The following is a 144179-nucleotide window of genomic DNA, read 5'->3' as shown; positions in this document are numbered from 1 at the left end:
AATAAGAAATGGCCGCAGGTAATCAGCCGTCCGTCGCAACATCTCTGTGACATCTCACTCCTGACAGTCAGCCGACGGAAGGGCCGCGGAATCCTCTTCTCATGACAGGGCCATGTGTAAACAGCCGAAGATTATATTTGGCAAGATTATATTGGAGTTCTGCAGAGATTTGTGTCACTCCCTCCCTGAAGTAGGCTACAGTAACCTTATAGTCTAATGCTCCTTGGAGGAGAAGGAAGAATAGATATTAAAGAATATTGTAACAGGCTGTCGCCGCGTCGGAACTGATCCCTTATAAAGTCTCATCAAAACTATTTCCGTGCGAGAGAGAGCGCGAGCGAGAGGGAGTGCGGCAGAGTGACTGAGAGGAGAAAGTGGTTGCTATGGCAAACAAAACTTTCGTAATGAGAGGTAGAGCTGGAATGAAAGAGTGATAAATGAGAGAGAGAGAGAATATGTATAATTCTGATTGCTAAAAGAAAAGGCAGGGCCAGCAAAGCATACACGTTTTGAGAAGATCTGGTCAATACTGCGGTTTTAACTGAAAATGGTCATAATCAGAGATTGAATGAAGAATGTTCATATCTAGGCTTACGGAGTAGATTTGGCGTCAATCTGTGACCTAAATTGCATTGAATAGCAAGCGGTTTCAGCCGAAGTTCTCGGTTGAGGGTGCACTATTCCGCTGTATTCAGCCAAAAGCAGATCCGTCTCTGTCTCTCTGATTAAGCCCGCAGCTGCTGAAGCCCCATTCATGTGGACTTAACTACAGAACCACAAAAGAGAGCGTGATTTTGGTTCACTTATTTATAGAACCCAAATTTGAGCCGGGCGTCCTTCTGTGCTCGCAAGCATGTGCGTAGAAAGGGATATTTGATCATGTCTGAATGGTATGGTGTAGGTGGATGCCTGAGGCACTCTGTCGCTCTGTTTGTGTATGTGTGACTCAGGAGCTCCTTTCTAAATTCCTTCATTGCTCCTTGCATCCTAGAGCGCTTCTTAAGCCTGTATTACCCAGTCTTATGTTATCGTTACCAGCCCCGTGTTTTCTGGCACCGCTGTCACCACGGGGCAACCCTCCAGAGTCAATGGCGAAACCAAAGAGTCAACAGAAGATTACCGCCATTCAGCGGGCCCAAATCGACGAGCGCTTCCACGCTCTATTTTCAGGAAAGAGTGCAGAGAGCTCGGAACAAGTCTTTTAAGCAGTTTGAGCCCCTTGTGTTTGTTATATATATAGATACTGGAGCCTACGCTGCAGCGTCCATTAGGGACCGGGATATGAAACACGGCCTGTGAACCCTAACCCGATTTATTAAGAAAGTTTAGCCGCAGACTTTTTGCTTCCTCTGCCGAATTGACATTAATGTATCTACCTGCTGCTTTTGCGGGTGAGGCGGGTTCATAAGCGACGGCAGGTTTGCTTTGGGTCTCTCCGAGGAGGCTCCGCACTCTCATATTAATAAAGTCAGTGGGCAGGCGCAGAGGAAAGAGAGACGCTCTCCTGCCATTTACAACTAATATGATTTCCCCCGCAGAGCAGCCGGCGCAGGCACTGAGGTTAAAGAGTGCGTCTCTCCAGCACACACACACACACAAACACACACAGACGTACACACTCAACATTCCCATTCAGCTACGTTCACCTCGCCTAAGAAAACAATCTTTATTTCAAAAAGTATCTCCATTCCCGCACTCTCTGCGATGCTTTTCAGGGCTGGGTCACCCAGAGCAACCCGAGAACATGGCGAGGTGGGTGATGTGAAAAGAAGATTAAAAATAAAAGATATAAGAGAGAGAGAGAGAGAGAGGGAGAGAGAGAGAGAGAATGTATACGCTGTACATCCGTGCACACAGTCAAACATGAGTGGAAAAGTTTCACCGATGAATAAATTGGTGTCATGATGGAGCTAAAACAGGGAATATAGAGTCAGCATGGTTCATAACCCTCTTCTTACATTTTGTGTAATTATTTCATGCTCTGGCCGCGAGTACAAGGGTTCATAATTGGCCTCTCTCTGGGATCGCCCTCCCTCTCCCAGCCATAATGTCAGCCTCAGATGCTCTGTTTCTGTGTGGGAATCTTTTACACACAAAGCAAATCATCAAGATTTTGTCAGTTGGATTCTGATTGGCTATCTGCACATTTGTATACACACACATCCGTGCAACCATGTATCATTCAGACGGGAAACAAAGTTTTGGATTTCCAGCTAAATTCACACAGAGCCAAAACAGAGGGCTGTGAATGGTCATGTGGCATGTCTGACCCGGAGGGTCAATCGTGGTCATGCAGTGAAAAGTACCAAACTATCTGCTGATACACTGTTAGACATAAAGGTCCTGTTCAGTACCTTTTTCGTTTATAAGGTACAAACAGTATAAATGTACCCTTAAAGGTGCACAAGTGGTTTTAAGGTCCAATTGTGAACCTTAAATAAATTTTTCCAGGTAAAAAGTACGTATTTGTACCTTTTCATGACCGAATGTTTTAAAACAGAACAATAAAATAAAAAGCCTGGAGATGAGATGGGGTGTGCGGAGTCAGTACCTTTTCGTACCTTTTTTCTGAGAGTGTAGGCAGAAGTCTGGCTCAGTGTGATTCTAACCAACACATGCATCTCTTTGCTGACCTAACCTGAATTTGCTTAATGTTCTCCTCCAAGCATGTTGAGCTGTTCAGTGAAGTTGCAGTAGTTCTCAAAAGATGTGGTGAGAAGACCAAGCTGGTATAAATGGCCATGACTAACCTCAGGGAACATTATATAAACCCATCCCTTTCCCCACAACCCACCCATAAACAAAATACAAAAAACAATACACAAAAAAGAAAACAGAAACCACATAAGCAAGTCTATTCAAAATTACTTGACAGAGTTTGAGGGAACTGTGTGATTTAGGTTCACAATATTAGTTGATGTTGTGTAAGAAAATATCTATCATTTTCTTACATTTTCTTTACTGAAGGCAAAAAAATTAAATGAAAAAAATTCATGCTCATAGCAACCAAAAGTGTGAATTATAAACTTTCAATTTGTACCACGTTATGTTTATAAGCAGAAGCTTATAATCAGGCTTGTTTTGCAGAAAGAAAAAGTGTTCTTTACATTTTTGCCACATTTTGGTTTGAAATGGAACCAAACAAACAAAAAAAGATGTAAAGGCCCACTCAGACCTGTCCATGTAATTTAATACATGTAATTCAACATATAGTTACTATGGAATTAACTCTGCAATTACGGTACCAAAAAGTTTGCGATCCCTAAAGCTCTAAAAGATAGGAATTATTATTTTTAACAATATAAAGCCAATTTAGTTTCAGATAAATACAGGGTAGGAAAGTACAGAGAAGCTATATATAAATGAAAATATGGGTACTGTGTCAAAATTTTAATTAAATGTGGAAGTATTAGGTCAAAAATAGAAAGTCTCAAAATGTAAATATTCTCAAGTATACAAAAGTAAAATCTAAATTATCACATATTTTTAAACAAAGTAATGTTGGGCATGAGTTGATCACACTAGTGAATCCATCTCTCTTTTCAGCAAATTCTGTATGTGGTGTGTCTACTGATAGGCAGTACCAGTCATTTCAAAAGAATAGATCATGAATATTTATAAGCAGTTTCATTTTACACTGGGGACTGAACTGGCAAGAGAAAAATATAAAAAGAGAAAAATGTCCTGTTTTTTTTGTACTTTGAAGGCCTGAAATATATTTTTTTATATATTCATTGTAAATATAACTGAATAAAAGTGCAAGTATTCACTCAAATACAATTTGCAGAGTAATGCTTAAGTAGTGTAACAAAGTACAATTACTCAAGTATTTTCCACTCCTGCTTTATGAATCTTAAATGCATCTTTTGTGCAACTTCAAAGGGTTCATGTAATTTGAAGGAAGCCATAAAATGAAGCTATGTTAAATACATCCAGAATGATGAACAGAGCTGTAGATGATGAGACTGAGAAAGATATCGAACACTGAGAGTGAAGTTACAGCATTAATATCTAGAATGCCTCATATTTCAAAGTCGGTGATCAAATCGTGAGGCAGAACTTAAAATTTAGCCCCTTTCTGCAGGCCCCCTAGTGGCCATTTTACTACTGGAATAGAAATTACTCAAATAATTTTAATTGATATACTCACATAGTATATTTTTCCCTGTAACTCTGTAAACAGATTAACACAGGCAATGTTGGCTCTCTGTGTGAAATGTTATGACTCTGTGTTGAGCTGCTAGTGAGCAATGATGACTGAAATGGGAGGGGTAAGAACTGCCTGCTGTGAAAACAATTCACACCTCTCCACACAGACAGCCGAGCAGAGCACAACTTCAGCTTTCTCCCACTATAAAATATATGGCCATAATAAAATAAACAATAAAAACATGTTGTTTGCTTGCTTACCTATGAAGACAAAAATCAAGTTTGCTTCTAGTTTTGTACAATATACACATTTCCAACAAAATATATTCCATAAACATTATTGAGGAAAAGATGCATAATGCAAAAACAGTTATATTTCATTTTATAGTTACCGTGAAAGGAGTTAATGACTTCTTATTGTGCTCTAACTTATTGTAGTCACTGCTAAGTTATTCCAGGTGGTTGCTAAGGTGTTGCTAGGCCATTACTATGGTATCCCAGGTGGTTGCTAAGGTGATGCTAGGCCATTACTATGGTATCCCAGGTGGTTGCTTAGTTGTGTGTATGTGCATGCATTGAATCATGTAATGTCTATGAAGGGCAGTGTGAGAGATGTCCTTCGTGGCTTCATTTGTGGCAGTTAAATGTGAACTTTCTCAGCATTTCCTACAGGAAAAAAAATCATTTTTGAATGAATGCTCCCATATAAGTTCTATGATCTTGCCTAGTTTTGTGTTCTACTTGAAAAAATGCTAAACCTTAAAAAATGGTGCAAAAAAAGCATAGAAGACTAATAAGAAGAAGGTAACAAACAGTGAGCTGGCCTTGTCAAGTGATTCCAAACTTCTGATCAATAGTGCATGTTATTCATTTACAAAGTACAGACCACAGTACAGCCCCAGTAAAAGACTTGTAAGGGTTAAGTAGGTGGAGCGCGTGTCCCCTGCTGATGACAGGCTGGGAGTTGGGAAACCTCCGTCATGCAGCAGAACCCTGCCACCCCCTCAGCCCAGCTCCACAGCCGCTGTAATGGGAGAGCCTGCAGCCTCCCACACACACACACACACACACACACACTAAACCTGGCATCGGTCCCCGCAAAGTGAATGATATTTGGCTGACGCTTTGAAGATCAATACTTTCTATTCCTCTTTTCATTCACTTCACACGTTCCTTCTGCTATTCTATTCTTTTTCATAATGCTAATGCAGATATATTGCGTTATGTATACGTCTAGCAGCCGTCGGCACCTTACAGCACATATTGCTGGGATTCAAAAGATGTATGGTGAAAGGTTAATAATGTTGCATTAAAATTGCACAGCACAGCTTTTCAATTAATCCTTCCAGCCTTCTTACTCTGTAATGAGGCAGTTCAGGGCTGTACATAAACTTTTTTGAACAGGTAGCGCTGGTGTGAAAAGTTGCAAGTGTTGTTGCAGAAATCAAAAGATTGTGCCAGTGAAATTAAAACATGATATTTCATATTCTTATTCTCAGTTAGTGGCACAATTTGTCATATAACAACAGAAGCAGCATATACAAGATTTAATTTTAATGTTAATGTTGTGAAATGTACAGAATCCATTTTCTCCATCGTCATTCAGACGCCCCACGAGGGGGCGTTATTAGCACCCACACCAGTAGGATTTTGCATATGGTTGCTGTCACAGATTTCAAAACGGTAAGTAAAATAGTTTAATATCTAAAGGAAAGGCTCAGTGTTTAATTTGTGAGTTTAAACAAAAAAAACTAAAAAGGGATCTGATAAAGACAAAAAAGCCAGTAAAAAATCTGTGAAGAATTCTGCCTGACTGCAAATGTAGTTGATCAGCCCAAACATGTTTGCTTCTTCAGTTTTGCACTGGAGCTCTAGCTAACAAATAATAAAAGCTTATAGCTCATTGATTAGCATTGCCAAACTACATGCTTAAATCATCAATCACTTGCCTCAAATCACATTTTTTGAGAGCATTCTGGCCTGAAACTAGAATTTAATATGTTATTTTTCATCTCATATATATTCTATAGCTCAGCATTGCACCCCTCTGCCTAACTGCATTCATAGAATTCTCAATTTTGAGAATTAAAAGTTATTTCACTACAATTCCCAGCATGCATTATACAAATATATCATATAACCATTGGAAACTGTTAGTGTAACTGTTAATGTAATAAATACAGAAGTGTAATAAATACAGATGTGGTATGTGACATCCTTCTGCCAGCTAGCATGAAAAACATTTCAAATAGTCCGTCTAAGTATCGACCCCAAAGTGTAGTTTTTCAGAAGTTCTTTCCACCTTTGAGATACATCATGAGAAGGGGTTTTTCTAGGCTTTAAACTGGAATGATGCTGTATGATGCGAGTAGACATGCTTGGCTAATCACGAATACAGTTGCTGAGACTGTATGATGTATTTTTATCCAAAAATGGATAACTACTGTTTTAGCTATGTGGCATATGTCTGTCTATTTATACAAACAACAGTATGTCAGACAGTGTAGAAACCACATAAGAGAGTCTATTTGGCTTTGCTAAACAACCTCAGACAGTTTGAGGGAACTCTGTGATGATTTAGCCATGTAGTTTGCACTATGCTAATGCTATGAAGTATAAGTTTCTATGACTTGTTAGCTACATTAGCTTTACTTCAGACACCAAACATGTCTTGGCAGAGCAGCTACAGTTGAGATATGGGGAAAAAACTGCACTGTGGTGAACTTTTGCTTTAAGCCAGACGCAAAATTATACATTACGGGAAAGGCTTTCTTAGTGCATGCTGCTTCCATCTCAGGCCAAAGTTTATGATCTGCGAGTCGTCTCCAACCCGAATCAATTCCACGCTCTACAAACGGACCCACAGTCGTCATCCAGATCTGACACGCCACGCTCGGACAACAGCAAGCGCTGAAACTGCCACAGTGAAAATGTAACACGTCTCGGCGGAGACGGCATCTCTGTAGCTTCTGAAGCCTCCAGAGCTCCACGAGGCAGCGGTGAGGTGATTCATGTGGTAATCTCTCCCTGCGTATCAGGGTTATTGACTGTGAGAGCAAAGCTTTCAGACGTAATGGAGATTCATTTTTCCAATGGCATCAAGAGGAGCCGTCTGCTCATATTCATGCCGACCTCTCCGCCCAGAGCGATGGGATTTCAGAGAGAGAGGGAACAACGGGGATAGAGGGAGATGGAAAAGTAAAACAGGCATTGATCTAAGAGGGACAGAGAGAACGAGAGAGAGAGAGAGAGAGAAAGAGAGAGAGAGAGAACAGCCTTAACCTTAGTATTCCTCGATAAGTATAGACTATGAATACGTTTATACCTTAACATGCATAACACTGTATAAATAACCCTGTACAAGCAAACGCTGTTACATCATAGCATGCTTAATGTGGATCTTTTTACATAACAAACATGGCAGAGCAAAGCGCTGAAAAGTAACCAGAATAATCCTCAGAGCCTTCTACACCTACATAGAAGGCCTAATGATTTTCAGGAATTAAGAAATACCTATATGTATTTAATAGGATCATCATGCTTGTTGTATTAAACTCTGCACGTGTTGCAGTAACACTCAAATTTCACTGGCAAGTTTTAGTTGAAAACAAAAAGGTTAAAATCTTATAATATCCAGTGGAAAACTGTCCAGTCAGGATTTTCAGTAAGCTCTCCCATTGGTTAGGACTTTAGGAGCTGGACAGAAGGCCTTACACATTAGATTAGCTACCATTTTACCAATTTTGTAAGACAAAAAAAAGCAATCTAGACATTCTGGAGGTCCGAAATATGATGCCAACTGCAAATATTAGCGATAGAAATGGAAAATATTACTTAATGCCAGAGCTCTTTACTGAAAGACTCAAGGTAAAAAATGTCTTTTACAAGCTTCAAATGTCCATATTCATATTCATATTCATAACATTATCATAAAAGTGTTGTTTTTGACTGTTATGGCCTGAACTGAAGGCCTAACTCTAATAGCCACTGACAAAATGCATACGACAACAGATTTAAAATGTATTTTAACTTTCAAGTAAAGTTATTCAAACTAATATAGTAACGTCAATCTATTAAAAAAAAACAAAAAAGCCCAAAAGCCCTTAAGGTTAAAACTGTTTTTTTAGACAAAATATATTCAACAACTAAAAAACAAAGCAAGCAGGATGCTATCCATAGCCTGTTCACAAACAAACCTTTCATTATACATGAGTGCTGTGCGTAGTGTGATTGCACTTGAACTTCACCCCAAGATGAATTTGATAATAATTGTTTGTGTAAGCCGCAATCATGTCTGACAGGTCAGTTCTATCTATATCTGGCTTTTAATCAAGCTGGAATGAGCACTGGATTTATTAGAGCTGTTCTGCAGGTCTGACCGTTTAAAATTTCACAATTCAAGAATCCATGTTTCTCCAGCAAAAACAAGGTATCCAGCCAGCGTGGAACAGGAGCTGGAGTGAGCTGATGGAGAACAGGGTGTGCAATCCAATGACATATATATGTGTGTGTGTATATATAAATATATATATATATATATATATATATATATATATATATATAATATATATATATATATATAAGGTTTTTTTTACTTTAGCCAATATGCATGGAATGCAAAACTTAATTATTGCAAATATTTATGCTTGATTTAGCCAATCGACATTTTGTCAATTGGATTCAGAACAGATTGTGTTCAGAACAGGCACTGGACTGGCACGAACAAACGAACGTCTTCTGAAAACCAAACTTTTGGAGCCATATTTTAAACTTTCAATCAGTACTACTTTCATGTTTGTAAATGCAAGAGGAGATAATGATTATGATTTGAATTTGATGAGTTATTTTTGTACATACAGTTTTTTGCGGGATTGTTTACATTTTCACCACATTTATTCTTCACATTGAACCAAACAGAAAAAAGCATGATATACAGACTCCAATGTGTACATAAGTTGATATAATTATAAGTTAATGTAATTATTTATGTAGTTATATCATGTCATTTAAACAGTATCACAAAATGAAAATCCAAGCTTTCATTGTATTGTCCAAAGTGATTCTGTAGGGCCATTGCTCACTTTTAAATGATCTCTATCAAACAATCTGGTGTATTCAATATAAGATATGCATATTTTTAATGTTTACACTTTAAACTCTTTGTCAAACAACATTTGACATCTTAGTGTACTGTAGTGTAGTGTATTGTAATTAAGCTATGATTAAATATACGTTAAATGCATTTAGTTGTGCTTTTGAGTGCTTTTTTGAGTTTTAGGTATAGTTTTTAGTATTTTGCAGACATAACTGTTATTACTACTGAAGGTACTGATTGAGTTATGCTGCAAGTAAAATCCACTTAAACGTGTTGTATATTGTATTTCAATATTACCAAATACACTTATATTCATCTAATAAAGCATGTGTTTAAGTGTACTTTTTCAAAGTATGATTAAATATACACTCATATATTTTATTAGAACTAACTGAGCACAATTTATATATACTTAAAATATATTTAAGTAGTGTTGAAATACGTATTCTAGTGCTTTTTGAACAAAATTGAAACATATGTTGCAATGAATTGAACTTGAGCATTTGTTAAGACACAAATACAACTACACATGAAATATAGATTGCAACTAAAATGCAAATAAAATGTGCTAAAGCATATTTTAAAAGTCATGGCTTTAAAATATACCTCTAAATAATACACTTAAGTTGATGATGTATTTTTCAGTGTGTTAAAAATCCATTTATTCCGGTGTATTTCTTTACAGCACTGAGGTATGATTATTATTCTTTGTACACTTAAGGTATACTTAATGATGTACTTAAGTATGTTTCGCTTTTGCAAGGATCGTTTTGCTCTCATTTGGACTTGGCCCTGTTTAAACCCAGGCTTGATTAGTCATAGTCATGGCCTTGTCTCAACAAAGGTGGTCTCGCCTACAGCACTTGTCCCTGACCAAGCAAACTTACTGTAACTTCTTTAATGTCATCTGTTGCTTTCTTTCTGCTTTGGCTTGGATGGAAAGCACAGCAGACTGAGTGGTCTGAGCTCATGCACAGACCCTATGCTACAGAATCATTAAAAGGCCTTTCATTCTATCGGTAAGACAAAAAGAAGAGAAAAAAAAAAGAAGAATTGTTCGGTGTATAATAGTTCCGAGGGAGCTGTTGCTCCGTTGTCCATGACAACAGTGAGTGGGACGAGGTAGCAGCTTCAGGCTCTCCCCAGCAACCAGCACCACAATTAAAAACAAGACAAACAAACACAAACGAAACCCCCAAACACACACATGCACATATGCACACACACACACATACATCACCCCTGCTCGTCAGCCAGGCGAGCCATTCTTTCACAAACACAATCCACACACCAGAGGGGGGACATCTATTATTTATGTAGACCAACAAAAAACACCAAAATAGCCTTTATTTTTCGCTATGGATATGTGCGGAACGAACGCCTTTATGCACACAATATGCTGCCCAGGGTGATATTTCCAGTCAAGGACACTGCAGCAGCTCTATTCAGCTGTTTCATAAGCAGTCACAAGCGAAGTGTTTAAGCCCTGTCAGCTCTGAGGAGAAGTCCGATATACTCACGATAAGCAGCAAATGACACTAAATCCAGAAAGCTGGCATTAAAAGGTAGCGCGTGTACACGTGTGCTTCATCACTGAAAATGTCAGCCTCATGTCTGTGTGCCTTATTAAAGTAAAAAGTGTTTAGGCGCTGTGGTGAGAGCAGCCAGAGGAGTTTAGGAGAGTGTAACGGGGGGAAAAACATTAACGTCAGATTATTGATGTAATATTTATGAAGTAATATCAGGAGACTCTTGTTCCATTATTTAGAGCGAAAGAGCGGGAGAGGGAGGGAGGGAGAGAGAGGGGGACGAGGAGGAAAAATACTAGTGGTGTTAACAGACTACAACAGCTGCAGGTGGGTGGAAAAAGGGCTTCCCCCAAACATTCCCAATGACTCTCTACGGCAGGGCTTACATAAACAAACACGCATTGTGTTTTTATATACAGTGTCAGGACATGAGATCATGTGATAATGTGATTGTGTAATATTGATATGTCCCATGTGTATATTCTAGAAAATAAAAAAAAAACAAGAAAATGGCCACATGTATTATACATATGTTAGTACCTATATGTAATGAAAGTATATATATAGTTGTCAGAGCATAACCTCGTATCTCCATTTTTGTTGTTTTTCAGTTTTTGACATAGTTTGAAAATGCCTGTCGCCCTTTTACATTGGATATGAATTTCATGATGAATGGACCAAAAGAAACGGCCAAAAATGACTTGGAAAAAATTCTGGTTCCATTGACTCATTTTACAAGTATGTTTTTTGCTTGTCCTGTAAAGTTATCCTTTTGGAGATATTAGGTTTTGCTCAAACAGCAGCCATATATGTGTGTGTGTGTTTGTGTGTGTGTGTATTTTGTTGGTCCTGATATTGTAAGTTTCTGTCCTAAAAGCGTACAAAAACAAATACATACACACACAGACATGACCTCACTTTCTACAATCCATGCCATGAAAAGCAAGCGCAGTTGCCCACACTCCCTGTTTGAGGACAGTTCATATAGAACCTAAAGCATTTCCCACAAAATCTAACAACATCCTTTTAACCGACACAACACACACAGTCGCCCCTGTTCAGGAAGAACACAGAGACGGTGCAGTTTGTTTCTCTTCCTCCTGGCTTTGCTGTTGTCCATAATTCATGAACTCCACTTTCAAACTCCCTCAATCCAGGAAGTCTCAATGAGTGTGTGTGTGTGTGTGTGCGTGTGTGTGTGTGAGGACCAAATTAATCACCATTCTGCTTCACCTTTTACACTCTTCACTCTTCACTGAAAGGCCACTAAGGGAGTAAACCCTCTATACTGTTCCTTGCTTTGTGAGTTAACCCTTAGAATTCCAGAGTTATTAATGCAATTTTGCTATTTCATTTGCATTACATAATTATTTATATAATTACATATTTATGCAATTAACTGCATTTACAATACATTCTGTACTGACAGGTTTGCTTGATTTCTTTCTGTTTGTTTGATGTCTGAAAATTAAAAAAAACATGGCAAAACTATAAAGAATGGTTTTCTTTCTGCTAAAGGGGAACTAGACTGATACATTGTTTGGATATTTGTGAGACCCCTGGTTCATATCACTACCACTGTAAAGAAGTCTGTAACATCACTCTAAATTATCATGTTTACATCTAAATGATTAAACTATTCAGCAATTTATAAAACACATGATTTAACACGCCTACACACACAATGCCTTTTCATAAAATTCAACGTTTAATAAATATATCGCTGCTGTCGGAAAAAGACATCATATCTCTATTTTTGTCATTTTTCAGTTTTTGACATAATTTGAAAATGCATGTTGCCCTTTACATTGTATGTAAGTTTCATTACAAAAGGACCAAAAAAACGACCCAAAATGACTTGGAAAAAAGTCTGGTTCCATTGACTTACATTAAAAGTGAAGTAGGTTTTTTCCTTCTCCTGTAAAGTTATGATTTTGGAGATACAAGGTTTTCTTCCGACAGCTGTGAGATCCTCTTCTACTTATGAAGACAAATGTAATATGAATTGACAACTTAGAATCTGTACTTTCAAACAATTTTCTCAAATTATTTCAGTGAGCTCTGAATGAGGAATACTCATGGACACTTCCAGGAGTCAAGGAAGTGCTACACTTCCAATAACTTAATAATAACTCAACTTTGCACTGTTTCCTTGTAATTACTAAACAATAAGCTGTAAGATGTGAATGTCCATTAAGCTTAAGATGTTATGGAAGATGTAGGAAGAGGGTATCATGGCTCGTAAGCTGAGGGGGAGATAAGGAGGGTTAATAAAGGTTTGATTGTAAGCGGCATCTGCTGGATGGTGCTGTAGCCACAGGGGTTCACAGTGTTATTACTAAACACTGGTTACGCTGTTTCAGACACATTCTCCTGACACCACTACACACCTTACAACAGGCACTCTCTCACTCTCCACTTCATTCTCTCACTCTCTCTCTCTCTCACCCCTTTTTTCTCCTTCATCTGTACCTCATTTTTCTTCTGTTGTCCATATTTTCTTCCTTTCTCATTTCTTTTTCATTCCTTCTCTCTCTCTCTTTCTCCCCACTCCCTCTCACTTTCTCTGTCTCTCTCTCTCTCACACACTGTGTAATACGATAATACAGCTTCCATCCCAAAACTACCCAGTCAGCAGGGACTGGTTCTCAGTTGACCTCAGAACAGCTGTGGTCACAGACTGAACTGCTCAGAGCTTCTCTGTGACTCTGACTTCTTAAAATGTTCAGGTATGAAACACACAATACAGACCAACATACAATGTAGAGTGATAAAATGTGATTTGTACAGCAACTAAATAGTTTTCTACATGCATTTTAGGTAAAAATAAATAGGTAAATAAATAAATAATTAAATGGACTGAAATCATTTTCTGGAACAGTAAAGGCAGCTGATGAAAGAATGGAGGGATGGGAAATAAACAAATGGAAAGGAAAGGTAAATAAACATGATGGATGGGTAAAAAAGGGCAGAAATAAATTGTTGTAAACATAAAGGAGATTAAAAAACAGCTTTGATTTTACTTTTATAATTGGAATATTGTACTAGGTACTGTGGCACAATTGTGTACTAGATGCTTTTTAGACTGTGTGATCTTTAAAGGTCTCTCTCTCCCCCATTCTGTCTCTCTTTTCTTTCTCTGCTTTTTCTGTCTCTCTCACACTGTCTCTATTTTTTTCTCTCTTTCTTTCTCTGTCCTTCCCTCTCTCGCCCTCATCCTCTGTCCTCTCTCTTTCGGTAACTTACTGTCTCCCTCTCTCTTAGTCTCTCTCTCTCACTTTCTCTCTCTTCTTTCTCTGCCCTTCCCTCTCTCACCCCCATGCTCTGTCCTCCCTCTCTTTTAGTCTCTCTCCCACTTTCTTTCTACCCTTCTCTCTCTTCTTTCTCTGCTCTTCCCTCTCTTGCCCTCATCCTGTCCTCCCTCTCTTTTAGTCTCTCTCTCTTTCTTTTTCCATTCCCTCTCTTGCCCTCATCCTCTGTTCTCCCTCTCTCTTAGTCTCTCTCTCACTTTCTCTCTCTCTCCCCTTCTCTCTTCTTTCTCCGCCCTTCCCTTTCTCTTAGTCTCTTTCTCTCTTTCTCCCCTTCTCTCTCTTTTTACTCTGTCCTTCCCTCTCTCGCCCTCATCCTCTGTCCTCTCTCTTTTTCTGTCACTTATGGTCTTCCTCTCGCTTAGCTTCTCTCTCACTTTCTCTCTCTCTCTCTCCTTCTCTCTCTTCTTTCTGTCCCACTCTCTCTTGCCCTCACTTACTCTCTTTCCCTCTCTCACTCTCTCTCTCTGCCCACAGACCTGCTCCTGTCAGTTTGGTAAAGCTTGGTCTGCCTCACTGAACTGTGGTGACTCGCTCCACTGTGTGTGTATGTGTGTGTGTGTGTGTGTGTGTGTGTATGTGTGTGTGTGTGTGTGTGTGCACACTCATCAATCTGGAATGGAGAAACAAATTGGTGTGTTTTCACTGTTCTGCTTCCTGCTCTGTAAGATCTTCCAGGCAACTGTCAGAACACTCCTGTATCACTCATGCACCCATACACACATACACACACACACACACACACACACACACACACACAGAAACACCCATACAAACATACACACAATAATGCCACTTTAGTTCACACACATACAGCACTGCACAAAATTCAGACACCACCCGCCATTTATTACCTTCCAGTCAAAACGGCCATTAAGTACAAGTTGTTCATTTTTCAGTGTCAGAAAAAAGCAGGAAACACACACACACACACACACACACACACACACACAAACACACACACACACACACACACACTTCCTTTTCTCAGTAAGGGCTTCATGGCAGCTACACGTCCTTTCAGACACATAGGGCTGAGTTGTCTTCTCACAGTGGAAGGATGGACAGAAAACCCTGTGGATGTTTTCAGATCTGAAGCAGCTTGATTTTCTCCTCTCTCTCAAAGACGAAAGCTTTAGATGCTGTTTATCTGATGGGGGCAGTTTTGGGGTCTACCAGGTCTTCCAGGTGGTTGTTAGGAGTCACATTTTCTCTGTATCTTTTAATCATTTTTTAAACCCTAGTTTTGGAAAATTAATATAATATAATATAATGTAATATATCCTCATAAACTTGTACTTTTGTGACTGAAAATGAAGAAAGGAAATTAATTAAATGGGTGGTAAATACACACTTGTATACTGCTGTTGGTGGAAGAGAACCTCATATTTCCAAAATGAGAACTTTGCAGAAGAAGGAAAAGACCTACTTTACTTCTAATGTAAGTCAATGGAACCAGACTTTTTTCCAAGTCATTGTAGGCCATTTATTTTGGTCCATTCATCATGCAATTTACAAACAATGTAAAGGACAACAGGCATTTTCAAATTACATCAAAAATGGATGTACAAGGTTTTCTTCCGACAGCAGCAATATGTTTCTGGAAAATGCCTTTATTCTAGTGTTGGAATATAAAGAGGCATGTACATATGTGTGTGTGTATATCTGTGAGTGTGTGTGTGTGTGTGTGTGGCATCTGAGGCACTTTGAATTAGAGCAGTAATGAGCTGCAATATGAGGTGGATGTGGCTGGAACACAGCGGGTCGCGGCCAATTTGCTCCAAGCTGCAGCGCGGCGGCGTGCACATCACACGTCCTCGCGCGTCTTTAAACCTGGCCGACGCGGCAGGAGAGAGCAAACTCCAACCACACGCTCCGTTTTATCATTTACTTCACAGCCAAAGATCAAGCACTCTGCCTCACTCTACAGGAGCCAGCACTGTCAAAGCTACAGCATCATTTTAACACAATTCCACCATGCAGTACACTTCTAAAGCATCTGCCTAATGCTCATTCGCTGATCTTTAGCTGTTTTTTCATTTGTAAACACATACATAAACACGGCTGCTTAAAGATACACTAGTCTGCTGTTCTGCTGGGTCCGTTCTTCGAAAGACCAGTGTATCCGAATGTTTCTCCATGCTGTTCACTGCTATTGTGTAACCGTGCAGGTACACCCAGTTTGTTTTTTTTGGCATGAAAATGAGTCATTTACAGTGGGAAACTCCCTTTTATCCTCATGCCACCTACGCTTGGACAGTATAATAAGTGCAACGTGTGTAGTTGTCAGTTATGTAAAAGACTGAAATGAAGTGAGGAAGGAATGGAGGGAGGTGTCCCGCGAGACTGACATCATTGTCATCATACATTAAATAGCACTCCGGGTCTGTCTAAACAAGCCACTCATTAATAAGGAATGAAGCCCGTTTTAATTTTAGCTCTCCCCTCTGCTCCTCTCTCTGCCTTTCTCTCCGCTTTCAGTGCCATCGCGTATGGAAATACAAGGAGAGAGTTTTCAGCACCATGGAGAGCACCTGAGTCTGAACACACACACAAGCGAAAAAAGGTGAAAAGAGATAAGTGCACTCAAAGATGTCGAACAATAGGCTTCTTTAGGCTCTGTGCCATTGCTGTTTGGTGCGTGTGTGTGTGTGTGTGTGTGTGTGTGTTTGCTTGCTTGTTTTCCTACATTTTCAGGTAAAAAATGTCCTGAAAATGTTCTGACGTCGTATGAAAACCTGGAAAATCTACACGACCAACAAGTAACGGTTTACTACATAATAAATACAGCAACTGCAAAATTACATAGAAGCTTCAACAACTGAATGTGTATATATATATATATATATATATATATATATATATATATATATATATATATATATATACACACACATATATATTGTACTTAGTGTCTCCACTCTTTTTTCAAAGAAACCTCCAGGAATATTTTTCCACATCTCTAAAGTTCAGTCTTAGAAGTTGGTGCATTTTCTGCTTCTCACCATCCAAGTAATCCCAAACACATGAGGTCTGGACTGTCAGTATGGCAGTGAACCTCCAACAGTTCAGAGCCTTCATTGTTGGTACCAACAGTTCCAAGAAAAAGGTCACCAGCGTCACCAGATCTCACGCTGTGTGACTTTTTTTGTGGAGGTACATTAAGGGTTCTGTTTATGTGCCACTCCCAACAACACTGGACGATCTCAGAAATCACAGTGAGAGAGCCGTGAGTGCAGCGACACCCGACATGCACAATGGAGTATGGGATGAATCTGACTATGGTGTTGATGTTGTCCGTAAAGCTGGAGGAGGTTCATATTGAGCACTTATAAAATTACATAATAAACTTCATGCTCACTTAAACCATTTACAGTTTACTGCATTGTTCTGTAATGATTTACAAGTGAAATGAATCATTTTGAGATCGGATGAATCATTTTGAATCACCCTGTATATTCACAGTATTGTATATTATATATTGTTACATATACAAACCACTGTGTCTATATGTGTTTTAGAGGTGACTCTGCTGTGTAAAAGTGTTGGCAGACCTCATTTTTGTAGCACACACTGTTTGTGAGTGTGTGTGTGTGTGTGTGTGTGTGTGTGTGTGTGTGTCAGATGATGACAGCACACCAGGTGTCCCCTCTACAGGAGCTCCACAGTAAACACCAGTAAACGCAGTGATGCTGCTGACAAGCACTGACCTTATCCACTTTAAACTCCATCCCTCCATCCCCTCATCCCTCCATCCCCTCATCCATTCGCACGTACACTCTCCATCCATCTCCTCTCTGCAGGGCAGTCCCTACTACTCATCCGCTCTCATTTATCAAAGCTAAGATAAATCCTTTATGAGATAGAGAGAGAGAGAGAGAGAGAGAGAGAGAGAGAGAGAGAGAGCGAGGTGGGGGGAATAGAGGAAGGAGGGAGGAAAAAGTCAGCATAAGTGACATTATTTTAAAGACAAGCTCAGGCTGTACTGAGAAAAAGCACAGAGAGGTGGTCATACAATAATAAAACTATGCAAAAAGAATAACAGACAGAAGGCAAGAGGTGGGCAGAAATGAGGAGGTAGAAAGAAAGAAAAAGAAAGAAAGAAAGAAAAAGAAAGAAAGAACGAAAGAAAGATAAGGGAGAGAAAGATAAGAGAATAAGACTGACAGAAAGACAGTGAGTGAGTAAGTGAGAGAGAGAAAGAGGGAGTAATAGAGAGAGAGAGAGATTAAAGGGGGAGCACTCCTGAGCTCCTGGCAGGAGAGAGGCCAGCCAACCTTGACCAAATTAGATGAAGCGGCCCTCGGCTCGGTGGAAATTCATTTCCGCATCTGATCAGACGCTGAGAAAACCTGGAGAGCCTGAAGGTCAAACTCTCAACCCCCGGCAAGCAGGCCAGCTGCCTGAGAGAGAGAGCAAGAGAGAGAGCGAGAGAAGAAGAGAAGAGAAGAGAAGAGAAGAGACGAGAAGAGAAGAGAAGAGAAGAGAAGAGAAGAGAAGAGAAGAGAAGAGAAGGAGAGGGGGGTGAAAAGAGAGAAGGGGAGAGAGGAAATGAGTGAGAGAAAAAGAGAGAGAAACAGAAAGAGAAGGGAAAGAAAACAAGAGAGAGAGAGAGAGAGAGGCACAAAGAGAGAGAAAAAGTGAGAGAGAGGGGAGGGAGAGAGAAAGGAGAAAAACAAACCGGAGGAGAAACCCGAAAGACAGGCGGGGAGTGGGGGGTAGTGAGAGAGACAGAAAGAGAAGAGAAAAATATGAGAGAGACAGACAAACGGAAGAGAAAGAGAATGGGAGAGAGAGAGAGAGAGAGAGAGAGAGAGAGAGAGAGAGAGAGAGAGAGAGAAACAGACAACAGACAGACAGACGGAGAAGAGAAAGAAAATGGGAGAGAGAGGGAGGGGGGAAGAGAGAAAGAAAAGAGAAAGACAGACAGGAGGAGAAACAGAAAGAGGGACAAAAAGAGAAAGAGAGAGAGAGAGAGAGAGAGAGAGAGAGAGAGAGAGAGAGAGAGAGAGAGATAGACAGACAGAAGTAGAAAAAGAGAGAAAGAAAAAGAAAATAAGCGAGAGAGACAGAGAGAGGAGAGAAAGAAACAGAAAGAGAGCAAGAAAGTGAGAAAGAGAGGAGGGAGAGAAAGTAAAGACAGGAGGAAAGAGAGACAGAAAAAGAGAGAAAGTGACAGAGAGGTGAAAAAGGGACAGAAAGAGAAAGACAAAGTGAGAGAGGAGAGAGAAAGAAAGAGAGGGAGTGAAAAAGAGAGGGGGAGAGAGAGAAAATGAGTATGAGAGAGAGAAACAGATGAGAGAGAGACAAAGACAGAAAGAATAAAAGAGAGAAAGAGAGAGTGAGAGAGAGAGAGAGAGAGAGGGAGAGAGAGCAGTTGAGAGGAAAACGGAGACACAGTAGTCCAAGAGCCAAGAGTCAGGGTGAGAGAAAGAGAGACGGAGAGGGAGAAGAGAGAGATGAAGAGAGAGATGAGGGGAAGCGTAGAGGAAGAAAAGGGGCGCCGAAGGTAAAGGAGGGCTGGAGGGATCAGCGGGTCCACTTGACCCCCCCATTAGCCCGGCTCACTCTAATTAGCGCTAAGCTAAGTGCCAGTAATTAGCCCGCATTGTGTCACCTGCAAGAGGCCCCACACAATCTCGGCACACGTTGCTATGGCTACCGAGGGAGAAGAATGGAGAGGTGGAGGAGAGACGGGGAGAGGGATGAGAAGAGACACAAACAAAGCGTCAAGCAGTATTGGACAAGACGCAAACAAACCAGCGTGTGTCTTGGACACAGCACACGCGGAGCGGAGAGAGAGCGCTGGAGCTCAGGAAGAAACTTCAGTCACAGAAATATACAGGAAAACGAGCGACGCACTAATATTCAGACACAGAAGTTACACAAATCAACTTTTAACAAACAGATTTTAACCCCTTAAACTCAGAGCCTGTATGTGAACCCAGACTTCAACTCCTTATAACTACATAACTATATCGCTGTTGTCAGAAGAAAACCTCGTATCTCCAAAATGACAACTTACAGGAGAAGCAAACAGGAGAAGGACAGATATCTTCAAACTTTTAGACATAAAGGCTGATTTCCTTAGGGATTAAGCTTAGTCTTCTGAATGGAGATTCTCCACGGAAAGGAATTGGTTGTCAATGATTCTGTTTAGGAAACTGACCCATAGTATATCGCTGTGAGAACAAAACCTCATATCTCCAAAATGGTAACTTTACAGGAGAAGGAAAAAAACATACTTTACTTTTAATGTAAGTCAATGGAATCAGACTTTTTTCCCCAACTGATTTTGGGTCATTTCTTTTAGTCCATTCATCATGAAATTTACACACAATGTAAAGGACAACAGGCATTTTCAAATTATGTCAAAAACTGAAAAACAAGGTTTTGTTCCAACAGCAGCTAAATGTAATCCATATAGCTATATATAAGACATTATATAACTATATAATTATATGACTAGTATATCGCTGTTGTTGGAAGAAAACCTTGTATCTCCATCTTTGTTGTTTTTCAGTTTTTGACATAATGTGAAAATACCTGTTGTCCTTTACATTGTGTGTAAATTTCATGATGAATGGACTAAAAGAAATGACCCAAACTGACTTGGAAAAAATTCAGGTTCCATTGACTTTAAAAGTAAAGTATGTTTTTTCCTTCTCCTGTAAAGTTACCATTTTGGAGATACGAGGTTTTGTTCCGACAACAGCGATATACTATGGGTCAGTTTCCTAAACAGAATCATTGACAACCAATTCCTTTCCGTGGAGAATCTCCATTCAGAAGACTAAGCTTAATCCTAATGAAATCAGCCTTTATGTCTAAAAGTTTGAAGATATCTGTTCCTCCAGCGTTTCTTCTGAAGTGAAGGGTATTAATAAGGAGTTGGTCCCCTTTGCTGCAATAACAGCTACTCTTCTGGGAAGGCTTCACACTAGATGTTGGAACATTGCTGTGAGGATATGATTGCATTCAGCCACAACAGCATTAGTGAGGTCAGGTACTGATGTTGGATGATTAGTTCTCTAACTCATCCCAAATGTACAGGATGGAGCACTTGGCTTTGGGCATGGTGACCCTAGGCACTTGTAGTGCTGCTCCAGAGTATCCTACTCTACTGGCTCTGCTTCACAATGGAGATGTACGAAGCTGTTTGTGCACACTTGAATGATTGTCAGCAACAGGTGCACCTTAAAGTAAATAGATTCAATAATTACAAGGGGTGTCTGGATACTTTTAGACATACAGTCCATTAGTTTCATAGTAGTTATCAAATAAAACATAGTAGTTCATAGTAGTAATCTATAGGAACAGTTGTGCTAATGTGGCGAACACTAAATGGAAGCGAGGGCCCGTCGATGGGCTCAAAGTTTTATTGCGCACTTCAATAACTTAAGAATAACTCAGTCAGTTTGCACTGAAGTCTCTAGTTACTGAATAAGTTTCAGGCATCATGCTGAATGATGACTGCTAGCTATCTAAAGGGTTGTGATAAATAACTGAATAAACCAGCCTGTATATGGATCATTCTACTAAACTGGTTGTCAGAGTTGAAAACACATTTCAGGCTTTTAATGGACTTCAGACTGAACTCCTTTCGCTTTGACACTTTAGCTTAATTATGTTTATATGTTGAGAATAACTTAATAACAGCCAGTACATGACTAGCAAACACAGCTTTGAACAGCTGTAAACGCATAAAAAGTTAACTAAACTGCAAAAAATATGTGTTTCTGTAGTGATTCATAATGTTAAACACTGATTTTCAGATTTCAGGACACATTTACTGTAAAACAATGGCATCTAACTGCTCACCATGTGGCCACGAGGTTCAGGGATGTAGTCTCTATCTGCACTCTAAAATGCAGGGGCGTGACTAAAATAAGGCTCAGTCTATGGACTAAAACACGAAAACATGGGACAGCAAGTTTTTTTTATTTGAAAAATGAAACAAACTAGCAGCGTTTAAGAGGTTAAACAGGAATTAAAACAATTTTTTCAAAATTTTGGCATAATTCTGTCATTAAAATGTAAACAGCCTCATTCCGAGTGGTTTATGGTAAAATGGTTAATTGTAGATAAACATACCAACTGATATGCTATTATAGCCCTTCTTATTTAATATTCAAAACAGCCAGTGAACATAGATATGTCTTCTGAGTTCTTATGTGTAAAGCTGATAATATCGATTTTGTGGCTTAAAAGCTTAATTTCAAAACTATTATAAAACAACATCTCGGGCATTGTATGAAATAGCTTTCTGTGACTGAGCTTTAGAGGCATTAAAGGCTTCAGACTTTTGGTTCCTTACACCACCATTGTGAATAATTCTGACTTCTAGAATAAGAATTTCACATAAAACCACTCTGACTGACTTTGTCTACATCTTAATGCCTGAATTATGTTTTGAAAAATTGGTGAAATTCCCCTTTACATTTGTTCAACACTGCAGCACATGTGAAGGCCTTCCTACCTTGTTGTGCTATACTACTGCATCCCAAGCTGAAAACTACAATTCCACAGCCACAGGGAAGGATTTTTAACCTAGATGCTCCGTGACACTTTATCCAACATAGCCAAAGGCCCCTCTGCACACATACATACACAGAGAACTACAGGTGGCATCAGCAGTGGGTGAATATTCCTCAGAGGAGAGTGTTCCTGGCTGTCTGCGGGGCTGTTTTACCTGGCCTTTCTTGTAGCCCCACAGGAAAACTGTGCTAGGGGTGTCATTGTAGACTGTGTGTGCGTGCACTGGGAAGCTCCATTGCACAGTGACTCACTTGCTCACATCTGCACTGCCGAGGTACCCTGTAACCTGCTTATTTGGCTGTGTGTGTTTGTGTCTGACAGAGAGAGAGAAAAAATGAATAACCCCAAGGAAGAGTAGAAGTTACACGCTAATAATAGAAGTCAATGGACAGCCGCTATACTTAAAGGAATATTCCTGCATTTCATTAACCTTATCTCTAGCTGCTGCATCTGTATAATACAGTCAGTCACAATATGTTCGGCACACTTCCCTTTACCTAGAAAAGAAGAGAAGATCTGTTGAATAAATACATGCTAATAATGGAAGTCAATGGGCAGTTGCTACACTTCAAAAGAAAAAAAAAAAAAATTCCAATCTAATCTTTGTCTGCCACATTCGGTCAGTTACCATAGGCAATAATTTTAACATATTTCCCTGAATTTAGAAAATCACAGAAACCCAGTTAAATCAATACGTTAAAAAAAGAAGTCAACGGGCAGTTGCTACATCTTAGGCCAATAATCCAGCATTTCATTAACCTAACTTCTATATGCTGCGCCTATATAGTACAGTCAGTTACCACAGGCAATACGTTCAGCACATTTCCCTCTACCTAGAAAAGAAGAAAAATCTCTTGAATGAATATGTGCTAATAATGGAGGTCAATGGGCAGTTGCAACATTATAAAAGAAAAAATAAACAAACATCATTTTCCAATCTAATCTTTGTCTGACACATACAGTCGGTTACCCTGGACAGTCATTTTGACACATTTGCCTGATTTTATAAACCGTGTTAAACCAATATATGCTAAAAAAGGAAGCCAATGGGCAGTTGCTATATTTTAAAGAAATATATTTTAACCTAATGCCTGTCTGGTGCATCTGTATCACATGGTCCATTACTATAGGCAATCATTTCAGCATGTTTCACTGTATTCAAGAAAAAAGTACCTAAAACCTGTTGAATCAATACACATGTATAATAGAAGTCAATCGGCAGTTGCTATATATTAAAGGGAAACTCCATCATTTTTTAAACTTTTTCTGCTGCATCTGTATTGTACTGCCAGAAATCACAGCTTAATATTTTCCTGAACTTAAAAAGGAACAGAAGACCTGTCAAATCAATACATGCTAATGACAGAAGGTGACGTTTGGCTGGAGAATTGCTTTATGTAAGGGTCACCATCTTCTCTGTTTATCTCTCCAACTTCACTCTAACTTGATAGACTGAGTAAAAATGAGTAATAACTCCTAATTGGCTATGAATTCTTCCACTTCCAGTCTTCTCTGTACTTTTCCACTGTGAGCTCTTGCTGTACACTGATTCAAACTTGGTACATTTCCAAGATGCTGTTCCAAAATTAGCCAAATGGTTCATTGTATTACAGCACAAGTACAAAAGAAAAGGAGAATGGATGAGAAAGCATTGGAGAATGCTAACATGACAGTCTTCAGAATCAGCAGAGTTGCAGTTAAGGAAAATAATGATATTTGCAGATTAGTTGGCAAATTGAGTTTCTTTAAGAAAGCATGTTTTCTCTTTTTTGTACTTTTAATCAGCAAAAACAAGTGAGAAAACAGAAACAATCAGAGGCTTTCAGGATTGGTAATGGAAAAGTGGTAATGATCGAAAGGAACTTTCTGTGTCCCTGATTGTAATGACATAACAGACAAGTATAATCAATGGCATGAAGTCAGGTGTTTGCATGTATTGAGTGCTGTGGTGCTGGCAGGTCAGTCTTTTCTAATCTAACGAGGCCCTCTGCTGGACACCTGCAGCATGACACAAATAAAGAGCACCGCATGCAGGTTTGGGATGACGGATGAGGCCACTTTACTGAAGAACCACAAAAAATATATATACCTCTCTCATTACAGTGTCATGGCATTGCCATACATTCTTAAAAATGGTTCTTTAGTAAACACAACGGTTCGGTATAGAACCATGAATGCTCAAAGAACCCTTTGCTTGATTAAGTGATTCTTCAGATTGATGGAGGATTGTAAATGGTTCTATATAGAACCTTTTTAAAAAGAGTTCTATATAGCACCAAGTTCTGCTAGTGTTACAATGTCAAGCCCATAACAATAGAAGAACCATTTTCAAAAAGGTTCTATATAGAACCAAATAGAACATATCCTGTGTCAGTCTGAAGAGCCGTTTGACCATGCAGAGAACAATTTAATCATGCAAATCGTTCTTTGCACTGTTCACGTTTGTATATAGAGCCATTGTCTTTACTAAGGAACCCTTAAAGAACCTTTTTTTTAAAGAGTGTGTGGCTTCATAAAATCTTACAAGCATGAATATAATAAAGTATATAAATATGAGACTTTATTTAAGGGCCAGAGAAAATATGCATAACTCTGTTATTACAGCAACAGTATCAAAACCTTGAAGATTTTCATTGCAAAGTGGTAAAGCATTTTTTGGAGTGCTCTTTGATTTTGCAGCCAGCATCACTTGTCAAGTTGTTTAACATAATCACCATCAGGTGTTTGACATGCCAAAAATACACTGAGCTACAAAATTTGCTGCTACATCATTTCACTCTAAAAATGGTTATGACACAACCTAATATCAGCAAAGCCTGTCACTTAGTGTAGGTAAAGTTGACTAAAGCAGCCTTCATGACAACTGCCGCTTATTGGAATAAGCCTTTATGAACTTTTATGTAGGTTCATGTCAGCCGTCATGAAACGTTAATGTAATTGTCATGTAGCCTGAAGAGCTTGACCTACAGTGAAGTGTTACCAACTTTTAAGTGAATAATAATACTTTTACTTAAGTACAGGTTTGGAATACTCCACCCACCTCTGGTGAAGATTCAGGCATGCAGTTTGAAATATGCTAAATAGTGAGCTTAGCCAATTAATGTCCATAATGTGTATAATGTGTAATGCAGTGGTCACCAGCCTTGGTCCTGGAGACCTACCAACCTGAGTCTAACTCCCACCACAAGCAGTTAATTAACTTCTTCAGAAGTCTTTGATTGGCTGGATCAAATGCATTAGTGTTGAGTAAGAGGGGGGCATGTTTGATGCAGGTTGTAACCAGGGCTGGAGACCACTGCTTTAGTGCATATGGTCTCTGAGCTGGTCTGAGCACAAATCGCTGATCAAACCATATGGGTGTGACTGTATGAAAAGTATGAAAAAATATGTAATGAAAGTAATTCAAATGGATAAGATGTTCATCCATGTTATAATTCTACACAACTGTATCACGTTAGACTAATTAGAATTAGTGCTGTGTCATTTTTCCTAATCCCACTAAATTTAGTTGCACATGAATGGGTTAATAATTAATAAGTATTAATAAGTATTAACTGCTAGCTTGTAGCTCCAGTAGATAGAAAAGTAAGGAAGCAAACTTCAGACACCAAATCTGCCTTGGCCAATTGACTACATTTGCAGTTGCATGCATGAGAATGAGCGAGTGCAGAATATCCAAGATAATGAAAACCTTTGCTATATGAATGCAACCATTATAACTGGTATTAATGAGCGTCATAATGAGAATGAATTGTCTGGGTTGCATTGACAGATTGTGATAACATACTGCTATTAGAGAGGCATCTCCTTTCAAAGAAGCAGGGGAGAGCAGTGAGGACGCCCCACCACACACACACCCCCTCACCATCACCACACACACACACACCAGGTTGTGTAACAGGGTCTGTCCCCCTGACGTCAGCCTTAGGCTCGCATAACAAGCCGGCCAGCTCCGCAGTCTCTGGGGAAAGAGAGAGAAAGAGAGAAGGAAGATGATGATGATGCAAGTACTAGGCAAACCCAGGGATTCCCTCATACCTGTTAAGTTTGTGGAGTTAAAGATAAGCCCCCTCACTGCAGACCAGGACTGCAGCGGTAATGAGATTCAGCCACTGCAGAGCCTTATGCAACCAGCCTAGACCACACACTCTGATATGTACTTGAGATACACTCACACACATAAAAAGTAGGCAGTAATAAGTAATTAAGAAATCAGTTTGAAAAAAATAAGTGCAGCTTTACAGATCTCCAAAAAGGGACTTGCACAGATTTCTCCAAATTTTCACAAAACTAAACCATAAAGATGTAAACAGAGTCATTCAGAGTGGTTTGGTGAGAAATGCTCTGTTGTAGAGAAACTTACTGAGCCAGAGTTGTTCTCAGTGGTGGTGATAGGAACGTGTAGGTTCACTGGAGGTTTAGGATAGTAAATAAAATATATTTTATATTCTATATTTGTGTTGTAGTCAGGGTGACCCCTGGTTCCTATCATCACCACTGTAAAGAGTCAGCAAGGAGTCAGTAAAGTTTTCTATAATGAACCATTTCACACCAAACCACTCTGAATGACTGCCTATATCACAATGATTGAATTATAGAGAAGTTTTGAAGCATCTGTGGAATTCCCCTTTTAACATCACTGACTAGTAGGGTTAACTTCAGCACTATTGTTTTTAATATTATTTAACTTTAACGTTCTAAAAAATAGGACAGTTTAACGTCCTGCTTTTCTGACCTTTTAAATTACATGTGCTGTATTTCCCAATTTGTGCATACATAAAGTACAGTTAAAGCAATACAAACAGCAGCAGACATTAGGCCACATGTTGCTCTAGCTGTAATGAACGTTCCACATTTTAACATGTAGAAAGGAGAATTTAGAAAGTCTTTCTGAAACAGAGGTCAGCAATGTAATACAGACCAAAACAGTGGTTAGTAACTAACAAAAAGTGTACAATGATGCAAAAAGTGAATGCTTTGAGAAAGTCAGCCAATTTTTCAAAATTTCTGTATAATTTCATCATCAAGAGTGAACAAAACAAAGTCATTCAGAGTGGTTTGATGTGAAATTGTTGACTGTAGAGATGTTTACTGACTCTTTACAGTGATTTCTTTACAGTGGTGGTGATAGGGACCAGGAGTCATTACGTCTACAACACAAATATATTGTAAACATATATATACTTTATTTACTATCCGAAAACGATCCAGTGAATCCACACATCCCTTCTGAGATTTATATGTAATGTTGGTGATGGTAAAATAGTGGCTATAACAGCTTCCACTCTTCTAGGAAGCTTTCCACAATATTTTGGAGTGTGTCTGTGGGAATTTTAGTCCATTCATTTAGAAGAGCAATTGTGAGGTCAGACACTGACGATGGACGAGAGGGCCTGGCTCGTAGTCTTCATTCTAGTTCATCCCAAAAGTATTTGATGGGGTTGAAGTCAGGGCTTTATATGGGACAGTCAAGTTCTTCCACACCAGACTCACCCAGGCATCTTTATGGACCTTGCTTTGTGCACTGGGGCTCAGTCATGCTGGAACAGGAAAGGTTCTTCCCCAAACTGTTCCCACAAAGTTGGAAGCATAGAATTGTTCAAAATGTCTTGTTATGCTGAGGCATTAAGATTTCCCTTCACTGGAACTAAGGGTTCTAGACCAACCCCTGAAAAACAACCCCATAGCATCATCCCTCCTCCACCAAACTTTACAGCTGGCACAGCGCAGTCAGGCAGGTAACGTTCTTCTGGCATTTGCCAAACCCAGACTTGGGCATCAGACAGCCAGATAGTGAAGTGATGATTCATCACTCCATAGAATACGTTTTCACTGCTCCAGAGTCCAGTAGCAGCGCTTTACACCTCTCCGTCCGACGCTTGCCATCGTGCTTGGTGATGTAAGGCTTGCATGCAGCTGCTCGGCCATGGAAAACCATTCCACGAAGCTCCCAGCGCACAGTTTTGTACCGATGTTGATGCCAGAGGAGGTTTGGACTCTGCAGTTACTGATTCAGCAGAGCATTGGTTTGTTTTATGCACTATGCTCCTCAGCACTCGGTGACCCGCTCTGTAACTTTACATGGTCTGACACTTTGTGCCCGAGTTGCTTCCATTTTTCAATAAATACCACTCAACGGTTAAATGAACAGGAAAAAAATTCACAAACTGACTTGTTGCAGTGGTGGCATCCTATTACAGTACCACACTCAAATTCAGTGAGCTCTTTAGAACGACCCATTCTTTCACAAATGTTTGTAAAGGCAGACTGCATGGCTAGGTGCTTGATTTTATACTCCTGTGGCAATGGACTGAATGAAACACCTGAATTCAATGATTGAGAGGTGTGTCCCAGTACTTTTGTCCATATAGTGTAGCTTTGAGAGCCATATGGTTTCTATGAACCACTGCTGTGAATTCTGACTCTGTAAGCTTCTCTCGAATAAGCGATTTTACATGAAACCAATCTGAATGACTCTGTTTACATCTTTACCACATAATTATGCAGAAATTTTGAAAAAAGCAGAATTTGCCTTTAAGGCAGATCATTAAAAATGTAGAAAGTATCAGTAATTCAAATCTAGCTGAATAACACATACACAATCACATGTAATTAATGTAATTTGTAACCATAAACAATCCTTCAGCTGTGTGCTTGCCTCCTCAGAGACACTGTCCTGTAATATTCACTGTATTACTGTTTCATTGTACATTTAATTGTTTTAATTGGTCAATATGATCAGGGAATTCATTACAAGAGTATAACATACACTATACTGCGTGCAACAATCTGGTCTTGCAAATTCCAACAGCGTATGTTGGTGAACAGTGACACTCAGAGGCACATGAGAGTACTGCACTCGAGCTGAAGACCACCTATATTAATTTGCAATTGTACAGAAAGCCCTGTGGTTATTTACCTGGTTTTAATAAGCCAGTGTACTGCAACATTTATTACAAACTGTGCAACACGCGATTATGCATTAATTATACATAACTTATATAGTAATTACTGTCACACCACATTCCTGTACACTGTATGTCCAAAAGTATCCTCCTAATTAGAGAATTCTTCTACTTTACATTGCACTTACTGCTGACACAGACATTCAATTGCACACACAGCTTGTATAATCTCTGTAGACAAGCACTGCCAGTAGAATGGGACACTCTGGAGCAGTCACATATGAACCTAAGGTCACCATGCACAATGCCAAGTATCAAATAGAGAGGTATAAAACCCCCGGCATTAAGCATTGATTGGAGCTCCAACCAATAAGTTTGGGATAAGCTGGAGTTGTATTTATGATCCAAACTAGTCACCCAACATCAGTACCGGACCTCACTAATGCTTTTGTAGCTGAATGCAGTCAAAACCTCACAGCAATGTTCCAACATCTAGTATAAAGCCTTCCCAGAAGAGTACAGGCTGTTACAACAGCAAAGGAGGACAAACTTCCTATTAATAGCCTTAATTTCAGGTAACACTGGATGAGCAGGTGTCTACAAACTTTTGGACATATAGCGTAGCCATTCAACACATAAATAAAATATTTTAATAAATAAATCAATAATAAGAGACGGTCACTACAGAAGTGCTGTAATTGTCTTTATTTTGCAGCGGTTGTAGGTCAGTCAGTATGGATTCTTCTGACATTACCATTTCTTCCTCATTCTCTATAACAGTGGCGTATTCACAATTGGCACAAACAATATATTAGTGCTGAATATTCTCTCACAATTTAAAGTCCTATGCACGATATACTGATCTCAAATACAGCAGAAAATATTTTCAAAAGAAAAAGATCTAAATAAGAAAGAGGTCTGAGTAGGCATTACGATACTAATGCTGTGATGCTGAATATATGTACCATTTCGACTTCAGTGCAATCCCTTGGCAAACTCAAAAACTTCAAAATTCAAATCACGCTTTACAAACAAGAAACAAAAAAGAAGAGGGAGGAGAAAAAAAAAAAAACAGAAAGGGGACTTTTTTTAATGACTTTACTTGAACGCTACTTCAAAACACTGACATAATAAGACCATAAACATCATAGCTGATGTCATGCGGTCACGTCGTGACAGATTTTGTTCAATAACTGCAATGACGGATGCCATAATGTTTGATGTCACAATAGCTTATGTCGCATACTAATTTTCACTAAGCGCACTCGTCATGACTGTGAACAGTGAAGGTAACATGACACTGTTATATTACTGGACATAATTTTTCATGACAGCATATGACATTTTTGTGTCAGTGTTACGTCGCAGGGTTTAGGTTAAGTGTTACCATGACTTCCTTCTTTACCATGTAGCTTCTATAAACTACATAACTGTGAGATTAAAAAAAAATCCCTTTATCCTGTAAGATTCCTTAAAAATGTCAGAAAGTGAGATTCTCAGCACCAAGTACTGACTCTATTCTTGGTTTCTGGGACTTGCGATGTTTCTGTATTCTAATAAAACACAAGAAAAAAAGGAAATCATAGAGACCATATGAAAAATTAAAAACAATGTCCATCAACACACACAAAGAGCACTTTTTACAAGACTTCCTTTACAACCTTTCCTACTATAAAAGTGACAAATTATAAGTTAAGATTGAAAAAAAAGATTCTGCAAAGAACACTATCAAAGAGAGTAAGCAAGCAAGCTCATTCTGTACAGTCAGAAGCAGTAGAGTATATACATTTATATTATTCCAGTAGATTCCGAGACCAGCCGAGTTCCTACATACGATGTACATCTCAAACATCTCAACGTATGAGGATCAGCTCATCTGTTCACATTAATATACATAATACCTTGAAAGAAAAACTGATCCAAGCTCAGGATTAGCTAGAGACAAGCGTGGTACATTGCAATGGTGTCAGTTCTGATACTTTTGTAGGAGTTTGGCGCCCCCTGTCGATTCTCAGTAGTAATTACACTTGATAATGCAGCTTGAATACTCTGATCTATACTAATCACAGCTGGAGGCTGATGTTAGATCAGTTAGGCCTCACCGTGCTCTGCTAGGAGACACAGCTGACCCTGCATGTACGTTTAGAGACCATTTCTCAAGTAACACTGACAGAATCCCACTAGTTAATGTAGCATCAATGATCAACTCCCAGGGGCCGTAGTGCACAAATGTCACAAAGACCTGCCTGTAGGTCCAAGAATGTTGCGAAGCCCTGTAAAAGCAATGCTATTCAAAAGAATTAAGAATACAATTTACCCTCCGGTTGACTGTGATGACCCGTAGCATGAACAAAGTCAGTCATTTTAAAACAGAACCATAAAGGAGCAGGTTAGAGTAAACTAATCTTTTGATTGGCCCAAACTCAGTTGGTTTTGTACTATTTTTGTACTCCTAGACAGCAAATAGCAATGCTATTACCATGAGCAATGCTGTTGTAACCTCTCCAAGTGCAACAAACAAAAGACAGCATTGCAACTACAAGAGGAGTCTGCACGGAAACCTCACTGTAACACAACATGCTGCAAACTGATAAGACCTATACTGTGCAGTCAATTAAACATCTCCAAAAAGAACATAAAGGAAATAAAACTAGTCAGAATTTAGTCTTTCCAAGATAACGTCTGGTTGATACTGGCTAAAAGAAATAAAAACACATGGCAATGAGGCCATATTTGGAGAGAAGGCATGGTAAACTGAAAACTTTGTTTGGCCAGCAAGCAATAGCAAATAAAAGACCAAAAAACAGCCATAGCACACACTGAACCACTTTACATCCCTTGCAGGCCTGTGTAAGCCTTTATAATTCTAATAATGGAGTAATAAACCCTATGGGAGCAACTGTTAACTGTATAAATAGTCGCCAAAATGCCTGGCAACAGATTAGCCATCATGTTTAGAACTTCAGAGCACAGAGCAGACACTGAGTGAAAGTTGAGTGTTTCCAGCAACAGCTCCGGCAAAGTCCTCATCAACGCCAAGAGCTTTTGGAGTGTCTGTGACTTCTAGGAGAGATATGACCTCTCCTTAAGCATAAATCTTTCAGGGCCAATGATGAATGATGTCATGTGGTGTGCAGCGTGGACAGAGAGAGCTGTGCTTGTAGCTCTGAAACCCACCACGGCTCTTCAGCAGACCTATTATGTCTGAGTACAAGAGGCTCCTGAAGCTAAGCTGCGAGCACGCAATTCTTCTCTTTTAGCCTCGATTCCTGTTCCCTCGGTGGGCGTCCTACATGCTTTAAAAAAAGAATTGGCCTCTGATTGGAAGACAAGGCGCCCTAAAACAGAGGGGAGAGGTGGACAGAGTATACGAATACTTACGAGTGCAGACAAAGCCTACTGCTGAAATCTCCACTAACAGTAAGGCCTAAAGAGAGTATAGAGGGTCGTGAGACAGCACACACTGTACAAACACACACAGACAACCTCACTCGAAGAGCATGAAGAGCTTGGTGAAGAGTAAGAGAGACCTTGAAAATTCATGAATAAGTCGGCGCAGAAGATATGCTTGGACATAGAGTAGCTGTGCGAGCGAGAGTGTACGTGTGGACTTGTATGTGTGCGTGTTGGAGAGAACCTACCAACAGAGTCGTGTTTATATTCAAGTCTATGAGGAGTACTCAGTGAACGATGCGTGTTGTATATGTGTATGTGTGCGTCACCCCAGCTGAATCTCAGCCTGGTGACTCAAGGTGTCTCGGCGGCATTGCTGCTGGTAGCAGTGGTGCTCTTCTTCTTTGGCTGTTTCTTCACCGTCTTGGTCGTCTGATGTGCATGAATAGAGGAGAGGAAATGAGACAATGAAGGAAAGACAAAGAGAAAGGAACAGTTAGAGAGAAGTGTGAATGGTAAGCCCTGTTCTAGAACCAAACCACCAAGCCTACTGACCACATTCCAGGCCTTTTACACACAAAACACCCAGCTGTACGTAATGATTCAAAGCACATCTAGGATACAGTCAACTTGCACATTTGCATGTTTCATTCCAAAGAGCACAATTAGTCCTATTTAACAAAGTCTTGTTTAGTGCATTGCAGTGTGAGAAACATTAAATAAAATCATTGAACTGTACTGCCCAGTTTTTGATAGCATTTTTGAATGCAGCACTACTGCTTTGTTGTTTGTGTCAACATATCAAACCTCTTCATGCATCGCAACGGTACGTTTTTGTCATATCACCCATCCCTAGTAAATATACACATACAGTCCCAAAGGTTTAAACACCCCTGGTCAAATTACAAAGTTTGGTGATTTAAGTAAAAATAAGTTAACATCCTCTACAAAGAACAAAATTGTCATTTTTCTGCAAATTTTAGTGCACAATTTCTATTTTCTAGTTTAACATACTGATAAAACATAAAAAGCAAACTAACATTTTTCCCAATATGTTAAATTCTAGCAAATAAACAGTAATTATGCATTAAAATGAACAGAAGTGTGTTCTCTGTAGAGGATGTTTTAACCTATTTTTACTTTTACTTTGTTAGAAAACCAACAAAACATGTAATTTGGCCAGGTGGGCACAAATGTCTGCTGACTGTATATTCGACTGTATATAGTTAATATATACATACACATTCACAATTAATCAAGTTCATCTTATTTGCTCAAATTTGATCCTAAAGAAAGCTTTTGTTCCCCCCACTTTTTTAGCACACATCCACAGATCCATGGAACGACTATGTTTGTATTTGTGCAATCTCACAAACACTAACACACAAACTAAGACAACTGCATGACAACTGATGTCATCACTCGTGACAAAAACTGCTTATCCAATAACTTGAGAATTAAAACAGCACAAACATTACTTTTAGCAGCATAAACAGCAGAAACAAATGAGACCATTCTGGCGCCATCTGGACGTTGATGGAGGGCTGAGTGATGTCACTTATTAAAAAAAATGATTCTTTAGCATATAACTTAAGCATATAACAACACAAACATTTCCTTTAACAGCACAAATGCAGCACAAATGAATGAGGCTGTTTTGGTGCAATTTAGCCTTCAATGAGAGAACTTGAGAATCAAAATAGCACAAATGTTTATTTTAACAGCACAAACCAATACAAACACGGCACAAACGAATGAGACAGCGTTGGTGCGATTGGACGTTGATAGGGTGTTGACTGACAGTCATTGAAATTTTATGGCTTTATATATTTAATTTTTAAAAAATAATGCCAGCACAAACGTAGCACAAAATGAATGTTGGTATTTTTATTCCATTTCTGATCACATGGGGAGCCAGCTTCACAAAGGTAACTTTTAGTTTAGCTGTTTAATGATTTAAATACACAGGTCTCCAGCCAGCACTGCCCAGCGTAAGGTATTGCTTTATAGGCCAAATCTTGGAACACGAGTGCTGCTGTTGCAGATCCTGACATAGCAGCAAACAAGCAGCAAGCTGCTGGGCTTCAGCCTGCACTACTAAAGATGGTTCAGAGGTTCAACTTAGGAAAATGCATTAGCAGTGTTTTAAAAAAAAAAAAAAAATAATAATAATTGGTGTTAATAATTTATCACTATTGACACATTAACTATGACAGCTCTAATATAGATGCTTGTATACATTCATGTTGAGCAGTGTAATATCACAATAAGGATCAAGCTGAAGCTCAATCTGTGCATGAATTTGTAAACATTTTTGTATTCCTTAATGTGTGTTTCAAAGAATAAACTCTCACAGTGCATCTAAACTTGGGAAAAAAAAAAAATCGTATATTATGACCAAGAGCAGAGTGCTTGTTGGCAGCTCTCCCCGCAGCCTGCAGCAATGGCTCCGAAGACGGACGACTGCAAGGGCAAAAACTGGCACCAGTTTTCCATCACAGTCAGCTCACAGTTCATACGAACGTTTGGATACACGTCCTATTAGCTCATGACTAATACCTTCATGTCTCCTTACACTGAATATTTCATGGCACCTTTGTGAGTGAGTGTGTGAGACTGTGTGTATGTACCTCTGTCTTAGCAGCGACCGGCTTCTTGGCTGCTTTAACACTGGCCGTTCGCTTGGGTACTTTGTCAGCAGCGTCCTCATCCGAGTGCTCAGTCTTGCTGTCCGACTGGTCGCCGTCAGAGCGGGAACTAGGCAGAGATTCGCCGTCTGGCTGGATGTGTGTAGCACGAACTGAAGACAGTAAAAAGACACTTGTTAGCCCTACACTAGCATTTATTCAAACAATGCTTTAGCCAAATGAAAGTCTGATACATCAACAGGTGTGTAAATCTCTAAGCTCATAGCAAATTATGGTTTTACAAGAAACTCAAATTTCACTATAATTTGATTGAATTATTTTGGCACGATTATGTATTTTTAAAAATATACCGAATATGCAAATATGACTGAAGAATTCACAGAAGCAGTGGATTTGCATTTACATTTTTACATTTGAAAATAGTTCATATTTTAGTGAATATTATAGTTTCTCACAATTTCTTCTTATATTCCAGCAACGATACATCTATAACAATTCCTTTCTATGCATTATGAACCTATTTCCAACTTTATGTTGCACCACTGCCAGTTAAGCCCCCTAGGAAAAAAACTCTGAAACTGGGCAGAGAGGTCACAGAGCTCTGGGCTCAATTTAAAGGGCTAGTAATAATGAAAAACTGAATTTTCCTCACTTTTATGGATTAAAAGATTAGTCTAATGTTGTATGTAAACACAAATACATTCCATATAAAGCTGCAAAACAGCCCATTTTAAATTCACTGTTTCCGTGATATCATGAAAACATTTACATTCTTCTAAATGCCTGCATAATTGAACTTTTAAGATAGTTGGTTTGATGTGAAATGGTGCATTGTTGAAAAACTGCCTTAATATGGTATTGACAGAAGCAACCAACAATGTCTACAATGCAATTATAGCCATTTTACTTACTATCAAAAAACCACCAGTGAACCTACACATCTGCGATACATTTGAATACATAAAGACTATTTAGCCTTACGACACCCTGCAGAACGCAAAGGGCGGAACTTGGAAGTGGGTAAGTGCAGCGCCCGGACAGTCTGTGGCGGCACATAACAAAGACACAGCTGGATGAGTGAGAAATCCGACCGGCTCCCTCTGCATTAAAAGCCAGGTTAGATCAGGAGTCACAACCCAAATGATAAGAAGAGACATTTTGTCCTTTCAGCAAAAATCAAACCACCTTGGAAGCCACAACATTTATGTCCAGTGTGTGATAATGTGCTAGTTTAGGCTAAAAAATATAAACGAAAACGCGGACTTACTCTGCTCTGCTTTAAGCTTCAGCTATAGCCGCTTTTCTTCTAACTAAAACTTTTCCTCAAAAGTTGAGTAGTTTCTTGTAAAATGTCTCTCAGCTTTCCGCTGTTTTACGAGGCTGAAGTCGCTTCTCATACGCCAGCTTCTTGCTGAACTTTCCCGTTCCACCTTAAATTCTGACTGAGGCACAGAATGTAAAAGCGGCACCATTTAAGATGGAACGGGAAAATTAGAGAAGCGACTTCATCTTCGCAGCTTCGCATCTTTTAGTTAGTGTTTGACAGTCTCTCGTTGCAGATTTAACATACCAGGAAACCAACTGCGCTGCTTATAAGTTAAATGCGAATAAGTCTATTCGTTTCCAAATGTTCGTCTGTCTTTCTCTTTTCCTTTTTTTTCGTTCGCTACTAGCCAGGCGAAACCTCGTTGCTAGGTGACCTGCAGTCTTTTTAAAGTGCATTCCACTTTAAAGGGAAACATAAAATGCAAAAATGGGAGAAAAAGTAGGATTTGAGGGTATGGGCCGTTTAAGGTAGCACTGAGTGGAGCTTTTTTTGGAGAGGATTGTGAGGGGGGCCCAGAGTCCAACACAAAATACTAAACAAAGCTACATCTGGAAAAGCCCATGCTGGGCATGTTAGGGAGGCATATTGGTTTACAAACGCGCTCTCCTTCCTTTCTGTGATGGGCAGACATTCAAAGCTCGCCAGACCAACAAAACACGACTCTAAGCCCAAATCACAAAACTTCCATTGAACTCCTTCACATTACCATTCATAAATACGGCCGTGCTGCTGTGTGCTGCAGTCTGACTGCAGGATAACAGAATCTCCATTGATCCTGTTTACTGTAACTGATCTCAGAGGAATTCTAAGTGCATGCTTTCGATGAAAGGCAAATGTCACGGTGTTTAAACTGGGCCACAAATATTCAGCTGGACCTCAACAATATGTCCCTCTCTTTTCTCTCCCACTCTCATTCTTTTGCGCACCCATAGCACATGACTAGGCCACCCTCCCGCTCCCAGCTTTTTCACTGTCTCTCGCTCTTTGAAATCACATGCTGGTCACATCACCATCAGCATAAAAACGAGCTGAGACAATGGCTGCCTGCAGGGCTCCACTGAGTGAATCAGCAAGGCTTACTCATGCTATACAGCAGTTGTGCGCTGCACTCTCTGCTCAGAGCAGGTGGATGTGTGCTGTTGTGATCTCAGTATAGCTATTAATGGAAAAAAGTTATTATCGATTCATATTATCGATTCCAGGGGACGCAAACCTAAATGTCCATAGCCATAATGTATCTGATAAATAAGACATGAAATACACTGCATTAATAAGAAAGAGATGTTAAAATGTGTGTCAGAAGTCATTCAGGTCTGTACCAGTGCAGGCCTACAATTCACTGTAGTAATGTTCAACTGTAAATATTCACTCTGAACCGAGCGAAAATGTTATTATGGAAAATTGTCTTGTGCGTTAAATTGTCCATCCTGTTATGATGTTTTTCAAGTTTTTTTTTTTTTTCCTTCTTTTATTATTATTATTTCCAATTAATATATTGTCACTGTTGGGACAAAACATTGTATTAAAATTTAATTTAAAAAAGGCCAGTTGGCTTTTACAAAATGCCAAAATGGAGCTACAGAAATGTTGTGTTTCCCCATTTATAGGCTATACTTCGTCACCCCTCTAACGCATGTTGAGGGTCACTCAAATATATCACTCTTTTTCCTGGTGGTCATTTCCATGATCTAAACCTTTACTTTGGTCAAGACCATAATGTGCTTCACATCTGAAAACAAAAACATGGGAGCTTCAACATTCCCTTATTTAACGGCTATTTGAACTAATTTTGAAATAAGTAAACAAAAGCTGTGCGTTTAACCGTGGTGGTCCCCCCAGGTTTGTTTCGGACCTGTCAGACTAACATGGCATCAAATCCCTTAACGTCCACTTAAAGTTAAGAACTGTAGAATTTTTTGTGTTTCAGTAAAAGTAACCATTCTGGAGATTTTGTATGTTGAAATTACACTACCTGTATGTGATAAACACTTAAAAGTAACCTCATTTTTTCATAACAGTGGGGGCTTTCCAAAGCTGATTCAATATATCGCTGTTGTTGGAAGCAAACCTTTCCAAAATGGTAACTTTACAGGAAAAAGAAAAAACCTACTTTACTTCTAATGTAAGTCAATGGAACCAGACTTGTTTACAAGCCATTTTGGGCCGTTTCTTTTGGTCCATTCTTTATGAAATTTGCACACAATGTAAAGAGCAACAGGTACTTTCAAAATATGTCAAAAACTGAAAAACAAAAATGGAGATACAATGTTTTCTACCGACAGCAGCGATGTTAGTGTTAGTACTTTAGTGGCACTTTGTTAGGCTAGCTTGTTTTACCTTAAAATTAAATTATTAATTAATAAACAAAGTATAATTCTACTGTCAACATATAAACATACAATAAGCCTGTGCTTTCATGCGTATTTGAGCTGCTGTATATTATACCACATGACAGCGCACCAGCATGTTTGGTACATCTCACTGTGGTGTGTATACTGAGTACTGAGCCTGTGTGTGTGTGTGTGTGTGTGTGTGTGTAACAGTTCAGACAGTGAGGGACTGTCATGCCCGAGTGTGAGCGTGTGCGTACCCGAGCGCGTGGCTGTTTTAGCACGGGGCAGCGTGGCAGCAGTGTGTGTCTCATCAGTGGGATCCAGCTGCAGCTCCTCCTCGTTCTGAATGAGCGTCAGATCCTGCATGCTGAAACTGCGCAGCTTCTCCGACAACACACCCTGGCCCTGAGCAAACATCACACATATTACACACTTACATAATTCACATCAACACAAATACTAATGTACATATATATACCTGGAGCCGTCACTACCAACTGTAATAGAAATAGAGTAATCTAACAATCATTCTGACAACTAATAATAAAAGAGGGCCAATAAAATGGACTTAAATGAAGAGCAACAACCCAGATACCAGGTAACCTTTAAAATATTCCAAAATATATTAAAGAAAGAAAAACAAGGAAGGCTTAAAAATATTTATTTGGGCTGTCAAAAGAGTAACAAGAGTTCATTGCGATTAATCACATTGTGTTGTTGATCGCAGTTAATCGCATTTGATTTATTTGTGCAAATTTGACCAACAAGTGATGTTATATTTTGAAAGCAGTGTATTTTGCAACAGCTTTATGAGTTGACAAAATAACCTTCATCAGAATGTATGTATTAATTTAAACAATTCAATAACATTATTTTCATACTGTGAACACATTCTCATCACCAACGTCGGTAAATGTATTGAGACTAGGGCTGGGCGATATGGCCCATAAATAATTATCAAATAATAATAAATGTCAAATTGTTATTTTTTTCAGGTTTAAAGGCTGTTTTTTTGCTCCTGAGTGGTTAATTGTCGTTTTAAACTATGCTTTATGGTCAGAACATGACAAACACTTGCCAAACAGTGGAACATTTCACAAACCTGTCAGGGGAGAGTGGGAGAAAGTTTTTACCAGCTGGCACAGCATGGCTGCGATTTTTATATTCATATAATAATATTCATAATTTAAAAAGAAAATATGTTTTTAGCTGTCTGGTGACGAGTGCTAGGCCACCTGGTAACAGGTGCTAAACTGTTTAGTTTCTCAAAATCAGCTTAGTACGGACAGCAAACATTAGCTTGCACGGTACGTCAGCGATGGATCACAGTATGCAGACACCAGCAAGCAGAAATCCAGTACGTTTAAACTGAAATCCGTGCTTTTTGTCTTGTTTGATTTAGAGTAACATCAATTCGCCGTGCTGTGCGAGTGACAGAGCGCTGCTTCAAGTTAGCCAGCTGCTATAACAGCTAGCCTGGAAAGATAGTGTTCTCCCGCTCTCCAATGCCTCACAAAAAACAGAATCCTCAGTTTACTTTCGTTTAAATCAGGGCTGTAACTGGCATTAACCCACTCCTGTGTTTCACTTTCATTGCTTGTGAATGCACTAATACTAAAATATGACAGAGCTGTAACACTGCTGTAGTTGTGAGAAGCAGACGTAATTTAACGCTGCTAAAGCTTGTTAGGATGTACAGAAAGAGGTGAGTTCACTGTAGGCCAGTACAGTTACGCCACTGCTCTCGTCACTCACACTTGGTCACAGGAGAACAGATCGCCTGTCGCTCCACTCAAACAGGGAACGTCTAACCCCATGTTTCAAACATCGCCAAAGTGTTTTTGGAGACTTATTTTACTTGTCGTCCCCTCCCTCTTTAATCATGTCAAAAAACTCGGAAGTGCGCCCTCTCATGGCGACAGCAGAGTAGTGTCCCTTTCCTTGCAGTACAAAACACCACCAGGGCTGTCGCTAGAACGTGGAAGTGTGAGAATTACCTATTATATTGAACCTTTATCAAATATTTCTTATTATTTCTATCGAGGAAAGTTATATTGCAATAATTATTGTCATTGTTTTATCGTCCAGCCCTAATTAAGACATTTGTCCACGACATACATTTCCTAATTTGTTAGAACATGACTCTTAGTAATATTTCAAAATAGCAGCACACAAGAACAGTCCTCATATTTAGACTGATATTAATTTGTAGATGAATAAACACAGACTATAAGGCCTCACCTTAGTGGCAGCTGTGACCGCTGCTGTAGCTGCAATGTTCAGTCCCCTCTTTCCAAATCGCATCATGGTCTCATAGCTGCGGTCCTTGGCCTGAGTAATGTATTCATCAATCTCCTACAACACAAACACATGTGCACATATGCCCATGAACAACATGGTCATCTTTGGTTAGTATGCCAAACAAATGCTTCATAAACAGGCAGTACCTTCTCTTTGTTGGACAGCGTGGGGTGCACAAACTTTCGGTAAAGCACACTAGAGCCCTTTGTGTACGGGGACAGCAGCCAGATCACAAAGGCAATCTTCAGTTCAAAATAAAACGGAAACCTGTGGAAACATTGGTTTAGAACATGTGACACAGACAACTTACACTGTATGTCCAAAAGTTTGTCACCTACTCATATAATATTTCTGCCAAAATCAGACAATTAACTGGGAGTTTGTCCACTCCTTGCTACAGCTTGCACTCTTGTCTTAACCATGTCGGTTATTTGGACTTGTTTTAAATTCTGTTAATCCTTTCCCCACTCTGTGTACTCTGTTCATGAACTGTCCCCTTAAAAACTTACTACTGCGAGTGTAGTCACATGACTCCACCACATCCACTCTGCGACATGGAAGCTAAGGCTACGTTCACACAGCAGGTAAAAGTGGCCCAAATCTGATTTTTTTGTTTGGCTGTTCACATTATCTTTTAAATGTGATCTGTATGCAACATCAGTCTGAACAGATCAGCTCCTAAACTGACCTGCATGCATAAAAGAACAGAGCTTCACGCGGCTCATCCAGAGGTAAACAATCACGACTATGAACGAACGCTAGTCGCTCCTGGAGGTTTCAGTTTCATCTTCGCCAGCATCACAGGAGCCATCATGAAGCCTCACTTCTTTGGTTCGTGTCCTCGAATTCTTTAAACTGTGACGCTGCAGCCTTGTTCGGCCATTTCTTTTAAAATCTCTTCAAACACGCAGAGTTTTGGTAAGTCTCTCTAATTTTTGCACAGAAATATCACCCAAATGTTTATGAGGTCTCAGCAGCACGAAATTATGAGTTGGACTGACGTAAAAGCCGCGTGAATTCCGATCTGGCTGTTGAGGCGATTTACATTAAGATATGCAGAGCAAATTTACAGTACAAACCTTATCAGTGAACTATGAGGGCCAAAACCCACAAAAAAACAATCGTTCATTATTCATAATCGAGGTAAAATATTTAATTAATCGTGATATTGATTTGAGGTCCTATCACCCAGCACTACTACTAAACTGGCAGTTTATTATGTTAAAAGCTACATAACCAACTGGCAGGTTAGTCCGCTAAAAGCTACATAACCAACTGGCAGGTTAGTCTGCTAAAGGCTACATAACCAACTGGCAGGTTAGTATGCTAAAAGCTAAATAACCAACTGGCAGGTTAGTCCGCTAAAGGCTACATAACCAACTGGCAGGTTAGTCCGCTAAAAGCTACATAACCAACTGGCAGGTTAGTCCGCTAAAGGCTACATAACCAACTGGCAGGTTAGTCCGCTAAAGACTACATAACCAACTGGCAGGTTAGTCCGCTAAAGACTACATAACCAACTGGCAGGTTAGTCCGCTAAAGGCTACATAACCAACTGGCAGGTTAGTCCGCTAAAGGCTACATAACCAACTGGCAGGTTAGTCCGCTAAAGGCTACATAACCAACTGGCAGGTTAGTCCGCTAAAGGCTACATAACCAACTGGCAGGTTAGTCCGCTAAAGGCTACATAACCAACTGGCAGGTTAGTCCGCTAAAGGCTACATAACCAACTGGCAGGTTAGTCCGCTAAAGGCTACATAACCAACTGGCAGGTTAGTCCGCTAAAGGCTACATAACCAACTGGCAGGTTAGTCTGCTAAAGGCTACATAACCAACTGGCAGGTTAGTCTGCTAAAGGCTACATAACCAACTGGCAGGTTAGTCCGCTAAAGGCTACATAACCAACTGGCAGGTTAGTCCGCTAAAGGCTACATAACCAACTGGCAGGTTAGTATGCTAAAAGCTAAATAACCAACTGATGGTTTAGTATGCTAAACGCTACATAGCCAACACCAACAATAAAACATTTTGCAGACTAATGAGGGCTGGTTATTGTTTTAAAACCTAATACATAAAATGGTACCCAGTCTATGTTTCTGGTGGGAGTCATTTAAATTAGACATTAAGGCCTGAAAAACCCAAAGCCCCGCTGATGAAGTATGATCACTCTCCTACTCAGGGACAAGAGCTGATCAAGAAAGTTCCTTCCTCTGCTCATATGTTTACAGCTTAGAATCATATTCAGGCATAACATCCCACAGAAGAGCTTCTGATATTGTTTATATTCTATTGCTACTGTTTTACTAAATCGTTAACATGAAATACATCAAGCTTTTCTCAAGCATTAAAACATTTGAAAAAATATTTGAAAATCCTATTTGTTGCAGCCATGTAATTATTAAACATGCTCATCAGGAACTCAAATAAACTGGTAAAATAAATTCATTTAATTCATTTCAAATGAATAAATTCATTTTCTGTGACATTTTTAAGCAATATATCAGCCTGAACTGTGCACGTGTTCCATCCATTACACAGGAAACAGATGAGACCTAAAACATTTTTAGCCTCACTGATGTGATAATCACAAGTGCTGCCTGTCAGTGGGATGTGAGTGTGAGGAGGGAGGTCGACGCACCAGGAAAGAACCATATCTGTGATCGTCTCTGCTGTCGTAAAGAACGCAAACACTATCCAGTACATCATCCATTTGACCTGAGGGAGACACACAGACATAAACAGCATTAGTCAAGACACAAAGTCATAACAAACACGTGCCGATGCACGTTTCGTCACGTGCTGCACGTATACCTCACAGTACCTTTCTAGCACTGACTAACATGCATGGCTGATTTAATGCAGACACAGGGGACTGCAGAGGGGACACGCTTTTAAAATGGTTTCAAAATGCACAATTACAGCTGTCGACATTTGAAGGCCACTTTTTAGCTGGTCATTTAGGGGGTGGGAGGTTTACTGGTATAACGGTGAACACTGATGAGCTGTTCTCCTGTGATATAGATTACATCATATTGTATTTATAGAGAAAAGCCTGAAAATGCTAAACCACATCAGCCCCACCCCCTAGAGAAACTTAAACACATTTAAATTGAGCTGCAACCACAAATTGATTAAACTGATAATGACAAACGACAAACATTAGTTAGCTTGACAGTGCTTATGCTTCACATCTACCACTACATTACTCCACTGAGATATATAGATAGCGGAGATTGTAGCACAGGGTTGTACACGACCCAAATAGTCAACAATATGACCTAAAATCTGGTAACACTTTACTGTAAATTGCTGTTCAAAAGACCACGACACCTACATAAGCTTGCAATGGCAACTGACATAACTCTACATAACTGTTTATAAATGCTTATTCCAACAGGCGTCATCCGTCATACAGGCTACTTTAGCTAACTTTGATGAAAAATGGCAAACGTAACCTTATAGCGAATGACGCCTATTGGAGTAAGTATTTATAAAGATTTATGTAGGATTATGTCAGTTGTCAAGACAAGCTTATGAACAAGTGTTACCAAGACTTGTGTAAAACCAAGTATGTCATAATTAATGTATTTAATCAATGAATCTAATAAATGATTATATCAATTAATTTAACATAAGTGACGCAGTAAATGCTATACATCATATTCCTAAATGAGCGCTAGATCAGCGCTACACGCCTATAAACTGACACTAGGGCATAACCAAAGCAGAGAGAGACAGAAGCTAAAAATGGCGTCTGTGCCCAGGACACAGCCGGAGCCAGCCAACAGAGGGCCGTCTGAGCGAGGGGTTTCCATGGCAACCTGTGAGAGGAGACTCCAGGAAACGAGAGCTAAGCATCACTCTGTTTTTCCATATCAAAAGCACGTGCTCATATCAAATCAGCCCTTTAGGTGTTGTAGCTGCCTCTTATCTGCTGATTCTTCATCGCACAGCTGATCTGACGAGGCACAAACTAGTGAATAACACAATTATCAAAATTTATTACATTTCAATAAACTGCACAGCTGACAAAACTGTGTAATTAACAGAGGCAGAAACTGAATCTGCTGTTTTAATTGTGTTTCAATTACATCCATGCACTGATTAATTTGTACTTGTGCACCTGAATTTCAGTCAGTGAGGACACAAAAATACTCCTTAAAGGATTACTACCTTGCTGCTTTATTAATGAGTTATTTATCATATCATATTATATCGGCCTCCATAAAGTGACACTGGGCATGACTAGACAAAAACAAACAGAATAGCGCTGCTCGTTGTAATACTCACATATTCCTTCACGTTTTTCGTCTTCACAGCCTTATAGGAAGAGTACGCTGGGTAGAGGGTCCCAAAGGCCAGGCTGTTGAGGAGGAGAGGCACATTAGTCTATGGCCCAAGACAGACGCACTCTGTTCCAGTAAGCTCAGTCCAGCTCATCTTACAGTGACAGAGCTGTTTCACACATCTTAAATTAGAGTTTAAAGATTTTTGCTCAAGTCGCCTAATCTAGGCTAAGCTGAATCACACCATCTGCTGCAAAAAGAACCAAGTCACAAAAACGTGGTTGGCCACGCTGACGCAATGTTTTACAACCACTGTACCTTTGGCTCGCACCCTTGATCTACTGTATGACCAAGTTCTTAAGCAATCAACTGGTTTCTCAGAAACGGGACAATTAGGCCAGGCACCCAGAATGCAACACTAAACGTCTCACAGCAAAGCTATCTGTACAAACAGCTTTTACAATACATGAGTGGTGGGTAAATTAAACAGCACAGAACTGGCAGAATTTCTAAAACGGAATTGTAACCTTGGCTAATGGAGCACCACCATAAAACTGTAGTTCTCTATTATAGCGCTGTGTAAACAAATACTCCACTAGAGATGCCAGAATCCATAACCTGATTAGACCATCAAGGTCTTAGTTACATGATGTCAAGCACAAAATATGGGGTCTAATGTTAAGTGGTTCCCTACTTTATAGAAAGAGAAAAAAAAAAACGGAAGAAAGAAAATATGAATCTGCTCGAAAAGCAGACACAAAGAGACAGATGCACAGCCTCCGAGCCACACATTCAGACACGTGCTCTCACACATACGCACACACGCACATGGGAGCTCATCCGCACCCACACACACACCCACACCCTGGGTGCTGTTTTGTGCTGATGTGACAGTATCCCAAAACCTCTGCAAAGAGAGATCTAACAGAGGCCGCTGAAATACAGCCCTGGTCTCGCCTACTGACTGAAAACACTGCAGACATCGGCTGACTCTAAGTGTGTTTGGTTGTGTGTGTGTGTTTTAAGTGTGTTTAAAGCACTTCATTTAAAACAGCACTATGTAACATTTCTTATTAAAATTGATAGAAATAGCATTACTAAGTCAGGAGGAAAAAATATGCTAAAATATGGTGCTGTGTGTTGTAAAGCCTGAAATAATCACTTAAAAGTCAGAGGCTTCAGGTCAGATTTCACAGCAGTTTACATATTAACATCAGACCCATAAGCTCAAAAAAGAAGGTTTGGCTCGACGTTTAGGTCTCAAATGCAAAATCAACACTACACTGATGAAGATATGACGACAATAGTAGATAAATCACTTACATCCTTCACCGAATTTTAACTGAGTTCTCTTTAAATAGTCTTTCAATGCACTTACATTCATCAGATTTATCCACTGGGGATGGGGGTCTGAAGCACAACTCGTTACAAAATGTTATTCCATATGCTACTTGCAATTACACGTTTCCACCACAGAGGTCTCCAAATCCCCAAATCTTACATAGCGCAGCCTTTAGATGAGCATTTAAAAGTAGGCTATCATGCTCAAACACTCTACGGCCCCACAGGAAGCTTACAACACGACATCTTTTACAGCCTGTCCCAAAGTCTGGTTGAGATCACAAGTGTGTACATATGTATTGTATCTCTGTAGGACAGGCAGTTGGGGAACATTCTTCTCCAATATTTCCCCAATTGTGTTAGAACATCAAAACGATGAACTGTGGGATATGCATCGATGAGCCAAAAACATTATCGCCACTTACAGATGAAGCGAATATCATTAATTAACTCGTTACAGTGGTGCATGTCAAGGTCTGGGATATCGGTAAGCGAGCAGTGGGTTCTCAGTGTCAATGTGTTGGATGCGGGAGAAATAAGCAGACGTGAAGACCTGAGTGACTTTGACAAGGGCTAAAAATTTACAGCCAGGCAACTGGGTCAGATCATCACCAAAACAGCAAGGCTTGTGGTGAATACCTACCAACAGCAGTCCCAAGAAAGACAAACCATAAAAGGGTGAGAGGATGCTGTGCAGCCAAGGGTTCATCAATGCGAGACTGCAACGAAGGCTATCCTGTCTGGTATGAACAGACAGAAGAGCTACTGTGGCACAAGTCAAATAAAATGAAATTATATTTGTTTCCAATTCCACCCACTAGCTAGGACCCCCCCCCCATCACACGATACCATGGAGGGCAAAGGCTAACACAGGCTTCCTTCAAGACCTGTGAACCGCAACCGCATCTTTAACGCGGGGATGGGGGTGTGGGGGATTGGGGGTTGTCATCCTACCCACTCAGAGGGAGCAAGGCTAATAGTGCTCTCTTGGACTCCCAGCCACGGATGGCCGTAGCATCACCAGGGATCAAACTCGCGATCTCCTGATGATAGGACCAACGCTTAGATGGAAGTCACAGAAAATCTGAATGGTTACGGGAGGAATGTTTCTCAACACACTGCGTATCGCACCCAGCTGCGTACAGTGGTGCGTAGCTATAGACCGGTCAGGAGTGCCCATGCTAACCCCTGTCCACAGTTGAAAACACCTACAAAAATTGGACCTTGACCGCAAGAATGTCACTTGGTCCCGCTTTCCTCTATTTCATGTGGAAAGCTGGGTACATGTGTGCTACTTACCTGGGGAAGTAACGGCCCCAGGATGCACTGTGGGAACCAGATAAGCGTGTGGAGGGAGTGTGATGATCTAGGCAATGTTCTCCTGGGAAATCCCTGGTCCAGGCATTCTTGTGTACATCAATTTGACACATGCCACCCACCTAAACATGGCAGCATTCCATAATAGGAGAGGCCTCTTTTAGCAAGCATTGTGCCCTTTCACACAGCACACTTTGGGAACTGTTTGAGGAACATGATGAAGAGTTTAAAGTGTTGCCCTGGCCTTCACATTCCCCAGATCTTGATCTGACCAAGCATCTACAGGATGTGATGAAACTAAAAGTCAGATCCATGGTGACTCCACCAAGTTACGGTAAAGGATCTTCTGCTAAGGTCTTGGTACCTGATACCACAGGGCACCTTCAGAGGTCTTGTAGGGCTCATGTCTCAGCTCTCTTGGAGCTGTTTTGGCAGCACAAAGAGGACCCACAGCATATTAGGCATATTAGACATAATGTTTTGGCTCATCAATGTATATTTAGCCCAATCCTGCTTTAATGTGGTATTTGGGAAAATCAGTGTGGGCATTTAGTGTGCATCATTCTTTCTAACACTTGAGAAACACTCAGACATTTACTGGAAAAAAATCCAATCCATTTTCTACTGAAATTGGCCCGATACCTATATAAACCAACATGCCATCTCTAGAGCATGTGCTGATCAGCATAAGTGGCTGTACATTCTGTTACTGTGCATCATTGTGCACACAGGTGGACTCACTGATCAGTGTACGGTAGCTGTATACTCTGCCTTTGTGTGTGCACATACGGTCTGTGATCTGCCATGTGCTGATCCGCATACACAAGCTGTGTATTCCGTCTTTATGTGTGCTTTATTATAAGCACCCATGTGAGTGCGCATGTGGCCTGTGTGTAAGTGTGTGTAGGCTTCTGTGTGTGGTGCCCAGTGAAGCGAGCAGTAGCGTGGCGGTACTGTGCGCCTGGTGCGTGGCAGAACACATGCACTGTGTCCCACTTAGACTCGTCCAACTCCCACAATGCCTCTCTGCTCCTCTCCTCTCCAGGACCACGTCTCTCCCGAGCTCACGCTATGCGTCGAGGCATGGATGCAGATCCATCAGATAAATGATGACCACTCTAACCGAATGTCATAGGCAGTAAAAGCCTTACCTCAGTCCATATGGCCATATTAGAGCAAGCAACTCGGCCTTGCTCAGCTCTTCCTCCTCGCCAGTGATAAACAAGCATCAGAAGGAGAGACAGGCCAAGGCCTTCAGGTCTACATAAACTAATGACGGCCTAACCAAAGCAGCCTATATGGAACAGGGCCATCAGTCTGAGAGGGGAAAGTGAGGGCTTGAGGTTTGTCATTACTGCAAACACCTGACTCTTATTTAATCAAACGTTACTCAAAAGGCAAAACTACAGAACTGAACTGACTACAAATGTGCTAGTCATCACAAACGGATTAAAGCCCCTCATTACGTAACACTGAGAGAGGGGCTGAGCTCGGGTGGGCCTTTTTTATGGGGAAAAATACCCCTTAAGATAATGTTCAGGCCACATCTCTGTCCTCAGGTTAACAGGAATATCAGCAGCCTTGCTGAACATCAGGGTCAGTGCCTCATTACGAATAACGTCAGCTAAATACACGTTAAACAAAAAATTAGTTGACAATTAATGGAATTAGGGTGGACATTGTTTTCATTGGGAAAGATGGCTAACGGTAAAGCTAAAACTGTCAGTTTAACGACGACTAGCGGTGCATATGGCAGCGCCTCTTCTGAATAAACGAAGCTTAAGTCAGCTTCTCGTTCGAATTTTCCCGTTCCACCTTAAATGGTGCAGCACTTACAATCTGGCGCCTCATGTAACTGCTGCACCATTTAAGGTGGAACGAGAAAATTCGAATAGGAAGCGTCAGCCTCGTAATGAATGAAGTCATTGGTCGCCGTTACATTAGCATTCCTGTTGCTAAGTTAATTGTTTTGTGGGTTTGAAAAAAAAATATTACATGATAAACAGAGAAAGTGTCGATAAATGTGTAAAATTAAGCGTTTCTATATTATTTGAGATGTTTTTCCAGCGCTGAAGCCATTCACTGAGCATCGTGTGGAGAATCCGCAGAGCCTGATAACAAACAGGCAATACAAAATACACAGATACTCACACCACCATCCGCGAAATGATCCACGACACCATCTTCACTGTTGTGAGGTTTATCTAACTTCTCCTTGGGAGTTACAGCCTGGCACCCATTCCGAAAAGAGGGTTTTCCACGAGGTAGCTGTCTGTCTGTCTGGCTACTCTACTGAAGCCCGGGTCTCTTCCATTAGCCTGCAGCTTGCTGTCTGCAATCTGCTGCATGTTGGTGCTCAGGCGAACCCATCCTGATTCTCTTAAAGGGGACAGTGTCCTCTTAAAGCGGTTTGTCCTTCAGAGCAAAAAAAGAGCATCAGACATAATATGGCTTTATCCGGCTAATGACAAGTCTGTACTTGTCTGCTGAATCCTCCGAGACCCCCTCTCACCAAACCCAGTCCTCTGTATTCAACTGATCATTATGTCCAAAGGTGTTTTTAAGATGTACCACTATTTCAGCAACAGCTACATTAAATATAAAAACTCAGAAGACATGTGTAGGTTCACTGTTTGGATAGTAAATAAAATGGCTATATTTATATTATATTTTTGCAGACAAATCTGACATGTTGATTTCAAATATATGGCACATATTAGCATATATAGATTTGTCTTTTATCCAACTTACTCACATATGGATTTATATGTGACATGTATGCCAACTTTTTTGAAATAGGCCATTTTCAAATATGGGACACACATTTCAGGGATATACAAATATATATAAACATTTATGTATAACACATTCAACAATAATATATGACAGAAAGCATTAATCATATATGGATGGCATAGAAAAGCCTTTCTGTGTTTGTCTTAGACAAATGTATGATATATATATATATATATATATATATCGCTGTAGGTAAAAACCTACTTTACTTTTAACGTAAGTCAATAGAACCAGACATCTTCCCGAGTCATTTTGGGGCATTTTCAAATTATGTCAAACTGTGATATATATACACCGATCAGGTATAACATTATGACCGCCTCCTTGTTTCTACGCTCATTGTCCATTTTATCAGCTCCACTTACTATATAGGTGCACTTTGTAGTTCTACAATTAGAGACTGTAGTCCATCTGTTTCTCTGCATACTTTGTTAGCCCCCTTTACCCTGTTCTTCAGTAGTCAGGACCCCCATAGACCCTCACAGAGCAGGTACTATTTGGGTGGTGGGTCATTCTCAGCACTGCAGTAACACTGACGAGGTGGTGGTGGTGTGTTAGTGTGTGTTGCGCTGGTACGAGTGGATCAGACACAGCAGCGCTGCTGGAGTTTTTAAACACTGTGTCCACTCACTGTCCACTCTATTAGACACTCCTACCTTGTCAGTCCATCTTGTAGATGTCAAGTCAGAGACGATAGTTCATCTGCTGCTGCACAGTTTGTGTTGGTCATCCTCTAGTCCTTCATCAGTGGTCACAGGACGCTGCCCACAGGACGCTGTTGGCTGGATATTTTTGGTTGGTGGACTATTCTCAGTCCAGCAGTGAAACTGAGGTGTTTAAAAACTATCCTATCACCACCACTTTAAACAAATCTGAGATCTGAGCTGCTAAGTTTCTCTGACATTGTTTACATCTTATCCAACATTTATTTCAAAATTGAAGGGATTGAAAAGGGATTGCAACGACTCAAAACTGATAATTCAATCTTTGACATCTTTGATGTTTCTATTTTAGAAATTTGGTGATTCAGAATTGTTCACAGTGGTGGTGATAGGAAGCAGACATCTAAAGCGTTTAATGCCTCTAAAAGCTACATCACAGAAAGTTTTTTATATGAAATGGTTATGAATTTGCTGCCTGATGTTTTGTTTTCTGATTTTAAGAGAAGAATTTGGCCTGAAATGTATTTTTTAAAATCCAATCTTGGCGGAGAGGTACACGCAGGGCGTTGTGAGGAAAAACAGTCCCCAAAGAACATTTAATTTTCCAGATGTACCACTATTTTACCAACAGTATCAACATTATAAATAAAAACTCAGAAGACATGTAGGTTCTCTGAATATTTTGGATAGTAAATAAAATGGCTATTTTTGCATTGTAGACATTGTGACCCCTGGTTCCTATCAGCACCACTGTGAAGAAATCTGAGCTGGTAAGCTTCTCTAGAATTAACCATTTCGGACAACTCAATGATTTTATTTACATCTGAATGATTTAATTATGTAGAGATGTTGAAAAAAACTCCTCTATGAGAGTTTTTCCCACCTTTACTGCAATAACAGCCTTCTGGGAAGGCCACATTAGATGTTGCTGAACTTTGCTGTGAGAATCTGACTGCATTCAGCCAAAAGAGCATTAGTGAGGTCAGGTACTGATGGATGGATTAGTTCTGGATCACAAACATTACTCCAACTCATCCCAAAGGTATTGGATGGAGCTCCATCACTATAGAAGAAAACAGTTCCACTGCTTCACAGCCCAGTGCTGGGCTACAAACTGAACGCCATGAGCATGATGACCACACACTATGACCACAAGATTGGCCAAATTAAGAAAATCTTCGAATGCCTCCTGGCTTATATAGAACAAGCAGTTTCATGTTGTTACAGAAGGGAGCTTTTCCTCACCTCTGATTTTTAAACACATCTCTGTGCACCAGCAAGAGAGGAAAAAATATTCCCCTGAAACCTAATATCAGCTAGCTTAGAGACCCTCCCTGACACCACATTTCACGTCACAGTACGGCAGAAAAAATATTTCTGATTCTTATTAAATTTAAAAAGGTAATTTAGCACATAGTAAATGTGGGCTGACAGGCCTGCTGACTGCAGAACAGCACTTCTTGAACATCAGTACATGCAATATAAAGATTTATTGCCTGTTAAGTTTTAGAACCCATCTCAAAACTTAACATACAGGGTCACCTCCGTACTAAGAAAATTCTCTTTTCCATCTTAATCAATAAACAAACTATTCCACTACTAACAACTCTCTAGTTTTTGTGTAGCATTTTTATTAATGAAAAAGCTGACTTGGTTTACTTTTGCATGCCTGCACGTTTGTTAATTGAGGCATACAAAAAAAAAAACCAGATGACTGATGCAGAAACAATGCCATGTAATCATGTACAACGTATCAAAATGCTTTGTTTATTGCAGTGTTATCAAGGAACCACAAAAGCTTTTATTGAACAGAAATGGCTGAATTCTGATCAAATTTAGTGTGTACCATTTACAAAAAACAAGGCCGAATTCTTTTTTGTAAACTTTATTTTGAAAAAAATCATACACACTGCTAAGATCAATATATATATTGATACATATTAATGACCAGTAGTCCATAACTGGAATTCTCGATTTTTGAATGACCATTTCTCAAAACCAGTCTTCCTTAGCAATCACCATGAGTGACTCAAATTACTTAATGGCCTATAAAAAAAACAGAAAGAACAAGACGTTTTCATTTTAGTTGAAAATAAAAACTAAAAATACAAAACTTTGGTCTGGCTCCCTTCAGAACTCATGTCCACCTCGACCAAAAGGTGGAGGGATTATTTTTTTTTCTGTTCTCATGCTTGTCTGCCATCCTTTCTCCTCCTTTACAGACAGAGTTCTCCTCTACGGAAGAAAACAAACCGCTAAAAAAAAGCCCAGTGCTCACATTTACTCAAAAGGGGTAATTAAGCTTATCCCTCTTAAAAAACCCATGAGCTTCTTTTCCAACAGTCCAACAAACTTTGCACATTTAAAAAAAAATGAACAGACACTGATAGTTTAAATACAGAGGGGGAAAAATGAATTAAGTCGTTTGAAAAAACTAAATGTTTTTCATAACACTGATGAAGCATGTTTCTTCATCCTAGCCTGAAGCTGAGAGAAGTCTCAAATTGAAGAGCTTGTTCTGTGAGCACAATGGACCTCTCCAAACTTCTTTATAAGTGCCCCTTCAACACCCCCAGTCTTTCTGTCATCTCTCACATATGGCCCAAACATGGGTTCGGGGTCAGCCATGGAGAGGTGGAACTACGATCGGACTAGCTTCGACTCGTGAGCTTTCAGCGTTCCCACAGCATCCTTCACAGCGTGGTAGATGATGTTCTTCACCTGTGAGAGTCAGAATCAACACAAACACTCAAAAATCTATTCACAAACAGAACTCGCTAACAAAAGAGCACACAGACTTAGGCCTGTCAAGTTCGTGGCATTTTCGCTGATAATTAATAGCTGATGATAAATTACCATATAAATAATTGCAATCAATTATGTCTTTTTCCAGTCAGTGTATGATAAAATACATACATATAGTGGCAAAATTGGCCGATTGGCTATCTTGCTTCGTTGCGGTCAATACTAAGTAGCAGCAAACTGACAAAAGATGCAGCTCAATAAACAAACCCTGCCCACCGTTGCCCTTTGAAGGTGTCCAGTCAAAATTTATAATTCCTGTTTTTTGTAAGACCCATATTATGTCAACAGATACGATTTCTTCTTCTTTTATTTACATATACTTACTTCAGTCCAACAAATTAAAGCTAACCCAATTGCTATGTAAACATGTAACTTAAAGCTAACAAGTGGGGAAAATAATACACAGTCGTAGGCAACAATCTGAACACTCCCAGTCAAATTACATGTTTTGTTTATTTCCCAAGTGAAAATAAGTCAACAGAATCTCTACAGAGAACAAACTTGAATACAGCATTTAGATTTTGCAATTTTCAGGGCAGAATTTCTGTTTATTTGCCAAATGTAACAAATTGGGGAAAAAATAAAAATATAAAAAGTGCCATAACTTTTACACAGGTCTCATTTTTTTTGTTTTATTTTTCCCCCAATATGTTATATTTATATGCAGAAGTATGTTCTCTGTTGAGGATGAGCACTTTTCAATTCAAGTTTAGAATTTTGAAAAATGTAATTCATTAATTAATTAATAAATAAACACATACATACATAAATACAGATCACTACATACCTGTAGCTTGTCCTCGTGATTAGTGTGAGTGTTGGAAAGATGCCGGAACTCCTGCGTCAGTCTGAAGCAGTGCTTCACGTGCTCCGGCGACACAAAGTCCTCTGCCACCTTAATGCAACTGTACAGGTTGTGCACCTGGGCAGACCATGATATTAACTGAGTTTTATTTTGCCAAGAGTTGGGATGTAAAAATACACACATGCATTATAAACCGTGATGTATTAGTCTGAAGGCGTTGATTCCACTGAATTAATTTTAGAATGTAAAAACTAATATCATGAAAAAAATCAACAGTATTTAATAAAGTATTTGCTTATTCTATCACAAAATTTAGTAATTGGCTTATATCAAAAATACATATAAAAATATATAAAATGTATTTTTTTTAATACTTCAGAATTGTAGCAACATAATCCAATCATTAGTGAAACTCGAGATCCTGATGAGTGAACCGTTTCCAAAAGATTCATAATCAAATCAAACCGTTGTAAGGTCAGAAATCTACAGCCCTGGCTTTGACTGCTGAGTGTCAAACTAAAGCTCATCTCAGCTCACCTGATGGGGTGCTCCAGCAGGAATAAACACTGCGTCCCCCAGGAACTGCACGATCGACCAGCCCTGCACTCCGTATTCTTCGTAGAGCCGGCGGCGAAGTACCTGGTCCAGATACCAGCTCTGGTCGTGGATGGGGTCGTGATCTGGAGGGTTCTCCTGACCCTGCTCCTCTCCCACCTTTAACACAGCATAATGAGATTAACTCAAAATATCATAGATGACTGGGAACAGTCACTGGGAAAACTGTCTGAGATTCTGAGAATGTCTGAGAATTTTTCAGGCTGCACGACAACAGAGGAATTCATGAAAAAAGTGTACATTACTTAATTAAAACTTTTCTTAATCGAAGAGCATCACGCTTAATGTCAGTCTTCTACAAAATGTCTTGTCTTTGTCTTGAGGGTGCGCACACTAGATGATGCAGAAGAGATTTAGTGTAACACAAAGAATTTCTGATATGAATAGGCACTTAAAATCCCAAATGTTTTCAATATCTCATCCCATAAACAAAGTAGAAAAGGGACAGGGACTTATACATCAGAAACATCATAGAGGCACTCGCACGTGTCAAAATTCAACAAGCAGCTCTTTCACTGCTGTGCCTACATATCTGTTTACGTTTTTATCCACTCTTCTAGCTCATTGGCTATTATCTGAATCGCTTGTTCAGTTACGCTGCTGACAGTTTCACACTACAGGATGTTTTCATTCATAAAAATCAAACACGTCTGGTAATATGAGAAAGCCTTTTATCACTCAAGACAGTTTTGTTTCCCCTCTCACACTACCAGGTCATGCTTACAGTCAAGCTTCTAACCTGGAAAATTAAATTATGATTGTCAATTTGTTGAAAGGGGCTAATCAAGGTTAAAATCTGGCTGAAAAACATGTATTGGATACTCAGCTTAGGTGCATGAAATTTATTCGGACATCAATAAATTTACATGAACACAGGTATAACTGATATCTTGCATACCATTTTTGGATATCGCTGTTATTATTCACTCCCTGTAAAAATTTTGCAAACTTGCACGTGATATCAACTCTCGATCAATCATTAGCATGGCAACCACCAAGACAAGAGATTGGTGTCTCAGAAACCCATACTTTCCATCCTTTACTTTTTGAGATGCGTCACCAAAAGCCACTCAAACTGCTTTAAGGACATCAGAAAGTGCAGTCATACACAAAAGTTTGAACACCCCCAGTCAAACGGCATTTTGTTGATTTTCTAGGTAAAAGTGGCATTTTTCAGCAATTTTAGGGCACAATTTCTATTCATATGCATAGTTTTATATTTTGCAAATAAATAAATAAACAAAGTCAAATAAATGTGATACAATGTTATTTAAAAAAAAATTTTAAAATGTGCAGACGCCTGTTCTCAGTACAGGATGTGTTAAGTTAGTCTCACCTACAAAACATAACATAACACACTTACAGTGTGAATGCTCGAGTGTTTCCCCCAGCTCACCTTGCGCAGGAGCTCACGGATCTTCTCAGCGTCTTTGGCGGCGTAGATGTGCCAGAGCGCACCTGGTCTTTCCTTCGCCTCATACAGCCTTCTCTTTGTCATCTCATCCACATCACCCTCTTCAATGGTGATCGACACCTCTGCAGTCACAACAAAGAGGTCAGTGAACCAGTTTGTACCCATACAAACTGTATACAACACTTCCACAGATAAAGTAACAACTTAAAACTGATCTGAGGTGATTTCCACTAAGATACTGGAGGGACTTAATCAACTTCTGCAGTGCAGGGGGCCCATTTCCCCCAACATAGACTAAGCAGAGTCCTGGGCTGAACAAGTATGCAGATGAGCATCTTTAGTCCAGGACTAGTCCAGAAAAGCAAATCAAAATTAAGCACAATCACGAGCACTACACTATATAGTCTCTAAACTAGTAGCGGGCGATATGGCCAAAAATCTACATCACGGTATAATGAATATGTCTGAATGTAACTGCTGCACCATTTAAGGTGGAACAGGAAATTCAAACTAGAAGCCAACTTCAGCGAGTCATCTGTCTCGCACGCGTGTCCTCCGACTTCATATGGAGCGAACTAGACAGCAGGAGGAAATAAAGGGTCTTTTGCTTTTTCATTTCCATTTGAAATGTGACAAACATTCATAACTCAGCCTTTCAGCTAAATGAGTTTATCTGTGCTTATTTGTGGCTTTCCGGTTAACAGTGATGAAAAATCTCATAGCCAAAGAAGAATTTCAACCGGTATACTGACCACTACTACTCCGAACAGTTATATGTAAACTCTACACAGAGTAATGACTAACAGCTTTACAGCACATTCTTCATTAAAGTTCCTAAACTGGAAGCAAAAGTCCTCAAGCAATAAACAATGGTTGCTTACAAATCCAGAAATCCAGCTAAATCAAAAACCAAACACATTTTCCCAGTATTACATTTGCTAAAATGTCAGCACAAAACACTGAAATGAAGCACAGCTTTACATACACATTAAAAGATAAATAAATAAGGATAAGGTGACTTTACAAGGAAAAATAAGTGGGGAGGAGATTCCAGTACACAACCACCCAATAGGCTGGTATTAACCTTTTCCCCATTAAAAATCTGCAGCACCACTTATGAAGCAAGATCACTGCTGACTCACTCTGCGGGACATAATTCTGAAAGGAGGAAGAGCTGAAAGTATACAGCATCATTCACTGTAGAGCAACCCTCCACGGTCAGCTAAGACAGGCATGACCTCCGCAAACTATAAAAGTGTCACAGATCTATGCGGTTAGCCTACTTTGTTCAGTCATGTGAGACGGAAAGCGAGAAGGAAACAGACAGAACAAGAGTGTCCTTGATCTGAGCATTACAGATAGAGACGGGTGATGTCTACAATTCATTCTGATGTCTTCTCAAACATCGCTGTCACTGAACTAATGTGTGTATCTGCATCACACGCAGGCCGTCCTGCTACCACCAGATCACTGTAATAATATCCAGAAATAGCCTCTGAAGAGTGCTCCCTCACTGTGTATGTGCTGGAAATGTTTCCAAGCATTAAGGAACATCTTCAACACCTAAATTAGTGTCTCTGGTTGGTACACTGGGAGTGTGATTGCAGACCTGTTTGCGTCCTCTTCAGTGACAAAACTGAAGCATTTCTAAAGTTGCTGAGTTATAGCTTAAAGCATCTGTAACGTTTTCGCTCCTGGAGTCAGACAAATCATTCATCTGTTCTAGGTCTGAATGTAACGGGTCTGAAATTCTGTATTATTTCAATATTACACAACAATTTAGTATCTGTTTTTGATGTGTTTATCCTGTCTGTTCACTTAAAAGAGGACAAGCACAAAAAAAAGGAAGATGCTGCAGAGTTTATTAAAGAAATGGTTCAGGGAAAAACCTAATTCACACTATTTTTCACCCAGATGTAGCTGATGAGCCAAGACATGTTTTGTATCTAAATTTAGCTTCTTTACAGTTTAGCACTGAAGCTACAAAAGTAACATTGCTAACAAACAAGTTAATCATAACCCAAATCTTTACGGTAAATACATCCACAAAACCTGTCTCAGCCCACATCAACGTCTTCATTAAGATAGCACAGACTTGATGTGGTGGTTTAGGGCACATTATAACTTGCTGTGAATTATAAAAAAAAAGGCCAAAATGTCAGTGTAGCCATGCGCCATGGTCAACCATTTCAGACAAAGGTGTTCTGACTCCCCTTCACATGCACACATATGGAGAAGTTGTGTCACTTAACTTTACAGTAAATCATACAGTCTCCAAAACCACAATGATAAGTCTATGCAAAATTACTGAAGACCTGGATGCAGTTTGAGTGGGCCGAGAGACGTTTTTAAGGAGGTATTTCCAGAAAATGTTCGGGTGACAATTGACTTTTAATGTTTAACAATTTTTGACTTAAGAAGAGCCATTTTGTCCTTTCAACAAAAATCAAACCACCTTGGGTGGAACATTTTATGTCCATTTCACCATGTGCTATTAACATAGACTAGAATATAAAAACAAAAACGCAGACTTACTTTTGCTCTGTTTTAAGCTTTAGCTCATCTATAGCCGCTTTTCTCGCATGTCCGGCAGGAAACTTTTATGCAAAAGTAGGGCATTTTCTTGTAAAATGTCTCTCAACATTCGACTTTGACTTTTACCCAATTATCTCCCCAATTTTGTCGTTTCCAATTCCACCCGCTAGTTAGGACTCCCCCAATCACACGATGCTATCAACGCTAGGAGGGTGAAGGCTAGCACAGGCTTCCTCCGAGATCTGTGAAACCAACCACCGCTTCTTTTCGAACTGCCGCTCACGCAACGTCACTGGACAGCCGAACGCGCTCGGAGGAAAGCGCCAACCGCCAGATCTGTTACGTCAGCTAACAGACGCCTGCGCCGACTAGCATCGCGTTGAGTGATGGGGGGGAGAGGGAGGGGCCATCCTACCCACCCAGAGAGAGCGAGGTCAATTGTGCTCTCTTGGACTCCCGGCTACAGACGGCTGTAGCATCACCAGGGATCGAACTCGCGATCTCCTGATGATAGGGCCAACGCTTAGACGGTTGCGCCACTCGGAAGCCCAACATTCGACTTTTTACGAGGCCAAAGTCAGCTTGTCCACCTTAAATGGTGCCTTATTGCTGCAAATGCAAACAAGAAACTGACTTCATCTTCGTGACTTTTTAGTGTTTCTTGTTTATTGTCGCAGATTAAACGCATTAGGAAACCAGCTGCAGTGATAAGGGCACTCGTCTCCAAATTACCGATGTTCATCTTAAATCTTTCTCTTTGACTTTTTGTTACCTACTATCTAGGCGAGACATGTCTGCACTGCTATGGTGACCAGCAGTCTGCGTACCAACTTTCAGGGTTAAAGGGTGAATTACTCCAGAGCCGCATGTTGCTGACCCCTGATCTAGTGTAAGTGGAAAACTGTAAATCTGATTTTTTTTTGCCAAAATTCATGCAAGATTTGAAACCCATTGAGGTCTCGTGAGGCTACGTTGGGAAACAGTCTGTGCACAGCAGTGAAGAATGAGTGGGATGCCCCACAAGATCTCACTGGGTTCAAAATTTCCCCCCAGTTTTACTTAATTAACACAAAGGCATCTTGCACTGTTTCGTTGGGATGTCTGTGATTCACTGCGGTTTTCATTTTAAGTGAACAGACTTGATAAACACTTCAAAAGCAGTTGCTAAACGTCCATGCATGGAATAAGGGCATGTCCTTTTTAACTGCCACTGTATTTCCAAATATTACTTGTTGCTCCATGCATTGTCACCTAATACTGAAATCATACATACATTCTTTTCCACCCATTGATTCAAGTCTGTTATACACTATAAATATTTAAGACACTCTCATTCCTTCTCCATTCATTTTTGATCTTCAACTTGTATTTTACCACTATGTCTAAAGGGAACAGTATGCTCATGAGTGAATAAACAGGTGTATTCAAAGAAGAGATGTACAGAATGTGTGTGTAGTTTGTCTATAGCCATCTCTTGCATACACATCAGTACACCAAATGGTACATGAGGAAGGGTAGAAAGTGATGAGTGAAAGACAGAAGAATGATAGAGGGGTTAGTGTAGAGGGGCATGCCTAGGAGGGGAGACAAATTTAAAAAAAAATAAATGCACAGACCTTTGTATCCAGCGAGGTCTGCTTCTGTGAATGAGAAATGGTGCCACAATCAAAAGAAGCACAGACCCTGGTGAGCTGAGCTAAGAGCCAGCAGGAGGTCATGGCTTTATTAGGTGTGACTTTGGGATGCCCCAGTAAAGCTTTCTATATGTCAAAATGTATCTTTTAAAATGTAATAAACTAGTCAGTTGTTAGCAGCTACGTTGAGTGGCTGTGTGAATGCACACTGTTTCTTTGGAGTACGTCTTAAGGAACTAGCTGGACAGCTAGTCAGGACCCTACGCTCATAATCTAAAGGAACAATAAGGTTTTGCAGGGCAACTTTACAACAGACAAAGACCCACACTACAGGGAAAAGTTCTGTACTACAAAACAATGTACAGCTTGAACAGTGTCGGGGGGAAAAAAGCACTGGGTTGACAGAGACTCAAGCTAGAATGAACAATCAGAAAGCATACTGAAATGGGTTCAAACAGCTACACAAACACAAAACACAGAAGCAAAAAGAACCAAAAAAAGCGCAAGTGACACTTTAGCCCACTTCATGTCAGCACCTCCTGACAGCTTAGCATCACTTGATAAAATTCAAGCGCCCACTTTGATACAGATTCTGTGTTCATACTTTAGCATTTCAAATACTGAGCATCCTACATTTGTTTTGTAAATACAGGGAGATTCACTCGAAAGAGGCCCCAAATATTCTGTAATAACTCTCTCTAGGACGAAGCGATCTGAACGAAACAACATTCAATGTGCTTCTCAGCATATAGAGCTTCAAACAAGCTGGGATACCCCTGCGTCGGAGCGATGAGGTAGGCGCCGGACAGCCGCCGCAACGTTTAACCTCCCCATTTGCAACTTCCGAGTGCATACACCCCCCGTAACCCCTTCATGTGTCTGGCAGAAAACAGAGATCACTTCCAGCATCGAATGTAATGCAATCGATTACACATACGTCAAGTTATGTAGCATATTTTTTTGGTTCAGATTGCTTCATCCTAACAGGAGTTACAACAGAATATTCAGGGCCTCTTTCGAGTGAATCTCCCTGTTGTTAGTACTTATAAAAACAAAACAACCACCCAGAAAACACAAATACACACTGAGCGCTTACCATTTTCATGGTTGACGTTTCCCTCAGGGATTCCCACGTACACCATCACATTAACAGCATCAGATACGTCCAGATGCAGGTTAGTGGTGCCAACCTTCCTGTCCTCTGTAGAGATCAGACCTGTGAGGAATGGGGGGTGGAAGGCAGGAGAGGAGAGAGGAAAAAAAACAGAACGCTTATGCATGCAAAAACGATTCATTTACTTTAAATTGTACTTAAAATTACTTAAAATGCACTCTAGTGCTATCAGATTGACTAAGATTAAAGGCTTCACTCACCATAAGCATTATACATCTTGGGGCCCAGATCTGGCCGCACAAAGAAGTTAGGAAGACGGGAGGCCAGGTTAAGTCGGCCATCTCTCTTAGTGTACTCGGGCAGAGGAAGGTTGTCCATGAGGTCATCAAACCTGGGGAGAGGACACAGCAATTCAGTGTGCAAGCACTTTTTCGAAACCCTAATTTGAAACTCAGAAAAGAAATGGTGAGCGTACCGTGTGGGCATCATGTCTCGGAAATCTTCCCCTGGAGGCCAGTCTTTGAGTTTCAGTACCATTGGCTGGCCATCAGCACCCTGCAACCGCTCTGTAGGATTCAAAGAAAAGAGATAATGATAACTAAAAGAGAACAGGTATTACAATACACTCCTAAAAATGAAGGCTCCTACAATGGTTATTGGCTCAAACAAAGTACTAAGAAAAAATTTGGTTAAGAAATTGGTAAAGAACATAACACTACGTGGATGTTCTTTAAAAAGGGTTCTTCAAACACACAACTCATTTACAAAAGCAGTTCTTTTGAGAAATCGTCCATTCGAAGGTTCCCTAGTTATACTGTGTATGTCTCATCCTGTCATTTATATATGAAAAAAAATTATGACAATAAATAAGAAAAAAAATTATGATTTCCAATTCGCATAGACATGAATTACATTACCATCTTACAAAGACCTTAAAAAAAAAAAAAAAAAAACAAAAGAAAAAAGAAAAAGGTGACACTTACTGGAGATGACCTGAAAGCCGTCCCAGAAGTCTCTGACCTTGACGTCAGAGATGATGGTACAGTTCCTGCAGTTGACCAAGTCTACGTCCTGGTCGCCAAACTCGTCACTGAAGGCTTCCGGCTTCCAAAGAGAGCCGTTAAGCTTCTTGTGGACGCCTGACACCAGCACCGGCTAAATAATGAACAAAGACATCAAATGATTATCAAAAACTACATTTGCAGTAAAAAAGACAAAAATCACTTCAAAGTGTCTTTAGCCACTTTCACACTCGTTTCTGTCACTTTCGTAGATCTGTTTCTAGACTTCTGAAGGCACCAACTACCAAAGGAGCCATTTCTGTGAAGACTTAATCAATGAAAATATTCTGAGCCAATACAGTTATTTATACTCTCACAGATGCAAATAGATAGAAATAAAATACTTGATAAAATCTATTCATGCAAGATGTTACAATTAGACACTATTAGAACTGGAGTATTATTATTCCAGGACATTCTGTAACATCATTTCTAGGAGATTTAACTGGCTAGTTCATACGGAATAAAACACGCATTTCCCCGAATTCCTAAAGATAACGCAAACATTTAAATCAGTGTCACGCAACAGCCAGCGCACTCAACAATAACACAGCGTCTATTTCTAGATATTATTACTACACTACCATGAGGTCAATTTGAAAAGACTAAAAAACGACTGTCTTTGGTGCGTACTTACATTACAGTACCTCCAGCTCCAGCTCGAAGGAGGCCTTAGTCATTTATTCTAATGGATAATTAACTACTTATTGCTAAATAGCATGTAAATGAAAATAAACTTTTCCATGCACTGACAAAACAGTAGGGCTGGCCTGAATAGTGGGATCACATTATATTATTAAACGATAAAGTGCAAAAAACTCAACATGCATTCTGACAGATCTAAGCTGTGCATCTAGGGTAGCCGGTGTGGACTGAGTCATTTGCCAGAACAATGTTGCCGTCTACTGGACATATTTTGAACTGCAGTAATACAAAATTAAAATACATATTACTGTTTTAGGGGTCACTTTAAGAATGAGCGATTGGGTACTTGTTCAAAAATACCAACAAGCATTCAAAGCAGGTAAAATGCCATTCAAGCCAGCCCTACAAACCAGTGATTTGACCATGGCATTAACAGACAAATGACCACTGCTTACCTGGCCTTGTTTCCAGCACTCCCGGAAGATCTTCCAGTTGTTGCTGTTGCTGGGGTCCTGCAGGCAGAGGAGGCGACCATCACACAGCCATGAGTGGGAAGTGTGGGGGTCCAGGACGCTGAGGCCCATCACCCCCTCTCTGCGTGGGATGCTTGCTGGCTCTCTGGACTCTACTGAACCCGAGACACGGCGCCCTTCAGCTTTCTTGTTCTCCACCACAGAGGCGATGATATGGTCCAGGATGGTAGGTAGACCTCCTTTCATCTTATCAGACTGCCAGAGAGGAAAGGAAAAAACATGCAGTCTTAATAAATCAGTTTTAATTTACTCAGCTCAATCACTATGATGCTTCTAATGGGGATGTCATGCACATTACAGACCAGTGGAAAAACTACCCAGGTTAACCTTCAACCACAGCAGATCACACCTGAAGACACTTAAATAAAATAAAATGGTTTGCAGTATGTTGCGTTGGGGACACCACTTATAATGAATGTGTATTAATGAGATTTTATAAATGAGCCTACCCAACTTAAATGTACCTTAAGAGCTGCTGCAGGTACATCATAAACTCCTATAACGTCTACAATTTTATTTTTGATTCAACTTATCCTTTAAAATACAATACAAGATCTTTTTGTAATTATTACAAAATCCAGAGCTAAAATAAATTTACATTCTAACAGCTGTGTTATAACTAGGGAAGCATCAACTGTCATTCTACTCACCCCGGATGAAGAAGTGAATACTGATGGGAAAGGAACTCCACTTTCTGGAGCCTGGGGAAGTTTGCCAGGGCCAGAATTGAGTAGGTCTCGCAGGCTGGTGCCCTCAGTTTTGGGCTGGACAGGCCCGGAGCCCAACAAAAGACTGTTGAAAAGCTTGGGACTGGGGCTTGTTGGTTTGGAGAGGGTGCTGAAGGCATCCAGACCAAAGGGAGACCGAGGTTCACGACCCATCATAGCGCGCAGAGAGCCTGAATCTGAGAGAAAAGAGGCAGAATGCTCAACAAGGAGAAAAGTCTTCGGCCACAGGTACTCCAAAAGAGATTATTCAAAGACGGGCTTTGAAGAAGATATAAATGCTCTGTAGCTCAAGGATTTTTAAAGTAAAATGCCTGTTTCAGTCATTCAGAGCAGTCTGATGTGAAATGCTCCATTCTAGAGAACCTTAACCAGCCAGAATTGTTCACAACGCTGGTGACAGGAACCAGATATCTGAAAACTATGCCTTTAAAAGCCCCCTCACAGGAAGCTATTGTTTTTATGAAAGTTTTATGACAATGGTTTGGCCTAAAAATGAATTTTTGAAATCCATTCACGGTGGAGAGGTATAAGCAAAGCATACAGAGGCAATGTAGTACCCAAAAAAAGCAAATATTTTCAACACTACTTACAGAAACTCACTACACATTCTGGATGGTAAATAAAATGAAAATTGCTGCCGTATGCATTAAACATTGCAACCTCAAGTTCCTATTACCTCCACTGTAAAGACATCAGAGCTACAGTGAACCATTTGACAACTTTCTACTCTGAATGAATTCGTTCACATCTCAGTGATCTCGGTGAACACTGACCTATGCAGAAATTCTGAAAAATTGGGGTAATTTCCCAAAAACACCACAGACTGTAATACAGCACAACAAACCACATTGTTAATAAACCTCCAGTTCCATCACTCTCTGATCCAAACAATAGCTCACCTTTGGAGTCCTCTTTAGCCTTCTGCGTGGCCAGGTCAGCTAGCCAGTGGAGGGCAGAGGAGGGGTTGCTCTTGCCATCCTTGGAACCAGCCGCCTGGACAGCGGCTGGAGATGTAGCATTACTGCTGGTACTGCTGGTGGCTGATGACGTTTCAGCGCTGCTTGCCTCTGCACCAGGTTCCACTTTCACTGACAGAACTGTTGTGGGATCCCCATCTGGGCGAGGCGTGGCTGAAGTGGAAGCACCATTCCCTGCGCTGGACGCTGCACCTGACTGCAAAAATAATAAGTGATGCAATATTAATCATTTTTCCTAATTAAATATCTGTATGTCAAACTAACATTAGTATTCAAATATCTCAAGTAAAAGTGATAGTATTCAAATATCAATTTGAAAACACTCCACAGCTAATAAAGACAAAAACATGGATGGTTTAACATTTGTTTATTGTCTGAGACTGTTTAACTGATTTAGTGATTTGCAAAAGAACAATCTACCAGTAAATCAGCAAAACAGTCAGCTGGAGGTACTGGGGCAAACATCTTTATGCTACACAAATTTGTCTTTTTTCCTTTGAAATAATTCCATACACTGCCTTGCTTAGATGTTGCCATTTTGCTTATGAGCTGCTTGTGTCCTGACATTTCTGCACTGCACACCTAGGCTTTGTTCATACAGCAGGTAAAAGTGGCCCAAATCTGATCTTTTTCTCCGTAAGTGACACAGATGTGTGTCTGTGTGTCTGTATGAACAGCAAAAGCAAACGGAATCTGACATTTTCAACTCCGATTTGAGACGCTTTCATATGTGGCACTGAAATCCTATACGCGGCAATGCAACTCGGTCTGAACAGCCAGATCGGAATTCATGCGACTTTTACATCAATCCAACTCGGCATCCATCATCATTTTGCGCTGCTGAGACCTCAAACATTTGGGGTGATGTTTCTGTACAAAAATATCAGAGACTTATCCAAAACCTCCGTGCTCGAAGAGATTTGGAAAAAAAATGGACAAACGCGGCCGTAGGAGAGCGAGTCTGCAGCGTCAAAGGACAGTTAAAAGTCTGAAAGCAAAGTTTACAAAATCTGAGGACACAAACCAAAGAAGTAACTGCGCCCTTTTTACGATGAGCTCCAACACATTCTGGGTGATGAGCCCAGCTGTCAGTCAGTGAAGCTTCATGATGGCTCCTGAGATGCTGGCGAAGATAAAAACTGAACCCTTCTGGAGCAACTGGGGTTCACTGGTGGTCATGATTGTTTACCTCTGGATGAGCCACGTAAAACAACGTGCAGCATTGTTCTTCTGCGCATGCGGGTCAGTTTAGAAGCTGATCTGTTCAGAATAATGTTGCATATAGGTCACATTTTAAAAGATAATTTGCACAGCTAGAAAAAAATAAAATAAAAAAAATAAAAAAGTTACCTGGTGTGTGACCGTTGCCTTAGTCAAAAGCTTTTTATTCCATACAAATTTCTCACACAAGTACTTAATTAAGAAAACAAAATAATAAGATGAGTTGAAAAACCATGTCCATCTCTACTATCAATATAGTCAAGGCAAGACTGAACTCATCAACATTAGTCACATAACTGCTCTCAAGAGGTTCACTCTGAAACTAAAATGTAGCATCGTGAGCATGGAGGGCACTTAAGAAGCCATACCTGAGAAAGGCCATTGGGAGCTGTAGGCCGCACCACAGGTTTGCTGTGCCGGCTGGTGCAAGGACAGTTTGCCTTGATTCCCCACTTCCCTCGTGCTGCGTGTACCATATCCCCTATATTGTACAGTGCTACAACAAGACAACAAGGTAACAAACAAGTAGTTAATCAGCACTGCAGAATGCACCACTGAAAAACCCATCTCTTTATACAATTAAAGAAAATCTACCTGTGCCAGGTATAATCTGAGTGGGCATGAGGTTCTGGGGTTCATGAGGTTGACCTTTCGCGCACTTCAGCCATGAGAAGACCTCATCATCCGGACTGTCTTCGTCCACTACATGGGTGGGAAAAAGAAACAAAAAAGAGTATGACTGACAATATACGATGTGCCCATGTCACTATTTTTTTTTTTATTTAAAATAAAATAAAATAAAATAAAAAAATAAAATAAAAAACTAAATAAATAAATAAAATAAATAAATAAATTTAAAAAAAAATTAGAGAGAGAGAGAGAGAGAGAGAGAGAGAAGAGAGAGAGAGGAAAAAAAACTAAAGAACAAAAAACACTCAACATATCAGCTTCTACTAGTGTGTTTCAAATTTCAGTACTTTTATGGTCCCAGCCTAATTCCTTGAATACTGCTTTTATATGAGTCACATAAAAACTCCTAAAATAGTCAGATCCCATGGGCCTGTTCTATTTATTAACAAAAAAAAAATTAAAAGCCATTTGTTTTAATCTGCCACAGATTTGCATCACCTGCGCTTTGCCATTATCAACAGCAAATTTATTTTTTCAGTTTCACCATGTAAACCAGAGCTTTCTGTGCGCTACTATATTAACTATGCACAAGACTTCCTTTCTTCTTGGAAGCAGCATTTTTGATTTTCCAAGCAAAAAAGTAACAATAAAAAAACAAAGTAACAATAAAACACAACCGATATGCAACGCACTCCTATTCATGTATTCCCTTGTTCCAAACTGTAGTTTGACACACACTCAATATAAATCTCACATTCTTCAGCTTATCAATAAACGCAACAGCGTTTACAAAAACAAGTTATTAGTGGAAAACATTAAGTAAAATGGCATAGATTTTTGCCTCTGCATTTAAAGGTTACAAGTACTATTTTCATATATCACTGCTGTTGGAACAAAACAACGAATCTCCATTTTTGACATAATTTGAAAATGCCTGTTGCCCTTTACATTGTGTGTAACTTTCATGATGAATGGACCAAAAGAAACGTCCCAAAAAGACTTCGGAAAAAAGTCTGGTTCCATAGACTTACATTAAAAGTAAAGTAGGTTTTTTCCTAAAGTTACCATTTTGGAGATGCAGGTTTTGTTCTGACAGCAGTGTTACATAACATTTACTTTGGTTCACTTTTACAAACGTATTTGAAAGCAATATTAGCTTAAGTGAGTATTTTTATATCTAAATTAAAGTACCGGAAAAAATTTACTCAGGAATAGGTATCAATATCACGGTACTGATACTGAAAACTTCAGCAACATCCAGCCAAATAAACAAAGTTTAACCATCAGATACAAGAGTCCTGCTCACCATCACGTGGCCGGCTCCTCCGTAGTCGGTAGCAGTCCAGACAGACGCCGAAGCCACACTTGCGGCATACCCAGTGGATGTTGAAGAGTGTTGTCTCACACACATCACACATCTCTCTCACTCCCCGCACCGCTCGCTTCCACGCCACCTTCTCTGTACAAAGATATAATGTGTAAAAACCAAGGGCACAGGATGAAAGACTTCTACAGTCAAACAGAGCAACAGACAGCAGTTTTGACTGACAATATCCATGAACAACACAAAGGAGAAAAAAGATAAAGATTTATATTATAATAATATATTTCTTACGGTGAGGCTCCACCATCATCATGGCTTCTTTCTCAGACATGACGAGCTGGCAGAACTGGTCGCCTACATTGGCTAGGATATACTTGGACGTGTCCAGGTCGAGCCCCCCCTGTGCATTTGGGGAGGGGAGCCACAGACCCATGGCCATGTTATCACTCTGCTGTGGGCTCAGGAAGCCCTCCACACGAAGCACCCCCTTCTTCGTGAACGCTAGCCTAAGACAGGGAGAAGGAACAGGTTCTCTGTGTTGGCTTAAACGTAGACCATAAAATGACCTGAGTGCTTACTTGCTAATCAAATCAGGGCATATCCAGTAAGGATGTTTGGAGTGCACAAGTACATGAAATATTTGAGTACAGGAATATGAAGACAGTGCCACTGAAAAAAGTTCTATCACATTCAGTTTAGTGTATGTGTCGGAGGACACAGAACATGTTCTAAACCCAAAACTCTTGTTTTCAAGGCAATAGTTTTGCTAAAATGTACATAAATGTCCACCTTTACCCAGATTACAATGAAACTACCACCACTTAGAATGGCACAAACAGAATGATAAATGACATCTGTCTCAAGCTGAAACTAGAAATGCAAAGTCTTTGCACCAATAATTTTGACCAAATTTGACTGTCATTATCCAACAATTCAGCTATTGTAAAATAAAGAACACAACCCAAAATATCAATTATAAAACAGACAGTTCTGGTTCTGCAATCTATTCGACTTAAGTGCACACATTAACTCACTTCTGTATTGATGCACCAACACATTAAAATGTTTCTTGTACGTACTGTGGATTGTAGTACTGCTATGTGGGGTCTGGCATAACCATATGCAACAAATAAATAAAACAGTAATAAATATATTTTCCAGAAGATCCTGGTTTTGTTTAAAATCGAGAGGCTAAGAACTACATATTCATGGCAAAAGAAATGCTCAAGTACAGTGCATAGATAAAAACAGTAATCGCTATTAGAGCCACTACTGTACAGAAAAAGAAAAAAAAACGTCACCAAACATGCCGTGACTAAATGACTAGATTTTGAATACATCTGAAAAATTACATTTGCTGCCAAACAATTGCTTTAAGCATCCAAACTATTAAGACCTTCAAACTCACCTGCGGAAGTGAAAAAAACGGCAGGCCACATTGGGGTCATCATCGTCCGAGTCTTGTTCGCGGGATTTGCGGTAGCGCTCCAGGCGGCACTCCCGGCACTTATGCAGGTGCGGTGCCACACTGATGCAGGAGCCATCCTGCAGGAAGGCCTCGCCGGACTGCTTCAGCCGCCGCACCTTACTCTGGTCTTTCAGCACTGACTGACATACTGCAACACAGAACCACAACAGCCATCCATCACTTGGGCTAGCCAGGACCCACAATGCTGCTTCAGTATTACATTCCTATGAGATATATTCCATATTATTTTGATAAATAAGCTGCTTAATATCTAGACCAAAACAAGTGTCCAAATTGACAACAGAAAAAACTTGATTGTCCACACTTACCTTTGAAGGGTTTGCTCCTTGGCCGGCTTTTAGCAGCAAGAGTGTTAAGCTTCTGCATGTCTGCACAATCTGCAGCGTTCAGCTGGCCACCAGGCTTCTGGCTCTGTTCTGAGGTCTCCTCAGCCTCGCTTAGGTCAGAGAGGTCACTGTTCGAGCTAGAATCAGAGTCCCGTTTGCTCATTTGGCCACGCTCATCCAGGGAGAAGTTTTGAGACGTCTGGTCAAAAGGTGTGGGGGTAGCCGGGCTTTCTGCAAACCCACCTTCAGAGTCGACACAAGCTCCAGTGCCACCCATCGAATCCTCTTTGTCGGGTTTGAGCACCTGTTGCCTGTCTTGGGCTGCTGACATGAAAGAAGTAGAAGAAGAGGAAGAAGAGCCAGTAAACTGGGAAGATAGCATTCCCTTGGGAGGTTCAACCATGGTGAATAAATTGGGTTGGCTATCAGAGGCAGGTGGATCTTGGCTAAGAATACCAGAGCCACCCATAGACAGAGGAGTGGACACTGACGAGGGCAGTTTTGAGGTGGACAACCCACTGAACGCGCCGTGTGAGCCTGCTCCACCGTAAGCAAGAAATGGATTAGACTCTTTTGAAGTCTGCAGAAACAGGTTCTCATGAGTTTCTGAAACCTTGCTGCCTGAGAGCAAACCAAATCCAGAACTAGCACCAGTAGGATTTCTCATCCCACCACCTGCACCACTCAGTCCAGCAGATCCTGGACCCAAGGAGGTCGCAAGTCCGGTAGCAGGTTTGGAAATGTCCCCCGAACCTACAACAGGGCTGCTTCCAATGGTTGTGGGAAAACCAGCAGGCAATTTCCCCAGCGTGTCTCCTCCTGCTGCAAAAGACTTGCCCATTAGAATTCCATTACCTGTCGGCTTGGCATCAGGCACTTTGGGCTGCTCTTTTAACGATACCAAGCTGCCTGCAGGTGCAGAACCAAAGAGTCCTGCAGACGCAGAGGCCACGACTGCCTTTTTTAGGCCCTCAGAGGGAGCAGCAGGCTTGAACAAGCTTGGCGACTCTTTGCTCAGGCACTCCGACAAGGCTGTGAAGTAGTTATTGTCCTTTGCCTGGCCCTGAGCGATGCTCGGGCTTTGAGCTTGCGTCTGAGACATGCACTGGAAGAATAAGTTCTGTGATGGATCAGATGCCTGCTGCTGAGGTTCTTTTGGGTTGGCAAAATAAAATCCAAAGGGCTTGCTCTCCTGGGAAGATCCATTTGTCTGTGCAGGGACATCACCAAATACTGCACCGCTGGTCTGCTTAGGCTGTGACGGACTGAATCCTGCAGCGAGGGTGGTTGTCTTGGGTGTCTGGAAAACAGAATGAATCTTACATAATTCTAAAATATTAAATAGTGAAAAATAAAGTTTAAATGCAGGATATGATATACACGCTTACTTGGCTTGCATCTGGGGGAGATCCCCAAACAGGGGCCTTCTGGCTGAGGTCAGGGGGTGCAGAAAGAACCACACTGGGAGCATTGTCCTGCGAAGGTGAAGAGATGGTGACAGGGCCTGGGGATACCAGAGCAGCAGTTTTTGGATAGCCTGCAAGGGCACCATCCTCCCTCTCCGCTGCAGGGGCTGTTGGGGAACATTTGGGAGCAGGAGTTCCAGGCACCAAATTGGGCATCTGGCCCAAAGATGGAAAAGCGTTAGAAAATGCAGACGGAGCGGGCTTCAAAGGCGGCGGTGTCGGGGTGGACGTGGAAAGCGCTGTAGATGCAATAGGCCCCATTTTATCTTGGCTTTGGGAGGAGCTGCCATTCTCTTTGATGAACCCAACAGATCTGCCGCTGGAATGGTCCTGCTGAGAGGAATTACTATTAGCCGAGCTTTGGCTGGCCAAAGCTATTACTTCTGGACTAGCATTGGAGCCTCCCCTCCCAGATATTCCCCCCACTCCATCCTTCCCCTCTACCACTCCCACTGTGGGTGCTTCTCCACCCCTCGTTACCATGGACTCGCAGTCCTTGCCGGAACCGGTGCCATTCTGGCCATCTGCTTGACCCTCTCCGGCTCCTTTAAAGCGCTTGAGGTTCATGTCCTCATCATCTTCAGACGCAGTCCGTCGCCGCCGCCCACCTTCACCTTTCCCTCCATCCAGCTCCTTCCTACGCCGGTCATGACTCTGCAAATACATCACAAGTAGTCAGAACAAATATAACTAAAAAAAATTTGTGTCTACAGTCAGCAAGCTATTCAGCATATCTATAATAAAATTCAAGTGCTGCATATGTATAACAAGGGGGCTTGAGCGTACCTCATCTGCATTATCCATGGCAAGCATTACATGAATGACTCGGGGATCAACAACCTGAGTTTCTTCACCCTGCAAAAGAAAAGAACAACCATAAAATGAGCACAAAAATTCTCAGCCATGAAATGAAATCAGCACAAATGTTAAAATTATTTGTTCTGAGAGAAAAAAAAAATTATGAGAGCAAGACGGTGATGCACTGTAGTGAAAAGTAGAAAAGGTATAAGAAACATTCAAGATGATTTATATAGTTAGTAGGGCTCTAAGCAAACCTGATCCATCGTAATCTCCATGATGTGAGACGCAGGATTATGCTGAGAAACCAGCCCCAGTGCCCAGGGTTCCTCATACTCCGGCTGGTACACCTGCACCCTCCTTCCCTGAATAGTGTAGGGTCCTGTCAAAAAAAGAAAATATACCTCATAAAAATACTTGCCCACAGGTGCTCTTGGCAGAGTCTACCTGCCCAAGTGTTACTTCCAGGGCAAATGGAACCGACCTTTTCTAAGAATTTCTTGCAGTTCAGAGTCCCGGTGCCAGCTGCTGATAGCAGCATGGAGGGCTGGGTGCTCCTGCAGTAGGGAGTGCCTCACATCCTTCTCAGCCTGCAGAGAAACACACCATCTGACCGTGAATGCCAACCTCATGTTTACATGACCAGAAGAGGATCTTTAAAACAACATGCCTTTACAGTATCTCGAGATTTTACAGCATCTGTACAGGAACCATGCAAGCAAAACTAAACTACATATTAAAAGATAAGTAAACACTAAAAGCCCCAAGATCTTGCAAATGAGCTCAAGATCACATCACACACTCATCTTATGTTATATTAGCCAACCTCAAATCTTTGTAGTACGCTTCCAGTGGGGAGAAACTCCAGCTTTCTGGTTCCGAAGAACTCCACAGGAACAACAGATCCCAACCCCACCCGGTCCACAAGTGGTTGGAATACCTGACAGTTTTGTCAGAGGAACATGTGTTTTAACAGTTAGAAGAAAAGGCATAAAACTGGAACAAAATGCCTACCCCTGCACTTTTACTCTGCAAATGGGTGATCCCTAAGGAAACTTTTGTCTGTATACAAAATAACGAAACAGTGTTTTTGTGACTTTTGTGACTGTCTAAGTTTGGTGAAACGTCTAGGTAGCATAATAAAATCGTCAGACAGCAAGCAAAAACAGGCCACTTTTTCGATGTGACTAGCTGTGCTAAGTATACCAACACAGAACAAGTCAGGGAGGTGCTGACTACAGATCTTCACTCACCAGGGCTGGCCAAAGGCTGGCAGATGTTCCCCCAGCTGCAGAAATGGTGGACTCGTGTTGGGGGGCCCATACAATGGCACTCTCCATCATAGCTGCTCGTACCTCATCTCCATATAACTGCACCCAGGATCGCTGCCGCCACGGGCTGTCCTCAAACTCCAGGAACACCTACAAAAAACAGGTAACTGTCAAGTAGCCTACGCTGTTGATGAATATTCTGTCATACTTAGTAAAAGGAAAGTAGCACAAAAATGAATGCAAGCAGCACATGCAGGCGTAAACGACCGCAAGCAAAGTTACTTCTACATAAAAAAGGGCAACCAAACAAGCAACAAAGCAGCAGCAAAAAAATTAGAAGAGCATTATATCTTCAGAAAAAGCCCATTTGAGATTTTTTTCCATTTCCTTTTCTCCATTTTCAAACCCTCCAAAGATCATCCCAGATGAATTACATGAGTCTTTGTGAACTGGGTAGCACTTAAATTATTTATTTACTCTTGCTTAACAGTAGTAAACTCTCTGTAGAACACAAACAGCTATTATTGAATTGTTAAAGCTTCAGACGGGATGACATTATAAAAAGACAGATCTAAATATTGACAACATTCAACTTTTGGGTAAAACTATGAAATAGTAAGCACAGCATTTTTGACAGCTTTAAAGGGGAACTCCATCAATTTTTCAAAAAATTCCACATAATTAAATGGTCGAAACGTAAACAAAGTCATTTAGAGTTGTGTTGCAGACATTGTGACCCTTGGTTCCTACCAGAGTCTGTAAGGTTCTCTACATTGAACCACTTCACGTCAAACGACTCCAAATGACCGGTTACATCTCTCTGAACTACTCAGAAACATTTAAATATTGGTGGAATTACCCTTTAAGTTGTCACGCATGTCATTTTCCACACACATTAAGAAATCAACGTTAGCTCCAGATAAATGAACGTTTAATCAGGGTACAGCTTTACATTAACGAATAACAACATTTTTGAAAGTACAGCTAATTAACATGCTGACTGTAGTAAAACGCCTGCTTTGCTTTTTATCTAACCAGCCCTAGAGGCTAACTAGCTTAGCGAACATTCCACAGTTAGCTGATCTGAGGTTGGCTAGCCACCGTTAGGTATTTAATGTCGTTTTTCACACACACACAAAAAAAATAAAATGCAAACTAACACTTAATACGTTAAATTATGATTAGCTGGAACATTTGTTGGGATTTTATTTGGACTTAATGTCCGTCGCCGAGGCCTGGGTGATCCACTTTCCAGCAAAACACACTGCTAACCTAGCTTAGCTAACCTAGTTAGCTATTTGTGTGGTTAATGTTAGCTCGCTTGCTACATCTTTCATCATCTAATACGTCCATTTTTTCAGCGTAGAGAGCCCATTTAATGTCAGTGTGTGGCTCTCTGCACTACTGCATCAATCACAGGCTGCTATATTGTGGACATAGTAGGTTAACGTTTCTTGTTTAGCTGGTCACTTGCGAACAGTGTCGGTGTGCTCGATGACTGTCAGCCTGCTGCTGTTGTTTTCCTCCGTTCCACCTTAAATGGTGCAGCAGTTACAATCTGGCGCTCGAGTCGCCAGAATTAAGAGTTGCGGCATTTAAGGTGGAACGGGAAATTCAAATAAGAAGCCAGACTCCAGCTTCGTTTACCCTAACTCCTGTGTTTTCTTGCTTCTGTTTTTGCTACTGTATTATTTGCTTTATTACACACATGCTTAGCATTTTGCCAATTATGTACTCCTGGATTTTTTTTAATCTAACATGAACGTTACTCTTTAATGCATTCCGTTTGTTAACGTTACCCCTAACCCCCCTGGTCTGCTTTCTTTACCCCGGCTCTTCGTTTCAAACCCCTCACTTCTCTCTTGGGTCTCTTCGTTTGTTTTTTTTCCTAACGTACTTCTGTTATCTTCGTTGCCTGTCTTTTCATTCCTTTCTCTTGCCCCCCGGTCTCTCCGCTTCATACCTATCCCTGAGCCTCTTCATTTATCACCCCTACCCCTCTGGTGTCTTCATTCCTTACCTCCACCCCCGGGCTCGCCAGGCCGCTAACACTAACCGCCCGCACGGTCCCCCGCAGCCAGGCGGCCTGGTCCACGTCGCTTGGTGCAGAAGAAGTTCCATCGCTGAGGAGCAGAAGCAGCCGCTTCCCTATCAGACCGAGAGAGTCGCCCATGTTTACAGGGCCACCATGAAGAGACACTTCCTTCCTTCAGAACTCCGCTGAAATGAGCAGAGACCGCTGCAAAGCCCTAAAATTGTCAAAAGCTCGACCACAGTCCTGTAACGGACGCTTAGCTACATATGCATGGAAATCCCCTCTAGCGGAGGGCGTGTTTTGAGGGCTCTGAACCGATTTCACGGCGCCTTGTAGTAAATGACTGAAATGTTATTGTTCTTACTACGGCCCCTTCTCCGCGTCCGCCATTTAGACTCTCAGTAACCAAACGCACTCCTCGTACTCACTGCGGGCTGGAGCTCCTCACTCAGCCCTGAAATGTTCCAGCGACCCCTAGCGACCATTTCGTTCATTGCAACTTTAAAGGGCCCATATTATGGAAAACAGAATTTCCTCATTTTTGTAATTAAAGAGTTTGATGTAGGATGTAAACGTTGCTCAAACATACTGTTCACTGCCGAATACACGGAACATTTATGAAAACCAAGCTGCAGAAACAGCCCATTTTTAATTCATTGTTTTAGTGATGGCATGACAAACCAATGCAGATACATATATACGCCTATTCAACCCACAGCGGTTTAGCCCCATCACTTCATACTTAAGTTACAAGCAGTGTTTCAGCACAGATTTTTGAATAAAACAACAATGCAGGTCAGCCAATCAGAACAGAGGTCATTTACATATATCGATCTTAAAGGCACAGTGACAGTTCGAGCCCCTCAGCTGACACGTGACTGTAGCGTCCTTGAGCAAGGCACCTAACCTCCAACTGCTCCCCGGGCGCTGTGGATAGGGCTGCCCACCACTCCGGGCAAGTGTGCTCACTGCCCCCTAGTGTGTGTGTGTTCACTAGTGTGTATGTGGTGTTTCACTGCACGGATAGGTTAAATGCGGAGGTCTAATTCCGATGTGTTCAGACACAGCTGGCTAAAGGGTTCATTTAAATTTAAACAAAAACAGACTGTTTCATTCTAAGGTGTAAAGAAACACTGAAAAATAGCCATGTAAAATGAATTACAACAGTTTTTGCTACATAAAACTACACAAACCACATAGACTGATCAGCCATAACATTACACTTCATTGCTTCTACACTCATTGTTCATTATATCAGCTCCACATACTATATAGGTGCACTATGTAGCTCTACAATTACAGACTGTAGGCCATCTGCTTCTCTGCATACTTTGTTAGCCCACTTTTACCCTGTTCTTCAATGGTCAGAACCCCCACAGGACCACCACAAAGCAGGTGGTGGATGATTCTCAGCACTGTAGTGACACTACCTGTTAGTGTGTGTTGTGCCGGTATGAGTGGATCAGACACAGCAGTCCACTCTATTAGACACACCTACACCTTTTTGGTCCACCCTGTAGATGTAAAGTCAGAGACGATAGCTCATCTGCTGCTGCACAGTTTGTGTTGGTCATCCTTTAGGCCGTCATCAGTGGTCACGGGACGCTGCCCACAGGATGATGGTGGCTGGATATTTTTGGTTGGTGGACTATTCTCAGTCCAGCAGTGACACCGAGGTGTTTAAAAACTCCAGCAGCACTGCTGTGTCTGATCCACTCAGACCAGCGCAACACACACTATCACACCACCACCACGTCAGTGTTACTACAGTGCTGAGAATCATCCACCACCCAAATAGTACCTGCTCTGTGAGGGTCCTGTGGGGGTCCTGACCACTGAAGAACAGGGTGAAAGGGGGCTAACCAAGTATGCAGAGAAACAGATGGACTACAGTCTGTAACTGTAGAACTACAAAGTGCTCCTATATGGTAGGTGGAGGTGATAAAATGGACAATGAGTGTGGAAACGAGGAGGTGGTTTAAATGTTATGGCTGATTGATATAGGATATGGGCCATTTAAAAGGCAAGACGGAGCTGAGGGGTGGCAATTAAAGAAAAAGAAAAAGAAAATTAGGCAGAGATGTAAAATATAAAGAGTTCAGGCGAAGTGATACACAAATTTACTGCATTTTGTTGCTTTCATCAGCCAATGACAATGTTACTTGCGTGATGAATATGAATGGATGTTTTTTGCAGCTTGAATACATCAGAAAACTCACAAGAAATATGCCGGCATAAGAAGTCCTATTCTAAAGTGTTAAAGCTTTGCTACTTCCTTTCTACAAGAGCCTGTTCTTTGTTTATTTTCTCAATGAACAAGTATAGACGTTGATGTAAAATATTAACAATATGTGAAATCTTTTATTAAGGTGTGACAATGCACTACTAGACACTGGTAATGTTTTTTTTTAAGGCAGAAGTACAGGCAGTCTTTGCACTAGGCAAGGTAGGCAGCTGCTTAGGGCCCCATGAGCCTAATATCAGCATGTCAAACCCCAAATCCCCTAATTACCTAATTATCTCACTATACTGGCAGATAATTTTGCTTGTTTAAAGCCTTATTGCTTGTTTAAAGCATTATCGCATTATTTCTTATTATTCACCAATACAGTATGATAATTACACTTAATGAAATTACTTAATGGAAATAATCTAACAATATTCTTACAGTCTCAAAATGAGAAATATTAGGTATGTTGACTAGATTTAAGATGTTTTTTTTTTTTTTTTTTTGTTTTTTTTTGCAGTCAGCCACTCAGGAGCACAGAGCTTCAACTAATTTAAAAATACGCATTCAGACGAAGGAGGTCGTGGAAATGAAGCTCAGGCCTGAAGTGTAACAGCGACCTCTGCCGAGCATTTAATCAATTGCAACTTTTCAAATGGCGATGAAATTAAACGAAAAAGTTAAGAAAAGCAATAAAAAAGGCCATAATACATTACATGTAAATTTCTATTGTTTAATTAGTCTTTTTGGAATTGTATTCTCTCCTGAGACTTGACATAAAATGCTTTGTGAAAATGACCGTTTAAGACAGGCCTCTAGATGGCGCCAGAGCTTTCGCATCCACATTCAGCCCCCTTTAAGACACAGCTCTTTGTCCACTAATTTAGTGTTTCCCAATCCTGCTACTGGATTAACCCCGGATTGCACATTTTAGTGTTTTCCCTTCTCTTGCATGCCTGATTCAGTTCATCAGCTATTCCCAAAACTTTTTATGAAGGTAAAATTAGTGTATTAAGGCAGGAAAACACTAAAACTCCAGGACTCCAGGCCCTGGATTGGAAAGCACTGCCCTAGTAAACCTACACAGGGCTTGAAGTATGAAACCTCCTTTAAGCCTATGCCTTATCATTAGGTTTTAGAGGCAGACTGCTGAGTCTTGTATTTAAAGGATAGTTTTGTATCCCCTTGGGGAAATGGAGGGGAGATCTCAAGGGAGACCTCTGCTTTGTTTAGGCTAGTCTCCTGCCTGTACAGCTGTTGAGCAGGCGTCTCTAAGGAGCTGTGGGAAACACTCCATATGAGTGCCGCTTCATGTTACCTGTAATCATGTTAAGCTGTGAGCAGTTAGTTCACTGCGTACACCTGGTGTGTGTGTTGTTGGAAGGGGTGTTGGAGGGGAGGGGGTAGGACTCGGTGAGTCACTAGGAAAAAGCCATTTTAAAGTTACCTTGCTATGAACTACTGTTGATTTTGTACCTTAAATCACCCTGATGACAAATGGGTGTCTTCAGGTCCGACTCTTTCTTTTACCTTCAAAAAGAGACCTTGTGTTCGCCACAAGAGGGTGACATGCCATCTTCTAAAATACTTGTCAACACTTCATTGAAGCAATAAGGGTGCCATATTGTGAAAAACTGAATGTTCCTCACTTCTGTGAAAAAGTGAGTATGCAAATATTGTTAAAGTTTCAAAACATACCATTCACTCCCAGTGAAACTAAGCGGCAAAAAAGTCCATTTGTAATTCATTGTTTTTGAGATGACATCAAAAGTATTGCATTTACATATGACCACCTATTCAGCCTAAAGCAGTTTAGCCCCAACCCATTCAGACTGAAGTTATAAGGAATGTTTCAGCCAAGACTGCTTTTTAAATGAGGCACAGTACAGAACAGTCAATAAGTACAGAGGCTATTTACGTATATCACTACTATAACCTATTCACAATGATTTTTACAGATAAAAAACATGCATGTCAACTTTTGAAAACAACCACATATGTCTTAATGTCACCTTTCACTTCAAATCTAGATCTGATGCACTGTGACACTGCATAAATGTTTTAATCAGACCCAGCTCAATTTTCTGGGTGTATGAACAACCCAGGATTGGAAAAAAAATCAGATTGACCAATTGGATTAAAAATCATGCTGACCAGTCTGAGCTCCACTTCAGTCCAAGCGTACGGGCATCGAGATATAAACAGAACAGTTCATTTTGCTTGTGGCCGACCACAAAGGCTTACACGACAAGCAACATGTTAACTATAAAACACGAAAGTTAAAGTAAGTCCATTCCTGAAAGGCTGCACAGAGTAACTTATTACAACACACCAACTGTTTATAGCTGTTTTTTTATAGTTGTTGTAGTTGTAGTTTTGTTTATCTAGATGTATCCTAGTATGTTCAAGCCTGAGAAAAGCTGTGAACTATTAGCTTCTCTTGCTTAATGAATCATTCGCATCTATATGTTATTTGTAGCTGATGATGTTACAAAAACATAAAAAAACCTCAATGACACATTCTCTTTTTTCATTCTCAGAGTGTTTAGAGAAACATTCTCGGTGTGTGTACTGAGCCTCGCCTTTATCACCACCCACGATCTAACAGTGTGAATAGGCCTTTAAAGGCACAGTAACAAACATAGCCTGTTTAATTCTGAGGGGTAAAAGAAGTCTGACCTTTTTTTGTACATAAACCCACACAAACATCAAAAGTCTACCTCAGGGAAAACACTTAATACAAGAAAAACATAGAATATGGCTCTTTTAAAGTAACACTATGTAGGATTTAGGGATTTGGAGACCTCTCTGGTGGAAATGTATGATTGCATGCAACGTACGGAAGAACATTTTTTAATGTCGGTTGAGCTTTGGACACCCACCAGCGAATGAAACTGACTTTCGCAAGTGTGCTGAAAGAGTATTTGAAGAGAGCTCAGTCAAAACTGAGTGAATTATCCACTATTGTCATTGTATCTTCATCAGTATAATGTTGACTTTGCATTTGAGACCTAAACATTGAGCCAGACCTCCTTCTTGAGCCTGTGTGTGACGTCAAAGCGTAAAGACTTATGACGTGGTCCGAAAAACTCCCACTAAGTCCGCCCCAGTACCTCTTACTTTTAAATGATTATTTCAGGCTTCACAGGCCGATTCACAGTGGTGCACACTGACCACATTTTAGGGTGGTCTTTTTTCTCCATGCTGCTTCTTTGAGTTTTAACAAAAAATATTACATACTGCTGCTTTAAGTTATAGTATTTTCTTTCAGTGTATTTCATTTCTATGTCCTATTAAGAAATAACAGAAAAATAAGGAGCTCTCGGGCACCTGCACCTTCAATTTGACTGCAAAACTACTAAAAAGAATGAGTGTGTGACAAAATATGAACTGCAAAAGCATGAGGCAAGTAATGATGTTCACATACAGGTGTTCTTGCAAAGTTGGGTATTGAAAAATAAAACAATTTCCTTAATAACTGTGGCTGCAAAACACCATGTATGTATGATTATTTGTCGATACGCTGCGCTTACTGTAATGCAGTAGTTTTGATCAAAGTCTCTCTATGAACAGAATAAACAAGCCGTTCTTTTCCAGGCAGGCCGGTGCATCGGGCCACCCTTCACGTTGACCTCTTTCTGTGGCTTTGACTTAGCAACGGCATGTGAGCACCTGCAGCTTCAATTTGACTGCAAAACTACTAAAAAGAATGAGTGTGTGACAAAGTATGAACTGCAAAAGCACGAGACATAAAGTAGTGATGTTCACACACAGGGGTTCATGCATTACATGCATAACATTCAGTTCATATTTATGCTTTACATAAATACGAACTGAATGTCAAATTCATTTCTAGAGCAACAGTCGATCAACTACGTTTGCAGTTAAGAATGTATGTTCGTATTTAATAACCCTCTGGTGGCTCTCACCCTTGTTAGTCATTCCTAAACATACTATTTATGAAGACCATGTGACATTATTGTAATAACTTCTATATTAAGTAAATGTCCTGCAGTGGTAAATATAAATGTGAGAGGGTATTTAAAACCTTTGTGCAAAGTACAAGACAGCAATAGTCATGCCAGCATGAATTTTAGAAACACTGGCCTTGATGAATTTCTTGGCTTCTAACTGCTGTTTGGACGTATGTCTATGTGTGAGTGGGCTGCATTTGTGTAGATTGCGTAAGTATATTCAACAACAGTCTATTAATTAAGGAAAACAACCCCACATTTATTAAAGGAATTGACAAAAAAGATATATACAACTCTACAAAAGGTCCCTAAGGAGGGAACAAATACAATATATAGGATTACGTAGTCAAACTGAACTTAGACATGGTTCAGATTGTCAGTCTAATAAAAACAACCCATCGTATCTTTCCAAATGTAAGATTTCAGTTGCAATGGGCTTCTTGTAGGTCCACTGCTGGAGAGCACTATTGATCAATTCATTCCACAACTAAAGAACTTTTGTCTCGGTGCTTTGTTAAATGAAATTAACACTAAATTAATTTCAACATAGCCTACATTTGACATGTGAAAAGTTGGCTACTGAAAAATAAAACAATTTCCTTAATAACTGTGGCTGCAAAACACGATGTATGTATGATTATTTGTCGATACACTGCGCTTACTGTAAATGCAGTAGCTATGATCAAAGTCTCTCTATGAACAGAATAAACAAGCCGTTCTTTTCCAGGCAGGCCGGTGCGTCGGGCCACCCTTCGCGGTGACCTCTGCCTTTCTGTGGCTTTGACTTAGCAATGGCATGCGTCTCAAAGCGGCCCTCATTCTGGACAGGGTCAGAGTGTCTGTGCCAGCGCTGAGACAGGCATCACTGCTGTGCCAAGCAGTTGTGTGGCATGCACTCAGCCTGTTCTTCCAGCTCCGGGCAGGGGGTACCACTGTTGGCCGGTTTCAGCAGGATGTAGCGGGTGCGGTGGCGCAGACCTCCACGGGAACACGGCCCCACGCACAGACCCCATGATGACCACAGGGACACCTCACAGTCCAGCGGCGTCTCTGCAAGGACACAGACCAAGAGTGAACACTGAGGACACTCGTGAGGTTATTTATTAAACAAATTCACACCATTTTTATTCACATGTTTGGTTCCCAAAGTTTTGCAGTGGCTTTGAAGGTAGGTTTATGTCAGTTGGCATGAAAGGCTTATAATTACTATCTTATTTATTTATATTTTTTTGTTAAATCAAATATAAATTAACTGCGCAATAGCAGAAAAAAATGTTATTTTTTTAAGGACCCATATCACCATAAAACATTCTCCTTGCTTTTTTAAATAGGAGTTTGATACATTATATAAAGAGCCTATACAATCCATATATATGAAAACTAAGCTGCAAAACGGCCCTTTTTGAGGTAATTTTTTTGTGATGTCATGAAACAACAAATAATTTACATATATCCTCCTCTACAGCCTACAGCATTTTAGCCCCGCCCACTCACGGCAACGTTATGAGGAGTGTTTCAGCCTAGACTGCTTTTTGAATGAGTCACAATAGAAAGCAGCCAGACAGAAAGGAGGTCATTTGCATAGATCAGTATGAAAGACATAGTAACAAAAACAGCCTGTTTAATTTTAAGGGATAAAGAGAGGTTGAAAAACCGTCATGTAAAAATGTATTATGACTGTTTTTGGTACATAAAACCAAACAAATGTAAGATATGGGCCCTTTAAATACTTTATCTTTACCTCTTTTCACTTCAAAAACCAACAAAATATGTAGTTAGGTCAGGGGTGCCCAGACTTTTGCGTACAGCTTTACGTAGGTGTCATGTATCCTTCTGAATGTTGCCCTTCAATAAAGTTCTATGCAAGTCCATTTGAAATTACTTAACAACCCGATGCTGTTTGAGGCCAATGTGTAATGATTTAGGCATACAGTTTGCTAAGTTGCTCAACTAGGGGGTCTTATTACTTGTTAGCTGGGGTAAGAATAAAGTAGCATAAATCTGACTCTTGCATGAACCATAACTTTAAGGATTAGTTCACCAAAAATGCTGATATTACTGCTGGTGAATAAATGCCAGTGGGAAACAAATGAGCCTGGTCTTATTTATCTAATGCTTATTGACCTGGATTATCTTTCATTCATTTTTCACTAGATTTTATTTTCAAATTCAAATGTTACGCAAAGGTTGTTTTGTGAGTCAATCTAAACAAGAGGACATGCACATTCTTGAGCCTGTCTTGTTTGTATACTGTGTTTGACATCCACTTAAACAACAACACCAAAACGAAGCTCAGCTAAAACAAATTCCAAATGTTCACTCTTGATTCTCCACAGGAGTGGACTGGGAAAAAGCCCAGTGCTTTTAAGCCTGAGAACATCAGGGGACCCATGCAGAGAGCGTCACACAAATAAGTGTTTTCTTTAAAGAGAAGCAGTGAACAAAGGCATGCTTATGGCAATGCACATCAGTGATGCTCCTCTGAGAGCTTGAGTTTACAGTTTCACACACTGACAATCAATGCAAACAAAGAAAATAATAGGACTCCATAAGCAGACTTATATTATCAGAGTCCAATTTGGGAATTATTTCAAAATGTAAATAACTTTAAGCCATTTTAACAGACTGAGAAATGTTCTAGTGATATATACACTGGTGGGATATTTCACAATTTCTCAGGTAACCAGATCATTTAGGCCAAAAGTCAAGTCTGTTCAAGAGGAGAACAGATCAGGAACGTTCTTATTGGAATCCTGAAATCCTTACTTTTGGCTCCAGTTATCCAGCTTACTAAGAAATAAGCTTTGTTAAATAGCACCCTGGTTCCTCTCTAATACACTGGATTTTCACCTGAGAATTTCTGGGGCTTGGTGTGATGTGGCAGAATGTGATTGGACACGTGGTTGTGTTGACGGACAGGTAAGCGAGTCTGTCTCTTCAGCCATATGGTGGCCAGTGGCGGCAGCTCCGGCAGCCGTGGGTAATAGAAGGAGTTGGCTGGGTGGTTTGGCTTCTGAGACGTAATCTACATTTTAAAAAGAAAAACAAAAATAATTTTGAAGCTATCTTCACCCAAGTGATGTCATACGACTAGAGCCATCCAGCTCAATATATTAATCTCAAAACAAAACCTGAGAAATGTATATTTTATGTAACATTTAAATTATTAATATATCACTGTTGTCTGAAGAAAACCTTGCATTTCCAAAATTGTAACTTTACAGGAAAAGAAAAAAACCTACTTTATTTCTAATGTAAGTCAATGGAAACAGACTTTTTTCCCAATTCATATGGAGCTGTTTCCTTTGGTCCATTCATCATGAAATTTACACACAATGTAAAGGACAACGGGCATTTTCAAATTATGTCATAACCTGAAAAACAACAAAAATGGAGATATGAGGGTTTCTTCCAACAGCAGCAACATGTAAAAGTTGTATTACATACAATTATATTATTATAAACAACTATACTCCATTCTAACATTCCATAATTGATGCAGTTGATTCTAGTTGATTAGATAAATAAAAAAAAAAAACATAAAATTACACCTCTATGTTAATGCTATCTGAGGCTTGTAAAAAAAATATTCCATACATTTTGTTTGAAGTTCGTAAATTACATTAACATATCGCTGTTGTCGTAAGAAAACCTCGTATCTCCATTGTTGACGTTTTTCAGTTTTTGACATCATTTGAAAATACCTGTTGCTTTTTACATTGTATTTAAATTTTATGATGAATGGACTAAAAGAAATGGCCCAAAATGACTTGGAAAAAAATCTGGTTCCATTGACTTACATTAAAAGTAAAGTAGGTTTTTTCCTTCTCCTGTAAAGTTACCATTTCAGAGATACAAGGTTTTCTTACGACAACAGTGATATATTCTACCTTTTATGTTGCAGTTTTACTGTGACTGTCAGTAAAGAGCCCTGGCATAGAGCAAACTATTAGACTACAGCTCATTTTCACAGTCAGCCATGTATCCAGGAGGACTTCCAGAAAAAATAGCAAAAAAAGTGTGTTCTAATAAAACTGATCCCTCCAACTGTAAATCAAAACATCATTTGGTTGATTCTACTGTCAGCTCCTAATTATGTTCATAGTTAATCTGACAAGATAAGCCTTCTGTCCAGTTCCTGAAGGCCTGACCAATAGAAGAGTTCACTACTGGATCTGCCTAGATACCACGGGGGAAAAAATCCTGATTGGACAATTTTACATTGGACTTTTCACAATCTTAACCCTTTTACTTCCAAGCAAAACGTTCTTATGAAGTAAGAGTATCACCACAAGACTCTCAGTGTTTTTTTGTTTCCAGAAGGCTCTAAAGGCCTAAAAGGCCCTGCAGGTTCCTCACTGAAATCCACACCTTCAGGTAGATGCATTACAGTGCACTGATGCATTTTCACAGCCCTAGCCGTCTCACCATGGTGATGTTCTCGGGGGGTGTCGTGGGAAAGTTGGGCGAAGAGAAAGTAAAGCCGCTGTCTGTCCCAGCGTCAAACGGATGCAGGTCGAAGGTCACTTCCTGTTTCCACTGCCCCCCCTCGCACAGGTTTAGGCTGTCCACACCCACGAACCAATCAGGACTGGGAATCACTTTGACCATCAAGGAGAGCTGCAGGAGAGAGTGCAACATGATCAGATGCACAAACATACATATTACACAGTCTCACTGAACCTAGAACTGTCCGTACCCTCCTCGAGTATCTGCTTCTCATCGCATATCAGAGCCGTTAAAGTAGGCGAGGTTCTCTTTTTGTGTGGTATTGTAACCACAATGGAGGAGCATTTGCTTTTATGTAAGAGTTGCAGTCAGCAATACTAGCTAGCTAGTGTTTTTTATGTATTGCTGCTGTTGGAAGAAAACCTCGTATCTCCATTTTGGCCTTTTTTTTAGTTTTTGACATAATTTGAAAATGCCTGTTGCCCTTTACATTGTATGTAAATTTCACGTCAAATGGACCAAAAGAAATGTCCCAAAATGACTTGGAAAAAAGTCTGGTTCCATTGATGTACATTAAAAGTAAAGTAGGTTTTGTCCTTTTCCTGTAAAGTTACCATTTTGGAGATACGAGGTTTTCTTCCGACAACATATATATTGCGCCATTACTAACTCCTCCTATGTACAGGTATTCGAATACCCAGTTAACCATTCAAGGCATCAGTATTTGAATACTGAAATGACTATTCGAGTATTTGTTACGTTTCAACACTGGAAGATGAAGAACCAGCAATTCAGTGAAACTCCAATTTTGTGTTTGATCATAACCAGAAAATGTTTTTGACAGCTTGTGTTTGTGAGTATGTAAATAATATTACACTCTGCTACTCCGAAATACCAGCAAGTTATATGAACGTGAGCACATTGCCAAGGACACGTAGCTTATAACGTGACTGAGAAGCCAGCTGACTCTGGCGCAGCTTTTTTGTGAAGCGAAAATAATGAAAAGATATTTTTCTGACAAACTGTTGCCACATCTTCCACTAATGAGAAAAGACCACATGTAAGAACAAAACGATGAGTCTCCATCAGCATCCAATGCTGAACAGATTAGCTCTGTTAGCTCATTAGCACTTTTGAAGAGGGTTTCTTCCAACAGCAGCATGTAAAAGTTGTATTACATACAATTATGTTATTATAAACAACTGTACTCCATTCTAACATTCCATAATTGATGCAGTTCATTCTAGTTGATTAATACTAATGCAAAAGATCTCAAATATGATTTTAATGTCCATTTTTTACAGTAGAAATCACGAAGAATTCATCCTTTTAAAAGTAGCAGTATCAGGATACTAGCCTTTGTATTACATGATATCTCCCCACCCCTAATTTTTGAATAATCAAACATGTTTTCGACGTATTTCATCTGTGTTGCAAATTTTTTGTTAACACCAGTGTTGTCACTTAAAAAGTAAGCCTACAGCCCTACGTTCATTTGTACGAAGTCTGTTTCCTTTTTTTTTTTTGCGTTATTTATTCATTCCGCAGCTTAGCTATTATCATTAGCTCCTACCGATACTCAAACAACAAAATTAGTTGAAATGCACATCTCTGCATGGTCACACAGCGAGAAGAGTAACCAAATTCAGCACAGGTACTTGATTATGTTACAGTTCACTCGGCAATATAAATGATGACAAAATGGGTGATCATGGATCTGTAACTGTACCGTATCGCTCTGCACTCTCCGATGGAAAAACGCCTCACCTACACAGACTTTCACTGACCAGCTTCTCCTCTGGCAATATGCTTTGTGTCCTGAATATGCCTCACCGTGCTGGAGTAATTGACTTCATAAGTCACATCTGAAGCATTTCTTTGTAGCCATTTCCAACATTTTCCATTCTTTCCTGCATTTGTTCGGCCGAAACTTTGTGGGGTGTTTTTCCTTTAAATGGTGATGAATGTTTCCTGTTGGGATATGACCTCATGCAGGAAGAGCCCCTAGGTCAGACACACACACACACACACACACACATGGTCCTGAGGGACAGGCCTATTTCAAGATTAAGAGCAAAAGTTGATATGTGGCCAAGGTTCTTGAGTGGACTGTGGTCTTTTTTTGTTCTCCGGCATATAGAGTGCAACCAAATGGACAGTGCTCAGAGTTCAGATACGTTACTGCTTATTACTGGCATCACTTCTGAAAGGCTGAAATCACCACATTGTTGATGCATGAGGTAGCTAAGGTTATTCAGAGGCCATGGTCGAGTCAAAGATCCTAGACTCTTAAAAATAAAGGGTGCCACTAAGGGTTCTTTGGAACAAATGCAATAGTAAAGGTTCCCTAAATAACTTTTTTATGGATAGTTCTTTAAAGACATCAACTTGACAGGTTCCGTAGGGGTCCAAAAGTGGTTCTCCAATGGCATCACTCCAAAGAACCCTTTTTGGCACCTTTAGTTTTTAAGAGTGCACCAGATGTAGTTTGATGATGTTAGCATTAGTATGAAACCGATCTATACAACGTTAGTCTTTAATGACGCACGCACCAGAGCACGGTTTCAACTTTTGGTACTCTGTCATAAAAAACAATGAATGTTGCAAAAAAAAAGAAAAAAAAAAAAATGAATGCAGTTGCTTAAGAGGCCTAGCCAGACTTGCTGTACTCTTCCCTCTCTCATCTCTCCTCTCCTCTCCTCTCCTCCAGCTCCTTCTGTCTTAGCGCTGCGGCTTTTCCAGGAATCTACCCTGCTATATCAATTTCACTGGCGTAGAAAGGCAAGTGTGGCTGCATCTTTCTGCAGTCTAGTGTGGTAAATGGACATCGGTCAGAGCAGTTGAGATGTACACACACGCTCACACACTTGTTTTTATGTCAGGATAGCAGGTCATACAAATGTCTCATATGTATTATTTTATCGCTATCAGATCAAAACCTACCCTGATTTTGTCATTTTTAACAGAATTTGAAAAGGTTAACATTTCATGGTGATCAGACCAATAAAAATGCTCCAAAAGTGCTTTGAAAAAAATGTAGTTATAATAATTTTCATTCAAAGTTAAGACTATATTTAGGCCCCAATGTATTGTAAAATCCCCCCTATGTTTTATATACCATATATCTAAGTACTTACATGTAATAATGATGTCTCATATGTATTATATATCTAAATATCTATATGTAAGCTCCTGTATGTATGAAATATATCATCGCTGTCCAATGAAAAACATGCATCTCCATTTTTTTGCTATTTTTACTTTTCTGCACCATTTGAGCTCAGCAACTGTCCTTCACATTGTGTGAAAATTTTATGATGAATGGACCAATAGAAATGCTCTAAAATTGCTTGGAATAAAATCTCTTTCCATTAACTTACACTGAAAGTAAAGAATGTTTTTGCCCTCTCCTGTCAAGTAACTATTTTTGAGATATAAGTTTGGGCATCGACGATATGTACATATGGATTTGTAATATAAAATCATATATATATATATATATATATATATATATATATATGTATATATATATATATATATATATATATATATATATATGATTCCCATTGGGTAGGCCTGTTAGCTGTTAATATGGCTTTTACAACCTTCAAATGTGCACATTTAATCTAGAACAGCAAAAGATGTTTCTGAGTCATAGCATTAGAATTCCACAAGGGTGCTAGCTTATTGTAGAGGTTGTTTTTATTCCATGTTTTTGACAGTTTTGACATTTATGGCTGGAACTGAAACTCATGGTTTACCACTGATTTATATGTTAGATATGAATTATCTAAATGTGCCTAACCTTATCCTAACCCTTATCTTAACTTTAAAGAAAAAGGATTTTGGCCTTTCATTATTTAAATAATGAAACATTAAAAGTGTGACATCAGACTCACACACTGTTCTTCTTCCGTCTCCCACAAGACCTTAAAATGTCAGTTATTTTAAAAAATTCCTCCCTCCCCGATCACCAAAGCATCCCCTAATTCGCCATTACAATGTGCCGAGAAAACTCACAGTAACTGTGCAATTTTTCTCTCTGTCTGAGCTGCTCCTGGAAATCTCTGCTGTTTCCTCACACGGCTCACAGTTCACTCCAGAACGCTGCACTAGTGCTGCCTGTTTCCCATTAAACGCATAATCGCCCCAAAAAGTGGCTTATAAATATTTACGAGTCACGAATTTGCGGCCTTTGATACACTCATTCGTCTTAAGTGCCTGTGTGATTGTGGCTTACGGGTCTCTCCAAACTAAATCCATCAATTGATATTCCAATCCTCACCCTGTGATTATGTGGTCGCCTCAGTGAAACCCAGTTCGTCCCGAAACGTTCGAAAGTGAGCTTTGCCCCAGTAATGCACTTCCCTTTGGAGACTGGATACCGTACGAGCAGGTAAACTTAGAAAGTGCTAAAAGTTAATTGCAGTGTGTGTAACCTAACAGAGCGCTCTGTTATCCTTGCTAATACCACAATGAGTCGGCTCCATAACGTCCTCTGTGACCTGGCTTTATGAATTCTAGGGTACAGAAATAGAACAGAGTTAAAGTCCTCCGTCTGCTGCTCTCAAAACACTGTTATAGAACCAGTGACCAAGTGACCAAGTGACACCCATTTGCATTTCGATCTCTTTGAAGTATTTCACAGACGTCTGTGTGCCTGTAGTGAAATGATGCTGTGCTATTCCTAACCAACCTTCACCTAAACCTCAGAGAGCAACAGCACATCTTTTTGCTTTTAGTTTTTCAAATAAAAGTTGTGGTTTTTAAATAAAAATCACTTTTCTCATTCCAATATTCTCTCATGTCAGAATATTCCTGTTTTCCATCATCCCGGGAATATTTGGTTCCCACAAAGACCTAAGTGCACACACAGGTTTGTTTTTAATACAATGTCAGGACATGGCCACATACCAATATATATTATATATACCTTGGGCTTGGTCAATTGTGTATATATATATATATATATACTTTTTTATAAATTGAAATAAATAGACATTGTACATTAAAATGTGCACAACTGTGTACATCTACTATTTGTCTGAATGTTTGTAGACACCTGCTTTTTTAGTGTTTCTTCTGAAATCAAGACTAGTCTTTACACTAGATTTTGGAACATTGCCATGAGGATTTGATTGCATCCAGCCACAAGAGCATTAGTGAGGTCAGGTCCTGATGTTGGATGATTAGTTCTGGATCATAAACGTCACTCCAACTCATTCCAGAGGTATTAGATGGAGCTCCATCACTTCAGAGAATGCAGTTCCACTGCTCCACAGCCCAATGCTGGGGGGCTTTATGCCCCTCTAGCCAGTGTTTGTCATTGGGCATGGTGACCTATAGGCTGAAGTGCAGCTACTCTAGACTGTCGTATTCTATTAGCAACGCTTTTCCATGAAAGCTCTGTGTGTGCAATTGAATGCCAGTGTCAGCAATGGGTGAACCTTACAGTAGCTAAATTTGCTAACTAGAAGGGGTGTCTGGATACTTTTGGACACATAGTGTATATGTGTACATATAGTGTATCCAATACTGTACAAAAGTCAGTGACCGCTGTTTCATTTATTTAGGTTTAGGTCCAAACAGCCACTAAGTACAAGTTATTCATTTTCAGCAAAAACAGCAGAAATCATATTTAACAGAAAATTACACAGAAGCCTCAACAATTAAACATACACATCTTCTTAGTATTTAGTGTGTCTACGTTTTACCTTTATTACTGCTTCCATTCTAAGAAGACTCGCTTTCTGCATATAATGTTTTTCCACACTTCCAAAGTTCAGTCTTAGAAGTGGGTTGCATTTTCTCCTTTATACGACCCAAGTATTCCCGGTTACACATTTAGACTCATCAGTCTATAAAACCTTAGTCCACGTTATAGTCCAGGCTCATAGCGCTGAGTTGTTTTCTCACAGTGGAAGGATGGGTGTGGATTTTTTCAGTTCATTTTTTAAGTGTGATTTTCTCCTTTCTCTCAAAGATGAAAGCTTTAGATACTGTTTATCTGATGGTGACAGTTTTGGTGTCTACCAGGTCTTTCAGGTGGTTGTTAGGAGTTGCATTTTCTCTGTATGTTTTGAGCTCCGGTTTTGGAAACTCCTATTTTTTTTCCCATTTATTTTCCTTCGACTTTTCCCTTCCTTATGCAAGTGAATTATCTTACATCTAACCTCTTTAGAAATGTACTGAAAAATGAATAACTTGTGCTTTATGGCCATTTTGACTGGAAATAAATAAATGAAACTGCATGGGTGATACAGCAAGAAGAGACAGAGAAAGACGAAGGCTAAAGCAGAGAGAGAGAATGTTGTGTGGTCAGCATCGTTTGTATGTGTCCCCTTGTTCAAGTGCACTTGTGTGACAGGTGTGAGAGGCCAGATAAACACAGACAAATATCACATTCCTCACACCCTGGAGTGTGCTCACATGCCTCTCCTAACACACACAAGCCCATGCACATGCATACGCGTCGACTGGTCATCATAACCTCACTTGTGCCTCCCTGCCCTGCAGTTCTAAAAACAGCCTCGCCACAGCAGACATCCCACCACGTCGCCATCAGCTAAGAGCAGGCAGCAATGCCAGGCACGCAACTAAGAGAAGTAGAGTGCCATTTTTTCCTGTTTTATAGAGCTCCTTTTTTTCTGCAGGTGCGTGGTAATGAAAATAGGCCTGTATGGGTCATAAAGATATGTAGGTCACCACATTACCACCCGTGCCCGTTTTAGCCACTAACTTCTCTCTTTCAATAAAACACCCAGCAGCAGCCGTGAGTCACTGCAAAGCAAGACTGAGATAAAATAAACCAAAAAAGAGAGGGGTGAAGAAAGATCTGGGCGACAGATTCATCTGAGAGCTGAGGGTGCTGGAGACACAGCCCAGAGCTGTGGGCACAGGACAGGGGAGGGTAGCGGAGGTTGTGGTTTAAGGGTTTCTGCAGCTATGGATGGTTGTGGAAAGCTGATCTGGTTCTTCTTATTGTTATAGGCGACGGGAGCTACAGCCACATTCATCATATATAAATTAATGTCAAATAAGGGTAATATTTTATTTCAAGCCTACCTGTACATGGACTTCATAACACATGCACTGATTAGTACTGAATGACATATTTGTAAAGCAATATATGAAGCTTGTGCCAGTAATTGCATAAAATTTTTAATGAACTAAATTACACTGTAATTTGGCATAAGGGGTCTTAAACTATGATGGATATTTGTTTCTTTTACAAATTTCCTATATGTATGAATGTACATACATGTCCCATACATGTTCTGTACTTGAGTAAGGGAGAAATACTTGAGTACAAATGTACAAAATTAAAAGTGCAAATAACAGATTTAGGTGTTCATGTCTGAAGCTGATAAGCAGAAATAAACAGAAGTGAAAAGTGGCAGGTTCTATTATTTGAAAATATTGCTTAATAACAGTGTTATTAACTTTACTTACTAGACACATGTCAATACATTATAAAACTTCTTATGTCATCTTGTCATTAGTGGCATAGGCTATTTATAAATATTTCAGTATTGCTTTGTAAATATGTTATTCGTTGCTTATTCACATGTTATTAAGTCTCTATATAAGTGTTTTTAGTTTTGGCCTATTCTTAGCATTAGTGCCAAGATTGGTGCTAGCCTTTGTTAGCCTGCCCTTGATTGACAATGTTTGATGACTTATATACCTGCTAGAGGAGGATGGTAACTAGCTACTTTCCCTCAATTTCATGTTCTTGAGTATAAATTTGATGCTGCTTTCAAGCATATATTCAATTTTTACTCCTTTTTTTGGGTGGAAGGAATTGAGGAATCTTCTCTTCCCTCATTGTTTGCAATTAATTTATTAATTCCTTTATTTGGTTTCATTGTCTTCTGTTGGTTCAGCACCTGGACTGATTTGCTGTTGGTTACACCTCTCACTTTAGCTGCTCCCAAACTGAGAAGAATATAGCCTAATAAACTTCAGTTTCTGTGCTAATAGATGCTGAATGTGCTTACAAGGAATGAGATTAATCTTAAGACTAGGTTTTGGGTCGAGGTTCATCACTTCCTTGCCTCCTTATAATGGGTATTAATGGCCGAGTTAGCAAATAGAGGCCAGGGTAATCAGATTCGGGTCCTGGTGGTCCACAACACTGCAGAGTTTAATGTTTTTACACTGATTTAACATCTTAAACTCCCAGGCTGATGAGATGCTATGACTTATTATCCAGTAATTACAGAAACTATGGAAAACTAACTGAGATTTAATTAAGTTCTATAAGTAAGGAACGCCTATTGTTATTGTGACAATCAGCTGGTAGTGTGTGAGTGCCTCATGTCCCGTCTGGTCTCAGTCTGGACGTACCAGTGGGCTCCTGGGGTGCAGGACCAGCTCGGTGGAGCTGTGGCCGATGCCAGAGGGAATCCCGGCCGTGCGGTACATGGAGCCCACTGCCTTCATCTTTCTTGCCTCCTTCGCTCCTTTCACCAGCTCCATTGTTACACCCAACTCAGCAAAATGCTGCACGCCAGGACTCGCCAGCGCTCCCTCCTGCCACAGCCGGTACTGATCATTATGGGTGACGGCTGTAGTGAAACAGATGGGAGAGAGGAGGAAGAAAAGATAGTAAGGTATGATTTGGTGGTAGAGATTTTGGCCCAATCCCATTTCACCCCTCGCCCCTACCACTTAGCCCTTAGCCATCTGTTTTGCACTTTCATGTCTAGGGGTAGGGTGTCCCGATTTTGTTGAGATAGAGGGGTAGGGCGAAGTGTTAGGGCTACATGACCCTCCAAACAGAGGTTTTTCAGAGGCACTCTGTGTGAGTGTTATGAGAAAAAAAGAAAAACTGGCAAGATGGAGCACAAGAGACCAAAGAAACCCACAAATGTGAGAATTTTCTCTGGTAAAAAATTACAATAATCATTGTATTATCTTAGGTTAATGTTATATCAATGTATTATGGTTGTTTTCTTCATAATAAGCATAAAAAATCACTAATAGTATGCTAATGTCTTGGTAGCCAGCTAGCTAACTTTCCTGTTCCACCTTAAATAGTGACGCCTGAAGCACCAGAATGTAACTGCTGCACCATTTAAGGTGGAATGGGAAAATTCAAACAAGAAGCTGGCGAATAACTGACTTCAGCTTCGTATCACCAAAGAATTAGGGGTGGGCCATAATAAATAATTGTCTTATACCCCCTCTTTGAAGGCATATGATGCCCTAAATGTAACTAAAGCCCAGTAGTGAGGTTGCTGAACTTTTCCCTTCTCTGCTATCACTGAGGACCTGCAGAGCACCACTAGTAGCCTGTTAATGAAGCAATGTTTTTCTTTATTTGAGGGTTGTCACATTTCGTAGGGGAAGATTTCAACCACTACCCCTTGTAACTCTGTTCCAAAGGGTTAGGGTGACACTCGAAAACAAGGGGTAGGGGTAAAAAAAAGGAATGGGGTTGGGCCTTTATAACCCATCTGATCATAAGTCTAGTAAGTCAGTGATCAAATGTACGAAACAAATTGCTTTTCGTGGCAATTAATCCCAGAAACATTTTCAATTATATATTCTATTTATGGTGCATTTCCTAACATTGCAACTGTGCAAAACATCCCCTGCAGTAGCTTCCAGCCCCCTTAAGCATTCACACTCTCAATTATAGCTGAAACCTGCCAATGCCACACTTCTGCCTCACTTTCAACACACTCTGAACTTCAGTGAAATTCCATTCAAAGAAATGCAGGAGTGCTAACGCTCATAAAAGCATTTAACAGCATACATGAGGGAAAACAGAGGGCCGCTGTAAAAAATCTCCCTTATAACCAGTAAGGAAGGTGGCCCATCCTCCACCCTAAGTTCAGAGGTGATCTGGGTTGTGGAAAAACAAAAGGGTGAGACCTGAACATAAACACAATTTTGTGCAGCTCGTTATATCAGATGCAGATTCTTGCCATATCTCACTGTCTAAACTCTCACCTCCATCTGTGTTCAGCATCAGCACTATTCAGAACACAAACCATGAACCATGAACCAACATGAACCATTTTCCAGAAGCCTGTACAATTAGTTTTCTTGTAAATCAGCAAACATTTGCAGGTTTGAGGTCTCCAGGAATCAGGAGGATGAAGGCACAATATATCCTATTTAGCAAACCATGAAATTTCACTGGCCAAACCAGACCTTTCGAGTATGAGAACATCACGAGCAGATTCGCTCATTGGTTTTTGAGGGAGCAAAGACAAGAGGCTTAGAGGAGGCTCTCAAAGTCATTAAGCATATCCTTAATGTCCAACTTTGTCTTATGTCGTCAGAAACCATCATGGTCTGGCAGATATTTAAAGTGAGGTGACGAGGGGAAGAGACACAATGATGCAAATGTTGTTGGGTACACAGGCATGTCTCAACCGTCCGCACACAGTGTCTGACTGGTCTGGCATGAACATCATTAGTCAGCGCCAAGAGTCCAAAACTCAGGCAAGTCTACCACAAAACCACAGTAATCTTTCCCTTCCTTCTCTGCTAACCATCTTGCTCTTTGTCTCTTGAAAGCTTCAGGAGATGGGATCTCCTCATTACAGTTAATAACTGAATGATAATCAACTGTAATTGTAAAGCAAGTGATTACAAAATGACGCAGGAGAGCAATAAAATAAAACAAAAACCTATATTCTGGTTTTAATCCGGCAATCACACTAGGATCTTGGCTTGGCTTGAGCCGTCCATCTTTGTGTCTTCACTTGGACGGCATTGCCTTGAGGTATAACTGCAAGGATTTTTATGTGCACCAAAGACTAGCTGCCATTAAAGTGAATGGCCATTGCAGACCACTTGGGCTTAAGTATATGTAATATGTTTATGTAAAAGTGCATAGAAGAATAATTCCCCTCTCCTCCTTAGATACTGGGAACCTGTAGGGTAACCTGTATCATCTGGTAACAGTTACCCTCCTCCCTCTCTCTCTATTTCTCCTCCTCTCCCTCTGCTTTCCTCATTAGGCTGTCTCACTCCCATTACAGGAGGTGCCGGGGGGAGGTGTGTGTGTGGGGGGGGTTATAGTAGTGGACGGCACTGTGGTGGGTTAACAGGCCAGCTGCGAGTCTTCAGCCTCCTGACACATCACAAGGTGAGGAAATGCTCTGGCCAGACTGCCCCCCACTCCACCTCCCACTGGGAACAGCACTGCGGTCGCAGAGTGGTCACCAGTGGTCAACCTCGGCTCCCCGGATGCAGCCCAGGCAGACGGGGCTTTCACTGTCACACCTCACACTCAGCCCAAAAGTCCAGCAGAGGACCAAGGATGCCCTGGTGTCTGGTAGTGTGTCAATATAGTTGCTAATAAGACACTATATAAGTTGACCAAGTCAGTCTTAGGTGTCGCCGATGACTATGAAGAACATTTTTATTCAATACTTTGTTTACTTAACTATAACATCACTCTTTATTGTTTTACACAGAAAAGAAAATTCTCTTTTAAAAAGGTATATATTAAAGAGATATCTTTAATATATACCTATTTTCTCCTGGACAACAATGAGGTCAGATGGAAAGCCAAAAGTTGCTCAGATTTGCCAGGATACTGCAACTGAATTCAGGAACTCAACCATTTCTCATCCAACACTTAGAGCCTTCTTAGTTTTGATGCTGTGAGTAACTATTATAATGCTTATTGAGGCCAGAGGTATCTCCCTTGAAAATGTATCTCCCAGAAATGTCTCCCTTTTGTCTGAGGCTATTTCTCCTAAGGAATTTTAGGAGGATCAGAATTAAATTCCAATTATATGCTTTGTTCATTTTGTAAGTGAAAATAAGTTAACACGTCTTTTACAGGGCATTTTTTTCTGCAAATGCTTGTGCACAATGCCTATTTATTTGCTGAGTTTAACATCTATAAACATGTTAAATTCAGCAAATAAAGAGTATTTGTGCATTAAAATGTGCAGAAGTGTGTTCTCTGTAGAGGATGTGTTAACTTCTTTTCTGCATACAACTTTAAAAGGGAATTACACTGATTTTCCACAATTTCTGCATGATTCTGTGGTCATTCAGAGTGGTTTGATGTGAAATGGTTCACGAAGAGAAACGTACTAATTAAGATTTTCTTTACAGTGGAGATGAAACAGCAATGTCTACTGCACAAATATAGACATTTTATTTAGTATCCAAAACAACTGGTAAACCGCCATCTGACACGCGTCGTCTGAGTTTTTATGTTTAATGTTGATAATGGTGAAATAGTGGTAAATCTGAAAATATTTTTTATTTACATGTTTTCTCTTGAGGACTATTTTACCTTACAACAGCCTGTATGTCCTACTCCACCATAATAGTAAAAAGTACATCTCAAAACTATCGTAAAATAATATCTCAGGCATCAGGCTGTGTATCCATATCCATTTCATTTAATAACATTCAGTGAGGGATCTTTTAGAGACATCAAAAAGATGTCTGGTTCCTACTGCAACCACTGTGAACCTATCTGACACAGTTAGTTTTATCTAGAAAAGAGCATTTCACATTTCCCTTTGTTTCCTGAACAAGTCAACAAAATAGCAACATTTCAGTAATAATCAATTTTCTTCTGGGTAAAATGTGGTCATTCTGACAGACTGCAATACAACATAGGAAGTGTTGGGGGCGATATGGCTTGTTTTGTTGCATTATGAAATAAGAAACTGCAAGTCACATGATCAGAATAAGGGAGATAAACCAAAGACAGTATAATATTTGGATTAGTTGGCTCTACTTGTGCTTTGGACACATCTTACCGACAAGCTTGGACCACTGCGCAGGGGGCCGGAATAAAGGGTACTGCTTCGGGAACGTCATAGGGCTCCAGTGGCCAGTAAATACTAGAATGTAAGAGGCGGGTCCTCGTGCCGTGCACGCCGTCCCATTGGCCACTTTCACTGGGGAGGCACAGGAGAGGGTAAGCTTCAGTAGCACGACAAGCAGGTGCTGCAGCCAACCAGGGGGGAAGACCTCAGATGACATCATCTGCAGTAGATATAAAGTGAGAAAAAAGTCGTTGCACTTCTGTTTTGCCACAACGCTGCAGTGTTCTGCCCTGCTTAAACACATTTGACTGAGCCAGGAAAAGACTTGACAATTAGCTGCTGAGTTGAACCATGTGTGCTAGAGCGGTGAAAAGTGGCCTGGTGCGATAACCCTCTGTTTTAGTTCTCTTTTTAGCAGTCGGTGCTCATATAGTACAGATTTGGTGTGTGATTTTAGTTCTTTTTGGCCAAATATGTAGGTAAGTTTGTTAAGTTGTTGCTTTGTAATGCCAGATGGTTGCAAAGGTCTTGCAAGGCCATTGCTATAGTATCCCAAATGACTGCTAAGGTGTTGCAAGGCCGTTGCTATGGTATGCCAGATGGCTGCTAAGATGTTGCTAAGCAGTTGCTATGGTATCCCAGTGGTGGCTAAGGTGTTGCTAGGCTGTTATGGATCCCATGATGTTGCTCAGGTGTTGCAAGGCCATTGCCACATCACACCAGGTGGTTGTAAATGATGAATTATGAATAAATTATGACCCACGCATTTAAAATTAACTATCTCTATATATATTACCTGTCTGTGCTTGTACGTGAGTGCAGAAAGTGCTGTAAATATACATGTAATTTACAAAGTACATATAATGTAACATACAATATGAAAGTATTAAAAGTATTGAAAATTTCTGTTTTATATAATTTATTATATTTTGTATTCATAATTTTAATCAGCATAACTGGCATCAAATGATGTTTACTGTGATTGACTACTTCTTTTTTAATAAACTACTGAGAAGAACTATCGGGTTTTACCTTTGTACAGAGTATTGTAGAAGTAAAGTAATAAGTAAAGAGATTAACATGAACTCGTTATATTTAAAGAAAAGTAATTAGTAAATTAAAAAGCAATGGATTACATTTTTTGAAGAACTATCCCAAAACTGTCTATAAGTATGCCTTTTAAAAGTGTGAGTGATTTTGAATAAACATTGTGGGCACTGTAGTTGCAGATGAACGGAACGAAATGCACCTCCTAATTATCTTCAATCTAATTCTGAGCAGTAATTCTGGATGATATAATAAGCATTTGCTCAGGAAGGTGTTACATAACTTCACACCAAGCGTGTGGTTTTCAGACAAGCCTCTCAAATCCTTTGTGATTAAAAGCTGAAGTCAGAGTCTGTGGGAAGGCGCTTATTTCTGCCACTTGTTAAGTACCCAAGAATATTTAAAGATTGACTGGCTTCATCTGTGTCTCTTCTTGTCATCATCTCGAGCCTTAAAAGAGCACAAACAACTGAGGTACTCTGAGTATTCTATTATGTCAGCCTTCACCACCAACCCATTTTAAGTATTACTTTCTGGACTGCCTTTGACACTCAACTATTGATGCCAAGTCACAGTGTGACCACAATGTGCTCGATTGCTCTTAACTAGGGGTCAAATGACCGCCAATTCAAACCATTTCATAATACCTAAGCTCTTTTATATAGAGAAAGACATGGTTCATGGGCCAGCGCTTAAAATAAAGCTTTTGTCAGGACTGCAGAGGGCCAGATGATGATGGAGCGTGATGATTGAGTGGGACAATAGTGCAACAGGTCCTTCTCTCTGCACTCTCTCCTGCCACCGTACAGCTCCACCCAGAGCCTCAGATCAGCATAAATCAAACCCCATGACAACCTGACAAGCCTTCTGTCATCTCACTTGCACATATACACACACAAGCACGTACAAACACACTCTCACGCGTATGCCCACACTCTGATTTACTGCCTGGCAGAATTAAAATAGCACTACAACAGCAAAGCCAGAGCGGCTGAGCTATTTACATCCCATGTCTGAGCATCCGAGTGTGGGTTTGTGCATATGAAGCGAAAATGCAGTGGTCAGCAGCGGGTGGCACGGGTCAGTCCGGAGGGTTTGGTGCAGATCCTGTCCTGTCTGTCAAAGCTACTGAGGAAAATGTCCCAAAGGACACCAGTTCACCAGCTCAGACCCAGACTACTAACCTGTCCAGTGGGACTTTTCCTCTAACTAACTAACCAGCTGTAATGAGATCGGTCCTCCAGATCAGAGACTGGGCTCCATTTGTGTCCTGTGCACTGGTATTTTTATGATCAGCTTGTAAACCTTAGTTAGTATAAGAATAAGTTTAACCTCATAAACTCTAAGGATTCCCATCCTCACTCTCATAACTACATACAGTACATTAGTGTTCTAGTTGACCCTATTTGGATAATAAGCCTGATTAAATGCCATGGCACAGTAACTCACCATACCCCAACAAACACCAATATTCTAATGTTGGGAGTCGACTTTATTAATGATATTATATTATATTATATTATATTATATAAAGAATGGAAGAAAAACCATCTACAACAGTGTGAATTGAGGAGGAGTATGTTCCGTAATAGTGTGAAGGATGGGCAGGAGAATGTTCCAGAAGAGTGTGGACGATGGAGAGACCATTCAAGAACAGTGTAACGAGGAGGAGAACAGTCTAGAACACCATTCCCAATCAGACCGAACATTACAGAGTTGGAACGGTGTCGATATCTTGAAAACCGCAGGAAGAGTTAGCAAAGATCAGGCAAAATTTTTTAGAAAAAATAAGAAAAAGAATAAATAACAATAGTGTTGCACATTGCAACTAACTAGAATAGTGCATTTACTACAGAAAATGCAGAGCTGCTGCTAAGCGCAGTTGCTAAGCGGTTGCTATGGTATAAGGGTTGGTTTCTAAGGTCTTGCTAGAAGGTTGCCATGGTGTACAAGGTGTTTACTGAGTGATTTTTAGGTAGCCAAGTGGTTGCTAGGTATTGTTAAAAATGAATAGGAGTCTATGGGAGGAACAAGGGATGAGAAAATGAAACATGGAGGAGTGAGGGGTCAGCTGTGGATTAGAGCTTGGGGATCTGCTGCAATTGAGTACATGCAGTTTGGTGACTCTCGGAGAAAGAAAAGAACAGGGCTTGGGTGTGGGTCAAAATTAATGGTAGTCTATGGGAGGAACGAGGGAGGAAAAAATGTCACATAGAGGAGTGTGGGTCAGTATGGCTGTGGATTAAAACTAAGACCTGCCCTGACTGAGTACATGCAGTTTGGTGGCTGTCTGGCAATGGAAATAATAGGGCTTGTGTAGGAGCAATAATGAATGGGAGTCTATGGGAGGAAAGAGGGAAGAAAAAAACGACACATAGAGGAGTGCATGTCAGCATGGCTATGGATTAGCGCTTGGGGACCTCCCTTGAGTAAGTACATGTTGTCTGGTGGCTGCTGGGCAAAGAAATATTAGAGGTTGTTGGGGGGCAAAAATGAATGGGACTCAAATGAATGGAAGAAACAAGAACGAGTTAGTGGACAAAAATCTGGCAGAAAAAAAAGAAGAAGAAGAAAAAAGAATAATATAAAGCAGATAACAACAGTGTTCAATCACTAAGAAGGTAAATCAAGAGGGGGGGCATTCTAAAACAGTGTGAATCGAGAGAAGTGCATTCTAGAACAGTGTGAATCAGGGAGGGAACATTCAAGAACAGTGTGAATCAAGGGGAGGAGAACCATGTAGAACAGTGTGCACCCAACAATCACACAGAGGTTTGCATACCAACCCACTGTTTGGCTTTGTTTGTTGCTTGTTGGAGAACACTAGATCACTGTTCTTTGAGTTTTAGATTAATATCTGAATAATTACAGTTCAAAAGGCTAAAGCAAGCAAGTGCAGCTGGCAGTTTCTGCTAATATTTATAGCTGATGGGGACTGTAATATTACTCGAGCATGATTTAGGAAACAGCCCCACGCAGGACAGAGCAGGGGATCATCCTGGTCACCAGAACAGACATAAGAAATTAGTTTGGGACAATACTGACTATGACTAAGATGACCTAATGTCTAACTGTTTCCTGGGCAAAGTCTGGCTTTGCTCATTTTTAAACATGTTTTAATCACAGGTATAACTGCTTGGGGGAAAAAGGTTCTACAGATCCACGGCGAGCATCTACATTAAGGTTATTTGGACCATAGATCTGAAGAACCTGCCGAAACGTCTCTTGGAAAATGTGAGGCACTGTGTAATTATCTGTACTGCACTGTCATAAGACATCTTAGAGAACCAAACAAAGATGTTTACAAGGGGCACAGAGAGAATGTTAACATGTCACGCTCTTGTTGAGGTCAGCCTTTCCACGGTGATCTGCAGAAGACAATGCAAGCCCAGAAAACTCAATTACTGTGTTGCATCTTTCTATTATGCAAACTCCTTGCTATTGCACACACTCCAAAGATATTCCACAAATGCATCAGGTAGAGAACTCTTTCTAATCAAATGCAGGCAGAGGCCTGGTTTGATATATTTGGAAACATGCCAAATACTTTTTTTTCATGGACATATGTTAATTAGAGGTGCAATAGCGGAGTTTCCCATTTAACCTGATGAAATACTAAGAACACTGGATGTTACATAACAGTAGCAGGTATGGAATGTTAATTGATGAGGTTCATGAACTGGAAAAATCCCTTCTTTTCCCCAGTTTCTCAGGTGACCCCTATTATTTCTATGATACTGCATTGAATCTGTAGTATGCCACTTGCAAGCAAAGAACAAAATTTTAATTAAATTTTATTTTTAAAAACTTATTTTATTTTGTAAAGAGTTAAAAGCACAAGTGGCAGTGATTTAGGACTCAGCCAATACTGTCGGTTCCCAGCCTCAGGCTTCAGTCCCACTGACCTAAAGCAAACCAACCTTTATTTGCCCTCTTCAGCGGAGCCAGCCGCAAAACACACACACACCCTCAAACATCTTCAGCTTTCAGACGGCAACTCTCCGCCCCAAGCATGAACCAGACACAATAAAAAACCAGGAGAGGCGGAAAAGCGCCAAAGAAAAGTGCTCGCGGCTTCTTACCACTTAAAGAAAAAAGGCACGGCGTAGACAGAGAGTGTAATTACGGAGCCACATGCAGCGTCAAGCAATATGCATCGCAGAAAGAGGTCAGGAGAGAAGCTGCCGCTTCAAGCTCGTGCAAAACACAGAAACCACAGCGAGAAATGAATGAAAGAAAAGAAGAGAGAGCAGAAGGGAAAAAAGTGAGTAACTGGTCAAGGGGAGAGCAGCATATGTTAAATCATTCAGGAAGAGGGCACTGTTCTTCAAAGAGACATCAGGTTGAGAAAGAGACAGAGAGAGAGAGAGAGAGAGAGAGAGAGAGGGAGAGAGAGAGAAGGAAAGAAGAGAAGCACAGAAGCAAGTCGAGATTTCACCTTTGCCACAGTGGACAGCACGGGTGCTAGAGCCACACACCAGAAATATGCATCCCATGGAGAGAGAGAGAGAGAAAGAGAGAGAGAGAGAGAGAGAGAGAGAGAGAGAGAGAGAGAGAGAGAGATTGAGAAATATGGAGAGAGAGAAAGAAAGACAGAGACAAGGAGAGCCTGAGTGAGACAGAGTGACATGGAAAGAGAGAGAGGAAGAGAGAGAAAGAGACGGAGTGACGATGGAAAGAGAGATAAAAGGGGAGGGGGAGACAGAGACAGACAGTAACATGCAGATACATGAAGAGAAAAAGAGACGAAGAGAAAGACATGGGGAAAGAGAAAAGAGAGAGGGACACAGAAATGAGGAGAAAGAGAAAGTGAGAAACAGAAGCAGAAAGATGCTGAAACAGCAGTGTGAGAGAAAGAGAGACATAGGTAGAGAGACACAGAGAGAGAGAGAGAGAGAGAGAGAGAGAGAGATGCATTTCAGCACTGTAGCTCATACCTGGTCAGTAGGAAGATACAGCAGGACAGTCTGAGATGTTCAGCACAAAGCTCTTTTCTACCCTGTCTTTTTCTTTCTCTCTCTCTCCCCTCCTCTCTTTCTCTTTCCCTCCCCTTCTATACCCCCCCCCCAACTTCTCTCCTTGTATGGGTGCACAGAGTGCACACACCCTCCCGTACCAGTATCTCTCTCTCTCTCGCTCTCACTCTCACACACCAACCATACAAAACTCTCTCCTTCACCATTAAATTTAAACTCTGTCACCTCAGCAGGCAAATCCACATTTAATTACACAAAGTTGCTTTAGTGGTGAATTCCTCACTGTGAGTGCCCTCAGTTAAAGATGAAAGGCTGCATGTGCACATTAACACACTAGTCAGCATCCAGCTATACACCAAACATCATGCATATGTGTTACCACAACCAGAGACACATAGTCTTGACAATGACTGGTCTACCTACTTGTAAATCTACTTGTAACTCTTTCAGACCATTTGAAACCTGGTCCAAACTTGCTTGGAATAAAATAGTTACATTAACTTACCATTTCAGAGATACACTGCAGAAAATGAATAAGAGATCTGTTTTACCCACCCACATCATCCTAAGGCAGAAGTTAAGCAGTCCAGTAGTCAATCAAGGAAGGGACTTTTCCCCAAAATATATATGTAAAAGTACATTTATGGCAAAATATAATCAATGCTAGAGAAATAAAAGCTAGAAGAATCAGAACTTTTAATGATTTTCCAGAGACTTTTGTTCTCCAAGGGTGGCAATAATTTTGGAATGCTCTATCGATACTGTAGCCATTTCTTGACCCAGAAACTGTCGCATCATAGTTAAAAGATCTTGTTTCTTATCCTCATAGATAATTTATTTTAAAGTAAAAAATCCTCACTCTCTGAGTAAATCTCAAGGAGGCTGTGGAGTGGAATTAGGGCTGATTTCAAATTTGAACCTGACCCAAGACCCACCCGACCTGACTCTTGATCCCAAATTTAGAGTATGTACTAATTGTAGCCGCACAAAATCTTGTTCTAGCTTGACTATCTCACAACAATTCTGTTCCAATCTTTCCACAGCCCAACAAATTTCTGTCCTAACCCAGCTGCAGCCCAACAAAATTCTGTTCTAAGTCGATCGCAGCCCAACAAAATTCTGTCCTAACCCAACCGCAACCCAACAAAATTCTGGCCCAGTCAAAATTTTTGATTGGGGAAAAATCTCTGAAACAGTCTGAAAAAACACTCTTCCATCCCAACATGACTGTGGGTGACAAGATTCTGTCCCAACTCGACTGAGCAACCAAATTCTATCCCGGTCTGTTGGTAGCCCAGCAAAACTCCATTCCAACCTGAGCGTAGCCTGACAAAATTCAGTCTCGATATGCCAACCAAGTCCGAAGCCCAACAAAATTCTTTCCCAACTAGGCCTGAAACTTTGCCCTAAAAACCCGACCATATTTCAACAAAACTCTACCCCAAACCAACTAAAACCCCAAAAAGACTGTAGCCTCACACAATCCTCTGCCATTCCGATTCTGGCCCACCAAAAAAAATTAAAAATAGTCTGAACCCAACTGTATGTTGGCCTCATTAACCAAAATGCCAAGTCCTTCCTACAACACCAATGAGTCCAGCATAGCAGATTAAAAAACATTTAGGGTAATAAAAATAGGGAGGAAGAATAAAATAAGGACAAAGACTTGAGCAGGGATAAATGCAGGCCAAAATCTGTTGAAACTGGGAGACTTGAAGGTGAAAACCAGTCCAGCAAATATTTGAGAAATTATGCCAAAACTTGACCAAACTCCAACATGACTAGCCAGGTCCCATGGGGTTTAGCAAAATACAAGCTCTACAGAGGAGCCTGAGGAGGCTGAAGGGTGTAGGGTGTGGTCCACTCTGGCTTCAGTCATGGACCTGTAATCCTGTGGTCACCATGGCAATACACTGGATTCCTACCTCCCATAACCTCATCTTTCAATGATGAATCTAGTGAAGGTGCTGTGGTTGCATTTCTAGGCCTTAACGCTGTCAAAATGAAATGGCTTTAGTCAGAGCAATGATATTTACAAGGATGTCCTTTTTGGAACCAGAGGAGGCCGTATGAAAAATGTGTTCATGTGGTCGGCTTCATTAGAGAGTTTGAGGAAAAGGGGGCACGGTTGGGTAGTTAGATGGCTAGTAGCTCTACAAAGCTGCAAGCTCAAACTACCGCTTGCATATGAAGTAAGAAAGAAAAATGAGCTGTGACTACATTAAATTCAGTCCCTAAGAAGCAATTCTTTGGGACCAGTATGCCTTCCTGCCAAAAATGAGCAGGACTTTTAATCAGTCACTGTAAATCAGAGATGGCATTTACAGGAAAATGGATACTGACGCAGTGCTTTGAAACAGAAAAAACATCCATTGCCCGTCGAATGTGTGTCATGTTAACTGCAAGCTGGACCAGTCATCATGGACTGCATGACTATAAGAAGAAAGTACCTTATCATGACACTGGTTGACCGCCAATTGATCTGCTTTGACGTCAACGAGTTTGGACTGAGCACTTTTTTGGACGACAGTGCAAATGGAATGGCCATCGGAGTGCCTTCTCTCTAGGACCCCTGAACACACAGTCGCCACACTGACCCCAGCTTGAACTTTTGCTGGACAAAAGCTCTAAGCAAAGAGGTCATGGCTGCCAAGTAGCAGGGAGTTCAAAAGAACGCTGGGGACGCGAGCGGTCAACGTGCCAAAGGCACGAGAGCAATTTAAGTTCATGTAACATTCGGGCTTATTCAGTGTTCTCCAGCGCACTCCGCCCAAGTCACCCATATAATATGGAAAAGTAGGTTATGTGAAACCGCAATCATGCACTGCCAAGTGATTCGTTAAAAACCTGGATGCATGCTACCAAGACGGATGGGTCTGGGCTGATTAGCATGCAGCTTCTAAACGCACACATTTGTTCTAATCTCCGAAAGATGACAGCTGAGTCTGTGTATCAAAGGCATCATTTCTCCTCAGCTGGTCCTCAGGTGTGCCAGAATCTTCCTTACAGCACAACTTCTAAGCCCTTTTCAGTTCTGCTTTCTTAGCAAAACGAAATCATCTATGGAAAACATGAGATCACTGTCTGGAATTAAGTGCAGATGCATTGAAGCAGGGGGAAACAAAAGCAGCCTAAAGCAGCGATGCGCACTGTGAGCTAACCATCTGTTTCCAAACGTTTAGATGGGGACCGAGCGCAGAATAAACAGTACTTATTTGTTGACTGACATGCATAAACAGTGGATTTCGGGTTTACGACTTTGTTCTCACTGAGCCCGTTTAGACATAATATATGGTCACCTCTTTCGCTTCGAGTTCAGTATTCACAATATACAAAAAACCGCCATTACACACCTGCGCCACATCTGCTGGGCTGCTCAGCCATAACTGAAGTGGACATTCGTCAGGGGTGTGTAGCTGTGCAGTAAAGTGAGAGATAAGCGCTCTCCTCCAAGCATGATGAAACTAATAGCATCACAGACTGCTGCTGTATTTGAAGTATTAAGTCAGTAAGTATCAGTGGTGGACAAAGTACACAAATCATGTACTTGAGTTAAAGTAGAGATACCCAAGGTAAAATATTACTCCAGTAAAAGTAGAAGTTCCTCCCTTTAGACCTCCACTTGAGTAAAAGTACAAAAGTATTTACTTTCAAATGTACTTAAGTATCGAAAGTAAAAGTACTAAAATATTAATTATGACTCTGATGTTCTATTATAATTTTTGTAACAAGACGCTGCTTCATTAACTCATTTTAGGTGAAAATACTCCAGTGTCACTCTTGGTAAACTAATCTTTTAATAGAATGTCATTAATTAGTGACGCTGATGTCTATTAAAATTATCATAAGCACAAAACACAAACAAGACAAACAATTTCCATTAGGTAGAACTGAGTGGCTCTGAAATAACTTTGCAAACAAGCAAAGTTTCAGTTTAAGATTTATTTGCAACTTAGAAGAAATGTACAAGTTCAGGTTTAATAAAAACTTACTTTAATCACAGGTTCACAAATGAGTTTCCTTTGCTATACTGCTTCTGTAGGTCTCTGTTCATAAACATAAACTAGCAAAAAACAAATTTACTATAAAATGAAATAGTGTTTGTATAAATTCAGAAAAAGACACATCAGTCACAACTGCATATGTGTACATATTTCTATATTGTGGTCTATTTACACAAAGTTAGGTTAGTTCATCATTTATGTTGAATAGACACTCCCAAAATTTTCCGCTGCTGAACTGACATTAAACTGTATGCTTGCACTGGGTCGGTATGACCAACAGGTCAAAACAAGCTCAAAACAAAGTGCGCCCTGTGCCCTGATTGGTGTTCTTCCTTCACGCTTGTTTCGTTTTGACATGTTATGTTTTTATACACACATAAACCAAAAGGAATGACAGATTTCGCATAATGTAGTGGAGTAAAAAATAAGATATTTGACTTTGAAATGTAGTGGAGTGAAAGTAAAAAGTCACCTAAAATGGAAATACTTCAGTCAAGATACACAAAAAACTAGTACAGAAACGAATTACATTTAAGTATTAACCCCTTTCCATAGAGCACCCTTGTTATAAATGTTTATACCTTGCCAGCAGCACTCTAGCTTTGATTTTCTTCAGCAAGGAGAAATTAGCATTCGTGCATGCACATTTTCTACAATCTAGAAATTTTACAATCTCATAGAGAAGAAAAATCAAAACAAAACCCTCCCTCATATCTCTAGGATCCTGTAGGCCCCAGAACAGAAACAGTTAATGGGCCCCTCACCATACAAAAATTAGTTTTAATTGATAATGTCATTTGCAGGTTTATTCAGTATTGTTAAGGCATGCCACTACACCCCCCAGCACCTAATGTATTTGGTTTTCAATATAACATTGTAATAAACACAAATAAACACTAATCTAATAAAAATAGGGTGTTTTTTGGCAGTGAAGTTATTTATTTTGTAGTTTAGATGAATACAGTTAGAAAATAGGTTCGACTTCTTACTTCTTGCTGCACTTCAGCCTTGGAGATTTGTTCAATTCCATCCCCTAGGTGATGTCATTAGGAAGCATAATATACATTTTCATAGCTATGCTGATGACACACTGTTATATATTTCCATTCCTTCTGATAATCAAGACTCTGTCGACAGGCTGACCAGCTGTGTGTCAGATGTTTCTCAGTAGATATTGCGAAATTTTCTACAATTAAATCATGAAAAAAACGAAATACTGAGCGATGGTACCAAAACTCAGAGAAAGCTGCTTTATGAGAAACTTGTTTCTTTAGCTTCATTTACCAAACCTGCAGTACGAAACTTGTGTTGGGTGTGATCTAAGACTCTGAGCTCTGTGTTATCTCGTAAATGCAGTCACTAAAGTACCTTTTCATCAGAGAAATATTGCTAAAGTTTGGCCTTTTCTATCTCAGAGTGACGCAGAGAAACTTGTTCATGCATTTCTTACAAGCAGAGTTGATCACTGTAATGATCTTCTTACTGAACTTCCTAAGAAAACAATACATCCTTTACAACTCGTACAAAATGCATCAGCATCCTAACAAAAACAAAAAGCAGAGATCATATTAGTCACGTTTTAAAAGAACAGCACAGCCTGGATACTAGTTTTTAAGGCTCCAAATGACCTTAAAGCACCACTTACATCACAGAGTGTCTGTCTGTTTATGTTCCAGCACGTGATCTTAGATCTGCAGATACTGACCTTCTACAAACACCTTCTGTAAAATACAGAAAACATGGAGAGACTCATTCAGTTGTTCTGCTTCTAAACTGTGGAGCTCAGTTCACCTTTTATTAGACAGTCAAACTCAGTGCTCACTTTCAAGAAGCATCTAAAAACATCTTTAACTTAGCATTTAATTAAAACTATGTTTCACTGTATTTATCTTGTAATTTGATCTGTGTCACTTTCCTATATGATTCAAAATTAATACTTATAATTTCTTGTATTACTGTTCAACTTTATCACCTGTCTGTAAAGCACTTTGAGCTGCCAACGGCATGAAACATGCAAAAGTAAATAAAAAATTGTTATTATTATTATTATTATTATTAGCAGTAGCAGCAGCAGCACCTGATTTAATTTAATAAATGATTGATTATCTAAACTTGGTATTGGATAGTAAATGCTGGACTGGAAAGATTTAGAAAATGGTTCAGCTAACAAACATCAAATCACAATGCATTTTTATTTGTTTATTTAAATGTATTCTACTTTTAAGGTTTACATATCATTTTCTAAGATGCCTGTTATTGTTTCTTTACAACAAGAAGTCATTCCAGACTTAAACTGTATTGTGATACCAACTAGCCTATTTAGTATGATCCCCATCAGGGGCGCCACCAGGGATTTCACGCCTCATCAGAGCTATATAACATTGGGCCCAACCGCCACAGGCCACACCGACCCTAAAAATATAATGCTGTGCAGACATGCATGCAACATTCTGTGTTCAGTGGAATTCACTATTTGATGAACGACTGATACCCTCTATAAGAAATGTGCTAAATGTGCTTTTAATGGTAAAATCCTTGAATGGAAAATTCCCACGGACTCCCTGCATTTATGCCAAATGACATGCCATTTAACACAATGCTGCTCGGTGCTCCTCATTTGGAAGATAGGGCTGGTTCATTGGTAGGGGTATGGGGATGGGGAGACAGGGTTGGTTCATTGGTAGGGGTATAGGAATGGGGTGATAGGGCTGGTTCATTGATAGGGGTATAGGAATGGGGTGATAGGGCTGGTTCATTGGTAGGGGTATGGGGATGGGGAGACAGGGTTGGTTCATTGGTAGGGGTATGGGGATGGGGAGACAGGGCTGGTTCATTGGTAGGGGTATGGGGATGGGGAGACAGGGCTGGTTCATTGGTAGGTGTATGGGGATGGGGAGACAGGGCTGGTTCATTGGTAGGGGTATAGGAATGGGGAGACAGGGCTGGTTCATTGGTAGGGGTATAGGAATGGGGAGACAGGGCTGGTTCATTGGTAGGGGTATGGGAATGGGGAGACAGGGCTGGTTCATTGGTAGGGGTATGGGGATGGGGAGACAGAGCTGCTGAGCCTGAAGCTTCATCTGTTAGACCTGGCTCCAGACAGAGTCTAAAAGAAATGGTTTAGTATTGTAACATGAACATAACATGAACAGCTCAGTGATACCTTTAACCCTTTAAATGTTATAGGATTTTTGTATGCGTGGTGCAATATCTGTAATGCCCCCAAAAATATTAATTGAAGATAAAAAAATTAATTAGCCTGACCAGGAACTACAAATGTAAGAAAAGAGCGCCACATGATTAAAGCCTGTTCCAGTTTTTCTTGGTGTAAAGCACCAAGATGGCAATGCTAGGAAGCAGAACCAGGACTATTTTTGTGAGCAATCACTGAACATGCCATCGTTAATGAAATTGGTTATCTAGAGCCTGAAAATCAGTCATTTCAGTCGGTGGTGGATTACACCCAAACATACTTACACAGAGGGGGTTTCACACATAGTTGTGTTCAAAAATGTGTCATGACGCATTTCATAAGTCCCAGTTAATGAGGAGCCTGGCCTCTTCCTATTTCCTCCATTATATCAAAAACACGACTGCAAAACACCAGAGGGCGCTGGTGAGCGAGTCCTCAATGAATGGGGTGAATGGAGCTAAACAGCTAAAAACGAAACGTTATGAGTTTCTAATCACTCGCCCAGAACTTTGCTTTAATTTTAGAAAGTAGAAGCTTGTATTTCACTAAAAAAAGCACAGAAAACTAACATGTATGTTTCCTTTTATCTACAACAAACAGGTAGATCAATAACAGTAGATCTCTCTCTGGTTTGTCCTCTATCGCCCCCTTCAGTACGGAGTGAACTTACCGCCACAATAACGTACAGTGAGTTTGTGCAGAAGGACAAAAAAGCTAAGTGATTCGGTAAGTAGGGGAGGATAAAGACTGACATGTCGCTCTTAATTAGTTATTCTGAGCACACTTTCTCTTCCCTCTCGGCTCGACCATTCACTTACCTTTTTTATTTGTTTTGCGAAGTTGAACACGAACGTGATGCTATAGTTGACTGGTTAAGCTAGTTAGCTAGCTGGCGAGTCGTACTACACAGGTCTGATTTAATAGTATTTATTGCGTGTACACTATGAATGTGCTTTAAAAGAACCAGTCGTATGAGAGATCGGGCGTAGAGGGAGTTTTTTTCCCCACATAAAACCTCCAGGTAGATTTTGATAGCTTAAATCATCTCATCAAAACATTAAAACTAACCTGCAAAGCTCAATGCAGCTTCTTATTCGAAGTTCCACCTTAAATGGTGCAGCAGATATTATTATTACGGTCATTCGTCATCAGAATATAGTACCAGCATTAAAACAATAATTACAATATTCTGATAGCCTAAATTACTATATCTGTGGATAAGTAATAACATTAAAGTGAGTGTGTACTGATTTAACAGTAAAAACATATAAGCTAAAACGTTTTAAACACTGAGATACTGCTATGTGCTAATGATCTGCGCATGCTCGGTAGCTGCTTTATGGCGGTCGTATCACTTTGTGGTTTATCAGCCTTCCTGAAGGATAAACAGAAGAGATGAAAACCACTTTCAGTCTGGTCATGTCGAGCAGTGCAGGGCCTGGTTTGCGCGGTTTTTAAGGAGGCTGCCAGTCTAATGACGTCAATTCAGTGCGTAGAAGCATTAGCATTAGCTTGCGTGTAGCAATATTCATATTTCTGCCTTTTAACGACCTCGTAAATAACTCAGAGGATCCAGTGATGTTCGAGAGAAGAAGAGAAAAATGCGGCTCTGCTCTGGTTTAGTATATCTTTTGCGCTGCTGGTCTGGAAGGTCCAACTGACGGGAATGAGCAGGCCGGTGTTGCCAGATCTCGCGAGAGAAACAAACAACAAGCTCTATGGAAACAAGCAGCCCAAATAAGAGACTTGGCTCCTAAAAATCATTTTATATATATATATATATATATATATATATATATATATATATATATATATATATATATATATATATATATAAAATAAATACCTTTGACTGGCGATTTAAAAAATTGTCTCTTGTCCTCAGCTCTGTATTTTTGTAGTCATTGTATCATTGTAATGGTATTACTGGCACTGTTAATGTCAAAGATGAACCAATGGCGCGATTTTGATATGTTGTGATTTGTATGGCGCTTTATTAGACAGGTGTGGTGGACAGAGACGAGATCAGGGAGCCCAAATAAGCAACTACACTTTAAAAACAAGCCCAAAAAAGCACATCCCGCGACTACCGAAACCTGGAGGGGGCTTTAAAGAAAAATAAGTCCAAAGTCGTTTATAATAAGCGGACTTGGCAACAGTGTCTGAGCCCGAAGGGGCCTAGTAAAATAAATAAATAAATAAATAAAAATATAAAAAAGCGGGCTGGTGACCGCGGCCTCCCACCCTGCCCTCCATCTAGTCACACTACTCTTTATCAGTAGGAAAGACAAAATCTCTCCTGCTGCTCAGATATTTATCCTGAGAAAAAGAGCTCAGTAATCTCACTTCTCCGCCTAGTTAAATCTCACTGTAATCTGGGCCCGTATTCACCAAGCTTCTCAGGGCCGGAGAGCTGATCCGGGATCTGTTCTGTCAGTAAAGTCACTGAAAATAAGAGGAATCTTATCCTAGATAAGCGCTCCAGCTCTGAGAAGTGCTGTGAAAATAGGCCCAGATCACAATGTGAGATTACCGGGCTCTTTTTCTCTGCAGGGAGAAACTGTAAATACAGACTCAGATCTGTTAAAATAATAACACTGTTTATCTACAACTGATCTAAAGACAGGAACCCAACCGTTTCTCATCCACGACTAAGAGACTTCTCAGCTGAAATCTTGGCAAGTGAAAACATCAATGATAGATTTGTAATTTTATTTAGAGAATGTCCATTTGTCTTTAATTTAGCTCATTTCAAGAAATAAACAGGAAATGATCTGCCAGTAGAATACCGAAAACTGCACTGGATAAAATGACTTTAATAAAGAAAGTCTAAAAATAACTGAAATACTTGCTTTCTAACTATCAACTTGAAAAGTCATTCATATTCAATAGACATTAATGACATTTTCCTAGATGTAATTGTTTTTGCAGTGTCTCCTGAGGAATTTCAGGAGAGTCATCATTCAGTCCCCTGCAGCAAAAGCAACAATTTAAGCAACAGTTTTTCTCTGACTCCAGATTTCTGATAAATAAAATTAAAATGAGACAAAGTACCCCTGTTTGGAGTGTTCTGCTGGATGATTACATGGGAATTACTAGGGTGGAAAAAAAAATCACAAAATTAAAAAGATAAATATTTAATAAGGAGGCAAAATAATTTCAGTGTCAGCATAACATTTACAGTCATATGAAAAAGTGTACACACTCGGTCACACTACCTTTGTTGATTTTCTAAATGGAAAGTTTACACATCCCCTATAGGGAACACACTTAAATGTTGCATTTTTTCCTGCTACATTTTAGTGCACAATTTCTATATTTACTGAGTTTAAAATATTGGAAAAAAAAACATTAAATGTGCCAAAACCTTTGTACTTACTACTTTTACTACTACTTTCCTCCACAATATAGTAAAATTCAGTATGTGTGCATTAAAATGTGCAGAAGTGTGTTCTCTGTAGAGGATGTGTTAACTTATTTAACTTAAATCAACACAAAATTTGACCAGGGGAGCCCAAACTACAGTATGAGCAGATACATGAAAACCAATGAGTATCGGCATCAGCCCACAATCCCATATTGGTGCATCCCTCAATTTTTTATTATTATTTTTTTTTTACATAAAATTGCATCCAGTGACAGCCTAATGGGACACACTGTTACACATCACTCCGTTTAGCTCATCTACAGCACGTGAAACCAATCTCAGCACCAGACAGACCCTCATAAAGCAGCCTGCACTTTGCAAACATGCTAAGGTGTTGCACAAGCCCTTGTGGGAAATGGAGCGCGATTCATGGAAAACCATTTCTGTAAAACACGTATTTTTCCTCATCTCTAAGGACTGTTTCACAACTGCCTTCCTCCAAAAGTCCCTCATGCTGGGAGAAAGACCATCCACTTCTGTCAAAGCTGTCTGTTTATCAAACGTAACGTCTGTGTGCTCAGATACAGCTGAAAGACCAGAAGAAGCCATACTCTTCAGGGCAAACCTTCCATTCTCCAAATATAAACACAATCAAGCGGGATTCTTCTCACTGTACACTTAATTTGGCTGGAAAAACAACTACAAAATGTGTGTCAAGATTCTGGGGCAGTGGAGAGACCTCATAAACTTCCATTTGGTAACAATTTCAGTTGGCAGGCGAAGTGGAGCGTTCATGCCCTCGTAAAGCTGATGGCACCATATCACCTTTTGCCGGGGGGCACGAGCAGATCGAGGAGTCGTAAACACAATCTGTAGGGGTTCCCTGGTTGAAATACATGGCAATACCGCCAAGCTTTCCTTAATGACTCTTGAGCCCTAAACATGTTTATGTTTAGCCTCAGCTTGTAAAAGCTGTAAATATTTTTTTGGTGGTTTGAAAACACAAACAGATAGCAGGGGGAGAAGGTGGGGGGCCCTCAGGTCAGCAGTCCTCAAGCAAGGTCCTGCCACTATTCAAAAGACAGCGCACAAACGGTTAATCTTTAGGATTTTATTAAAATACCTTGTGGAATTTACCATCAGAGGTTACCATCACAAACATGATTGTTTTCTAATAAAAAAGTAAACAAAAACAAAAGTAAAGCTTAAGAGCCTAGTTACAGGATTTTTTTTTTTCCTTTTTTTGTAGTTTTTGCAGTCTGGTGATGGGAAGGGAAAAAAGAAAAATCAATTCACAACAAAAAGAACGGTGGTGAAAGAAAGGAATAAAAAGTTCACATGTTGTAAAAATACATTTCCCAATTTCAACATTACACACAGTTCAATTAAAACATTCATCCTTTCATTGTTAGATGTCAGTGCGACAAAATTATGCCAAGAACGGAAAAACAAAAAAAGGAAAAGAGAGAAGAAAGAAAGACGTTATCGTAAGATGCGGACTCACTGCGGACAGGAGGGACTGAACTGAGAATGGTCTGGAGCTGTAGACTTTGTGCTGAAGTTTCGGGGTCGAGCGACTCGCAGACTGCTGGAGAATGAATGTGTGTGTGTGCATTTGAAACCCTGAGAGAGAAAGCGGTGGCTCCTGGATCACGGCTTCTCCTCTCTGCTACGTCCTCCTTTTACGGAACTGGAGTTCTAGCCATAGCCAGCGTGTCCTGAAAGGGTCTTTGAGAGCACCCCGACCTGAGCCCATTTCACACCTCAAAGCGAAAGCCAGTTGGGTTCTCTGGAAGTATGCGTACAGCACACAGGGCTGTGACCTTTCAGAGGAGAACGGCTAAAGAAAACTTCCTCTCTTGTATATATATTGCAGTTGTTGAACCGGGGGTGGAGGGGGGTGGGGGGTGTTGGCTGGGGGGGGGACGTCACCAAGCCAACTGTAGTCTATGACCCTGGTCCTGAAGAACCCCTGACCTGCACTGTTTTAAAGCAAATTTCCCCTGTTTAACACGACTAGTTCAACTGTAATTCGTTGCACTCAAAACAAAAGGAATCAAAAGGGTCCTTGGGAGCAATTCCATAGAAGGACCACCTTGATCAACAGAGAAAGGAGAAAACACTAAAATATCCAAGTCAAGGCTTCTTCAGGACGAAAACTGTTAACCACAGGTCTACGACATTAAGGCAATGAGGGGCTACACGATGACTACACTGGAGTGCAGACTGCAGGAGTAAGGCCCATTAAATTAGCTGCTGGGAAGGACGTTTGAGCCTGCAAGGCGAACAACAAAAGATAAAGGAGGTCTTTTTTTGAAATGTTTCCATACAACATGTCGAACACTGAACAATACAAACGGAACTAAAAGTTATACACAAGTTTAAACATATAGTGCACAGCTGATGCCAACAGATGATGCCAATGATGGCAAAATACAATTATGCTCAGAAGTCAAAAAAAAAGGTGGTAGCGTTCCAAAATATATTATATACCAAAGGACAAACTTGAACAAGAGCTAGAAACCTGGGACACGGGTAGAAAAGGGTGTTACTTCAGTCCAGGAGAGCTACAAGTCACCGAAAACTGAACATCAAAAATGTGGCAAAGAGGGAAGGGATACCAAGAAGACACCAAGTCATCCAAAAAGGTTTCCTATATTGCATCTTGTTTCTAGCTCATATGAACATGCAATACTCCACGAGAACCATTCCATTCATTCATTTGGGGGGGGGGATCATGGATTTAAAACAACTGCATTTACGTGTGGGATACAAGGCAACAAGGAACCTTAGGGGACATTTTTTAGTTTAGGCCTGACCCACATTGGAGGTTTCCAAGAAAACAAAAAAAAAAAAAACAGCATTAACAAAGTAATTCAGTCCATGATTAGGCTAAATCTGTGCCTGAAAGAGTAGCCTTAGAAGTATGCAACGGTTTAAGTCCTATTATTAGAGTTTATTTGCAAATGCACTAATCACCTAGCTTATCAGACCCCAGTCCCCACAATTAATCATACACAACTCACTGATACACATACATCCCCACAGTAAATGAATGATGCAGATTTGTGCTCATTGATTACAAATCAAAAGACAGGGAAAGCGCTAAAATTAAAGACTGAGATTCAAACTATGTCTAATCAAATTAGTGGATGTCCTATGCTAATGAGGAAAAACCAACTCGGGTGTATTGGATAAGCTGCAAACATACACGCACACCCACACACATACACTCTTCTGGGAAATAGGAAACTACCATCTAAAAATGCTGTACAAGCCCAAAAAAAACAAACAAAAAAAAACAAAAACAAATAAAAGAAAGAGAGCATACATTCAATATCTGTTACTGAGGTACTAGAAAGGTTTTCCCTTGATGCAGAACAGTATTCAGAGTTAAGAGACTCAACCTGGGGATGCGTTTCCCCCTTTGGAAAGAGACTGGTTTTGTCTGTCATCCAAACTCTCACCCTAGATTCTTCTGTGCTCCTTTCGCTGGGTACAGAGTCGGGTTTATCAGAACTGCTAAAGAAAAATAAATCAGCAGGCCAAGAGGAAAAAGGCCAACCTTGATAGGACCTGCATTAGAAAATGTGGGCTTTATAGTCTCAGGGTTTCCTTTTTAACCTGTAACTGCTGAGGAGACAGATTGTGTGGCTGCCACTGCCCTACTGCACGTCTTTGGAAGTAAGCCGAACAGACTGTTGGGGGATGGAGTGGTGCGGTCAAGCTCTGCCTACCTCCATCTCCATCTCAACAGAGCTAACAGCAAAGCTCTAACAGGGAGATGCCTTCCTTTATAGAAACTCTCCAAAAGCATAGTTCAGTGCCAGGCAATACGAAGGTGAAATCACACTTTGCTGCCACCTCCTGGTGACATCATGTATTACACAGATGCAAAGCAAAGACTGTGCAACAAGCTTGGAGGTCTTTGACCAAGAAAAGAGTGAGGAAGGCAAAAAAGAAGGACCTCGATCTTAGCATTGTGTCCAAAAACCAAAAACAAAAGATGTTTACAATGCTGCAAGAGGTTTGCATGAGCTGTATGTCAGGGCTGCACAAGATATCGTTCATCATGTGATTTTTTTGGCCTTGGCGATACTGATCTTGCAAGCAGCTGCAATTTGCAAATGAGCTTTCAACCAAATATTATCATCCTAATAAAATAGTTCAGATGAGTGTTTCTGTAGATGTTCTGATAAATGACTGCACCAAAAATCATGGTGGTCAACAAAAATAATGCAGACCAATCTTTAAACGCATTACATCAAGGGTTGAGCGATGTGTTTAATATACTTACTGCAAGGCATCATTACATGTAGCAACACCTCAGCCTTAATATGTTATGTTTTTGTCCATATTGCGCAGCCCTGTGTGCACGTTTATGTAAGAAGTCTCATCTTCACTCAACTGCCTGGCAGAGCAAGGGCAGGGCTGGCTTCCTACACAGTCATGTCATGTGAAGAGCAGGAGCAGAAAGAAAAGCCAGCAGGAAACAAAGGGGAGGGTGGACACGAATGTAACGCTGCATCGATAAAGAGAAGGCCTCGTCGCCCAGGGAGGCACAGGCAGGAAGGACACATATCAGAGAGTGAGAGGGGACAGTGAGAGCAAAAGCAGGGGGAGGGGTATTGGGAGGGTAGCTAAGCATATCATGGTGATAATGTTAGGTTTAGCAGGAAGGAAAGAAATATATCTGAAGCAAAGCAGGAGTCCATGCCTTTGAATACAGAAACAGAAAACAGAAAAAGACGTCCCCAACACGCAGGCTGTCGCTGTCTGGAAAAAGTAGTCTGTCAAAACAAAACAGCATGGAGACAAGGAACGATATGTCGTGATGTACTGCGAGTGAGTATACAGCCTTCAGCCACCTGAAGCCTGAAAATGTACTTCCATTTCCTTCCCAAGTCTTCATAAATTTAAACAGTGAAAGTAACGATATAGTCAGCGACAAACAGGTTACTGTATATCTTCCAACACAAGGTCTTTTTTTTAAGAGAATCATAAACATGGCAAGTTTAATACAAATATAATTAACAGAGCAGATTTCATACACTCCCAATAGATCAGCAACTGCGTCGTATAAAATTAAGCTCTGATTCAAAAGATGCAAAACAAGCTTGCGCTGAATATGACCCCGGCTACGGCAACTGTCCATTGCGTCGAGACCGCGCTTCACACTCAAATAGTTTACAACTGACATGGAAAACTGGATACACTGGTTATGGAAGTCAATAAAAGAGCTGTACACAAAAAGACGTCATGTTTATGATGCTCTTACATAGACCTGTGTCTCGTCCATCCATTCGTTACGGATACAGTGAAGTATATGACCGAATAAATCCCCAAGAAGCTTGGAGGTGGGGGGAGCATGCTCCCTCATTTTCTGCACTCATCCTTCAGAAAGAGAGGATGAACAGAGTTCTACAGGATGTCCTTGACGTGAAGAGAAGAGTGGAACCCAATGTGTTTGAGCTCACCAAGTGGACCGAGTTACCATTTGCCACAGGCAGTTCGTAGACGTCATGTAATTTCACCATTACGCTGTGAAAGGAGTTGCTGATGTTGGCTGTCCCTAAGAACCATGGCCAGAAAAAGAAAATTAAAAAAAATTTCACTTTGTTGTTGATGTTCAAATCTATGCTAAAGAAGGGAACTGAGAAAGATCACAAATGTATGCTGGAGTTAAAGGGGGAAAAAAAGTTTCCTGCATTCTTCACTATACTGTTAAAACAGGAAAAAAGGCAGGTAGAAGAGACACTACTCAGAAACAAACTCCAACTAGCCCAGAGTATATTCAAAAGAAGCATTAAAAAAAACAAACAAAATGGGGATTTCAAAAGCTAACAAAAAGAAACCAATTACTGAATCCTTGAGAAGAGTTATTGCTTACTGCACAAGTCGGGGGGAAAATTAGGATACAACAAGAAAAAGGGAACTTGCAGGGAAAATCGTTTTTGAGTGGGTCACTTTCTGGGCTTATACGTGTGTTCTGTTGGACTGGTTTAACCCGGGAGGGTCACATCAAAAGCAGGGCATCGTCATGGTTTCAGCCCTACAAAAAGAGAAAGGGCATCGCTGGGGCAACGATGGAATGTGTTGGGATGCTATTGGTCAGAAGGGACGTCTCTGTCAGCCTCTGCCTTCGATGGCTGCCCAGGTGAGGGGGTGTGTGGTGGGTGTGAAACTGGCGCAATGGCATGGGCCAGAGGCAGAGCCCCTGTCACCATGCCTTCTACTCCTGCCCCTGCACCAGGTAGACCACCCGGGGCCACACCAATCAGACCTGCAGGAAACCTGAGAAAGACAGGAGAGAGAGAACAGGGACGTTTGAAACTTTTTTTTAAATTAAATTTTTACAATTGTTTTAAATTCAAAACTATGTTGATCAGAAAGATCAGAAAACCGGGAACACACAACAGAGACATCTGCATTTAACAATTCCTTTGCATTCTGTACTGTGAAAGTGTGTGTGTGTGTGTGTTGGGGGGGGGGTTCTAAAAGCTAACAAGCTCCTTGTGCTTTGTGCTTTTAACACTAGTTTAGAAAATGAAATCTGTCAAATCATTATTTAGGCAAAACCTTTTCTTCATGACACTTTCATCTTCCTAAAACTGAGTGTTACAAGACAGATGCAAATTATTGGTACCTCTTTTACGTTAAAAGAAAGTCCCACTCCCGTTCACATGCACACACGTTTCTATTCTTAAACATATATCTTCAGCTTGAAAGTCAAGATTAAATTGTTGTTTTTAAATAGAAACATAAACTGTGGACATAATGTATAGCATCTAGATTCCTGCTATAGTCAAAATTTGGCACAACACACCCCGTTGTCTAAAACAACTGACCACAGCTTCAGGCTACACAGTGAAGTATAGGTGTATAATTCACAGTAAGTCATACTGTGCTCTAAACTACACTGATAAGTCTGTTTGACCTTAATGAAGACCTGGACGTGGTTTCAGTGCGTTCAAAGATTTGAGGATGTATTTATGGAAAGGAATTTGGGTGACTATTGACTTCTAGTGTTTATTATTAGTGATCTTGCCTGCCAAACTATATCTAGGGTAAGAGGAAAGTGGTGTGAAGTTTATTTTTTGTCAAATTATTCCTTTAATGAAAGCTTTAACGATACGTTTCTTGAAACATGACAAGCGCATGTTGAACCATGTCATCAGTAAGGAGTCACTGCAACCATGCTAGCACTGTACCAAGAGCCGTATACGATTTACCTGTAGGCTGTAGCTCCATTGAGTTCAGAATGCACAGTGGCAGCTTCCATAGAGGACCACTGAGAAGCTGCCATCAGATACTCCTTATTCACACAGTTCTTCAGACTGTCTGGAATACGACCTGTAGAAACAGAAAACATCAGCCAGTGGTACATATAACATCCACAGCTACTGAGCACTGTGATCATTACAAGGGCAGAGATCATTTAAGCCACAGAAGTTCCCTGACCTGTGATAGCTCTGCGTACTTCCCGTGCTGCCTCCTCCCTTGCCTCAATGGACGCCTGCTCACTGTACCAGGATGTGTGGGGGGTGCAAATCAGATTAGGGGCATCCTTCAGAGGGCCCTGAGAGAAACTGAAAAGGAACAAGGCAAGGGGTGATAAAGCACTTTGTAGCGATGGGCTAACTGGTAAAAATCTCACAAACGCACCTACTTGGACAAATTTTATAATGCACTGAGGTTTATAAGCTCTAGCAGACAAAACACCAGTAGTGGCACATTTAAAATCCTGTTTTTTTTTCCTTTTAACTAAATGTTTCACATATTATACATAAGTACATCCACTTAAGCAGGGACAATTATTCTCGTTTGGATTTTTGGCACAGTTACACCTCTGCAAAACTTATAGAACATGCAGTTCATCACTGTCCATTTCACACCAATATCCACAAAGTGTTATGAAAAGTTTACTGAGACATCATTTATCATTGTAATAATAGTCATGTAGTTTGTGCCCCCTAGTGCCCCGCATTCTAACACGCATCATTGACTTCAAGCTATAAAGTCTCCTCATCTTTTACTACCACACACAACTGGGTAAGAATTATGGACGGCTGTATATAATGTCCCACTTTTGGTTTAGATGCAGACCAATTGTTTACAAAATATTTGTGTAAATGGTCTTGCCTAGTCTGAACTTACCCAACACCAAATTTCACCATCATGTCAAAGGATAAACTGCACTAAAGAAATATGAATGACAAAAAATTAATTTCCTTTAACCGATTCTAAATCTATGGCCCCTTTTCCACTGCAGGGCCGTACGGTTTCCACATGGACACGGTTCGACATGGAACACTTAAAAACCAGGCCAGTTATGGCACGGTTAGCTAACCGTACACAGGTCCACAGAACCATTCGGTGAGATGATGTAACGGCGTAGCTGTTTGCTGATTGGTCTATGTTTACATTGGTTTTGTGCCACAACATCCTGCTGCTCTATTTCAGTTTGCTCAAATAAATGAAAGGAGTAAAATCAGTTTGCTCAAATAAATGAAAGGAGTGCACGATTTTAAATCCATCATTCAACAAACATCAAAGCTTCAACCTAAACGTTAAACGGCGCTCCCTAACCAGCTAGAAGAGAGTAGATGCTGCCAGTGTTGCTCACCACAGAACAGGTTCGATTCTGACTAACAGAAGCTTTACTGACACAAATTTAGATGATAAAGACTCATTTCTGAGGAAGTGAAGTCGTGTGGCTGATGTTAGAGGGACAGAAAGCTGAAATTAACCTCTTCTCTGGTGTCTGAAACTGGAGCCTCCTAGCTAAGCTAATGCTAGCCGGCTCTTTTCTCCTAGCCTACTTAGCTAAAGAGATCCAAACACAACAGTGCACGTTCAATTCGACTAACCGCTCTGATATCACAAGTATAATGATAAAAACTAATAATAGTGAGAGCAAAGCTGATTAAATCGGTGTTGGAGCGACAGAAAGCCGAAATCGGACCTGTTCTTTCAGAGCTTTAACCTGTAGGCTGCTAGGCTAAAGCGAGTGGACAGTGCCTCCCACTGCAGTACAGGATCGGTTCTCACGAACCAATGCTTAAAAACACCTGTTTAGAAGATAAAGACTCGAATCTGAGAGCACAAATTTGACTGACTGGTGTAGAGATGACAAAGATAAAAAACAGAACTGTTCTGTGGCACTTTGAGTTGTGCCCTGCCGGATGACGCTGATGCTAATGTAGGTATCCGGCTACAGGTAAAACCCACCACAGTACAGCCCGTTTCAGTAACAGATGCTCAAATAACACCAGTTTAGAGGATAAACAAGACGTGAGCACGCTGAGAGACCGGAGTTGCAGTGACAGACATCAAACACGTTTGTGGTGGGTTGCTATTAGCCTATTAGCAGTTAGCTGTTCATTGGTGTAGTTTTCTTGGGTATTTCCTGGATCTGATTTAGCGGTACAATAGATGGAAACAGAAACCGTAACCTTTCTCACGAGTCATTAAATTAAATTCTTTTTGAGCACTTTTGTATACGCATGCAAAAGAAAGACACATAAACAAGACTCACCTAAAGGGCTCTGTCTCGTGGACGTCCAGAGCTGCTCCCCGTATTCTTCCCTCTTTCAGTGCCTGAGCCAGAGCTTTCTCATCTACCAGCCCTCCTCGCGCAGTGTTGACCAGGAATGCACCCTGACGCATCTACAACACAAACCACAAGACGTTATCAGAGGACACCGCTGAATGAATAACCTAAAACAAACAGTCTGTGTTTAAGAAATGTGTTTGCTTCATGGTCAAATAAAGGAAACAGTGTTGTTGTATTACACTTTATGGATCCTACAAGCGAAAATCTGTCATTTTGCTGCCTAACGGTGCCCAGTCTGAGAGCAGCACCACTAAGCTACCACTCACCCACATCAAAGGGGGATGTTAAATGTTAATCCCATTCCTTAGTTTTTAATGATGAAGAATCAAGTCTTAAATGTGTATAATTTTTTATGCATGTGTCCGTTTATAGAGGTGTACAGTAAACTGTTTAGGATTTGAAATGATTTTCTAAACTTTGGGCTTATAATTTAATGAGTTTTTTTTAGCCAGACACCTTTTCTGGTCTCAAAAAGAGGATGTGTCTTAGAAAATGAGGTTGAATGGTCACCGCAGATACTATACTGCAACTGGCACAAAAGTGCTGTGCTTGTTTATAACATGTCTGTGGCATGGCATGAAGTTCTTCATGCAGTTGGGGATGAGTGTGCAACTCATTTGATGCTTAGGTCATTGATTGAGTAGCATGAGTGTTACCTGTTTGATGGTGAAGTCGTTGATGAGGTGGTGGTTGTGTTCGTTCAGGCTGCAGTGGAGGGACACACAGTCTGAGTGGATAAGCAGGTCCTGCAGGGTGGCCATTCGCTGGAGCCCAAGCGACCTCTCTACACCCTCAGGCAGGTATGGGTCATAAAAGATGACTCCAAAACCAAAGGCTTTTGCCCTCAAAGCCACTGCCTGGCCCACACGCCCTGCAAGACAGAGATCCATGTCAAAGACCAAGCTGATCTACCGTCTACTCCCTATATCTCCTTGCCTCTTGTGCAGTGCTGGGTAATTTCACTTCTTTACAAAGGCTACTGCTTTCTATCACATAATATTTAAATGGTAACTGTTCCAAGGAAACAGTAGTTTTGCCATTTGCCTTCTTCCCATTCAATTAAGAATGTGCCCATTACAAGAATATGAAATATTTAGAGCATCGTTCCTTTGCTCGTTCACCAATCACTGACTGCTCATTCTGATATCGGTTTAGAAACCATTTAAACTGTAATACATAATGTAGCACGATTATTAAAGGCTCACCAAGACCAATAATGCCCAACGTCTCTCCTCGAATGCGGGCAGCTCCACCAGCCACCTCCCTGATCTGCTCTACACTGGTGGCTCGAGTGCCCTCCCGCAAGGCCTGGTGCATCCAGGTGACCCGGCGGTACAGGTTCAAGATCAGACACATGGAAGTGTCTGCCGTCTCTTCTACAGATGCAGCTGGCACATTACACACTGCTATACCTATTTATACAGGAAAATATAAGGGAAACAATACAACACCATCACTAAAAAGTATCATCTTTGTAAAATGTCTGATCCTAATATACTTATTTTGACTTGAAAATAAAATATCAAAGTATTAGGTTAAAGAGGGTTTCAAATTCAAACATTTTAAATAAAAAAAAATAATAATAAATAAAAGCTCCACAAACTTATAAAAGCAGATAAGCTAAAATACAATAAACACAAGCTACAATATAACTTGCCAGAATGTAAATATTTTGTCTCACTCCGAGCCCGTTTGCTCAACCTGCACAGAAGATGCTAAAACAGAACTCACCAAGCTCTGCTGCAGCTTTGACATCTACGTTGTCAAAGCCGCTGCCGATTCGCACAATGACCCTAAGCCCTTTAAACTTTTCAAGGTCATCTCGTGAGAGTGTGATGGTGTGGTACAGCAGTGCAGCCACAGCCTCGTTAAGAACCTGGAAACAAGATAACCTGATCATTTTCATGACCTGCATCACGCCAATTAGTTTTTCCTAACGATTTTGTAAATGAGTGAGAATGGACAAATGCACCAGAAAGACAACAGTGCCACATTTAAAAACAATGAACAACTACGAGCACCATAATTTGCACTAATACATAAATAAAAATAACTAAATAAATATATAAATAATAAAGAATGACATAATGGGCTGACATCTTTATTATACATGCTGCTAATAAATGTTTTAGCATTACTTAAGATACATATATACTCAGAAAAGTGTGATATCATGATGTAATTTACTGCAATAACACGTATCGCTGCTGTTGGAACAAAACCTTGTATCTCCATTTTTGACATTTTTTCAGTTTGACATAATTTGAAAATACCTGCTGCACTTCAAATTGTGTGTACATTTCATGATGAATGGACCAAAAGAAATGGCCCAAAATTACTTGGTAGAAATTCTGGTTCCATTGATGTACATTAAAAGTAGAGTGGGTTTTTTCCTTCTCCCATAAAAAAGATTTCATTTTGGAGATACGAGGTTTCTTCCGACAGCAGCGATATGATATATTATGGCAAATGACAATTTAGATTACCTTTTCATGGATCTCCTGAGTGGACTGCGCATCACAGAACGCGACTGTGGCCACATCCTTCAGGATGGGCATCTCCACCGTGCAGTCGCGGCCATCCAGCAACGCCACCAGTGGGCGGGGGTGCATGGGCCCATTAAGGATAGGAGGGCGAATGCCTGCAGGAGAACAGGAAAGTTTAAAGGCAGCCCAGTCTACGAACATTTCATTATAAAATGTACCAAGATGCATCACATGTACAAAATGTATGTCAGCCATTCAAACATTAGCCGGCTGACAAAGAAACTGCCCATAAGGTCAATCACATTTAAACCCTATTAGCCTGATTTGTGCTTTAACCACCAGTCAATCTCTGCATTCTGAAAGGCCAAACTAACTCAACCATTTCCACCAGCTAGTCAGGCCAGTCACAGTGTCGAATGATCCATAATTTCAGTGCAGTTCTCATATGAGGATGTGGCTTAACAAACCTGACTAGGTTGTTAACAGCACAGAATCACAGGTCAGGAAGAGTCCTGGGTGGAATCCCTTTTTTAATTAAGCATGTAAAGTCAAGAGTTAGATCAGTCAAATCGATTACAGGCCACATGACTTATTTATCAGAAACAGCTCAGTGCACTGAGAGGTGGGGATTATATGATACTGGCACTCCCCAGTGGGACTGGACCAGCGCCATAAAATATCTCCGACTGGTACAACAAAGAATGACCTCTTACAAGCCACATTTACATGGGCTATCCAGCAGTTTTCACAAAGGGAGACTCGAGGTTTGCTATATGAATGCCCCATTATATTAACGCATTCCTAATTTTGGTTTTGTTAATGGGCAAGAACGCCATAATAAGAGTCCTCAAACACGCCTAAAGCTTCTTTCACATACCACTGAGAGTTACTCTAGATGAAAGGGTCTGCTAAACATGTAAATCTTTACAATATCTCATGTCTGATTTAGCTTTGTCACAGCTATGTATTACAGTGAGAACTTATTTAAAAACAAGAAAAAGCATTATCAGCCATCGGCATCAACATCGTCCACAGGGTGTTAATCGTCAGTTCTCGTATCGGCTCAGAGACTCTGTATCGTTGCACCACTAGTAAACAAAGGCATATCCCATGTCACGTCCACCCACTAGCATAAGCAGACACAGACACATACACAGAGAATCGCAATACTGCTGGCCTCTGTCCATCTCTGACCCCCCCACCCCCTCCCAAAGCAGACTAGACAGATGAAGGGGTCGGGGGGACTAAGGAGAAGAAGGGGGTGGACAGAGGGAGCAGGAGGTGGAGAGAGTGGGGGGCAGGGAATCTTAAAATGACTCATGATGACCTAAATCCTGCAGTATATCTGTAGACAACTCTCTCTGACCCCCAACCCTGACAACTCTGCATTAATTCACGTCTCAATCGCATATTTACAGTAGCTTGCTGTTTTCTAAACACAATGACCTTGAATATTGCTGATGAGTGTGGTTGGCAGTGTATTCTACGGTCTAGCAGCTTCCATTTGAACAGCAAGATGTAACTGAAATGCCACTAGCGCTGCGTGGTAGTGACAGAAATCAAAACCACAATATTTTTCAAATATATCAGAATCAGATAATGTTTAATGTAATAAACCCATGTCCTGAGTACTGGTAGTCTACGAAAAAAAATAGTGATGAATGAACTGCTTGGGTGCTGCTATTTAACACGGATATTATGCTTGTTATCCAAGAACACCAGTAATACAGAAATAAAAAATATGATATTATATATATATAAAATCACTGTATGACACTAATATCAGTACTGTGGTATTAAAAATACATTTTTCAGATCTAAATATGATGGATGTGGATCATCTTGATCCTAAATCTCCCTCCCTATTAAAGAATGGGCTGCTTATTAACATACGTTTTTGCCACCACTGATGTTTGACCCATCTATTTTGCTAAAGCAAGCTTCTTGGGAATTCTGACAAGACACATGAGCTCATGTGGATGCCTGGAGGGAAATGCTGCACTCTTATCTTCAGCAGCAAAAATAGCACTGAAGTTACATATCAACTGCTATTAGATTAGAGCAAACTCTGAGCAACCTGCCAAAAGCCACAACACAACAGTCAGCAGGATTTTCCACACAGAGCAAACTGCATGGAAGTCAGCCAGAAACAAGCCTAATCATTATTATTATTAGGTAAGCTGATGCTCACTAAGAGCCTCATTCCAAATAAACTCATCACAGTGATTACATGATAGAGATGGGTTTACCTGCGTTATATTAAAGAATACATATAATTAAGACAATTTCATAGCAGATAAAAGCTCCCAAATTGAGCTGCCCTCTGTTCCTAACTGTGTGGGCGTGTCAGAACACAAAATGAATGACAGCAGCATCTCCCAGGCAACATACACAGAGGCAGTGGTGAGCGACGTCGTCAACTGCTGTTGTTCAGCCCTACATGTTTGAAGCTTACCTGCAGAAACATAGACCACTGTGCTCTTCCAGACAGCTCTCTGAATGGTGAGTAAAAAGTGCAAAACGGAGAACAAGCTGCCTAATGTTGAAGATCTCATGCTTTCATTGTATAATATGTACATCACAGACATGTATTCAATTTTAACCGCTCAGCACTGACATTTTGTCTGTAATCTATAGCAATCTAACTGTTGGGCTGTGCTCGTGACACTGAGGTCATACAAGCTCCTATTATGAGTCGACATGATCATATTTGTGCACACGGCGGAAAATTTCTCAGGTGCCTGATTGTGCGGCAAGCCTGTAAAGAACAACTGCAGATAAAGATCGTGAGTCTTAATGTTAAGAGGAGCAGCTAATATTAAGTTAAGGTGGAACTCTATCGTGCTCTTGTAAATTATGCTAAATTATCCGGCTATTATCGATTAACAAGTGGCTAAAGCAAGTAGGAAGTAGCATCTATCTATGATACAAACAACTGTGTTATAAACCCTCATAAGCACTGTTAAATTTACAAATGCTTAAATAACCTACCTACGAGTTTTGGCTGGGACTCAGAGCAGCAGCAGAGCAGTTACTTTATGTGATGGAGAGGATAGCAAGTAGCATACATCTTGCTATGTATTTGTACATTTACATATTGCTAACTCTTGAGTGCTACTTTGGCAGATTTGAAGTCGCCTGTGCCAAATTTAGCCCCGTTCAAGCCAAATCAAACAGAAGAAACAGGCAAAAGAGTCATTTTTAAAAATCTCTCAGCAGAAAAGACAAACAGCACTCTTTCTCTGCAAGTTCAACAGAAGAAATTCATGAAAATGAGCTGACCGGGGCTTTAAAAAACAAAGACAAACAGGGAGGCACAACATCAGAATCATTGGCAGATCAGTATCAGTGGATAATTGCTTAAAAAGATTACCAGGATTGGGCAGATTTGACAGATACTTCAGATCGATATTGGTATCTGAATTGGCATCGGCACACATCTACACGAAACATCGGAATCCCATCGGAACCCATCTTTCATGTCTGTGCATCCCAAATAAAAACAAAACAAAAAAAAAAAAATTCACAACTAGCACAGAAAAAAACATTAGCATACTGTTCTAAAACTGTATATTCATACACAAAATTAGAAGCAGAAATGGGCAACAATTACGATCCAAAAATCAACACACATGCACGCACTTCCCAAATTCAACAGCAGCGCCCTTTCAGCCCCACACTGACAGGTGCCCACTCGGCTGCCGGCTGGAGACTTTTTGGAGAGCGGAGGGTGTTTACCTAAGAACACTTGGCTCAATTTCACTCTCACTGACACACACTGAGCGGCGCACCACGATAAAGCACTATAACATAAATATTTGCACCTATTCCTCTTTGATGCCTTTTCAGAGCACATACGGTGAAGCAGTGAAGCCGGGCTATTTAACGAAAGAAAATATATGTTATGCTAGGCTCCATTTATAGAGCAGCCTGAACGCTAAGGGAGGGGAGAAAGCTGGAGCAGAAAGAAAAACATTAATCATAAAGCTCTCATGTGAACAATGCAAATGCTTATTCCTCCGAGGTCATGGAGGGAGTAGAGCTCGGTGGCAGCAGCGAGCGCAGATGCTATGTGTTGAGCCCGCGCCAGCGTGTATGAAAAAGAGAGAGCGCCGCAGAGGAGGCATGGCCGTGCGAACAATGCCATTCATTCACAGCTCATTCCTCCTCCTCGCTTCCACCACCCCCCCGTTCCAAAACCTCCTTGTGTCCCACTCTCTGCATTCCCCACCCCTCCACCTCGCTTTCTTACCATGCTGCTGCTACAGGAGGGACACTCGCACACAAGAGAAAGAGGGGGGGAGGGGTGTGGTGATAATACAGCAGCACCACACCCTACCTCCTGCCTGCCAGACACAAATACAAACACGCTTGCTCAACACTACAGACCACAAGGACGTACACAGAAAGACGTATGCTGTCAAAAAGGAAATTACGACCACTGGAGACACCACACCCATCCCACAGCACTCCCAGCCTTTAAGCCTTACACACTAATAACACGTACACAAACACACACATCCTTGCCTTGCATCGTGAAGCGTGCACGCCTGTCTTCTCTCTCTCTCCTCTCTCCCTTTATCGCTCTCTATCACTCTCTCTCCACCCTTCACAATCAGCGTCAGCCTAATTTTTTTTTTTTTTACCCAGCAGGCATCCAGCTGTCATCCACACCCGGCTCCTCCCCCACACTGCCTCCAATCAACAAGCCCAGGCATTCAATTCCGGCCAACCAGCACTAACCTCATTAGCATAGGCAAGGAGCACTACTACAGGCAGTTGGGCAGTTGTTGTTTTTTAAAGAGACAGCAGCTTGATACGTGTCCACTACAGACGCCCCCATTATTCTCACTAATAACGAAGCAATGCCAAGACGCTGCCTCATTCTGAGGGTTTAACCAACATGTTAAGATCAATGCTCTTTAACGTTGAGAAGGACGGTGAAGAAAGATTTCCCAGCTACTCTTATTTTATCCAAAACACGTTTTTCTTCAAATATCACACTTTTGTCCAGTTAACACATGTAGACATTGATGCGCTAATTAATATTATAACATATAGCGCTTATAACATTTATAAATACATTCAAGTAAACACAGTTAATCATTACGCTTAACATATGACTACTAGGACACAGTTTGAGGATATATGACGAAGATATGACGAATATGCATCAATACTTCAAGACACTTTCACTGTACATGATATGTATCACAATATTTGTTTTTTTCCCCCCAGAGGTTTGATTAGTTAGAGAAGACAAAAGAACCAGTAGTGCCAAATTTGATAAAATATCAAAAACTATGAATACAATGATTTTTACATGGAATGACTGCACTTAATTAAAACAAACAAGCTTAGTGCTGTTTTTGTAATGAAGCATGCAGTTGGTCAGTGTTCTTCAACTACTGATACCCACAGTATACACAAAAAAGCATATTGCGGCAAAATGTATTGCTAAATATTGTCATATTGCTCATCCATGGGATACATACATCCATCAGTATTGACCGTGCCCGCTGCACCTGCTCTCCAATTAATCTCAACACATTTCACTTTTCAGTTTTGGGCAATACAGCCATCAAATTAATCAATATCATATCTGCAGATGTAACGCACTAAGAATTTATACACTTTAAATAAACAGGACTTGAGCTGTACAAGACGTCTAACAACTGAAAAAACACTGCTGTGATCGAGTGACAAAGTGAATGGGTGCATTTAGTGTAATGCAAACTCTGTAGAGCTTCTGTGCACAAGCGCCATTCTGGGGAAACAATGAACTGAAGAGAGGCTCTAAAAAAGTACTTGCATTACTTGCTGGGGATGTATCATCATTATGTTTTCCACCCAATTATGATTTCTTGGGCTGAGTTTTAATTGAGGGGACAGGGGTTCTATGAAGGAGCACTACTTTGCACGAAGGACAATATAAAATGCTATCTCTTTGGGATGTTCAGATACCATACATTTAATAATACAGATTGTAGAACAGCAAAAACTTTTTAAAATGGCTATATCCTTGTCCTAGGTTCTTTCTATTTTCAAAGAGAGCAAACAAATTTGCATTCAACTGCAGTCATAAAAAAACATTTCCGAAAAAAATAAGCTCAAAAGCGCCTATTAAACCCCCCCGACACTGCTTTTAAAAGTTGAAGTGCAGTGAGCAGTTGCTGGATATGCTTTAAATACTGCCTGAATTAAAATAAAAAGGGGAAAAAAAATGTTCATCGTCCTATCATGACATCTTTATATGCAATGACGACAATCAGGCATGAAACTGTTCAGAAAACTGTAAAACTGTTTACCGGCTGCCCCCCTCAGTAGGAATTCCCCAAATTTTTTGTTAAATAATCAAACCAGTATGTATCTATATGATGCATATCACAGTTTTTCCAATTTCTTCTGGGTTATTCTGAAACGAGAACCACTAGCTAACACAACTGGACATTTGTGGGTACAAATGGCGTCAGTCAAAACATTTTCTCAACATTTCTGAGAACGTTACATTATATTTCACTCCAAGGGCACGACTTTTTTTGATTCGAGTCTTTGTGCAGAACTTGAGCTGAAATCAAGTCTACTATTAGAGGACGCCATACTGAGGGATCCATAAATAACTGAAGTACCACATTTAGGCCCACATTGTTCCTGCCGCCTTTAGCAGCACTGGGCGAGAGCCCCTCTAAGAGCTGCCAGCCGTCAGGCTGTCTACCCCGCCCCTGCAGCCGACAGGAAGGAGCAGAGATAAGAAAGAATAGAGCTCTGCTTGTGTCACAGTCTGAATTCACTCTTTACCTGATCACAGACACTCGCTAAACACATTTACACAATAATCGGATCATGCGGTCAATATTATATCGACAAAGCACACTGTAACTAATGCTACAATAAAACATCACAAGGTAATACTTGATAAACATATTTTAAAAAGTTATTAATAAAGTGAAAAGCATTAAAGCTGGTTCACTTTACAGTACATTATTATTCATACTTGTTTGAAGGCCTAAGGCACAGCCTTCTAGCGCTTCCTAGGCGAACGTAACGCCAGTGGAGACTAATACAAATAGACCCACTAGGAACAAACTAACACAATGCTGTGAAATATAAAAGTTTTTGGATGTAGGTAGCAATTTGGAACCACACCCCCCGCCCCATGCATTTTATTGACTCAGCAAAAAGAGCATAAGCTGAAAGAGGTTCCTCGAATGACAGCCATCGTAATGAAACTAACAATAGAATCTAGATGACATGCACAGCTGATCAGTTCAGCAGTGATAGGAAAAATATATAGACAAAATGTTACTTTAAAACAGTTTCTACCCTACACACATATTAGCATCTCTAAGCAGCTTATTATATACCTAGGACCAAATATTACAAGGGTGAAGATGCATTCTGACTATGTATGTAAAATGTAAGAGAGTTAATGAATTAATACTTAGTTAATAGTGGATAATAAAAAAGCCTTAAGCCAACAGCTGATATTCGGCTGTTATTAATGGATCCTTTCTGCACCAAACACAGCCGTGCATTTCAAAGCATGTTTTATTATTCAAAAAACAGCCAAGGGAAATCTTTTGGTCACTGGGTGTTAAAACAGTAGGTTTTACGTGTTAGATAAGGGTTGAGTTAAGACTGAATTAAAACGTGTTGGCTAATTAGCTCATCTTAAAGCTCAGCTTCCGTTACTCGAGTCTTACCCAAGTCTTCTCGTGTCAGATAAGACTTGAGTAACATAGGCTGCACTTTAAGATGAGCTAATTAGCCAACACTTATAATGCACCAGTAGACTGAATTACAACTTAAGTGTTTCACTAAGTTGTTGGTCTGTTTTCTCTCTGATAGTGCCGTGCAACAAATACCTGAATATTGATTTAGTATGAGATGCTAGAATGGTTAATAGGGTACTGTAATTTCTGCACACATCCAGAGTGAATTCACCTCCAATTGCTTATAAACAAGTGAGAACAGAAGGAAATTCCAATAAATTCCATAATTTTAATTATTTCAAACTCTTAAGCCTTACTAAATAAAAACTGCCATGAATGTTTATCCTACGTCTGCTTTTTGCTCTTAAACAAGATCCCATACGACTTTTCCGCTGCATGTGTATGGTGGTTGACAACGAACACATCCTAACACTTAGAGGAAGGTGATAACATTACAAACCTAAATTAAAACCCAGCTTTAGCTTTATGTGTAATGAGTTATTCTCACCTTCACAGATGCGATCCAGTCTCTGTCGCTTGACTTTGTGTTTGTCCATTAGAGCCATCGAATGGCAGCTCTTCTCAAAGACCAGCTAAGGCCACAACAGGAGAAAGAAAAAGAGCACAGAACAAAGTCCGGTCCTGTCCACACCAGGAGAGAAATCACTCAAATCCTCCAGTGACCTGCAATCATATGCACAAGAAGAGTGTTTAATAAACAGGTTTTCAACAGGTCTGCAAAATTGCTGCACATAAACTACGGAAACCAAGGATTATTAAAAGTTTATCTTACGGTGAGTAAAAGGTATAAAGCTAAACACCAGAACACAGCACTACTTGATGTGATACAAGTCAGTCTCACCTGAGGTACAATTCAGTGAACACCTTTGCCACCTTCCTTCCAATAGTGACTGTTTAAAAGAAAAACCTATTAACACCACATAAGAAACAAAAGTGTAGTACTCAACAATATTAATACATCAAAAGTCTGGTACTGATCAAACACAGCTACCCAACAAGAAATGGAAAAGGAAACCACCACTAGTATTTGGCAATACTCCCAGTTCAAAAGACCACAAGAGCTTAAAGACGGACTCCAACATTTCTGCATAATCAAACAGGTAACAAAATCATGTCAATAAAATCATTCAGAGTGGTTTGGTGTGAGCTGCTTTCTTCTGGCGAAACCAACCGATTCAGAATTGTTCACAGTGGTGGTGATAGGAACCAGACGTCTAAGGTGTTTTGGTCTAAAACAAGTTTTAATCAATTTATTTCAAACCATTCATGGTAAAGAGATACATGAAGGGAGTTTCATGGCAAAACAGTCCCCAAAGAAAAAAAATGTTTCAGATTGACCATTATTTTACCACCATCAGCACTACATAAACAAACTGAGAAGACTCGTGTAGGTTCACTGGTGGTTTGGACAGTAAATAAAATGGCTATATTTGTGTTGTAGACATCGTGACTTTGACCCTGGTTCCTATCACCACCACTGTAAAGAAATCGGAGCCGGTAAGTTTCTCAATAAATAAACCTTTCCACATCAAACCACTCTGAATGACTCTTTATCTCTCTACCGCTGAATTATGCAGAAATTTTGAAAAATCAGTGGAATTCCCCTTTAAAAATTAACTCGCTTAAACTATGAAAAAAACCTATGAACCAAAAAAATGTGCTGAAAGCCTATTAGCGTGCGTACAGTCCGGTATGTGTAGAAGTGTAGAGTGATACAGCATTAACTCCTAATCTGCATGGAGTTGTACTGTTATAGTGAAGTATTCTTATAAACACAGCCAACGTCTTTCTTTAACGTTGCATCTTCTGGCCTTTCCGAGAGTGTTTATACATATCTGATAATAAATAAAAGGCAGGAATGTCGTCTAAATCAGCCACCTACACTTTTACGGGAACGAAAAAGCTTCAAATTAAAAGTTAAGGCAAGCTTTGAGCGTTAGCTAACTTAGCTTTGCTATCAGCTGCCTGCTAACGTTACCGCAGCCGTTGTATGAAAAATCGCACATTCTTACAAACAGCTGCGAAAAACACATTGAGTTTCACTTAATTCGGAAAAAGCCTACATTTCCCTGGACGTTTAAAGCTCCACTTCGCACTTATGACTGTCCGAAGCAAGTTAGGCTATGCGAAAAACAAAAAAAATAATCCAAGTAGCCAGTTTGAGGTTTGTTAGCTCCGCCAAACTTCTCGGCAACTCGGGTAAGTTAGCTAGCTTAGCTTAGCTTAGCTTAGCCGCCTCGCAGTCACTCACACAGCTAAAGCTAACAGTTCAAACGCGCACAAACTCGAGTTGTAGAGAAAAGCCCGACATCCACACACAGAGACCGCGACCACCCTATGTTTTAAACCCACATCGCTTATTTATCATACTTTTTGATAACGTTGCCTTCTTCGGAGAGGCGGTGTGCCGAAGCCCACTGCTCCGCGCTAGCATGCTATGCTAACCTACGTGTGCTACAAAACAGCAAGAAAAGCTGTTTTACACCCGGGGCCGTTCAGTGGCCAGCAAGCTGATAGTAATCCAAGTGATGGCTTTGCTGTGTGTAGTTAGAGAAGCGATGGGGCTGAAAGAAACGAAAGTTGCAGAAAAATAGCTAACCCACCCAAAATAAGCGTCCTGAAGAGGTTAGCTACGGGTCAGTGTGGTGAGAGGAGGTGAACCAGCGCTGCCCCGCTACCGCTCGCCATAAAATCCGCATAAAAGGCAGATAGGAGTGGAGGCCTGAAAGAGACGAGCCTTAGAAAAGAGAGAAGACCTGAAGGGAGAACAGCACAGCGTCTCCCAACGGCTGTATGAGGAAGGGCAGGAGCACGAAGGTTACTGACTCCTCTTTTTTTCAGGGAGTAATTTAATTTCAGAAAGGCACGGAATGGACACGGCATACAGTGTGGAAGACCAACGAAGCCAAGCAGAGGAAGGTTATCTGTTTCTGGTAACGTTAGTAGTGTCAAAAATATTGAGTATCACAGTTGTACGACTTGTTTTATGAACATTTTAAATTATTTTGACGAAATAATGACTTACTATCTAAAAATATTGGTTATTTATTGATATTATCTAGTATGTATGATATCTCACATCAATTACTTACTTTCTTGAAATTTAAAAACTCATTATCTCGACATAACATATTAAAAGTATTATTTGGAGAGAGTAAGCCAATTTTCCTGAGAAAATCAGTTCTTAATTTGAGACATTAAATCAATATTTCAAGAACATAAGTCATTATTTCAAGATATTAAAGGGGAATTCCACCAATTTCTCAAATTTCTGAATAGTTCCGTCCGTAAGATGTAGTCAGTCACTCAGAGTGGGTTGGTGTAGAGTGGTTCATTGTAGAGAAAGTTACAGAATCTGAAATAAATCTGAAAAAAAAATCCTTGGAGACTATTTTTGAATGGATTAAAATACATTTTAAGCCACAACTTTATCACAGAACTATCATAAAACAATATGTCAGACAACAGACAGCACATATCTAACCATTTCATGCGATAGGTTTTAGTGAGGGAGCTTTCAGAAGCATTAAACTCTTTAGACATCTGGTTCCTATCACCACCACTATAAATAATTCTGACTGCAGGCTTCTCTAGAGCAGAGCATTTCACACCAAACCACTTTGAATGACTTTGTTTATATCTCAACCATTAAATCATGTAGAATTTTTTAAAAAATCGTTTCCCCTTAAAGTTGACATACTGCTGCCAGAAACAAGAGAAACAGAAACAAGACTGAATTGGCTTCTGCAATACAGTATAGGCAGGGGGTCTACTATCAGTCCCACGGACAGACGGCATAAAGAGGGCACACACGAGCATTCAAGCAAACAAGGACATCAGTTCCAGGGGGTTACAAAGGTCTTAAATGAAAGAACAGTTTTCACACCTTTCGTGTTTTTAGAAGGTCTGATATTTTCTATAAGTGACAGATGAAGCTGGTCATGGGCCCATGGTCTACACCTTTATTTTAGGCCCCCCAAACCTCCGCCAATGTATTCGTACCATGCACACGCCACAGACAATTGCCTTTAAGAACAATGGGCCTCATTCACCGTTCCTAAGAAGAAATTTCTTCTTAAAATCCACACACGGTTTTCACTAAAAGTCTGATATTCACCAGTGTTTTCTTATTTGGGGCTTTGTTCTTAGGTAAGAACAGAATCTACACACACTCAAGAGCACAAAGGTGCCAACAGTTCTGCAGTTTAATCGTGTGAAGGGTTCTTTGAGAGTTCATCGTTCTATATAGAACCATTTTAAACAACCCTTGGGGAACCAACCTTTTTAAACAACCTTTTTAAGTGTGTAGTTCATGACACAATCCTTGTAAATAACTAAGGTCTGAATACTTAATTTTTTTTTAATATTTTTTTTCTGTGGGGCAGCAGTTTGACTTAAATCGGTAGAATGGTCCATAACAGTAGTGGGCAGACTGTAGTAGCGCTTGTTTAAAAGCTGGATTACTGCAGAAAAGAAACTTTGCAGGTGGTAAAGACCTTTGACGATATCTGGGACAGCAGTTTGTAGAAGAGATCATTCTGATCTCCTCTGCTCTTTTCTTTATTGTGGAAAGGTATGAGGCTCTACTGGAGGGGAGCTTAAACTGGGCTAGAAGAGGATGTCAGCAGAGGGAAACCAGACAGTGCATCATTTCTTTCCAGAGAAAGGGAAGCAGGTGGCGCGTTTATTTTTGCTGTTCTAAGTGTGTTGAGGGCATGCCATGTTCTTCAAGAGTCAAAACGTTTCTTTTGGCCACTGAGGTTAAGGCTAGGGCAGAGTTTAGGCTTTGGAAAAGTTCTATATTTTTTGCAAACATTGAATGGAAAACCCCTATAAATAATACAGGAGTATGTGTGCTGTGTATGTGTGTAGTTTATGTATTTTTTTGTCTGTGTCCCATTTTGAATTTCATATCCGATGTCCAGTGAGGGTGGGAAAGTAATAAATCCATGCTTAAGTTTTCTCATTCCATAATTATAGCTAATTTTGTGATTTTATGCATGTTGATGTACGTTAAGGCTCCCCAGGGTAGGAGGTCCCACCCCACCAAAACCTAATTTTAAAACATCAGTTGAGATCAGTTGATCTGTTTAATTCTTATAGTATAATTTTGATCTATGCATTTATAAGTTGTACAAAAAAGGCCTCATATATACGATTATGGGGGTTGTGGGGAGAGTAATTCATTTGGATTTAAGAGAACAAAAAGATTATTTTTTTCCTGTTAAAGTGAAAAATTTGAGGCAAGCATGGGAACTGGGACAAAATACCTCCTTTCGCATACTGCTTCAGAAATATAGTTTATACTGAACTAAAATCTAAAAGCAACACTTCACTGAAAAGATTTTACTGAAACCCTGCAAAAACACGCAAAGGAGAACAGAGAGCTGAAGAGGCAATTGTGATGGGTGGGTCATGAAACAGAATTCCCACATTCTTAATCTTTTTTTTTTTAACATGATTAATACAACCCCATTTCCAAAAAAGTTGGGACGCTGATGTAAATAAAACGTAAACAGACGAAATGCAATGATGTGCAAATCATGTTAACCTGAAATGTAACTCAAAATAGCACAAACACAACATAACACAACAAATGCTGAATCTGGGAAATTGAATAGTTTCTTGAAAAAATATATGCTCATTTTGAATTTGATGCCAACACGTTTCAAAAAAGTTGGGACAGAGGCATGTTTACCACTGTGTTTCATCACCTCTTCTTTTAGCAATACTCTGTAAACGCTTAGAGAACTGAGGAGACACTGCTGTAGTTTTGAAAGTGAAAAGTTTTCCCATTCTTGCTTGATATAAGATTTCAGCTGCTCAACAGTTCGTGATCTCTTTTATCGTATTTTTCATTTCATAATGCATCAAAATGTTTTCAGTGGATGACAGGTCTGGACTGGACTCTTTTACTATGGAGCCATGCTGTTGTAACACATGCAGAATGTGGTTTGACACATTGCTGAAGTAATCAAGGCCTTCCCTAAAAAAAGGAACGTTGTCTAGATGGCAGCATATGTTGCTCCAAAACCTGTATGTATCATTTAGCATTAATGGTGTTTTCACAGGTGTGCACGTCACCCATGCCATGTGCACTAATGCACCCCATACCATCATGAATACTGGAGTTTGAACCGTGCACTGATGAAAAGCCAGATGGTCTTTAGCCCGGAGGACACAGTGTCCATGATTTCCAAAAAAAATTTCAAATTTTGATTTGTTGGGCCACAGGACACTTTTCCACTTTGCCTTAGTCCATCCTAAATGAGCTCGGGCCCAGAGAAGGCATTGGAGTTTCTGGATCTTGTCATACACATGGTAGAATTTTAACTTGCATGGATGCAGTGACGAAATGTTTTCACAGACAGCGGTTTTTGGAAGTGATCCTTTTCACTGCCCATGCAGTGATTTCTACTGCAGAATCGTCTCTGTTTTTAATGCAGTGCCGCCTGAGGGCCGGAAGTTCACGGCCAGCCAATACTGGTTTCTGGTCTTGTACAGAGATTTCTCCAGGTTCTCTGAATCTTTTAATGATATTATGTACCATAGATGATGAAATCCCAAAGTTCTTTGCTGTTTTATGTTGAGAAACGTTATTCTTCAATTGTTGCACTGTTTGTCCATATAGTCTTTTAGGGTGGTGAACCTCTCCTCATCTTTACTTCTGAAAGACTCAGCCTCTCTGGGATGCTCTTTTATATCCAATCATGTTACTGACCTGTTCCCAATTAACCACCAGGTGTTTTTTTGCATTACACAACTTTGCAAACCTTTCGTGGCCCCATCCCAACTTTTTTTTAAATGTGTTGCTGACATCAAATTCAAAATAGGCATATATCAAAAAACAATAAAAAATTCTCAGTTTTAATGTTTGGTATGTCGTCTTTGTAGTATTTTCAATTAAATATATGGTTAAATTGATTTGCACATCATTGCATTCTGTTTTTATTTACATTTTGCTCTGTGCCAACTTTTTTGGAAACGGGGTTGTA

The 144179-nt window shown here is 40.3% G+C and overlaps 4 protein-coding genes across 9 annotated transcripts; all 4 read right to left on the bottom strand.

Annotated features, from left to right (window-relative positions):
* Positions 1-30595: 30595 nt before the first annotated feature.
* Positions 30596-50830, bottom strand: reep2 (receptor accessory protein 2). Its single transcript, XM_036568840.1, has 8 exons — positions 50622-50830; positions 45817-45889; positions 44165-44241; positions 41673-41793; positions 41467-41580; positions 39483-39630; positions 35548-35717; positions 30596-33349 (listed from the first exon to the last, which is right to left on the bottom strand). The coding sequence occupies exons 1-8, from the start codon at positions 50651-50653 to the stop codon at positions 33272-33274; spliced, it is 813 nt and encodes a 270-aa protein (XP_036424733.1). The 5' UTR covers positions 50654-50830; the 3' UTR covers positions 30596-33271.
* Positions 50831-53797: 2967 nt separating this feature from the next.
* Positions 53798-77793, bottom strand: kdm3b (lysine (K)-specific demethylase 3B). Of its 5 annotated transcripts, none has more exons than XM_036568838.1 (26): positions 77340-77793; positions 75302-75469; positions 74875-74988; positions 74533-74638; positions 74306-74430; positions 74037-74105; positions 73731-73904; positions 73173-73583; positions 71767-73084; positions 71378-71585; positions 70261-70475; positions 69952-70104; positions 68610-68717; positions 68384-68511; positions 66717-66990; positions 65740-65993; positions 65012-65284; positions 63834-64005; positions 63326-63416; positions 63111-63241; positions 62833-62952; positions 61719-61742; positions 57550-57689; positions 56076-56252; positions 55521-55655; positions 53798-54649 (listed from the first exon to the last, which is right to left on the bottom strand). In XM_036568838.1, exons 1-26 carry the CDS (start codon positions 77490-77492, stop codon positions 54569-54571), a joined length of 5322 nt encoding a protein of 1773 aa, XP_036424731.1. In that variant the 5' UTR covers positions 77493-77793; the 3' UTR covers positions 53798-54568. The 5 variants fall into 5 exon arrangements, with proteins under 5 accessions (XP_036424731.1, XP_036424732.1, XP_036424727.1 ...); XM_036568839.1 differs by having other exon boundaries at positions 73173-73580; XM_036568834.1 differs by having other exon boundaries at positions 73173-73904.
* Positions 77794-83793: 6000 nt separating this feature from the next.
* spon2a (spondin 2a, extracellular matrix protein) lies at positions 83794-106847 on the bottom strand. The gene is made up of 6 exons (XM_036567865.1): positions 106747-106847; positions 100754-100982; positions 96354-96574; positions 87984-88175; positions 86406-86580; positions 83794-84605 (listed from the first exon to the last, which is right to left on the bottom strand). The coding sequence occupies exons 2-6, from the start codon at positions 100980-100982 to the stop codon at positions 84418-84420; spliced, it is 1005 nt and encodes a 334-aa protein (XP_036423758.1). The 5' UTR covers positions 106747-106847; the 3' UTR covers positions 83794-84417.
* An 11593-nt stretch (positions 106848-118440) lies between these two features.
* Positions 118441-139936, bottom strand: LOC118807048 (C-terminal binding protein 1). Of its 2 annotated transcripts, XM_036568832.1 has the most exons (11): positions 139788-139936; positions 138026-138074; positions 137672-137847; positions 129452-129606; positions 128697-128841; positions 128171-128377; positions 127622-127836; positions 126888-127018; positions 124811-124938; positions 124582-124702; positions 118441-123643 (listed from the first exon to the last, which is right to left on the bottom strand). In XM_036568832.1, exons 3-11 carry the CDS (start codon positions 137727-137729, stop codon positions 123454-123456), a joined length of 1350 nt encoding a protein of 449 aa, XP_036424725.1. In that variant the 5' UTR covers positions 137730-137847; positions 138026-138074; positions 139788-139936; the 3' UTR covers positions 118441-123453. The 2 variants fall into 2 exon arrangements, with proteins under 2 accessions (XP_036424725.1, XP_036424726.1); XM_036568833.1 differs by lacking the exons at positions 137672-137847; positions 138026-138074; positions 139788-139936 and adding an exon at positions 133979-134063.
* Positions 139937-144179: the final 4243 nt, after the last annotated feature.

The sequence above is a fragment of the Colossoma macropomum genome, unplaced genomic scaffold (genome assembly GCF_904425465.1).
Source record: "Colossoma macropomum unplaced genomic scaffold, Colossoma_macropomum, whole genome shotgun sequence".
Lineage (NCBI taxonomy): Eukaryota > Metazoa > Chordata > Actinopteri > Characiformes > Serrasalmidae > Colossoma > Colossoma macropomum.
The sequence above is the reverse complement of the archived record's forward strand: the minus strand, read 5'-3'. Positions and strand labels throughout refer to the sequence as shown.

Bases quoted from the DNA above. Each gene is read 5' to 3' on its own strand.
- reep2 (XM_036568840.1), bottom strand. From the start codon at position 50,653: ATGGTGTCGTGGATCATTTCGCGGATGGTGGT. The intron at 44,242-45,816 runs GTGAGTATTACA...TGTCTCCCTCAG, and splicing joins CGAAAAACGTGAAGGAATAT to GTCAAATGGATGATGTACTG. The intron at 41,794-44,164 runs GTGCGTCGACCT...ATGTTTCCACAG, and splicing joins ACAGATATGGTTCTTTCCTG to GTTTCCGTTTTATTTTGAAC.
- kdm3b (XM_036568834.1), bottom strand. From the start codon at position 77,492: ATGGGCGACTCTCTCGGTCTGATAGGGAAGCGGCTGCTTCTGCTCCTC. The intron at 70,476-71,377 runs GTGAGTTTGAAG...TCCCTGTCTTAG, and splicing joins CGTTTTTTTCACTTCCGCAG to GCTAGCGTTCACGAAGAAGG. The intron at 64,006-65,011 runs GTAAGCAGTGGT...TTCATTATTTAG, and splicing joins AGTGCTGGAAACAAGGCCAG to CCGGTGCTGGTGTCAGGCGT.
- LOC118807048 (XM_036568832.1), bottom strand. From the start codon at position 137,729: ATGGCTCTAATGGACAAACACAAAGTCAAGCGACAGAGACTGGATCGC. The intron at 129,607-137,671 runs GTGAGAATAACT...GTTCTCCTGCAG, and splicing joins ACTGGATCGCATCTGTGAAG to GCATTCGCCCTCCTATCCTT. The intron at 124,939-126,887 runs GTGAGTCTTGTT...GTTCCTTTTCAG, and splicing joins CACGAGACAGAGCCCTTTAG to TTTCTCTCAGGGCCCTCTGA.
- spon2a (XM_036567865.1), bottom strand. From the start codon at position 100,982: ATGATGTCATCTGAGGTCTTCCCCCCTGGTTGGCTGCAGCACCTGCTT. The intron at 86,581-87,983 runs GTGAGACGGCTA...TTTAAAATGTAG, and splicing joins CCCCCGAGAACATCACCATG to ATTACGTCTCAGAAGCCAAA. The intron at 84,606-86,405 runs GTGAAAATCCAG...GTGTCCTTGCAG, and splicing joins CAAGCCCCAGAAATTCTCAG to AGACGCCGCTGGACTGTGAG.